Source organism: Adiantum capillus-veneris, chromosome 29 (genome assembly GCF_014529385.1).
Source record: "Adiantum capillus-veneris isolate H3 chromosome 29, ASM1452938v2, whole genome shotgun sequence".
NCBI lineage: Eukaryota > Viridiplantae > Streptophyta > Polypodiopsida > Polypodiales > Pteridaceae > Adiantum > Adiantum capillus-veneris.
In genome coordinates this window covers 3,100,436-3,244,614 of record NC_140959.1, presented here as the reverse complement: position 1 = coordinate 3,244,614, position 144,179 = coordinate 3,100,436, and the positions used below count along the sequence as shown (strand labels likewise).

The following is a 144,179-nucleotide window of genomic DNA, read 5'->3' as shown; positions in this document are numbered from 1 at the left end:
GGGAGTGGCAATAGGTTTGCAATCCTCCAGTCCAAATTTACATAGCAATGTCTCTATGTAACTTTTTTGACACAAGGCAAAACCACTGTCACACTGCTTAAACTGTATGCCCAAGTAATGATGCAACAGCCCCAAATCTTTCATCTTGAAGGTAGCATTCAAGTCAGCCTTAAATTCAGCAATATGTGCCTCATTGGGACCAGTGATAAGCAAATCATTCACATAAAGAACAACAATGAGAAGTACATCGCCCTCACGCTTCACATACAATGTGCTTTCTGTTGGACTGTTACGCAAGCCTTATTTGACCAAATGAGTGTCAGATTTCTCATAGCAAGCACGAGGAGATTGCTTCAACCTATAGAAAGCTTTCTTACATCTGCACACTCTATCCTCTTGTCCTTTCTTGACAAAACCATGAGGCTGTGTTACATAAACTTCCTCAAATATGTCACCATTCAAGAAAGTAGTAACAATGTTTGATTGATGTATATCCCAACCAAAATGAGCTTCCAATGCACATAGAAAACTCACAGTAGTCATATGACAAGCGGGAGAAAAATTCTCTTCATTATCTATGCCTTTTTTATGTGCATAACCCTTTGCAACAAGTCAAGGCTTATAGCAATCAATCTCACCATCCGGCTTGCGTTTCAACTTGTAAACTCACCCTCGTACCAATGGGCTTTTCTCCAAGAGGCAAATCACATAAAGGCCATGTGTCATTTTCTATAAGTGCATCATATTCGGATTGCATGGTAGCCATCCAATATTTTGAATTTTGTGCTTCATCAAAAGACAGAGGTTCCTCAAGATCATGTAAGCTAGACACAACCAAAGCATAAGAATCTGATGCATAAGATGCATGGTGAGAATATGAACAAGTACGACTAGACAAAGGTGCATCCAATTTACTGTCACACAAAGTATGCACCAACCACTTAGGCATACCTCTAGCTTGCTCATTCTCAACCCTTTCCTCATCAAGTACATCATGTACAACTGCATTAGTGATAGGTTGATTTGTAACATTTTCAAAAACCCCCATAGACTGTACATTTGCTTCATTGGAATTTACATTCGTACTTCAGGCAACAAAGTGTCATAAATGTCATGTGAGCTTACATTACTGTCTCTAGTACATGACAACAAGGACTAAACAGAATCTTCCACAAACACAACATCATGTGAAACCAAAATATGCTTTGTTTGTGAATGATGCAACATGTAACCTTTGCTTTTAGCACTATAACCAACAAAAATACATTTGATAGCCTTCTCATCCAATTTTCTACACTCTGTTTGTGGCACCAAAGGATATGCCAGACATCCAAAAACACGCATGTGCTCATAGAAATCTTTCTATCATGCCATGCTTCATATGGAGTAATAGACTACAAAGCTTTTGTAGGACACCTATTTAGTACATAAGTGGCACACATGATGGCCTCAAGCCAAAAAGAATGCGGCAAAGCTTGACTTTTGACCATACATCGTGCCATTGTCGTAAGTGACTTTTTTTTCCTCTTAGCAACACCATTTTACTAAGGCATATAAGGCAGTGTACATTGGTGTTTTATCCCACGACTAGCCAACAATGCATCAAATTCATGAGGAATATACTTCTCCCCTCGATCGGAACAGAGATTGCCCATAGTACATTTCGAGACATTTTCAGCCATAGCCAAAAATTGTTTGAAGCACATAAATACTTTGGACTTTGCTTTAAGCGGAAATACCCATGCATGCCTGGAGTAATCAACAATGAAAGTCACAAAGTAAAGGTAATTTCCCAAGGACGGAGTTTGCATGGACCCACAAACATCACTATGCACAAGCTGCAACCTGCATGTGGCCCTAACTGATTTTCTCATATTAAACTGATCATTTAATGTGGGAGAATAAACGGGAACAAGGGTTAAGATATAGATGTTCTTATAGATCTATTTAAGCAAGGGGCCAATGGTAAAGGGGCCCATATGAGAAAAGGTCTATCAAAGAGAAAGGTTAACTAATGGAGTAAAATACCTTAGGGTTGTCTTCATTAAAGCCTCCAAAGGTAAGGGGTAAAAGCTTTAAGACATAGTCTTTAAAATTTTACTCTTTAGTCACTAAAGTCCAAGCAGGCAAGGGGGTAGCTTGCTTAAGCTAGGGCTATGCTTAAGCAGGGGGGCTGCCTGCTTACCAAGTTCAAAGAACTTGCTACTAAAGAGGGGGTGAGTCCTACAAAGGGGGGAGGTAGATAGTAAGTGAGCACGTCACCAAGGACCCACACCCTTATGAAAGAAAAGGGGCCACTTGTCAAGTGTAGAGACATACTACTCAAGCAAGTAGGGGTTGTGCTTAAGCATGGGCTGTGCTTAAGCAAGGGGGGTGCTAGCTTAGCCTCACAAAGGGAAAGAAGGACACTTGTCAAGAGGCTACACACCTTGCCCCAAAGGGAGCCCAGCTCTCATTGTCTAGAGGGCTACATGGCCCAATCAGCTTCAAAGGAACCCTAGGAAAGGAAGTCGACCTAGGTAGCTCTCTCTCTCTCTCATTTGAGCCTCCCACGAGCCCTCTCTCCTTCATTCTTCCCTTCACACACTCTTGTGAAGGAAGGATTCCATCTCCTTCTCCAAGCTTGAGAAGTTGAGTGCCTACTACCACAAGCTCTTGGCTATGGATGCAAATCCACACAAGAGAATGCTTATGCTTGCTTATCAATATCTCTAATCGCCATTAACTCTATGTTAAGTTATGCTACAAGATCTATGAGTGATTATGTGCAAGGGGTTATTTCTTTCTAGTAGAGCTACTTCTACTTCTCTCTTCTTCCTCACTCCCTGCTAGCGCTCCTCACCTTTCATGGTGTTTGAGGTCTTGGGATTGAGGTTGGGCATTTTTCAAGCTCATGCTAATCATGTTTATTGTTGTAGTTATGCTAATTCTTGGTGAGTGAAGCTTACCATCTTCATCTCATCAAGAAGGTCTCAAGGAACACAAACAGTTGTATTGTAAACAAGTCTTCCATCATGGAAGAATCTATAATACAAATGCCTATTGGAGGGGGGACCGCCGGCTCCAACTAATCCGGTCCTCTATTGGTGTCAATTTCTCTAAACTCTCACTCTCTTTTACAAGTATTGATCATGCCATGTTAATGAAGTAATGTGTTAAGTGTCGCTCTCCCTATCCAAGCACTTTCTTTCTCACTATACATCTACACACTAAAGAATACTCAAGGAAATGCTCAATATGTTATTTACTTTCCGCTCCAACTCAAGTTAAAAGGCTAATTCCATTACATTGGTATCAGAGCATTTGGTTTCTCTTTTCTTGCTTAAGAAGAGAGGTCCTTAAGTAGCCTATAAATGGTTGATGTTGTTAATTATATTAGGGGTAAGTGGAACTGGGATCTATTATCGGTTTTGCTGAGTCCACTATGTGGGGGATGGTGCACACCTCGGGAGCTTTGGACTTAATAATGGAGTCTTTTTAGATTTGCCTACGGCTTTACCATTATTGAGCCATAAGAAGTCCGAAAGGAGCTAACGGCAATTCTGCGATGTTAGACCTACTCCTCTACTCTCTATAATTAACCACTTCGAGCCGTGGGTGTAGATACTTAAGAGCCGATTTTCAAAGGCTAAGAGGAGTGGAAACTAAGGTTTTGAATTGCCAAAGCATTCACTAAGTACAGACATAAATTTTAACATGGCTGACAATAATCAAGAGAGTAGAATCAACATTGATAGCTTTGATTTTGCACATGAAGGTGCTAATGATGATGCTCCCATGTTTGTGAATTATCTCGTTACTAGGTTGCAGCAAGCTATGGAAACCTGCTTTGCAAGCCGAAGTTACTCAACAACTTCGTGCTTATGGAATTTCCCCTCCTCTCCAAGAGGAGAGAGAGCTTAGGAGGCCTCTTGAAGAGACCCCCAAAAGAAGACTCTCTCCCATTCGAGAGGAGGAATCCAAGGAGCAAGAAAGAAATGAAATTTTAAGTTCCTCTGAAGATGTGGCTCCACGAAGACGGCGGTCTAGACGATCGTCCACTCCTCCCAAGAGGAAAAGATCAACACATAGTCCTCCTCATCACTCTGAAAGGCAAGAGAGGAAACAAAGGAAGAAAAGGGCTAGAAAGAGGTCACCCTCTTCTCCTTCTTCTTCACCTTCCTCCTCTTCCGATGAAAGTTATGGCTATTCTCCTAGAGAATACAAGAGGGGAGGGCATCGCAAATCATTTCCTGCATGGCGAAGGTCACAAAAGCTAAAGAAGTTCAAGGAGGGAGGGAAAAGTATCTCTTTTCTCACCTATGATGGTACCTTCGGTGCTACCGACAAAGTGTTGGCCTTCATCCAGCAATTTGATGTGGCCTTTGGAGATGAGGGCTTCACAGAGTCCTCTAAGCTACGCCATGTAGCTATGCACTTCCAAAAATCATCTCTTCAATGGTGGGCTAGCCTTCGTGGAAATGGTGAAGCTCCAAAGACATGGAAAACTCTACGAGTTTCCATCATGAAGCAATTCCTTGCAAGCGATGCAAAGGACAAAGTGCTTACCGAATGGCGCAACTTGAAGCTCCTCTCCCATGAGTCTATCCACAAATATGTAGACAAGTTTTGGGATTTACATCTCAAGGCTACTGTCTTTCAAAAGATAGACTTTGCCGAGCAAAGGCAGCAATTTTGTGCGGGATTACCTGAAGAGATGGCCGAATACATTAACTCTCAATGGCCTGGTACTATTAGCGAAGTAATCCATCACACCATGGTTGCTTCACGCATCAATTTCCATCAAGGGGCTAGACGTAATGTCAAGCCCATGGAAAACAAAGACAAAAATGATGCAAAGGGAAAAACCGATGTTCAAAATACTTCCCAAGCCAATTGCAACAACAACAACAACAATCGGTCCAAGGAGAAGGGAGTTTACAAAGGTAAAAACAAACTCCCTTTTGCAAGGGCCATAAGTGTTTCAAGTGTGGGGAGCAAGGACATGGCTATCGTTCTTGCCCCAAGAAGAAAATGATTGGGTCTTACTCAAGTTTCCTAAGGCTCGATTAAGGCAAACGATGGGCAAAAATCCTACGGGCCATCAAAAGTATTATGCTAAACTAGCAAAAAGATACTATGGTCCTTTCCAAATCTTGAAGCCCATCAATGAGATGGCTTATCAACTCAAGCTGCCCAACCATTGGCTCATACACAATGCCTTTCATGTAAGCCTACTTAAGCCCTACAAAGGAGAGCCACCAACTGAACCAATTATTGAAGACTCTCCCGAAGTTGAAGACCAAGAAGAGGTGCTACAACCCGAAGCTGTCCTTCGGCATGAAGACAAGGTACTACAACATGGTAAGATTATCCAACGGTATCTTATTAAGTTCAAAAATTATCCTTTTGAAGATGCTAGATGGATGCAAGGAGTACAGCTTAAGGATAGTATGAACCTTGTCAATGCTTACAACGTTACATTAGAGTAATCAAATGTACAAATTTCTTTTAAATGACTCATGTTTTTGTCTTATAAGACTAGTCCTCTTTTTAATTGTGCACAAAATTAACTAGTATGCATGCTTAGAATCATGTTTGTGATGACGACGTCTCTCAAACACCACGTAGAATTTGTCACTCTACTTTGGGAGAATGAAATGGACTAAAGAGCAGACATGCTTGCGGCAGCTACGTCTCCCAAGCACCAAATGGATTAGTCATCCATCTTGGAAAGATGTCGTAGGGTAAAAAGGGATCCTCTACCCGCTAAGTAAAATTGACTAATGACTAAGGATTTATCTCTTCTACCTCATAGTCGATGACGACTATGATTTCAAGAGAGAGGTAATGTCATAAAATCTAATATCTGACCAAGCCAAATTATTTTCTCATATTAAACTGATCATTTAATGTGGGAGAATAAACGGGAACAAGGGTTAAGATATAAATGTTCTTATAGATCTATTTAAGCACGGGGCCAATGGTAAAGGGGCCCATATGAGAAAAGGTCTATCAAAGAGAAAGGCTAACTAATGGAGTAAAATACCTTAGGGTTGTCTTCATTAAAGCCTCCAAAGGTAAGTGTTAAAAGCTTTAAGACATAGTCTTTAAAATTTTACTCTTTAGTCACTAAAGTCCAAGCAAGCAAGGGGGTAGCTTGCTTAAGCTAGGATTGTGCTTAAGCAGGGGGGCTGCCTGCTTACCAAGTTCAAAGAACTTGCTACTAAAGAGGGGGAGAGCCCTACAAAGGGGGGAGGTAGATAGTAAGTGAGCACCTCACCAAGGACCCATACCCTTATGAAAGGAAAGGGGCCACTTGTCAAGTGTAGAGACATACTACTCAAGCAAGTAGAGGTTGTGCTTAACCAGGGGCTGTGCTTAAGCAAGGGGGGTGCTAGCTTAGCCTCACAAAGGGAAAGAAGGACACTTGTCAAGAGGCTACACACCTTGCCCCAAAGGGAGCCCAGCTTTCATTGGCTAGAGGGCTACATGGCCCAATCAGCTTCAAAGGAACCCTAGGAAAGGGGGTCGACCTAGCTAGCTCTTTCTCTCTCTCATTTGAGCCTCCCACGAGCTCTCTCTCCTTCATTATTCCCTTCACACACTCTTGTGAAGGAAGGATTCCATCTCCTTCTCCAAGCTTGAGAAGTTGAGTGCCTACTACCACAAGCTCTTGGCTATGGATGCAAATCCACACAAGAGAATGCTTATGCTTGCTTATCAATATCTCTAATCTCCATTAACTCTATGCTAAGTTATGCTACAAGAGCTATGAGTGATTATGTGCAAGGGGTTATTTCTTTCTAGTAGAGCTACTTCTACTTCTCTCTTCTTCCTCACTCCCTGATAGCTCTCCTCACCTTTCATGGTGTTTGAAGTCTTGGGATTGAGGCTGGGCATTTTTTAAGCTCATGCTAATCATGTTTATTGTTGTAGTTATGCTAATGCTTGGTGAGTGAAGCTTACCATCTTCATCTCATCAAGAAGGTCTCAAGGAACACAAACAGTTGTATTGTAAACAAGTCTTCCGTCATGGAAGAATCTATTATACAAATGCCTATTGGAGGGGGGACCGGCTCCAACTAATCCGGTCCTCTATTGGTGTCAATTTCTCTAAACTCTCACTCTCTTTTACAAGTATTGATCATGCCATGTTAATGAAGTAATGTGTTAAGTGTCGCTCTCCCTATCCAAGCACTTTCTTTCTCACTATACATCTACACACTAAAGAATACTCAAGGAAATGCTCAATATGTTATTTACTTTCCGCTCCAACTCAAGTTTAAAGGTTAATTCCATTACAGTAGGTCTTAAGTAGGCTCACATGAAAAGCATTGTGTATGAGCCAATGGTTGGCCAACTTGAGTTGATAAGCCATATCGTTGATGGGCTTCAAGATTTGGAAGGACCAAAGTATCTTTTTGCTAGCTTAGCATAATACTTTTGATGGCCCGTAGGATTTTTGCCCGTCGTTTGTCTCAATCGAGCCTTAGGAAACTTAAGTAAGACCCAATCATTTTCTTTGAATATTAAGGCCCTTCTGTGCTTGTCAACAACAACTTTTTTCCTTTGTTGAGAGATGGATATAGCCTCCTTAATCTTTTGAAAAGATTCTTGTAGGTCACGGCTATATTCATCGGCAACGAAGATCTTTCCATGTACTTTGAGTAGAAAGGGACTTTTACGTCTTACCTCAATGATTTTCAAAGGTGCTTTTCCCGTAGAAGTATGTACAGTACTATTGTAGGCATACTCTACAAGAGGTAAGTACTTTTCCCATTGTGAGCATGATCTACGTCAGTAACATAAGTCTTTAGTAGATTGAGTATCGTAAGATTGGCTATCACACTTTGGCCATCCGTTTGTGGGTGATAGGCCGAAGAGAAATTCAATCTTGTTCCTAGATTTTCTAAGAGACCTTTCCAAAAATTACTGGTCATTCTAGGATCTCTATCTGACATGATGGATGTTGGAAATCCATGGCGTTTGAAAATTTGTGATATGGAGAGAGTTACCATTTTAATATTCTTTTTGACATGAATAAAGTGTTCTTGCTTGCTAAACCTAGGCAATGGCTAGAGTAACCCAGGTTGCTTCCCTCTATCATATTTGGTATTTTGGCATACTACACATTTTGAAACATACTCTTGTATGTCCACTTTCATTGTAGGCCAATAAAAGTATGTTTCTACTCCTCAGAGAGTAGGTTGAATGCCTCTATGTCCCACATAGGGAGGAGCATGGGATTCATACATGACTTTCTCACGAAGGGAGTGGGTAACACATAGCCTATTGCTGTGGAGAAGATAACCATCCTGCAAGGTGAATGGTTCCTCTTTCTTCTCCAAAGCAATGGCTGACATTATGTCTCTATAGTCAGGGTCAGTAGCATACTCATCTATCATAGAAGATAGAGATCCTTGTGAGTAGCTATAGACACCGTATTAACTTTTGGTCGTCATGAAAGTGGATCAGCCACTTGATTGTGCTTATTAGCAATGTGAGCAATATGGAAATTAAATTGCAAAAAAAAAAAAATCCCACCTCATTTGTTTGTCGAAAAGATTGGTTTGCGTCATGAAGTAATTGAGACTTTAGTGGTCAGTTCGTAGAATAAATGGAGTCCCCAATAAATAATGCTTCCATGTGTCTAGGGCATGTAGAACAGCTAAAAGCTCTTTTTCATAAATGCCTAAGATACATTCATCTATATTGAGACTTTGGCTCTCATATGCTATGGCATGCCCTTCTTGAAGCAACACTGCTCCAAGGCAATCACCACAAGCATCACATTGGACCTCAAATGTCTTTGAGAGATCCGGGAGCATGAGGACTGGTTGGGAGGTAGGCTTCTCTTTGAGCTTGTCAAAAGCGTTTTGCTCCTTGGCAGTCCATAAATACTTAACGTTCTTCTTAGTTAAGTCAAGTTAGTGGTCCTGCTATTTGAGAAAATTTTGCTATGAAGCGTCTATTGTATATGCACACATACCAATAAAGCTTTTGAGCTCATGTAGATTCCTTGGATTAGGCCATGCTTTTATTACCCCTAACTTTGATGGATCCATACGGATACCATCTTGAGAGACAATATGACCTAGGTATTGAATCTCTTGAAGGAAAAACTCTCTTTTCTTTTGGTTGAGAAAAAGCTTGTTCTCACTCAGTGCGGGTCTAAAGATTTTCTCCATTAGACTATTGAATGTAGCTGGTGCATTAGTCAAGCCAAAAGGCATGACTAGATATTCATAAAGACCAAACATTGTGCGAAACATGGTCTTTAGGATATCTTCATCCACTATCCTTATTTGATGATAGCCACTTTTAAGGTCAATCCTACTGAAGTAGGTAGAGCCTTGTAGCTTATCAAATAGATCTTCTACCCGAGGCACGGGAAATTTGTTTTTGATAGTGATATGGTTTAATGCTTGATAATCCACACAAATATGGTATGTACCATCTTTCTTTTGCACTAAAAGGACTGGAGAACAAAAGGGAGAGGAGCTAGGCCTCACCATCCCTTTGTCAACCAATTCTTGTACTTTCCTCATGATCTCCTCTTGTTGAGCTTGAGAAACTTGATAAGGAGGCTTGTTAGATGATGAGCTTCCTGGAAGGAGCTCAATTCAATGGTCATCATCCCCTCGTTTTGGAGGTAAGTCCATAGGGATATCATCGATGAACACATCTTGGAATCCTTTTAGAAAATTAGACAAGTCTAACTCTTCTTGATTCCTACCATTTACATTCGATGAAACATTAGGACCTTTTAGGGACTCTTTGACAAAAATCATGTACGCAAAAACTAAGCTCTTCATTGATTTATCAAAAGCAGGAGGATTTACAAGTGGTATAGTATGACCACATTCACTAGCATCTATTTACATGTTCTTTCCCCTGTAGGTGAAGAAGATTCTCCTTTCAGGGAACTTCATTTTTGTAGCCATGCGATCAAACCATGGCGCCCCTATGATAGCATCCTCATGTTGGAGACGAGAAATAAAAAAGTCTTCTTTGTCGACATAGCTTGCGACATGAAGCCTCAACTTCCCAATCAAGGGAGTAACAGAGGCTTGCTGTCCCTTGAAAGTTGTGTCAGCAGTTACAATATCTCCTATCTTGAAAGCTTGAATGCCCAACTTGGTGGCCAACTCTGTTGATATGAAGCTGTGAGTAGAGCCAGGGTCAAACAAGATGAAGGCATCATGCTCCCTTACCTTTTCCCAAGCATAGGAGAGAGATGATCCTTTGCAATGAGCATCCTCTTTTGGAGCTTCGATGGTGGAAGCTCTAGGAGTTTCATTGCGAGCATTTTTCTTGGGGCAAGAATGATAGCCATGTCCTTTCTCCCCACACTTAAAACAATTATGGTCCTTGCAAAAAGATTCAAGCTCTTTAGGAGAGATTTTGTTTTTGCCTTTGTAAGCTCCCTTCTCCTTGGACCGATTGTTGTTGTTGTTGTTGCTGGAAATGTCTTGGGAAGAATTTTGGGCATTGGTTTTCCCCTTTACATCATTTTTGTCTTTGTTTTCCATGGGCTTGACATTCCATCTAGCCCCTTGTTGGAAATTGATATGTGAAGCAACCATGTTGTGATGCCGTTGAGAGTTGACGTATTCGGCCATCTCTTCAGATAATCCCACATAGAAATGTTGCTTTTGCTCAACAAAGTCTATCTTTTGGAAGACAGTAGCCTTGAGATGTAAATCCCAACACTTGTCTACATATTTGTGGATAGACTCATGAGAGATAAGCTTCAAACTACGCCATTTAGTAAGCACTTTGTCCTTTGCATCACTTGCAAGGAATTGCTTCATGATGGAAACTCGTAGAGTTTTCCATGTCTTTGGGGCTTCATCGTTGCCAAGAAGGCTAGTCCACCATTGACGAGCCGATTTCTAGAAGTGCATAGCTACATGGCATAGCTTGGAGGACTTTGTGAAGTCCTCGTCTCCAAAGGCCACATCAAATTGATGGATGAAGGTGAGAAAAGAGGTACGCTTTCCTCCATCTTTGAACTTCTTGAACTTTTGTGACCTTCGCCGTGCAGGGTACATTAGGAGATTTCAGAGGTCTTTTGGAGGGCCTTTTAGAAGAGAGAGGAAAAAGCGCTCCTCCAATGAAAGAAGAGCTTACATTACGTAGAAAAATAGATTGTTATTAAGAAAAATATAAAAAAGGTGTCAGTGGTCCTTGAAAACGGTCGTCTTTTCATTCAATGCGAATGTCTTTTTCATGAGGTAGGGTGACGCTCATTTAATATGGCTTTCGTCATCATTGAAATTTTAAAAAATCACAAAACTGTCAATTGGTGTTGGAATTTGAAGCTTTTGACACTGCCAATGCATCCAAAATGTCCAAAAACCTAAAAAGTGCATATCTACTTGCCTCAATCTGACACCCGGAGAGGGAGAAATTGCCCAAAAACCCCTAAAAAGAGGATTTTGGATCATGGCACGCAAGGGACCATCTGGAGAATTCTAGATGCCCCCCCCCCCCCGCCCCGCGTCATGAGGCAAAATCTCCTTTTTAGGGGTATTTTGACAATTTCTCCCTCTCTGGGTGTCAGATTGAGGCAAGTAAATAGACGCTTTTTAAGTTTTTGGTCATTTTGGACGCATTGGTGGTGTCAAAAACTTTAAATTGTAACACCAACTAATAATTTTATGATTTTTTAAAATTTCAATGATGAAAAAAGCTATATTGAATGAGCGTCGTGCTTCATGAAAACGACACACGCATTGAATAAAAAAGTGACCATTTTCAAGGATTTTTGAAAAGTTGGGTTCACTTTTGAAAGTGTTCAGTTGTCCTTTTGGATGTACGCAAAAAGTACAAGTATATTCTAAGAACATTTTCTAGAGAGAGAAATAGAATTTCTTAGAAGGCCCTCCAAGTGACCTTCGAATCTCCTAATGTGATTTGCAATGTCCTCCCCTCTTGTATTCTCTAGGAGAATAGCTTTTGTCGAAAGAGGAGGAAGGTGAAGAAGAACGAGACGAGAGTGACCTGTTTCTTGCCCTTTTCTTTGTTTCCTCTCTTCCCTTTCGAAGTGACGAGGAGAAGGACTGTGGTTTGAATGTTTCCTCTTGGGAGGATTTGGCGACCGTCTAGACCGTCGTCTTTGTGGAGCCACATCTTCAGAGGAACTTAAAGTTTCATTTCTTTCTTGCTCTTTGGATTCCTCCTCTCGTATGGGAGAGAGTCTACTTTTGGGGGTCTCTTCAAGAGGCCTCCTAAGCTCTCTCTCCTCTTGGAGAGGAAGGGAAATCTCATAAGCGTGATGTTGTTGAGTAACTTCGGCTTGCAAAGCAGGGGTGCCCATAGCTTGCTGCAACCTAGTAATGAGATAATTGACAAACATGAGGGCATCATCATTAGCACCTTCATGTGCAAAATCAAAGCTACCAATGTTCATTCTACTCTCTTGGTTATTGTCAGCCATGTTAACAAAATCTGTGTACTTACTTAGTGTATGCTTTGGCAATTCAAAACCTTAGTTGCCACTCCTCTTAGCCTTTGAAAATCGGCACTTAAGTATCTACACCCACCGCTCAAAGTGGTTAATTATAGAGAGTAGTGGAGTGGGTCTAATATTGCAGAGTTGCCAAGGGCTAGCTCCTTTTGGACTTTTTATGGATCAATAATGGTAAATCCATAGGCAAGTCTAAAAAGACCACATTATTAAGTCCAACGCTCCTGAGGTGTGCACCATATTCCACATAGTGGGCTCAACAAAACCGATAATAGATCCCAATCCAACTCACCCTAATATAATTAACAAAATCAATCATTTATAGGCTACTTAAGGACCTCTCTTCTTAAGCAAGAAAAGAGAAACCAAATGCTTTGCTACCAATGTAATGAAAATGGCCTATTAACTTTGAGAGTAGCAAAAATTAGAGAAGTACTTTTATGAGATTACTTTGTGAGCATAGCGGGTGAACTTAACTGATGCTAGCAGCATAAACATAGCATTTAGTTAACTTGGCATGAACAATACTTTTGCAAGAGAGAGAGTTTAGAGAACATGACAACAATTGAGGACCGGATTTATGTGGAGCCGGCGGTCCCCCTCCAATAGGCATTTGTATTATAGTGTCTGCCATCAAGAGAGACTTGTTACAATACAATCTTGTGTTCCTTTTGACCTAGGTGATGCAATGAAGATGGAAAGCTTCATGCATCACGAGCATAACATAAACTTTGTGGAAAGCATTAACCAAGCCTCAGTCCCAAGACCTCAAACACCTTCGAAGGTGGAGAGAGCTAGCAGGGAATGAGGGTAGGAAAGAGGAAGAAGAAGCATTTCATAGGAGAAAGAACTAGTTCCTCACTTATCATCACTCATTTTGCTAATGGAGAAGATGGCAAGCTTAAGCATTGAAGCATGGCTCTTGGTTGGATTTGCATTCCATAGCCAAAGTGTTGGTGTAGGCTCTCAACCTCTCTACTTGCTTGGAGAAGGAGAGGGAGCTCTTGCACTTTGTACAACACACAATGAGAGTGTGTGTGGGATATTATACCCCTCAAGCAACCCCCTAGCATGATTTGGTCAATCCCCCCTTGTAGCTCATGCTTGAAGCTCATTGGACCCCTCCTAGCCAACCACAAGCAAGGGCATATCAAGCAGCAATGTAGCCTTGGGACAAGTGTCCCCCTTTCCCCTTTGAGAGGAAGGACTTGATAAATTCTAAAATAATTAATCAAATTCACTAAACTATCATTGTACCCCTTGGAAGGCCAACCAATAGGCTTTAAACACACCATGAGGGTACCCTAGTTAAGGGCTTGATGACATGTGTCCTACTTGCCTCTTGGGAAAGGGGTTCCCTTTGGGAGAGAGAGTGGTCAAGCAACCACCCCCCCTTCTTGCATGGGTCGCCCCCTCCTTGTAGGGATTTGGTTTGACTTTTGTGACACCTCAAGCCCCTCAACCTTGGGCCAGTTCTCACCACAAGCTTGGCCCTTAAGCCCCTCAAGATTGGGCAGATTTCCCACCTCAAGTACAACCCTAGCATCTCAAGCATGACAAGCACCTCAAGCATCTCAATCATCAAGCACTTCAAGCATCTCAGTCATCAAGCATGACAAGCACCTCAAGATTGGGCAGATTTCCCACCTCAAGTACAACCCTAGCATCTCAAGCATGACAAGCACCTCAAGCATCTCAATCATCAAGCACTTCAAGCATCTCAGTCATCAAGCATGACAAGCACCTCAAGCTTGGGCCGGGTTCCCACCTGAAGCACAACCCTAGCTTACCTAAGGTCAAAGGACTTTTAAAACTAACTATTGGAGGTCTTCAATGAAGCTAACCCTAATTTCTTTAAGCTCCATTGGTTAGCCTTTCTCTTTGATAGACCGTTTCTCATTTGGGCCACATTACCATTGGCCCCGTGTTGAGATAGATCTATAAGCACATGTCTATATCCTAACGCTTGTTCCCGTTTATTCTCCCACATTAAATGATCAACTTAATATGAGAAAATCATTTGGGTTGGTTAGATATTAGATTTTATGACACTCTTTCTCTAGTTCCAATAAGGATGAGAAGAGGAGAAAGAGTAGATCCAAGAAGAAATTTAGAAAATAATCTAGCAGTTTAGAGGAGGAGACCTTGTCCTCTTTTGATAGTTTTGAATGGGGGAAACAGAGTAAGAAGATCAAGGATGAGGGTCAAGAGATTAAGTTTTACACATTTTTTGGCTTCAAGGATACCCATCAAGCACTTGCATTTCTATAGTAGTTTGACATTTCTTTCTAGTAGGTCCTTTCTTGAAAACCTTAAAGTACAAAAGGCAACACCTTTTTTTAAGGGTAATGCATAGACATGGTGGTCTACCCTACATAGAAGCTCTTGAGAAGTAGATAAAAATCAAATAATCTTTACTTTGGCATGGTTAACAAAAGAGTATGAAGAGGATGTCACCATGTGAGGATGATGAAGGAAGACACTTTGATTGCTTATTGCAAAATGTTTTGGGATTCATTTTTGTTAATAGCATCTTTTCAAAAGATCAACTTTAAGGAGTAGGTCAAGTGGTTTTATTGTGGACTTCAAAAAGAGATTCAACGGTATTTTGTGAAAGAAATGTCGGAATTCATTGAGAGGCTTATGGCACATATACAAGGAAGCCTTTGGTATGCATTTTAGATCCTGATCTATCCTATGGATAAGATAATGGAGGCTGGTTCTTAATGCATTAAGTGAATAGAATGACCTTCTAGAGAGATGATTAACTGAGGTAAAAGAAAAATTGGTAATGGTGAAAGAAAACATATTTGTGTTGTTTGCTTTGACACATGATCATGAAACACCCTCATGTTCTTACATTGTCAATAGAGCCAAAGCTAGCTTCAACTACTTAGCCAACAATAAACACTAATCAAGTGCCACATGATGGAGACCTCACACAATTAGTTTATTATATGATCATAAAAGTGTAAATTTTGTCAAAAATATTTATCTAATTATCTTTTTGTTCATTCATGTGCATATTGATCCTGTTGATGAATCTGACGGTGTACCTCCATGACCTCGAGACATTTTCCAACCCCAAATTCTCTTCGTTGGGATCCCACATGTTTGCCATGCCCTTAGCAAGGCCTAGTATTGAGCATCAAGGACTCTTTTATTCATGCATTGGTTCCTATGGCATCATGGGCGACATCAACACAGACAAATAGATTGTACCCACCATCGAAGGTGGCCATCTATTTTGCCAATGCATAGGACAACTATTGGAGATTTACAACTCCAACTCCATGTGATTTGGGCATACATATTGATATCTTGTTTTAATTGTTTAAAAGAAATTTGACTTGTTCTCATCTATGATATTGAAATATGGAGATCATGAAAAGAAGTTTTTGATTGCCCAACTAAATAAAGTGTTTGATGGTGAATGTATCCATCAATAAGTGCTAAAGGAAATAGCCAAGTTTCTATGACAAAAATGGGAAAATGCATTGTTAATACTTTGTGTGTGTGTGTGTGTGTGTGTGTGTGTGTGTGTGTGTGTGTGTGTGTGTGTGTGTGTGTGTGTGTGTGTGTGAGAGAGAGAGAGAGAGAGAGAGAGAAAGAGATGAATGAGAGAGTGTAATGAAATGGAAAAATATGTTTTATTATACATCTTTAAAAGACCAAAATGATATATGAGACCAAAAGTAATATCTAATAGAATCTAACACTTTGTCACGAAAGGTGCAAAAGTAACAACATGGACATCCAAGCAAGAATTAGCTTCAACACACACAAAAAAATTGGAACATAGAACCATATGCCACTTAAACATATGACACTTAGAAGCATGAAACATCATAGAAATTAAAGAAATTGGTACTTTAAGAGCTTGAGAAAACCTATTCTAAAAGACAAAATTGAGTCTATGGGGAGTCAAAACCCCAAGTATCCATACAAGGATATCACTACAAGACTCTCAATCCAACCCATCTAATGTTGGTAATGTTCAAAAAGATTAATGAAAAAAATTAGATTAGGGGAGTTTTTTCTTAACAATGGATCCAAATGCTCCTTCTTAGTACTTATGAATGAATTAGAGTACTCATTCTCTTCTTTGTATGTCCATAGGTCCACATGTTGCACGCACATACCTAAAAATGAAAAATTGAGTACAAACTTCTAGAGATAATATTAGAAATTTAAACAACTTGTCAAACATACAATAATAGAAAAAATTATTACTGCTCTGTCACAACCAGATACAATATCTCTAGTCATCAATGATGTTTTTTCCTTTTATGATTTTGTCTCTAATACGGTCAAATAACCATGAAATAATGTATGGAGATTCACTCTTGGTAAATTTTCCACCTCTTCATCTTCTTTGTGGCTTGTAAACTTCCTCATACTCTTTGATAAATCTTTCATATATTGTGAGCTATAGATAACTCATGGTCTTGATTTGGCTAAGTGTGTAACAAAAGTGGAAATCAACAAGCATTATGCGGCTAAGAGCTGCTTGTGATTCATGAAGAATTCCCTTGCCACATAACACTTCATTTGAAAGTGTAAGAGACTCTTTTATCATCTAAAGAGCATCCTTGTCAAAATGCTCAAGGTTCTTTATAAGGTAATACATGCACGTTCCAAGCACCCATCCCCCCCTCAACCATTGATGATCCCTCTACTTGTGCTCTTCAGCAAACAAGACCCTTCAAGAATCCCATGAATATCTCAACACATAATATTCAATGAGTACTAACACTACGTGCAATCTCTATCTTATCCATAAGATGTGTGACAGGCTTGTGTTTCTTGGATGGTGACAGGTAAGAAATTCTTTCCTTGGAATTACAACGACAATTGTAGCAATAACAGAAGATCATCCACTATTCGGTTATTTTTATTAGTGATTGATAACCCTTGTACACAATTATTGGATAATAACATGTAATACACTCTATGTCAGTATCAAGTCTAAATGTCAAGTGTAGTCTTAACTTTATCTACTAATGTATACATAATGTTTTGTTATTTACACTTACACTTTGATTGGTCTCTAGTCCCGTTGTATGGTTCAATAGTTTGTGAAATCAAACTATTGTTAAATAAATCATTCGTAAACACACACACACACACACACACACATGAACGAGTTATATACATACCTTGTTGAACGTTCCAAACGATAGATAATATCTTGGATAGCACTCCTTAGGAAACCCCATCAATAACAAGAAGCAAAACATGCTGCATTTATCAATTTACAACCAACTTAGTTATTATCTCATTGGAACAATCAATTTTTGTGATAAAAAAGGTTTGGATTACCTTAATAACATCATTCCAATCTTGTGTGTTTAAATTCAAAAGGATTGTGATGTCTATACACTACAAGGGGTTATTCACACTTGTGACACCCATATGAATGTAGATGAACTTGGCTTTCTTGTTCTAGGGCATTGATACTGGCATCGATATCAGTGTCCCAAACAAAATTTCAGTATAGATGTTGATATAAACATTGATCTGTGCATTGTTATGTACAAATATCGACACAAACATCGAGTCTTATAATGACTACGGTATTCATGCTATGTTACCATATATATTGATGCATATATTGATGCTTGCAGGTATTAAAACTTTTTTAAGGTCGCAAGACCCCTTGGTCTTGCCATCTAGTTAACCATTACAAACAGACTTGAACGAGATCCAAGATACGAGACAATGATAGTGAGAGTTATAGTGCTCCAAGATTGATCTCGTCTAAAATTGAGCAATGGGCCCTAGTTATAGCCCTCAGATTGGGTCTTTGACTGACTATACATTGTACTAGTTATCGCAGTAATTGGCCATGGTAGTTACCAATTCACCCAACTCAATCATGCATTTGAATATTCCTTTGAAGGTTGTTTACATCTTTCACACCTATTGATGGTTTGGGCAAGCTATATGCAAAGAGGTAAGCAGAAATAGTGTGAAGTGTTTTTACGGAATGATGCAAGCCACATTGAGGACTTTGGGAAATGTTTTTTAGTACTTTTGAACATCATGGATAGAAACAAAGCATGCTTGTACAAAGTGTACAAAGGGAGTCTGCGCAAACTGTCTCTATGCATGCAGACCAATTGTGTGGGGTACACAGTGTTGCTATTTTTGTGCATAGAAGTGTCGACACTTCAAAGAGTGAGTAGTACACATAAAATATAAAGACAAATTAATTTTTTATCAGCTTTGGATCGTAAGTGAGATGGGAGTTTCATCAGAGGATAGGAAGCTTGTAATGGAAATGTCCTATGAATTTTGAGATTAGCGGAATTAAGAGAATTAGAGAGAGCATTTTTGTGAGATTACTTTGAGAACATAGAGGGTGAACTTAATTGATGGTAGTAGCATGAACATAGTACTTAATTAACTTGTATTATAGATTCTCCTATCAAGAGAGACTTGGTACAATACAATCTTTGTGTTCCTTGTGACCTTGGTGATGCTATGAAGATGGAAATCTTCATGCATCACGAGCATAACATAAACTTTGCAAAAAGCATTAACTATCCCAAGCCTCAGCCAAGGCCTCAAACACCTTCGAAAGAGGAGAGAGCTAGCGTGGAATGAGGGTAGGGAAGAGGAAGAAGAAACATTCAAGGGAATCAAGAGGAATTAGAGTTGTCTAATTTCCTAAATGGATTCCAACATGTTTTCATTGATGACATCCCTAGTGAGCCATCTCCAAAAGGAGGGGATGATGAGCATGCAATAGAGCTTCTACTAGGAAGCTCACTGCCTAATAAACCTCCTTATTGAGTTTCACAAGCTCAACAAGAGGAAATCACGAGGCAAGTGCATGAATTGGTGGAAAAAGAAATGGTGAGGCCTAGCTCCTCTCCAACACGTTCACCAGTACTTTTAGTGCAAAAGGAAGATGACACATATCACATGTGTGTCGACTATAGAGCACTAAATAGGATCACTTTTTTTTAAAAAAGATTTTCCATACCGCGGTAGAAGATCTATTTGATAAGTTACAAGTTTTGGCCTGGCAAATGCTCTCAAGCCGCATTCAAACTCACGATGGACAAAAATTTTCATGCCACTCAAATTCTCTTGAGGAGTACAAATGACACCTCGAGGTAATCTTTCAAGTTGTGAGAGAGAATAAGCTTTTCATTAATCAAAACAAAAGTGAATTTTTCCTACAAGAGATTCAATATTTAGGTCACATTATCTCTTAAGATGGTATATGTATGAATTCATCAAAGTTGGCGGTAATAAAAGCATGGCCTAATCCAAGGAATCTACATGAGCTAATAAGCTTTATTGGTATGTGTGCATACTATAGACGCTTCATTGAAAAATTCTCTCAAATAGCAGGACCATTGCATGACTTAACAAGGAAGAACATTAAGTACTCATGGACTGATAAAGAACAAAATGCTTTTGACAAGCTCAAAGAGAAGCTTACCTCCAAATCAGTCCTTATGCTTCCGGATCTGTCAAAGCCATTTGAGGTTCAATATGATGCTTGTGGTGATTGCCTTGTAGTAGTTTTGCTTCAAGAAGGGCATGCCATAGCATATGAGAGCTAAAGGCTCAATGCCAATGAATGGGTCTTGGGCATATACAAAAAAGAGCTTTTAATTGTTCTACATGTCCTAGACACATGGAAGCACTAACTCTTGGGGGCTCCATTCATCCTACCAATGGATCACAAAGCCTCAAGAACTTCATGACGCAAACCAAGCTTTCCGACAAATGGCTGAAAATTTTGTGAGACAAATGGCTACAAATGAGGTGCGAAAATTTTCTTTCGCAATTTAAATTTCATATTGCTCACATGGCTGGCAAGCACAATCAAGTGGTCGATGCACTTGCGCGAGCTTCGCGTTGTTGTCCGTAGGATGAGCCCGTTGCAGCCTGATTGCTCTTTTCTTGTATTGTTCTTTCTCCCCACGGACGCGGCATTAGGTTGGATTGCTTTCAACGGTACCGTACGTCAGAATGAAGGCATGCATGCAATGTGCACATTAATCCCTCGAACAAGGAGCTACTGTAGAGAGATGGTGTGCAAGAAGCACAACAAAGAAGCTCTTCTTCAAAGCACTTTACAGAAGCAGAAGCACTCTCGCACTATGCACAACACAAACAATGGCTACATTTACAGCCATAGCTCTTTATCTCTACTCAAAATGATGGCTATATCTACGTAATTGTATATATATTTGTATGTACATATATATTTGTTTATGCACGTAGTACGAGAGAATAGCACCTGAAGGTTAGACTCTTCCTCTTGGGTATAGTCCTTTTTTAATCGTGGCATTGAGGTCATTGATCCACTCATGCATGGATTACCACAACGTAACTTTGGTTTTACCACTGTTGACATTGTGATGATACCTATAGAGATGCCACTAGACTATTGGCACTACTAGCTCCTACTTAGATCTACTAGTATGTATATGTATCTACGTGCTTATGTGTATATATACTTGTGTGTATGTATAGATGAGTGAGTAGGGGGGGAAGCTAAATCTCATATTTCTCTTTGTAATGTAGATGTCAAACGAGAGACCACCTAGTAGGGAGCAGCCATCTGGCTCTTCTTTTGGTTGGTTCACATCCTAGGTGGGCTCCCACACGGGGTGGACATTGCCTCCAGTGGACCCGAGTCTTGAGGTGGTGAGAACAAGTAAAGAAATAAAGATTATTTGTGGCTAGTTAATCCTAAATCATGAGTGTTATAGGTTTATTTTTGTTAATTGCAGACATGGCCATCCTACACCTACTCTACTTAGGTTCCTCCAGCGGTCATAGATTCAGACCTACAGCAGGCTATCTCTTTACGAGACCAGTACCTTCGTTCGATGGAGGGATTGTTTGGCCGCTACACTCCGCACTAGCGTGCGACCTATGGTCTTTCTCCGTAGTCCACACCATGGGGGAGTCAGGGAGGGACTCCTTACATCTAGAGCCTCGTACCGACGGCACCTCAGTCTACTTATCGTCCTACTCCCATGGAATCGTAGGGTCCCACTACCATTGCATCACAAGGTCCCACTCCACTCTATTCCACTCCTGCTTCGCCAGAACACCGTCGATGCACTTATTCTAGTGGCACGCGTTGACGCCCGTCTCAAGGCAACGAGCACCGAGAGAGATGAAGCGGCATGGGATCTTGTGGCTTCGCTTGTTTTGGTAGTGGGCGGGGAACGGAGTCCCCTATTTTGGAGCGTGCCGACCCTGACACAAAGGACAAGGATACTGACGCACCCGTGTCAAACACGCATGGGCGCTACTATAGGGTAAAATATGGCGATGTGGTGGACTTCAGTACAATAATGACAGGGCGTTTCGACGCTATCTTCAGATTGTTATACATTCGATGTATAAGAATTGTTTTGTAAAGTTTAGAGATCAATTGCTCGATCATGCACGCTACATTGAGTGAATGCTAGATTTTCAAATAACCCCAATCAACGTTTTTCATAATAGTGGTTGGAAGGCTACATAAAAATGTTTTTGAAAAACAAGCAGTCTAGAGTACGGCGCGCAGCGGCCAACCAGGTTAGAGATCTAGACAGGAGCTATCACGGTGGCAACATGGTAGATGCGGAGTAGGAGTGGACATAGGAAGAGAGAGAGAGAGAGAGAGAGAGAGAGAGAGAGAGAGAGAGAGAGAGAGAGAAAGATAGAGAAGGTAAGGAGAAGAGAGTAGAAAGTAATTTTTGAATCCCATCGGCTTCACGAAAAGAAGATCTTTTTCAAAGCACTATATAAAAGCGGAAGCATACTCGCACTGCGCACACCACAAAATGGTTGCTTCATTTACAACCATTGCTCTTTATCTCCCTATTTCTTTATCTTTCTCTCTCTCGCTCTCTCTCTCTCTCTCTTTCTCTTCCTCTATTTATCTCCCTCTTTCTCTCTCTCTTTCCCTCCCCCTCTTTCTCTCTCTCTCTCTCTCTCTCTCTCTCTCTTTCCCTATCTATCTCTCTCTCTTTCTCTCTCCCTCTCTCTCTCTCTCTCTCTCTCTCTCTCTCTCTCTCTTTCCCTCCCTCTCTTTCTTTCTATCTTCCTCTTATCTCTCTCTCTCTCTCTCTCTCTCTCTCTCTCTCTCTCTCTCTCTCACACACACACACACACACACATACACACAATCCATTTCCTAATAAATCTACCACTCACATTCATTCGTAAACAAAGATTACATATTACAACAACGCGTAAGAAGATTGCATCTACTTCACTAAGAAACCTACGTCAAATAAATGAGGTATGTGCGCTTCTCTTTCTCGCTTTGTTTCTACATTTATGCATGTAAATGTGTGCGTGCGTGCGTGTGTGTGTGTGTGTGTGTGTGTGTGTGTGTGTGTGTGTGTGTGTGTGTGTGTGTGTGTGTAGAATACAATAGGGAAAGAGGGGGGGGGGGGGGGGGGGGGGGGGGGGGGGGGGGATGTTTTGTAATTACCTTAAGTTGTAGAATGGTTGATCGTTAGGTTGAGCGTCCTATGAAAATCGCGGTAAACCCCCTTCGAAGACTCCATTGCAAACGAATTGAAACTCCTTTATAAACAAACAAAATGTGTGTGTGTGCGTGCGCATGTGCGTGTTTGTGTGTTTATGTGAGGGAGAAGGTGGAGAGAGACGGATAAGGGGGAGAGAGAGAGAGAGAGAGAGAGAGAGAGAGAGAGAGAGAGAGAGAGGGTGTGGGAGGTGGAGTAGGGAGGAGGGAGCCTGGAGCAGGCGCGATGGCGGAGAGGAAGAGGACAGAGTATGCAGCAAAAACACGACATACTCTGCCCTTCTTCCTTTTTAAGGCGCCAATCATTACCGTGACATTACCCAGGGGGGGGAGGTACAAACCACCCCCTCTACCCTTAGATATCAATAATGTCATTTTTAGGCTTTTGATTTTATGAGGACTTTTAATTTTTTTTATGAATAATTATTTTTTTAGTACTTTTACATGTTTTTTAAGTGCGTTTTTAAAGTACTTTTAGATATTTTCCATTAAAAAATTTATCCATTTAGTGAAAGTACAGATTGTACTATATTTAAAAAAAAATTGTAGCACTCGTTGCACTTTATTCTCTTTACATTTTTAGTCATTTCTCTTTTTTTATTTAAATATGTAATTCTTTTAATTAATTGCTTAATTTTTAGGACACATATGACTAAATATAAATGTTTTGAATTAAACATTCTCTCTATTTTGTGTGTGTGCAAGCAGGACGTCGATTGGGATGATCGTGACCGCTCGAACAGCCTTGAACGCGCTCGATGGCTCAAGGACAAACTCCCTTGTCCTTGCGCCAACTGCAAAAGGGCAAATCTCTCGCTTGAAGCGCATTGCATTGAAGCACGTGGAGAACGAAGGGCTTTGGCTTCCTCAAAAAAGCGCTCGGAGAGATGAGAGCGCCACTCACCCCTCGCTTGAGGAGGTGCCCCATTGGTCTGTGTTTGGTGGTGGTGCGTCACGCGCCAAGGCCGAACGACAGAGACAAGAGCTATTGGACAAAATAGGTGCATTGCATGGTGACCCTCCCACTACCTCTACTTCAATAGCTCCTCTGGCGTCTCAGTCGCACGTAGAGGTAGAGGACGAGCACATGTTCGACATGTGTGATGAGTTACTGGCTAATGAACGCGCCGTATGTGAGGAGGATTACCAGCCATGCACTCAATGAAGGACATATTGATGACGAGCATCCGAACACCTCTTTACAACGTGTAGAGTACTCGGTGCTCCGGGCATTGTTGGAAGTCCTCAACTTACAAGCAAAATTTGGTTGGAGCAATTCAAGTGTCGATGCACTCGTTGGGTAAGTTTGAAATATGGCTTTTTACACATCTCTCTCGCTTTATGGTGCCTCTTTGCAATTGTATTAATACACTTGTTTCTTATAGTTTAATGGGCAAAATGTTGCCAAAAGATCACCACATGCCTCCAAATCGTCGACGAGCTAGATCGTATGTCACTGTACTTGGAATGGAATATGAACGCATCCATACATGCATCAACGATTGCATGCTATACCCCAATGAGCACGCACATGCTACCTCATGTCCCGTGTGCGGGGAAGCACGATACAAGATCGGAGTGAGTGGGCCCGCACCTACCCCACAAGGTATTGAGACATTTTTCATTAATCCCTCGCATTCAACACATGTTTAAATGCGGGTCTACCATGGAGCTTCTCGCATGGCACGCCACCCACCGCTCAAATGATGGATAGATGCATGTCTCTGCCGATTCACCTTCATGGAGACACATCGAAACTTGATGGCTAGAGTTTGGGTTGGAGCCTCGACACTTGAGGCTTGGGTTAGCAATTGATGGTGTCAACCCCTTCAGCACTAAGTCTACTTCATGGAGCACTTGGCATGTGGTGATCGTCAATTACAATATTCCACCATGGGAAACAACCAAGAAGGGAAATATACTTCTTTCCTTGCTTGTGCTGCCTGGGAAGTACAAAGTGTCAAATATTGACTTCCCTCATCAAGGAGCTGGAGGAGTTATGGAGAGGCATTCCTATTGTAGATGTCTAGGAGGGGGAGAGAAGTCATTGTGAGGGGAATCCTTATGTGGACTATGCACAACTATTCTGGGTTTGGAGAGATTTCTAGTATCTCCCTTCTCCTTCTCTCTCTATTCTCTCTCCCTTTAGTTTTCTCTCTTTCTAAGGATATGATATGTATGCAGGGTTGTCCACATCGGGTCACAATGCATGTCCTACTTGCGGGCCATCATTGGTGACAGAGAGGCCTGATGCCTTGCACAAGGTAATCTATCCAAACAACCATCGTTTCTTACCCCAAGGTCATAACAAGCACAAGGCTCCAACAAATGGGAAGACGCCTCTAAAGCTCACGATGGAAAATTAGACAACCAATTGAGAAGAGCACTACAACAACAATCCGGCTCCGTGTCCTCCACCAAAGGTATGTCAAGGTTTCCCATATATTTAAGGCTTCCACATTAGAAGGACTTAAGAATACACCTCCTCGATCCCATGCACATATTCAAGAATGTAGCCCAAACCTTGTGGGACCACATTATTAACAAGAAGGACTCATTGGATGAGAGGGAGGATTTGAGGGTCTTGAAACGTCTCCCCGCCTCTGCTACTCCACGTCGTGTCCCCAATGGGAAGATTGTGCTTCCTAAAGTGCCATAGATGCTAGCCAAAGAAGAATTAGACAAAGTGAAGGGTATCATTCCGTTTATTCGCACACCAACAGGATATATGAGTCCGCTAAAGGGACCTTTCACAAAAGCGAAGAAGGGTGGAAGCGCTCAATTGTATGGGTTGAAGTCCCATGATTGACACAAGATGCTTCAGGTAATGTCCCTCTCCCTATTCTATCTATAGTTTGTGTTTATGACTTTCTCTCACTTTCCCTTTCCCTAATTTACATTGTAGTTCATTCTTCCGGTTAGTATGTGTATATGTCGAAACAAGAAAGTCAGGGATACTCCTTTTTAAAACTTGGAGAGCTAGTAAGGTACACCACAAGACTCCACTCAACTACACTTTTTTTATGTCCACATTAATCTCAACTAGCACTTACTGTATCCTTGTGTGTTTTCTTGTAGATTTGTGAGCTCCAAGGAAATTGAAATAGATGTTATCCCTGCTGCTCAAACACTTGCAACAGAAACTGTGTGTGCCATTGAGGATGCATTTCCTCAATTGGTCCTTCTTAGTCAAATCCACCTCTGGGTTCACGTGGTGGAGGAGATCGCTATATGTGGAGTAGTGCACGCACGATGGATGTTCTTCTTAGAAATGTTTAAAAGACTCTCAAAGATTTTATGCGGCTACGGTCTCAACCAGAGGTATGTATGGCCAAAGGTGGATTGTGCAAGAGGCATTTGTTTACATATCGAAGTGTTTGGCACAAGTTGATCCTTCAATGCCTCGCATGTGGTCAGACGAGGAAGATGCAAGGATGACTTCTCACTTTCCAAGTGGAAAGGGAAAACTATTTAACATGGATATGAATATATCCCGAGTGGTGAATAACTTTTGTATTCTCAATGCAAAGGTCGTGACCAAGTGGGTGGACTTGTGGACAATGGCAAGGCAAGGCGTTTGCAAGAGAGAGAAGATTCTAGTGTCCAAGCCATTCCCGACGTCAAGTTTGTTAGCCTCAACATACAATACCATGATTGTTCCTACGTGCATATACAAGCCCAAGCTCTCCTAGTAGAAAACCTCCAAAAAAAATTTGACTTCTTCCATGAGGTGGTTGAAGAACGCTTAGAAGATCTTGTTAAAAAGCTCTCACCCATATCCTTCCCTAGAGTTCAACCCAGAGCATGGACCAATCAACTTATCATGTGGAAACATTCTTCTCTCCTTGAGCTAGACTCTTTTGTTCAAAACTCCATCCTACAAGTGCATTTAGCCACTTCTACTGAATCAGTGGCGCACAATGCAAGAAAGAGATCCCAAGAGACCCTCTTTGCCGAAGCAATGGCTTAACCAAAAGAAAACACCATGGGTGAGCTCGTTCAACATGAGGTCACCACTCAAATGAGCAAGCTCCTCTTCCAAAAGACGCCTTTGAACGTTTGTAAAACCCCTTCCTCCAAAAAACCTTTCACTTTCGCTCCCTCTCTACCTTCGTCTTCCATTACAAAATAGAAAGCTCTCTTTGAGAAATACCCCCATCAACCATTCAAAAAACCTTATAACACTTCCTCTGCTCCCTCCCCCTCCACCGTTTTGCTTGCAAAACCCCCCTCCTCTTTGGGCCTTCTTCCCCCGCCCATTCTCCATTTGCTCAAATCTCCCAAATACATCCTTAATACCTCTTTGGTTTCTAGTCACCCCTCTCCCCCCTTTGTTCTTTTCCCTCTAAATCTCCCCATCCCTCTTCTAACCTTCCTAAAAAACCTAGATATTCAAAAAACTTGCAATGGAGGAGGAAATAGCTATTGAGAACCCTACTTCGTGGGTCCATCTGGTTTTCTCCAAAGCCCCTCTTTTTCCTCTTTTTTGGACCCCTCCTCCCTTTTCTTCATCTTACTTCCCCACTACACCCCGCTCCACTCTTACAGGTCCCTTACAGTCTTCTATGGTTTGTGCTATTTAGCACATGTCGTTCCCACTTCATTTCTCCTCTTTTTGGGCAGTTTTCACATCAGGTATAGGCATTCACATTGGCCGACAACAACACAGATGTGTTCAAGATGTTTACTGCTGAGGACAGATTGGATGGGGACAACTACCCTATATGGGCTTACATGATGCAACATGTTCTTGTGTCAAAGGGCATCTAGAATATTGTGCAGGGCATTGATGTACGTCCTGGTTATGAGGATGTAGGCGATGTTGAGGATGTTGCAAGTCTTGCTGCAAGGATTGCTGGTGTTAGAGTTGTTTTGCATACGGCAGAACAAGCTCCTTGGGATGTAAAGGATGTGCACGCTCATGCATTGCTTGCATTGTCTGTGAAGTGCACCATTACTCCTCACATTCTTTCAACAAAATCTCCAAAACAGGCTTGGGATATTCTGGCTGGTCCTTATGCAAGCCGCAATAAGGCAAAAATTGCATTGTTGCATAAAGAGCTAGAGTCAAAGATTATGCATGAGGAAGATGATATGGACACTTTCCTTGCTGGTGTCGAAGATATTAATGAGCAACTTATTTCTGCAGGTGAAGTCATTTCAGACAGTTTCCTTGTGCAGGCTGTTCTTGATGCCTTACTAGATTGTTACCAGACTTTTGCTAGTACTTGGAGACTTATGACCCAAGGAAATCTTGAAGTTGTCAAGTTCGATGCATTATGCACATTGTTGTTGTAAGAGTCACTTTCCAAAAGAAACACGAATAGACAGCATGCAGTTGAACAGGCTTTTATTGGTGCTTAAAGAAAGGGTGGTAACAGCAATTCAGCCACTTCTTATGGTTCTTCTGCAAAACTGGAAAATCACCTGTTCCCAATCCTTCCGCTGGCAACAATTCGTATAGAAATTCTGGTGATAAGGGCAAAAAGAAGATGCGTTGCCATTATTGTAAAGCTAATGATAACTTGATCAAGCAGTGTCCTAAGTTGAAGGCCAAAGAGGCTAAGAAGAAAGAGGGTGGTTCCAGTGCAAATGTTGGTTCCACTACAAATGCAGCCATTGTTGAGTCTTCTGTGAAAGGAGACTGTGATGCTGATGTTGATGCAAAACGGGCTTTTAGTGCAGAGTGCACTTACAATCCTGATGTCCATGATGCATGCATGTCAGTTGCTGCAGATTCACATGTATAGTATTTCGATAGTGGTGCTACAAAGCATATTACCTCACATTGTGAATTGTTCACCTCTCTCGAGTCTGTCCCTCATAAGAATTTAGTCACTTGTGCCAACAATGCCTCTTATCCGGTTCAAGGAGTTGAAAAATTTGTGCTTACTGTGCTGCAATGGTAATTTTTTCACACTTTATGATGCACTTTATGTACCAGGGATCAAGAAGAATCTTTTGTCTGTATTTTCACTTGCTAAACTTGGACTTGTAGTCAAATTTGTGGATAACAAATGTACAGTTCATGACCTCAGTTATGGTGATGAAATTGTTGCATCTTGCCTTTTGTACCGTGGGCTCTATAAGCTCATTTTGTATGACAAGTGTGGACAAAATTTTGCAAATGCAGTTGTAGATTCAAGGGCTGTTTAGATGCAAAACTGTGGCATGCATGTTTTGAGCATCTGAATTTTGCAAGTTTGCTGCATTTGTAAAAATATTATATGGTTGCTTCTTTGCCGCCTCTTGAAGCTCCTGTCAAACATGTTTGTGAAGGCTGTATTTTGGGCAAAATGCAGCTTTCTAAGTTTCCAAAGGATGGTTCAGTTAGGGCCACATGCAGGTTGTAGCTTGTGGATAGTGATGTTTGTGTGTCCATGCAAACTCCATCCTTGGGAAATTACCTTTATTTGTGACTTTCATTGATGATTACTCCAGGCATGCATGGGTATTTCCACTTAAAGCGAAGTCCGAAGTTTCTATGTGCTTCAAACAATTTTTGGCTATGGCTGAAAATGTCTCAAAATGTACTATGGGCACCCTCCGTTCAGATCAAGGCGGGGAGTATATGTCTCATGAATTTAATGCATTTCTGGCTAGTCGTGGGATAAAAAACCAATGTACAGTGCCTTATACACCTCATCAAAATGGTGTTGCTAAGAGAAAAAACAGGTCACTTCCAGAAATGCGACGACGTATGGTCAAAAGTCAAACTTTGCCGCATTCTTTTTGTCTTGAGGCCATCATGTCTGCCACTTATATACTAAACAGGTGTTCTATGAAAGCTCTGGAGTCTATTACTCCATATGAAGCATGGCATGATAGAAATCCTTCTAGTGAGCACATACGTGTTTTTGGCTGTTTAACATATGCTTTGGTGCCACAAAAACAGTGCAAAAAATTGGATGATAAGGCTATCCAATGTACTTTTGTTGGTTATAGTGCTGAAAGCAAAGGTTACAGGTTGTATCATCCACAAACAAAGCCTATTTTGGTTTCATGGGATGTTGTGTTCGTGGAAGATTCTGTTCATCCCTTGTTGTCATGTACTAGAGACAGTAATGTAAGCTCACAGGACATTTATGACACTTTGTTGCCTCTTTTCAGTGGTGGAAATATGAATGTAAATTCCAATGAGGCAAATGTACAGCCTATGGGGGTTTCTGAAAATGTAATAGATCAGCCTATTACTGATGTAGATGTACATGATGTACTTGATGAGGAAAGGGCTGAAAATGAGTAGGCTAGAGGTATGCCAAAATGGCTCGTGCATAATTTTCCGTGATAGTAAATTGGATGCACCTTTTTCTAGTCGTACTCGTTCAGGTTCTTGCCATGAATCTTATGCATCAGATTGTTATGCTTTGGTTGTGTCAAGCCTACATGATGTTTAGGAACCTCTGTCTTTTGATGAAGCACATAATTCAAAAAATTGGATGGCTGCCATGCAATTAGAATATGATGCACTTATAGAAAATGACACATGCACTTTATATTATTTGCCTCCTGGCAAAAAGGCCTTTGGTACAAAGTGGGTTTATAAGTTGAAACACAAGCCGGATGGTGAGGTTGATCGTCATAAGGCTCGACTTGTTGCAAAAGGCTATGCATAGCAAAAAGTCATAGATTATGAAGAAACTTTTCCTCCCACTTTTAGTATGACTACTGTTCGTTTCTATGTGCATTGACAGCTTGTTTTGGTTGGGATGTACATCAATCAGACATTGTTACTGCTTTCTTGAATGGTGACATATTTGAGGAAGTTCATGTAACGCAGCCTTGTGGTTTTGTCAAGAAAGGACAAGAGGACAAAGTGTGCAGATGTAAGAAAGCTTTGTATTGGTTGAAGCAATTTCCTCGTGCTTGGTATGAGAAAGCTGACACTCATTTGGTCAAACGAGGCTTTCGTAACAGTCCAAAAAAAAAAGCACATTGTATGTCAAGCATGAGGGCAATGTACCTCTCATTGTTCTTCTTTATGTGGATAATTTGCTGATCAATGAGGCACATATTGCTGAATTTAAGGCTGATTTAGTGCTACTTTCAAGATGAAAGATTTGGGGATGTTACATCATTACTTGGACATACAGTTTAAGCAGTGTGATGGTGGTTTTGCCTTGTGTCAAAAAAGTTACAAAGAGACATTGCTATGTAAATTTGGACTTGAGGATTGCAAACCTATTGCCACTCCCATGGAAACTGGTTTGAAGTTGAGTCTACATGATGTTGGTGATCCTGCTAATGTCACTCTTTATCAAATTGTTGTTGGCTGCCTCATTTATGTACGCAACACAAGGCCATATATTCAATTTGCAGTCTCACAAGTCAGTAGATTTATGCATAGCCCAGGGTCTAAGCATTGGCAGGTTGTTAAGAGGATTTTCCGTTACTCGAGTGGCACTTTACATCTTGGCTTCTTTTATCCCAAGGGGGGATCATTGCCGCCATGCTTACATGCTTTTTTGGACTCAGATTGGGCTGATTGTTTTGATACGCGAGTGTCCACAAGTGGTTTTTGTTTCATGCTTGGCAGTTCATGTATATCATGGTTGAGCAAGAAGCAACCTACTGTGGCCACTTCTAGTTGTGAGGCTGAGTAAAGGGTAGTCTTCATAGCTATCGTTGAGTGTGTATGGCACACGCCTACTCACTTTCTCCAATTTTAGTGTGCTTTGGTGAGCGATCGAAGGTCGACAAAAATTTCGAGAGAGCTCGTCATGCTTAGTCTGCTCAGATTTTTGATTCGGGCTCATTTTAGCCTCCGTTTCTACTACAGGCAATGTTGCATAGGCTGTTTTGTCATTTTGTGCAGAATTTCTGTCAGTGCCGTTTTTTGCATAACAGGTCCCTTACAGTCTTCTATGGTCTGTGCTATTTAGCACATGTTGTTCCCGCTTCATTTCTCCGCTTTTCGAGCAGTTTTCACATTAGGTGTAGGCATTTGCAATGGTCGACAACAACAGAGATGTGTTCAAGATGTTTGTTGTTGAGGACAGATTGGATGGGACAATTACCCTATGTGAGCTTACATGATGCAACATGTTCTTGTGTCAAAGGGCATCTAGAATATTGCGTAGGGCATTGATGTACGTCCTGGTTTTGAGGATGTAGGCAATGTTGAGGATGTTGCAGGTCTTGCTGCAAGGATTGCTGTTGTTAGAGTTGTTTTGCCTACGCCAGAACAAGCTCGTTGGGATGTAAAGGATGCACATGCTCATGCATTGATTGCATTGTCTATAAAGGGCACCATTACTCCTCACATTCTTTCAACAAAATATTCAAAACAGGCTTGGGATATACTGGTTGGTCTTTATGCAAGCTGCAATGAGGCAAAAATTGCATTGTTGCGTAAAGAGCTAGAGTCAAAGATTACGCATGAGGAAGATGATATGGACACTTTCCTTGCTGGTGTCAAGGATATCAATGCAGACTGTTCTTGATGCCTTACCAGATTTTTACCAGACTTTTGCTAGTACTTGGAGACTTATGACCCAAGGAAATCTTGAAGTTGTCAAGTTTGATGCATTATGCACATTGCTGTTGTAAGAGTCGCTTTCCAAAAAAAACAGGAATAGACAGCGTGCAGTTGAACGGGCTTTTATTGTTGCTCAAAGAAAGGGTGGTAACAGGAATGCAACCACTTCTTATGGTTCTTCTGCAGCTGGAAAATCACATGTTCCCAATCCTTCCACTGGCAACAATTCGTATGGAAATTCTGGTGATAAGGGAAAAAAGAAGATGCGTTGCCATTATTGTGAAGCTAATGATCACTTGATCAAGTAGTGTCCTAAGTTGAAGGCCAAAGAGGCTAAGAAGAAAGAGGGTGGTTCCAGTGCAAATGTTGGTTCCAATACAAATGTAGCCATTGTTGAGTCTTCTGTGAAAGGAGACTGTGATGCTGATGTTGATGCAGAATAGGCTTTTAGTGCAGAGTGCACTTACAATCCTGCTGTCCATCATGCATGCATGTCAGTTGCTGCAGATTCACATGTGTGGTATTTTGATAGTGGTGCTACAAAGCTTATTACCTCACATTGTGAATTGTTCACCTCTCTCTCGTCTGTCCCTCATAAGAATTCAATCACTTGTGCCAGCAATGCCTCTTATCCAGTTCAGGGAGTTGAAAAGATTGTGCTTAGTGCTGCAAATGGCAATTTTTTCACACTTGTTGATGCACTTTATGTACCTGGGATCAAGAAGAATCTTTTCTCTGTATTTGCACTTGCTAGAATTGGACTTGTAGTCAAATTTGAGGATGAGAGATGTACAGTTCATGATCTCAGTTTTGATGATGAAATTGTTGCATCTGGCCTTTTGTGGCGTGGGTTGTATAAGCTCACTTTGTATGACAAGTGTGGACAAAATTTTGCAAATGCAATTGCAGATTCAAGGGTTGTTTAGATGCAAAATTGTGGCATGCACGTTTTGGGCATTTGAATTTTGCAAGTTTGTTGCGTTTGCAAAAATCTCATATGGTTGCTTCTTTGCCGCCTCTTGAAACACCTATCAAACATGTTTGTGAAGGGTGTATTTTGGGTAAAATGCAGCGTTCTAAGTTTCCAAAGGATGGTTCAGTTAGGGCCACATGCAGGTTGCAGCTTGTGCATAGTGATGTTTGTGGACCCATGCAAACTCCGTCCTTGGGAAATTACCTATACTTCTCGTGACTTTCATTGATGATTACTCCAGGCATGCTGGGTATTTCCGTTTAAAGCGAAGTCCGAAGTTTTTATGTGCTTCAAACAATTTTTGGCTATGGCTGAAAATGTTTCGAAATGTACTATGGCCACCCTTCGTTCCGATCGAGGCGGGGAGTATATGTCTCATGAATTTAATGCATTTCTGGCTAGTCGTGGGATAAAACACCAATGTACAGTGCCTTATACACCTCAACAAAATGGTGTTGCTGAGAGAAAAAACAGGTCACTTCCGGAAATGGCACGACGTATGGTCAAAAGTCAAGCTTTGCCGCATTCTTTTTGGCTTGAGGCCATCATGTGTGCCACTTATATACTAAACAGGTGTCCTACGAAAGCTTTGCAGTCAATTACTCCATATGAAGCATGGCATGATAGAAAGCCTTCTATTGAGCAGATGCGTGTTTTTGGCTATTTAACATATGCTTTGGTGCCACAAACACAACACAAAAATTTGAATGATAAGGCTATCAAATGTATTTTTGTTGGTTATAGTGCCGAAAGCAAAGGTTACAGGTTGTATCATCCACAAACAAAGCCTATTCTGGTTTCATGGGATGTTGTGTTTGTGGAAGATTTTGTTCAGCCCTTGTTGTCATGTACTACAGACAGTAATGTAAGCTCATAGGACATTTATGACACTTTGTTGCCTCTTTTCAGTGGTGGAAATACGAATCTAAATTCCAATGAGGCAAATGTACAGCCTATGGGGGTTTCTGAAAATGTAAGAGATCAGCCTATTACTGATGCAGATGTACATGATGTACTTGATGAGGAAAGGGCTGAAATGAGTAGGCTAGAGGTATGCCAAAATGGTTTGTGAATACTTTGTGTGATAGTAAATTGGATGCACCTTTGTCTAGTCGTACTCGTTCAGATTCTTGCCATGCATCTTATGCATCAGATTGTTATGCTTTGGTGGTGTCTAGCTTACATGATGTTGAGGAACCTCTATCTTTTGATAAACCCATGCAATCAGAATATGATGCACTTATAAAAAATGACACATGGACTTTATGTGATTTGCCTCTTGGCAAAAAGGCCATTGGTACAAAATGTGTTTATAAGTTGAAACGCAAGCCGGATCGTGAGGTTGATCGACATAAGGCTCAACTTGTTGCAAAAGGCTATGTGCAGCAAGAAGGCATAGATTATGAAGAAACCTTTCCTCCCACTTGTCGTATGACTACTGTTCATTTTCTATGTGCATTGGTAGCTCATTTTGGTTCGGATGTACATCAATCAGACATTATTACTGCTTTTTTGAATGATGACATATTTGAGGAAGTTCATGTAACGCACCCTCGTGGTTTTGTCAAGAAAGGACAAGAGGACAAAGTGTGTAGATGTAAGAAAGCTTTGTATTGGTTGAAGCAATCTCCTCGTGCTTGGTATGAGAAAGCTGACACTCATTTGGTCAAACTAGGCTTTCATAACACTTTTAAAAAAAAAGCACATTGTATGTCAAGCGTGGGCAATGTACCTCTCATTGTTGTTCTTTATGTGGATAATTTGTTGATCACTGGTCCCAATGAGGCACATATTGCTGAATTTAAGGTTGATTTAATGCTACTTTCAAGATGAAAGATTTGGGGCTGTTGCATCATTACTTGGACATACAGCTTAAGCAATGTGATGGTGGTTTTGCCTTGTGTCAGAAAAGTTACAAAGAGACATTGCTATGTAAGTTTGGACTTGAGGATTGCAAACATATTGCCACTCCCATGGAAACTGGTTTGAAGTTGAGTCTACATGATGCTGGTGATCCTGCTAATGTCACTCTTTATCAAACTGTTGTTGGATGCCTCATTTATGTATGCAACACGAGGCCAGATATTCAATTTGGAGTCTCAAATGTCATCAGATTTATGCATAGCCCAGGGTTTAAGCATTGGCAGGCTGTCAAGAGAATTTTTCGCTAATTGAGTGGCACTTTACATCTTGGCTTGTTTTATCCTAAGGGGGGATCATTGCCGCCAGACTTACATGCTTTTTTGGACTCGAATTGGGCTGGTTGTTTTGACACGTGAGTGTCCACAAGTGGTTTTTGTTTCATGCTTGGCAGTTGATGTATATCATGGGTGAGCAAGAAGCAACCTACTGTGGCCACTTCTAGTTGTGAGGCTCAGTAAAGGGTAGTCTTCACAGCTACGGTTGAGTGTGTATGGCTCAGATGCCGTATGGATGATTTGGGTGTTGGACAGGACACTGCCAACACTATCTACACCAACAGTCAGAGCGCATTGGCAATTGCAAGTAACCCAATTTTTCATGCTCGCACAAAGCACATTGAGGTGCATTATCACTATGTCAGGGAGAGGCTCTCAGTAGGAGAGATCAACTTGGCTTATGTGCCAACACAGGACAACCTTGCAGATCTTTTCACAACGGCATTGTCTCGTGAGAAGTTCGAAGCTTTTTACAAAGCTTTGGGCTTACTCCCCTTTGTGGACTGATCATGTCCTCAAGGCATGGCACTTCCCTTTACTCATGTGCCAGCTCTCGTTCACTGCATCACTCTAGGGGGAATTTGTTACCATATACATATGGTAGTGATGTGTGTGAACGCACTTGGGACCGTCGGGGTATTTTTTCCCTCTTTAGGAGGTTTTTCCCCCCGTGCATTGCATATACTCCCATTCATTCTAGGGCTATCTATATTTCCATTGCACACTAAGTAATACACTCTCTATTGTGTGCCTTGAGCTTCCTTTGTGTTCTCCAAGTTGTGCGTGTGTTCCTGCAACCCTAATTCCAACAAAGGCAAGCTTACTAAACACAAAAAGCTTTCAGTAGAGAGACTTTAAGCTTCTGGAATAGCACAAACATTGCACAAAAGTGTATTGGTTATATAGGAGCAAGGAGGGAGAGAAGATAGATAGAGGAGAGTAAATGTCTCTCCTCCTTGCTCCTATATAACCAATACACTTTTGTACAATGATGAGGAGAGTAAATGTCTCACGTTCAGCAAGGACAGCCAGAGTAAAGACTAGTGATAATAAGTGAGAGCAGTATGTTATTATCAATGAGAGAATAGGAAAATATCACTTCAAGTTTTGTTTTCAAAACTACACATTTTTTAATAAGATCTCTTTCTAACCTTACAATCTTGGAATTATGAAAATCTTAAGTAATTTAATTTTTATTATGAGAATTCTTGAAAATAGAGGAAAGTTGTCTAACATTCAACATGTACAGACAGAGTAAAAATAATAAGTGGGAGCTAAATGTTATTATGAATGAGTAAACAGGAAATAAGCACTTAATAAATCTTTTTTAAAGACAACACATTTTTTAAGAAAGAACTCTTTATAATCATACAGTCCTAGAAATATGACATCGAAAATAATTTAATTTTAATTATGAAAAAGGTCAAAAATATCATTCAAAAAGAGTGCAATGTATACAAGCAAGCAATTTCAAAATTAGGAGATTTTATCTACCTTGAGCTTTTTAACAAGACCTTAAATTTAAATGAAAAGTTACACGAATAAATTGCAATAATAAAGAAAAATTCAAATGCTCGAGTATTTTTTACCACTAATCCACATACAATCAACCACATGACACACAACTAGGCAAAGATCAGTAAACTTAAACATCACCCATCCACGATACCTCCCAAAAAGTTCCAAACATAAATAAAGTTCGCCATTACATTAATACAACAAAGATCTTCTGATCTTGGGCAAAAGAATTTAAATTCTACTCCTAATTTTTTTTCCGGATTTTTCAATCGCATAAGCTCAGAGAATAAACCCAATAATGGACATGAATCTATAATGGGGCATGTGCTCATCATCACAACTTATCCAGTATTCCAAATCGTACCAATATCTAAAGCTTGCTCAGTCTATTCTCTTTTCATCTGAAGTCATCTAAAGATGTTCAGGAAATGGACGAGACATCATCACAAATCCCCCTTATACCAAAGTGAACAAAGCATACCAAAGATTGACATTGAGTGTATATTTTTAAAGACAACATACATGTAAACCAGACTAAAGGAAGCATTGTGCAAAATTCTAAAACAAGAAAGTGGTAAAGCATCAATGAACTGCAATAAGAAATAAAATGCTTTATTAACCTGTAATGATATATAGGTGCATTTCGATTGTCCAAATTGTAGGCCAATATTTGAGTCAAGCTACAAAAAATCAATGTGAATAGTTAAACAGTTCGCCTTGCAATGAAGGGTCACAAACTAAAAATATGAAGTATACGGTGAACGTCATGCAAAAGTGCCATACAAAAGTATGATGGAGAGTTGGCACTGTTGTCTCTCCAAAAAATTATAAGAAGCGGAAGCCGTGCCCTGCCCCGTAGCATTTATGTGTTGCGCCAAGCAAACACATAGCGATGGGGAATTGGATGCAGATAACGAACCTTGCAGTGTTGTCGAATTGGAGACTTGCTTCTGCAATGAAAACGTCCATTGTTGTGAATATATGTCCTCTCTATCAGACACAAAACATGCGTTAAGACAAATACAAAAGATATAGGATATAGATTAAACTTAAAAAGTGACGAATAATTATTTGTTTGTTCTTTTGTCTCCTCATCTATTTTTTTGTTTCTTTACTCATCACTCTCCAAAAAAAACGTTGTAGTTAAATGTTCTTTTCCTTCTTAATAGCTCTACACGTCGCCCTCTAAAAGCTGCTCGTCCATTTTTTTCGGCTTCCCAATCTCGATGCTCTCTTGCTCTCGCCTCGGCACTTTGCAAATGCCAAGACTCTTTGACTCTCTTTGTTCTTCGTGATTGAAGATCTTGATCCTCCACCTCCCTAACCATGAGCCACGTTGGAGAGGATGCTAGTGGTAGTTGGTATTGAACGATCATGGTCAACTTCTTGCAGAGACGGAGCAGTAGCACGCATGTCAGTTGGCCGCAGACAAGTGGCGGGGTTGATTAATATCGGTTTACATGCTGCACTACAATATCAACATCAACAATACCAATTTACATAGCAATTATAGTACTTGTACTTGCAATAACGCCACCAATAGTGATAATCACACTGATCATGGATTGCCTTAGGTGGACTCCATCGATCTCCATGCAACCGTTTAACATGCTTGGCACTATAGATTGTAGTAATCCATCCGCTGGAAACGTTGCCTATCCTATATATGGCAAGGCTTGGGCTATGATGTGCAACATAGGTTGCCACTCGGGGAAAAGCTCCACTCGGTGGATCTGACCCAGGGCTGTGTTGGGAATGTATTAAGCTTTGGGAGCTCACACACCAGAGAAGAATACTGGATGCAAGTCGGAGAGGCCTTATGGGAATGAGGGAGTAGGAGGTCTTTCGTAAAAAAATAATCAGTGTTTATTCAAACTGTAAAAAGGTTTTCGACTTGCAAGCATGGTGCGCACGTGAAGAGTCGCTGCCATGGATCAAAAGGGGAGCGCCCAAAAGGAAGCAAGAGAGCCAAGGCGGGCTGCAGGGATAGGGAGTTCATCACGGGCTACTAGTGTAGATGAGCGGGTAGAGAGAGCTCACAGACTAGGGGGTAGGGCAGTCGAAGATCTGTTGAGAAGAGATGAGGACCCGAAGGCAAGGAGAATCATGGCATTCCTGAGGAGGAGGACAGGAGATCATCAGGGGTCATCCAATTAGCCAGAGAGGGCGTTGTCTGAGGAGGAGCTGCCATGTCAAGCAGATGAGAAGGTACAATGCAGGTGGCCATCCTGGGGAACCATCGCCAGGGGAGTCCAATTCCTTCTTTTTATTAATTGCTTTCGATATTGTGTTTTATTTTGGACGTGTTGCGGTTTTTTAATTGCTTTATTTTGGACGTGTTGTAAGTGCTCCACGTGGTCACTTGTGGGCTCAAAGAGTCCAAAAAGGACTTTTTTTGGCACCGCTCAATACATCGGTCGGCCGTCGTTAATGAAAATTTGCCGGTCGGTGAACATGTACAATCTTGTGTTGGCAGTCTGTGGGTTGAAAGCAAAGGGCACAGCATCAGGGTTTGAAGTGCGATGGCAGGAAGGCTCACGGACCGTCAGCTAGCCCAAGCAGAGTTGCCTGTACTCCCAGGTAGATTATCCCAAAGAAGATCAAGTAGTAGGACAGTACCTACAGCACCAAGGAGTTTTTCAAGTCTGGAGGAGTGGCCCAACTTTCTTCAGGATGCAAGAATGCTGTCGAACACTCTTGATGACACAGCTCCAAGTCATTTGAATGTGATGGATGTTTTTGCAGATGCTCCACTTGAATCCGCTGCAGATGAAATAGGGGTCAGAGTTGCTATTGAATCTGTCATGTTTCCAAGAATTAATAAGCTAGCTGCAAAATTTAACATTCCATGGAGGTATGTGCAAGGGGGAAGTGGTAGGAGTCTGAGTTACACGGATATAGTTATTATGAGTGATGATCCTCAGCCAACTGGAAACAGGCGAGAACTCTCAAGAAGAATTTTTGGCAATGGGGAAGTTAAAGGACCATGGCAATGGGAGATCCTTAGGGATGTCACTTATGCAGCACGCTTGATTGATAAGAAAAAGGGGCAGGCCATGAAGGAGGTGCTACAACAACTATTTGGAGACATGGTGCTAGATGAAACCAAGTATGGCTTCATCACCAACTACAATAGCACTGTATTTTTTAGAAGGACAGATTTGAAGTCCTTGCAATTTTCACCTGTAGTGGCTGTGGAAGATGCCCCATTGGAGAAGTTTTTTTTGGTGATTTCTCTTGCCTATAGAGATCGGTTAGAGAAACATGCGCTCTCAAGAGTTACAGTGCCAGACACCCCACCACAAGGCTATAAAATTGCAGTAGCCCAGGGAGAGATGATTACGAGAAGCGGAAGGCTCTCAGCTCGCCCAACAATCACAGTGAGTGCTAGCTCCAGCAGCAGGAAAAGGCCACGAAGTTTCACTACAATAGATTTCTTTCAAGAACATGGCGCTTTCGAGACATTGGGCATCTCTGGTAATGTGATTGGATTTGCCAAGTATGGCAATGTGCTGGAAGGCGAGTTTGACCACATAAAGCTAGCATTGAAGACGTATGATTTCAGATTTGAAGCGGCTCGGACGGCGTATCTCCATGAAGGTAAAGTATACGACGCCCTTCATGCTATTCAGGGGAAGAGCATTCCAAGGTTAATAGTGGCAGGCAGAATCCCACACACAATTATGTATTTCTTAGGGCTGTCTGATGAGGGACATCCTTTGGAAGAAAAATCGTTGAAGGGGAAAACTGGAAAAATGTTATCACAGGCAATCGTGGGTGCCCTAAAAGAAATCCATGCTGCTGGGGTACTCCATAATGATCTCAAGCTCTCCCATGTAGTGTGGAGAGGCAAACAGACGAGTGTGAAGATCATTGATTTTGATCTAAGTGTACTCGAGGCAGAGGAACATGCATTAGATGTGGAAACTCGACATATGGAAGAGATATTGAGTATGGGCGGCTCCTTATGATCGTTCCATTGTTAATGGACCGAAATTTTGCTCCTAGATTGAGTAGGTAGGGCTTCACTTAGAGATGCTTTCTGTTTTTATAGCTTGCAGGTCTTAGGACGCGTAGGGCCAGGGCACTGCATGGGGAGAACTGGGTGTCTGTTATATGACTGTCGTTGGATGTCACATAGGGGTCACAGTATTCACCTTAGAATCATTGGGTTGGGTGGTGCCTCAAGGTTGTATGTCCCATGAACTTAATGATGTGGGCTCCTATTTAGAAGGCACGTTAAATTTACACGCAATGAAATGAGTGCTTGCCTCAATTTGTCTTCCGTGGCTGTTCGGTGTTGCTGTCGACATCTGTTGCCTTGTGTATGTGGCCTGAGTTGGTAGCAGTTGACTGGCTTTGGCAAGAGGGCTCTATCCAGATGCTATAGCAGAAAGGTGCTGTTGTTGATGTGCTGTTGTATTCGGAAGGGCCGATCCACCGCATGTTGAGCTTTCTTGGCATAGCGCCGTCTCGGGTATTGAACAATAGTACTTCTTGGCTGTCTTCAAAGATTTGCCTCTTGGAATACTGTTCTTCAAAGCGCTTTCTTTAATGCTGTAAGATTTTGGCTATGGCTTGAGCTGTGATGCGGTCTTTCTCTAGCTTTAGCAGGGCTTCAAGTCTGTGCTTTTTGGACTGGCTGTTGGGAAGGTGTTGGACTGTGATGCATAGATTGGGAACGATGTATTTGAGAAGCTTTACGGCTTTGGTTCCATAGATGAGCCAAAGGAGGCTTGCTCCTGTTGAGGCTGTAGTTCTGAATGCGTAGAGTACTGAGTATAGCTTTTCCTCCCAATCCAATTTGTGTTCTTCAACGATCTTCTTGAGGATATTCTGCAGTATCTTGGTGGCTGTGTTTCACGGTCACACTGCCACTTGCCTTATTGCAGAGCAACGAGAACTTGAAAACATAAAATATGTCGACGAGGACATAGCCAACCCGGCTCGAGGCATGGAAAGAGATATGTAGGTGTCAAAAGATATCCTTGAGTAGACTAAGCTAAAGCAAAGAGAGGATATGCTCATTTATCAAGCTTACGTGAGAGCAGAAGGAATGCCATATACCTTAAAACACCAAATCTACTTGCACCACTTGAGGGGATAGGGCCTTGGGGCATGGGGAACACATCCCAAGTGACGACTTGGGGAAATACTGACAGAGCGGCCATGAAAGTGGTCTTGACCATTTTCGAGTGAAAAAGGTCACTGCATAGATCGGGCCACAAACGGGATCAATCTCATACAAAGCGTTCCTAGCAACCCTAGTATGCAATAGACTTGATTTCCCAAGAGATTTGAGCCTAGTTAAATATTTAATCCAGAGATCTAAGCACACTAATTATGCACAAATCCGGCATGCAAAGGATACAAATCAACACTCAGCATGTAGAGCACGACGAAAGGAATAAGACCATTCAATTGGAATCACGAAGTACATACAAATGAGCACGATAGACGTGTCAGAAGTTCTTTTACTCTCTTTGTTCTCTTCTAAGCACTCCACTAAAAATCCTTAAAAAAATAAGCTTTTTCACATATATACTAGGCTCTGGGAACACTACTTAGATGATTTTTGAGCTAATCTCGCTATTTTGGTTCTATTAGATACAAATTGGAAGCTCATTGGCCTCGAGTACATGAGATTAACTTGAAAAGTACAAATTTTTAAGTTGGCAGTTCCCAAGAGTCCAGAGTTTGAAGGGGTTTTTTGGGCCATCTCAGGTGGGGTATCCTCATGACTGGTTCTGGCTGAACATTCACCTCCACCTGGACTGCGTACGCACTCGCGTTGTCTCTATTTGGAGGTATTTCTCTTGGACCTTGCTTTTGCTTTGAGGTAGCGCTGACACCTCTCTGCTTGCTCTCGTGATTGGAGCATAGTTACCCGGATCTGAAAATTGGAACGGGGAACGCGGAACGGCAACATGCATGAAATGCCATTCCCTGTTTCGGATACTCACGTCTGAAACACGAAACGGGGAACGGAGACTTGAAAATGGCCATTCCTTGTAACTATGGATTGGAGTATCCGCTTGGTGTGGTGAGCTTGGTTGACGGCGCTCTAGGTCACGAACTTGGCCTCATTCTTTGCCCTTGGGTAGAAGATCTTTGTTTTGATCTTGAAGAAGCCTATTGTGAATGCTTCCTCCCCTGAGATCTGGTAGTAGGTGGGCAGCATCATTATCTGAGCATATAGGCCATATAAGTGTCAAAAGAGCAACGGAAAAGGGTGAATTGGGTATGAACTTGTCTGCAACTGTGAGAAAACCTCCTCTCTGTACTGGGCAACCAATAGATTTCGGATCTATCGCGATGGATCTCCTCGTTGTTCTCCTAGCGTGTACCGCCCACCGAATGGGCACAGGAACTCGCTGCACAGTGTGCCACTTCGAGATAGAGTGCACACGGCAAGGATGAGGGAGCGCTAGCAACAGGAAGAGACAGGCTAGGGAGAGAGATCGATGGTGGAGAGAGAAAATGCTAGAGAGAGAGTGGCGCTCACACCTAAACGCTAGAGAGATGGTGTAGCCCAAAACACTAGATATCTGCACTGCACAACATGCCAAAAGTACAAGGGGAGGGATTGCATATATAGGCAATTCCTAGAATTGCCCTACCTACTGCAAAATCCCACGATCTTGATAAATGGCCTAAAAATGCTTATAAATATGCGTACTCACTAAACGTGACCTGACACACATATTTAGTAGCAAAACTGCAGAAGATTCGAGAATCTGACCTCGGAAAATCCTAGGAACGGGGGTCCCGCCTTATGCTAGCCTATCGGGTGAGCAACACCGGGAAGTGCACCGCTGTGTACAATGTACATGTACGTCTACCTCAAGTACGGCGAGGCGCAACCACAAAACAACTCACACTCCCTAATGTGCTCCTCGCAGATACTGGAGCCACCACCGAACAGGAATGTGAACTCTAACACCCCCTCTCAGCTCCTGGACGGGAAACAAGTCCAAGGGAGTTGGTATGAGAGGATAATGTCGCCTGCGGAAAAGGTTTGGTGAAGATATCAGCAAGGTTATCCGTAGTTAGGATGTACTCTAGTCGAATAGAGCTATCCTTGGTCTAGTCACGTACAAAATGGTCTATATGCTTGGTCCTAGAGTGGAACACCAGGTTCCTCGTAATGGCTATATAACTTTGGTTGTCAGAGTACATGATGGTCGTCTGTTGGGGAAAGCCCGTCTCCAAAAGTACCCTCCGAATCCACACTGACTCACATGTAGCACTGCAAACATCTGGGTACTCTACCTTCGTGGAAGATAAGGCAACTGTAAGCTGTTTCTTGCTGCTCCATGAAATTGTTCCTAAGCCAAAAGAAAAGGTGTAACCTGTAGTTGACCGTCGTCCATCTGGATCTCCACCCCAATTCGAATCATTCCATCCGTGGATATGTCCCCCTTTGTCTGCCATATCTCCAATCCAAGAAAGTGATGAAGCAAGCCAAGATTTGTCATCTCAAACTCCTTAGCCTAGGTCTCCATAGTACCGCGGATGTGCCCAACATGGCTACTTGTAATCACAAGATCGTCCACATAGAGGATAACAAGTGTCACCAATCCTCCCTCATGGTAATTGTATAAGTATGGGTCTGCAGAAGATCGTCGAAAGGAGTGTCGTAGGAAGAAAGAGTCTATCTTTTCGCACCACGCTCAAGGGGATTGCTTTAGGCCGTAGAGAGCCTTTAGCAACCTACAAACCATGTCTTTGAAGTCTCGATCCTTGCTCCACCTACACCTTGTAACAAACTTGGACACTCCAAGCCGAGAATCTACCGCGACACCACAAAATATCCACTTGAGACAGTTCACAGTTTACAATTGATTCGACACTGGCCCAACGGAGTTCCGTGCCTAAAGATATTGGCCCCAAAGACTGGCGCCTGTCACAAAGTGATGACGTGGCTATCGACAGCAGAAACTCTAATTTCTGCTAGAAACCCTAAAAATCCTGCAAACCCTAATTTCTGCCAGAAACCCTAATTTTGCAAAAACCCTAATTTCTGGAAACCCTAACCCTAACTGCTGGCTGAAACCCTAAGTGGCTGGAAAACCCTAAAATCTGGCGCCAGTGCCACGTGGCAGCAGTGTATGGATTCCGGAAGTCACGGAAGCTGAGAAAAAGCAATGAGCGACGCAATTTTTGCTGGCTTTTTGCTATGCAAGGGAAAATTGAGAGAGAGAGAGAGAGAGATTTTTCTTTATTTACTTGCTCTCATTGAGAGAGAGAGAGAAACTGCTTTTGATGTTAAGCTTTTGGGGCTTTGCTTTTGGGCATCCCTTGTAATCTTTATATTCACGGTTTAGGGCTCACTTGTCAGAGCATCTGTACTTTGACAATTGATTTAATACATAAAGAAATACCGAAAGGGGGGACCAGTCTTTGGGGCCAATATCTCTAGGCACGGAACTCCGCCGGGCCAGTGCAAATCTATTGTGATCTGTGAATTGTTTTGAAGTGGTTATTTGGTGCTGTCGCGATTGATTCTTGACTTGGAGTGTCCAAGTTTGTTACAGTGGTATTAGAGCACGGCCGATTTCTCTTCTATGGGAAATCCGATCCCCAATTTTTTTCCGCAACACCTATGGCTTCACGCAAGGATCAGTTGACTCCCTCTGCATCTGGAGATGCGGGCATGGATCACAATGAAGATTCCGGAAGAGTATGGCCCGCCTCGGCCTACTCAGGCGGAGCAAAGAGAGATGAAGCGTCGTCAATTGATCAGCGATGCAACAAAGATGATGCTCAGTTTTGCGAAGGACCCGAAATTGGCAAAATATATGAGTGAGACTTCTTTTCAGCAAGTGCATACGCAGTGGCAGAAAACCACTACACCACCCCTGAAACCCGCTCTCAAGAAACCTTCTGATCACAAACAGTATTCAGAGAAGGAATTACAAGAGGTGGTTGATGCACTGATTGCTCAGCTTTTTGACACGCAAAAGAAAGCCAAAAAGCACGGCAAAAAGCAGAAGAAAAGCACTGACTTCCCGGGATATTTGGGTCGTCAGTCGACATTTGACAAGGCAAAGAAACAGAAGAAGCGTGTTCCATTTGAAGGAGTACCCAATTCTTCTCCTTCTTCTTCTTTTGAGAGTTCTTCTAGCTCTTCAGATTCGAGCGAAGAAGACAGAAAAGGTAAAAAGTGAAGCAAGAAACAAAGCTTCGGAAAGGGCAAGAAAAAGGCAAAGAAGGCTAAATCTCGCCTAGAGACTGACAGTTCTATTGAGGACTCGTCTACAGACAGCTCAGATTCCGATGACGGAAACTTTTATGCGAACAAGAAGAATTTTTACAAAGCCAACCAGTGTGACTTTCTCGAAGATAAAAGCAAGAAAGTCCAAGAGTTTAAGGAAGGTGGCCACTCGATCAAGTTTGATACTTTTTCAGGATACTCAGATGCGTCGAAGGCTTTGTCTTTTATACAGCAGTTTGACATCGCTTTCGCGGGAGGACGCTATTCAGAGCACTCCAAGATTCAGAGAGCTGCCTCTTACTTTAAGGGGAATGCTTGTACTTGGTGGTCCACGCTTCTTTTTAAACAAGACTGTGCTAGTTAAATGGCTGAAATTTAAGAAGCTTTTTATTTCTTCTTGGTTGACGCAAGAGTATGAACGAGATATACGAGCTGCTTGGAACCATCTTTGGATGACCAAGAAAGATACAATCAATGCTTATTGTGAAAGATTTGGAGCTCTTTTCTACCCGCTTCTTCATTCAAGAAGATCTCGTTCAGAGAACAGATTGAGCGGTTCACCTTGGGTATACCTACAGAGATCCGAGATCACTTCTTGGAACAGAAGTCAGCTTCTATTCAGGAGTTGATGAGTCATGCGAAGCGGGGCTTTGCCATTCACTCTGGCAGTCTGACCTACCCCACAGATGAGGCCATGACACAACGAGCCGAACAGACTTCTAGGAATGAAAGTAGAAAGAAAAAGAGCAACTCAGAGAAAAAGGATGTACGACCCAAGCTTACTCCTCAGGAGCGAGCTCGATTTATCAAGGAGGGGAAGTGCTTTAGATGCGGGGAACATGGACACATCTCCGTGAAGTGCCCTAAAAAGGCACAGAAAGAACAAAATGATAAGGACGACGATAGGCCTGAGAGTTCGAGAGCAGCTGAGGAACGTGGACGAAAAGGCAAGATGAAAACAGGACTGGTTCCAGATTGTGTGGGTACCTATCCCGACACCATGGACGAGATTACAGAACTTTGCCGAGCTTGGGGCAAAGTGAAAGATCAAGAGGCCCTGATTTTCTTTGATGGAGGAGCCAAGGACAACTTCATTTCACCGGAATTGGCGGCGCGGCTCGAGACTACTCCTGATCGGATGGGACCACTTGCGTAGGCAGTTCTAGCGGCACCCGGTAGGGACGTAGCCATTACACTTGTCATTGGCAAACTTCGGTTGCATTGTCAAGGGTATTTGGGGCATGAGGACTTCTTCATAATGCCTTTGGAGGGTTGTGATGTTCTCTTAGGGATTCCCTGGTACGACAAGAACAAGGCCGTGGTCGATTATCGGGCGAGAAAAGCGACTTTGACTACAGAAAAGGGTAGAACAATTGTACTTGATATTAAACTGAAGGGCGAGTCTGTCCCTATTGTATTGGCTTCAGCCATTTCAAAATTAATGAAATCTAGTCTGTTTGTTTACTCGATCTTTATGAAAGAATTGGGCGATAAGGATAGGACAAATATGTCTAAACTTGATAAAGAACGCCAAGATTTTCTCCACTCTCACGCCGATTGCTTCTCAGAGGGCCTACCAGGAGAGTTACCACCTGCTCGTCCTGAAGATCATACCATTGATCTGATACCTGGAAGCACACCATCGAACTGGCCACCTTACCGTGTAAGCCGAGCACAGAATGAAGAGATTATGAACCAAGTGAAAGACCTCTTGGAAAAGGGTCTTGTCTAGCCTAGTACTTCACCATATTGCTCTCCAATGTTGTTGGTTTTGAAGAAAGACGGATCTTGGAGGATGTGCATCGATTATAGAGCTCTCAACAAAATCACCATCAAGAACAGATTTCCGATTCCTAGGATCGATGATATAATCGACAGGTTACAGGGATCCTCGTGCTTTAGCAGGATTAACTTGAAGAGTGGATATCATCAGATCCGAATCGCGCCGGGAGACGTCTACAAGACAGCCTTTCGGACGACTTTTGGGTTATTTGAGTTTTTGGTGATGCCTTTTGGCTTAACCAATGCTCCTGCGACATTTAACCGGATGATGGACAGGATTTTTTGAGAGTACAGACTATTTGTTGGCACTTTCTTTGACGACATCATTGTTTTCTCCAAGAATGAGACAGAACACAGAGATCATCTGCTTCAGGTCTTTCAGGCATTACGAGATCACAAGTTAGTGATTAATGCAAAGAAAAGTGAATTTTTCCTGCCAGAGAGACACTTTTTGGGACACATTGTCTCAGCAGCAAGAGTGCAAATGGATCCGGCCAAGATAGAGACTATACGTGATTGGCCCGATTTGAAGAATGTCCATGAAGTTAGAAGCTTCTTGGGACTGTGTTCGTACTACAGGCGGTTCATACGAAAGTTTGCAGAGGTTGCTTCCCTTTTGCATGTCTTGACACAGAAAGGAGTCCCTTTCTCGTGGGGATCCACAGAGGTGACTGCCTTTCAGACATTGAAAGAGAAATTGACTATGGGACCAATTTTGACTTTGCCGGACTTGCAGAAGTCATTTGAAGTATATTGTGATGATTGTGGTCGTAGTCTGGGTGCAGTCTTGATGCAAGAAGGCCATGTCATTGCTTACGAGAGCCGATTGTTCTCTAGGCCGGAGATGACAGCACAGATATATGAGAAAGAGCTTTTGGCGGTTATCCATGCTCTTACTCAGTGGCGGCATTACCTACTTGGAGCGGATTTTACTGTCTTTACAGACCATCAGAGTTTGCGCTACTTCTTGTCACAGAAGCAGCTTTCGGAAAAACAGATGCGGTGGGCGAACATCTTGTCACAGTTTCACTTCCAGATTGTCCATGTGCAGGGATAGAAGAATGTGGTGGTAGATGCTTTGTCTCGGAAGCCGTTGGTTCTGGCTATTTCCGCGATACATCATAGGAGCTTTGAGGATATGGTTGATCAGTCTGCCACAGATACAGACTTTGCAGATATTTTCACACGAATATGGGATGGGGAGACAGTAGTTGGATACTCCCTCCGGGAAGGCTACTTGATGAGAAAGACTATGTTGTGCGCCACAGCCGTTGAGGGACAAGGTTATGACTGAATGTCACTGTCCACCTTTTACGGGTCACCGCGGCATTGCTGCCACCATGAAGGGGGTAGAGAGATACTTCTTTTGGCCGAGACTCAAAAAGGATGTGGAAGAGTTTGTGCGCAGTTGCTTAGTATGCCAGAAGGTCAAGTTTGATAAGCATAGGCATAGGGATTGTTAGTGCCTTTACCCATACCCACCCGCCTCGGGAAAGTATTGCGATGGATTTCATTTTTGATCTCCCGAGAACACAGAGTGGTCACAATGGTATCTGAACTGTTACTGACAGATTTAGCAAACAAGCTCATTTCATTCCAGTGAAGAAAACAGTTAAGCCTGATCACTTAGCGAGACTGTTTGTGGCCCAGATCTTCAGATTACATGGCATGCCTGAAACTATTGTCTCCGATAGAGACCCCTAATTTACGAGTTTGTTTTGGAAGGCAATTTGGGAGAACATTGGCACGCGGTTGCAGTTCTCGTCATTGTTGATGGGCAATCTGTGATTGCAAATTCAGTGGTTCTAGATTTATTGAAGTCTTATATCTCTAATCAGAAGATTCAATGGGAAAAGTACTTACCTTTGGTGGAATTTGCCTACAATAACACGATACTCTCTTCGACGGGCTTTGAGCTTCAAGGATACTGAAAGCTGACAGTATTCTGTTGTATGACTTTAATGAAATAGAATTCTTGATTATGATACTGATTTGTTCTTGACTTCTCTTAAGTGCAGGAACTGATAGACGAAATGACTGCAACATTTTGGTATGATTGATCTCGAATAGACATGGTTGCAATAGGGGTTAGTCAATCGGACATTGATGAGGTCCCGTTTGACCTAGATGTTATTGCTAGCTACATTGCCGATAAATCATGGTCTAAGATCCGAATGAATGTTGAATGTCATGTGATGTCCTGTGATATCCTGTGATATCCTGTGATGTGACTGTCGATTTGGTACATGTGCTAGATGTGTTCCTAGTACGTAGGTACTAACAATCAATGTCTGCTAAGACCGTTTATGGCTTTTGTCAGTTTTGCAGGCGTAATCGCGGTCGATTACAATGCTTTTCAAGAGGGGGATATGTCACTAAGTGATGACGTGGCTACTGACAGCAGAAACCCTAATTTCTGCCAGAAACCCTAAAGATCCTACAAACCCTAATTTCTGCCAAAAACCCTAATTTTGCTGAAACCCTAACCCTAACTGCTGGTTGAAACCCTAAGTGGCTGGAAAACCCTAAAATCTGGCGCCAGTGCCACGTGGCAACAGTGTACGGATTCCGGAAATCACGGAAGCTGAGAAAAAGTGACGCAACTTTTACTGGCTTTTTGCTATGCAAGGGAAAATTGAGAGAGAGAAGAGAGAATTTGCTTTATTTACTTGCTCTCATTGAGAGAGAGAGAAACTGCTTTTGATGTTAAGCTTTTGGGGCTCTACTTTTGGGCATCCCTTGTAATCTTTATATTCACGGTTTAGGGCTCACTTCTCAGAGCATCTAGACGCAGAGTCTGAGAGTGAAACCCTAACCGCTCTTTGTACTTCGACAATTGATTTAGTACATAAAGAAATACCGAAAGGGGCGAGAGTCTTTGGAGCCAATATCTCTAGGCACGAAACTCCGCCGGGCCAGTGCAAATCTATTGTGATTTGTGAATTGTTTTGAAGTGGTTATTTGGTGCTGTCGGGATTGATTCTTGACTTGGAGTGTCCAAGTTTGTTACAGCGCCCCTTTCGGTATTTGTTTTTGTATTAATCTGTGTTCAAAGTACAAGAGTGTAGGCAGGCGCTCACACTCAGACTCTACGTCCAGATGCTCTGAGTTATGAGAGACCTACCCGCATATTTAAAGGATTTACAAGGGATGCTAAAAGCAGAGCCCCAAAGGCTGTTCCCAAAAGCTTTAAAAAATAAAGCAAAAGAGGTCACTCTCTGTCTCTCTAATCCTCTTGCGTGGAATAAAGCAAAAGAGGTCTTTCTCTCTCTCTCTCTCTCTCTCTCTCTCTCTCTCTCTCTCTCTCTCTCTCTCTCTCTCTCTCTCTCTCTCTCACAAGCTCTTGCAAATTGTGGAGCCATAAAAAGCAGCCCAAAATCCGCCGAAAAGCTGGCCCTGCTTTTTCGTACAACTGCTGCCGTAATTTCCGCAGGCGTCCGTACAGCTTGCCACGTGGCACATTCTCCGCAATTTGCAAGCCTGTCCGTACTGCAACGCCACATAAGCAATTCAACGGTATTCCTTGCCACGTCAGCATTCCGGGGTGTGTGTGTGTGAGTCTAGTGGGCAGCAGCCAGAAGCCATGTCACGAGTTTGTGACACACCTCCTCCTCTACGTCACCATTGAGAAATGCTGAAACAACATCCATCTGAAAAACTGGCCACCCGAAAAAGGCAACGAGGCAAAAACTATCCGAATGGTCGCCATCCTTACAATCGGAGCAAAGGTCTCGTCATAGTCTACACCAGGTTTTTGAGAAAAACCCTTGGCAACTAGACTTGCCTTGTGCTTGTCTAAAGAACCATCAGATTTGTACTTGGTCTTGTAGACCTATTTGACACCCATGACTTTCCGCTTGGTAGGCCGCGGAACCAACACCCAAGTGTTGTTCTTCTTGATGGAATCAAGTTCTTTTTTGCATAGCCACCTTCCACTTCCGTTGTAAAAGGGCCTTCTCAACTATGAGAGGGTCTCTGTCCTTGATCATTGTAGACATCAAAGCATAGTTCACCTGTAGTAATATCCCATCTACCTCAACAACATGAAGTCGCTGAGATTGTCGTGTAGTACCGGCTTCACGCCAATCAGGTGGAAAATCTGAAGTTGTTGGATCTCGCAAAGTCTTCAATAGCCACTTCGGCAACATATCTGTCTTGCTCCCTGCTCCTTGGGAACGGAGCTACTGGTATATCTGGCTCTAACTTTCCACTATGATGAGAACCACTGTCATCTGCATCATCAAGGATAGGTGCATCCTCCTTTAAAGCCTAAGGGACAGGGGTAGGAGAAGAGGGTTCATCAAGAGGCAAATAAAACTCAGGGTCTTCAAGTGTCGGCAAATTAGGGTGGTCGTGGAAAACTTGGAAGCGGAAGCACCCTCTAAAGGTAGAATCTCGTCGAAGACAACATCACTGCTGAGTACAACATCCTTCTTTTCTGGATCATAGAGTCGAAAACCCTCGGAAAGAGTGTTGTAGCCAACAAAAATCATTCTCCTGGACTTGGGGTCAAACTTCCCCCTTGTCTCCTTCGGTACATGGATGTATGCATCGCTCCCAAAAATCAGAAAGTGGGAGACGTCGGGCTTCTTACCAAAATAGTCTTCAAATGGGATCTTCTTAGGAACTGAAGAGGTTGGAGATCAATTGGCATCACAACTGTCTTTGCCCATAAAGACTTTGGCAAGTCTCGATACTCGAGCATGGTCCGTGCCATTTCTACCATTGTCATGTTCTTTCGCTCCACAACTCCATTCTCTGAAGGTGATCCGGTATTCGCAAGCTCTTACTGATGCCATGGTCTGTACAAAACTAAATGAAAGCATTGGCGGTAAACTCCCTGCCTTTGTCCGATCAAATAGTCTTCAACACTTGATTGCTTTCCTTCTCCACAAGAGAACTCCAATTCTTGAAGAGGTCAAATGCCTCGCGCTTGTGTTGTACAAAGTATACGCAAGTAAAGCGGCTGATCCACGAGCAACATGAAATAGAGAGCCTTGGCGAGGGAAGCTGTCTGCATAGGTTGTCACAAATTGATGTCGTGGCATGACCAGCCTCGGACAAAAGTGACGACATGGCAGCTGTACGGCAGAGTGCCACGCAGTAGCAGTACAGAATTTTGCAATTCGTGCTGACAAGTTAACGTGGCATATTGTATGGATTTCCGCGTTTCACGTTGGCTATTGACGTGGCAGGCGTTTACGGAATTCCGTATTTTTGCGTTGGCTGCTTTTTCACAGTTTTTGGAGCTAGTTGCTTTTGGGATCCCTTGCTTTTGAGTTTAACTGCTTTTGGGGCTCTGCTTTTGGCATCTCTTTGTAAGACTAAAAGGAACCCAAGGGCCTCACTCTTCAAGGCATGTGGAGGCAAAGCCTGAGAGCCGAGGACCCACGGAAGTTGTACTTTGCAATGAGAAAAAGAAATACCGAAAGGGGCGCCAGTTTTTGGGGCCAATCTCTCTGGGCATGGAACTACGCCGGGCTGCGTCGACTCTCGCTCTCTCTATTAAAGTGTAAAGATTATGAAGTTTCTGTTCGTGTGTTGCTATCGATTTCTTGCTTGGAGTGTCCAAGCTTGTTACAATGGTATCAGAGCACAGAAAGATACTTCTTCTATGGAGGATCCGATCCTTTTTGCAGCACACGCAGTTTTTTTTTTTTTTGGAAAGAATCTTCATGTCCCGACCCCAGACTTATTAGCCACTTCCACCCTTACTTCATCACGCATCGGGCGCGCTCCCGTCTTCATTGCTCTGTCTTACAGGGCATAAAGCCATAAAGAATCCCAGATTACACATGGGTTCTCTTGGAGAATATGACAGAGATAACACCTTTAGGTGGGCAAGCAAAAGAGAAGTTGAGATCTAGCACGGGAACTGAAGAAAAGAATGAAGATTTGGATAGATTCTTTGTGGAAAATTTTGCCAGAGCGGAGTACAAACGTCAACTGCAGGTTGAAACTTGACACATCTGTGAAAAGATTGATCAAGTACTCCATAGACTCGAGACTTGCGAAACACATGAAGAATAACCCGATTGATATGATTTACTCGAGATGGTGTTTGGCCATTGCTTCTCCTCTCAGGTCGGTAGATAAGCTGAAAGGACAAACAAATGCAGAAAAGCGGAACCTGTTCTCGTAGAAAGAGATGGACAAGAACTCTTGAAAGGAAGATGAACCAAAGGACCACCAGAAGATAAACTTGAGAGTTATAGAGCAGCAGTCGAGTGCGGAAGAAAAGGAAAGATGAAAGCAGAACTGGTACCACATTGCGTGGGGACTGACCCGAATCGGACGAACAAAAGCACAAAACTTTGCCGCACATGGGGCAAAGTGAAAGATCAGGAAGCCCTCATTTTTCTTTGATGGAGGAGCCAAGGCCAACTTCATTGACGGCTCGATTTGGAATTACACTCAATAGGCTAAGGCCACAGGCGGAGGCAGTTCTAGGGGCACCCAGATGGGGTGTTGCCATTACACCTGTCATTGGCAAACTTCGTTTGCATTGTCGGGGGTATTTTGGGCACGAGGACTTTTATATCGTGCCTTTGGAAGGGTGTGATGTCCTCCTAGGAATCCCTTGGTACCACAAGAACAACGCCGTGGTTAACTATCGGGCTAAGAAAGCGCTTTGACAAATGAGAAGGGCAAAGAGATTGTACTTGATGAAATCCAGTTTTCTTTACTCGATTTTCTTGAAAGAATTGAATGACGATTGAAGGTCGAATATGTTTGACCTCGAAAAGGAATGACAAGATTTTATAATAGAGGCTGACTGTTTCTCTGAAGGCGTACAAGGCGAGTTGCCTCCTTCACGTCCTGAAGATCACATGATTGATTCCTTGTAGTACACCACCGAACTGGCCACCTTACAGAGTTAGCCGAGGCCAAAATAAAGAAACAATGTATGAGAATAGATTTCCACATTACGAGGATCGATGATATACTCGACAGACTTCAAAATTCTACTTCCCAAATTGATATGAAGAGTGGTTATCATCAGATCTGAATTGCTCCTGTAGACGTCTACAAGACAGCTTTCATGATGACTTTTGGGATTTTCAGAGAGTTTTACAGGCACTACAGAAGCATAAATTGGTTATAAATATGAAAAAGAGCGAATTTTTCTTTCAGGGATACACTTTTGGGGACATATCGTCTCAGCAGTAGGGGTAAAGATGGACTTGGCCAAACTTGAGACTATTCGTTATTGGCCTGATTTGAAGAATGTTCATGTGGTTCGAAGCTTATCTGGGCTTGTGCTCATATTATCGGTGGTTCATTCGGAAATTTGTAGAGAGTTTCTCCTTTGCATATGCTGTCTCAAAAAGGAGTACCTTTTTACTTGGGGACCGACAAAGATTGCAGCCTTTGACACTCTCAAAGAAAAGTTGATTAGTGGACTCGTGTTGGCCTTACTAGACTTGCAAAAGCCATTCGAAATTTACTGTGATGCTTATGGTCGTAGTTTAGAAGCAATCTTATGGAAGAAGGCCATGTTATTGCTTATGAGAGCAGGATATTTTTACGTCCTTAAATGGTTGCACAAATTTATGAAAAGAGCTATCGGCGGTGATCCATACTCTTACTCAATGGCGATACTAGTTACTCGGAGCTGATTATACAGTCTTTACGGATCATCAGAGTTTACGCTACTCCTTGTCAAAGAAGCAACTTTCGGAAGAGCAGATGCGATGGGCTACCCTTCTGTCACTGTTTCACTTCCCGATTGTCCATGTTCAAGGACAAAAGAATTTAGTGGCAGATGCATTGTCTCGGAAGCCCTTGGTTCTGGCTGTTTTCGCGATCGATCACAGAAGCTTTTGAGGATATGGTTGATCAATACGCCATGGATTCTTATTTTGCAAATATGTTCAAAATGGGGAGCTAGTTGCAGACTATTCCATACGGGACGGCTCTTTGATGTGGAAAACGACGTTGTGTGTTACATAGCCTCTGAGGAAAAAGGTCTTGACAACAAAGTTACCCGAAACGGAAACCAAGAACGGGGAACGGGAACGGGGGCCTTTGGAACGTTTTCGGACCCTCCCCCCCCCCATGCCCACTAGAAAAGCGGAACAGGAACGGGGGCCGGAACGGTAAGCCTAAAATATGCTTAAATTAGGTTGGATTTAACCTATATGAGAGCCATACACACCCATTAGTCCAAGTAGAATCCTATTTAGACATGCTTTGCAATGATTCTTCAGTCTTAAGGCTTACATGCGATTGTGCACTACACACAACACATGAATTGGGATCATCCTTCACAAAAGCATCTTGATTCTTCATAGAAAGAACATCAACTCAAAGATGAATAGAGTCAAGACTCCACACAAAAGCTTGGAGCAAAAAGATGATAGATTATAAAGATGGCTTACAAGGCCAACCAACGCGCTACAAAAAGACATGTAGAGACTAGAGTGCTAAATAACAACTGTAAGAGTCACTAGGTGACATGTCAAGACTCAAATCACTCATGTGGTAGTGCAATAGAAAAAGGGGGCAAAGCCGGCGGCCACAAAGGAAACAAACATAAAAAACCAATGAGCAATGAGTCATGACTCATGCCTGATGTTCACCTCTGTGTAGGGGCAGAAGAGCATCCCACCTCCCAATCTGTAGTGGAGTCCTGAACGCTGTGAATATCATCCCAATCCTCCTGCATAGGCTATCCTCATGAGTAGGTTCTCCTGCCTCTCCAAGCACGTCTGCCTCTGCCTTTGCCTCCATCTCCCACTGTAGAAAAGGATCTGTCACTTTCGATGCTGACTTGCAAAGCATTCTTAAGTTTGCATTGACAAAAACAAGATCATTTGCTTTCTCCACTCCAAGTCGGTTTCTCTTTCTAGATGCAATGTGGCTATATACACTCCAAGCAAGAGGAGCTAACCGCTTGGCTGAGAATGCGGACGGCAAGTCGCTGAAGATCGAGACCATCTAAACCATTTTTTTGCCACCACAAGACGGAGGAAATCTTTGTGCGATCAATTTGGGCATTGGCTGTCCCAAATAATCGTCGCATATCCATGTAAAATGCAAGCTGATCCTTGATTTTGGGCTGCATGTCATGATCAAGGTGACGCTTTTTCAAGATGGTGTTCCAATGTGTGTTCACCTCTGAATCATGCTCCTGTCCTGCACCTTGGAACTCTGGGTCCAACATAAAAGCTGCACCATGAAGAGGTGAACTATAGGCATTCCACCTGCTACTGCAAAGGTCTTTGATTTCTTCGAGCCTATCTGGGTCCTTCTCAAGATCTGCAAGCGCCTCGACCATGCGATCCATTGCTTCATAGACCTTGCCAATGCAAGGTTGCATACCATCCATCACTCTAAGCAAGTGGATCACTGGTTTGACCATTTTGAATAGTCTTTAGAGACTCCCGTAACTCAGGATCCTCTACCTTCCCTATACAAATGATCCCTACGACTGTACTGACATGGGAAGTCTCAACAAACTCTGTACTGATGTAGAGCTGCCGCACTGCACTTTCACACTCTACAAAGCGGCTTACCATTACATAGTTGTAGGCGAAGCGGGTCTCACAATACTTTAGAAGCACTTTGCCCCTCGACCCGCTTCAAGAACTCGGCTCAAAGTATGTTGCAATCACCTTGGACGTAGATGCAATGAGAGACTCTATCCAAGGTAGTTTGCCGAAATCCTTTAAGATGTTAAGGCAATGTGCCATGCAAAAGGACACCGTGATGTGAGGATAAGAGCCTTCCAAAGTAGCTCCGGATGCCCTGTTTGAGGCCTCCCCATCGGTGACTAGACCTATCACAAGGTGCGACCCAACGGTCTCTACGGCGGAGGCTCACTCACCTGTAAGGTGCCAAGGACATCTGCTGATTTTCCTGTCTCCGTGGCGTCATGGGAGTGGGCAAAATACATCTCCCCTTTGGAATAGTCAACAATGCCATGGGTGGACCTCCTCCTAGTGTCGCTTCATCCATCCGCAATGAGGGTCACGCCATACTTCGTCCATTGCCTCCTTATGTTGAGGGTTCCCATCTCCACAACGGCCTTCTCTCTACCGAGTAGAGTAGTGCGGAGGGCCTCGGAAGAGGGTGGCACATAGCGTGCCCCATACTCTCCAATCCTGGTGCACATGGTCTTGAAGTACTCCGACCTACACAATGCATACAAGAGGTATTAGTATTTACTATTTTGATGAGAATGAGAATCGAGATAATTGATTGTGAGAAAATGATGGTAAGTCTTACCGAGCCTTTATGAAGGGGATGTGATCATGATAGAAAAAGCGGGCAACACTTGCATCCACATCCTCCTTCCTTTTTGGATCCCAAGTGCTATGTAGGGTGCGTTGGTGAGATTTGGGAGTGGAGACCGGACTAGTATTAGGCATTAAAAATGCTGATCGAAATGATGTCGCCGCCGTCTCCGTCGTTGCCGCATTCTATCACCACCAACCGATGAAGAAGGTGTAGAAGAGCGAAAAACCAAGTCGTCGGGTCGATTGCGGGATGCTTTGGCCTTGCCACATCTTTCTCTTCTTTGTTGGCTTTGATAGCGGCATCCTTGGCTTCAAATGCCTTCAACAATATTGCTACTTGTTGTCCCTCTAGCTTAAGGAGGTGAGCACGGACTTTGGTTGTGCCAGATTGCCGTTCAAAGCCACATAATTTGCACTTCCATGCACGTGCACCACCGGTCTTTCCCAACACTCGGGAATGCACTTCATCCCACCATGAAGCTTCATCCTTCTTCTTCTTCGTGCCCAAGGACACGTTCACTTGATGCGGAAGCTTGGGCCATGAGACTTGTCACGAGAGAGAGAGAGAGAGAGAGAGAGAGAGAGAGAGAGAGAGAGAGAGAGAGAGAGAGGTTGTGGCGTGGAGCTTGAGCGCTTCAGCAAAAGAGGGAGAGAGGGGAGAGACTTGAAGCTCGAGGGCTTGAAAGTTGACTCTTGAGCCTTGAGGCCCAAGTGGCAAGAGAGAGGGGGAGAGACTGTAGACGAGACTCGAGAGAGAGAGAATGAATGGAGAGAGCTCCGAGCTTCAAGCTTGAGGCTTGAAGACTTGAGGCCCAAGGGATGCACAGAGACTTGAGAGAGGCTTGAGGGAGAGGCTAGAGCATGTGAGGCTTGAGGCTTGAGCGATGTTGCGGCGAGCCTTGAGAGCTTGAAGGGTTGAGGGAGCGATGAGCCATTATATAAGGAACCCCCCCCCCCCGTCCCCCAAAACGTTTAAAAACGCTGCCATGGACAACTCTTTTTTTAATTGAAAAAACGGTCAAAATTTTCAAAATGCCGTTCCGGACAGTCCGGCCTTTGGATTGGCGTTCCAGCCGTTCCGGCCCCGTTTCGATTGGCCGTTCCGATGACACGTTTGGGCGGAACACCGTTCCGTGTCTGTTCCCGTTCCGTGTGCTTGGCTCAGGTAGGAACGCGTTTCGGGAACGACGGGAGTCCGTTCCGGTCGTTCTTTGTTACTCTGCTTGACAGAGTGCCATTGTCCACCTTTTACAGGTCATCGCGGCATAGATACCACCTTGAAGGGTGTGGAGCGTTACTTCTATTGGCCGAAGCTTAAAAAGGATGTGGATGACTTTGTTCGCCGTTGTTAATGTCACGTGCACATCTAACCCTATGTGTACGTGGACAAGCTACTTCATGACATGGGTTCGGTTCAGTTCAGTTCAGTTCAGTCAGCCTAGATTAGGAAGTGATTTGGTACTTTTGTGAGTCTGTTCGTAGACCGTGCATGTCCAGACACTTAGAGTAGATGCATATCCTCTGGTTGCACACAGCATGATCATCAGGTTTCCATCAGAACCCATCAGGAGCATTTTTACAGTGCATAGACCTATTTTCCCTATTTTAGCCAATTTTCACTTATTATTTTCAAGTGAGTTTTGTTGGGAACTAGGTAGGGCGATTTAGCCATGCAAGTATATAAGAAACTCTAGCGCTAGCACAATCTGGGAGAAGAGGCAGCAGGAACACTCTGTTCAACAGGCAACTTCTCAGCAAGACCCCCATCAACAAACCTAGCGTTTTTGCTACAGCAGAAGCCTAGCGTTTTCCCCTATAGCAGCCCGGCGTTTTTGCACAACAGATCAGCCCCGGCAGCTGCAAGACAGTAGATCAGCCCTAGCGTTAGCAGATTTCCACCGCAAAACAGTTGTTAGCCCTAGCGTTTTTGCATCAGCATAGCGTTTTGCAGATTCACCGCGACGGAACACCAAGAAGTATCAGCGTTTTCCGTTTTCAGCAGTCAGACATCGCAGAAGAACCCCCGAACCTCGTAGATCTCACCTTCCCGCACAGCAGATCCTCGCCGCATGGTTAAATCCCGCATAGTTTGTAGATTCAGCCCGGAAAACGCAGATTTCAGCATCTGCGTTTTCAGCGCGTCGTCGTTGCATCGTCGTCATCACCGTCGTCATCGACATAGAGTCAAAATTCAGCAGATAAAGATTTGCAGATTTCAGCCATTAGCGTTTTCAGATTTCAGCCCGTCTTGTCGTTGTTCTCATCGTCGTCGACATCGTCGGCAAGTCCAAGCATTGTAGAGGTTTGTGCAATCAATAGTAGACCGCTCTCGCCATAGAGAGTGGGGCCTTCGGAGGAGGGTTTTGACAACATTTTGGTGTCGTATTCTTCTCTCTCTATCTCTCAGTCTCGGCACCTTCATTCACAGTGTTTATCCACTTTCTTTGTGTCCACTGCACTATTTCACTAAAGGAACGGAAGGCTCTCCCTTCCGTAAGTAAAAGGAACCCTTGAGCACAGTTCGGAGCACTCATCTTGAGCAAAGTTCAAGATTCAGAGTTCCGCTGCACCTTAAGGTATTAGAGCTTTGGCAATGTTCTGTATTACTCAAGGAAAGAACCACAATAATTTTTTTTTGCTTGTTGCGGTCGCATGTAACCCAAGTCTTCTTGGGCGTGTCGATTCCTAATCGTGTGTTTGAAGAGTGACAGAAAACCCAAGAAAGAATGGCTTGTCCAGCCTCCCCTTGTTTCTCTTTTCACTCATTGAGAGTAGACCGTGCACTTAGCGGCCGACCAATCGACGTGAAGTGGGAAAAAGCAACCTTGCTGTGAGCGCAAGGCCGCCAAGGGGTGTGCCCGTGGAAAAGAGAAGAACTCGGGTGAAGAGAAGATCGTTCTCTAACACAGATTGCAAGCTAAAGAAGAACCTCAAGAACCTCAAGAACTCCAAGACCCTCAAGAACCTCAAGAACTTAAGAAACTCAAGAACCCAAGACACCCAAGACCCACAAGAACCCAAGTTCCTTGTGAACTTCAGAACCCAAGACTTCAGTGGATGGTCATCACCCGAAGCGGGATGGATACTTCGCATGGAGGTGGTGAGCATGGGAGTGGCGACGAAGAGTTTTCCCCACCAAGAGTTTTTTCTGACTCTCCCCCTTCCCCACCTACGCCACAGATTGCACTAACTCCTATGGAGGCTTTGGAGCATATGTTCATGGACAGGAGGATAGAACTAGAAGCGCAACGCGCTGCCTTGGTGTCACGTGACACATCCAACCCTATGTGTCCGTGGACAAGCTACAACATGATCAGGGTTCAGTTCAGTCGAGTCAGTCTAGAATAGGAAGTGATCTGGCACTTTTGTGAGTTTGTTCGCAGACTGTTGGAGAGGGGGAAAGGGGAACACACCCAGCACACAACACAATGCCTCACTATAGCCCAGGGTATACACAGCGCCCCAATCCACTAGAGTTCACCTTCAAAACTCAACACTACCCGCAAGCAAACCATTGCTTTCACACAATCATACGCACATACGCCTTGCAATGCACCAGACAGACTCAATCACTACGCTCCGCTCAATTCATAGCCTTCCGCACTCACACAGCCTCTCTCTATCTCTCTTTGCACGACAAACCTCGGGGGGGCACACACGCCTACACACGCCCGGAAACACACGCACACCAGCAGAGAAGAGAAGGGGGAAGGGGGATTGACGCCTTGAAACAGTAGGGAATAGTCTACTAGCATAGGCAATATCATGTACATCCAACACACCGCCGGCATGAACCTCGGCAACCAAAAACAAGAGCTCCAAAAGCCTTGGCAAAAAAAAAACCCTCCTTGGTCCTAAGACCCTCTTTGGCCAAAAGACACTAGTCCAAAAGACCCTTACAAATGAACATAAGCACCTTTTTATAGGGGTGTGCATAGGAGTCCAAAAAAGGAAAAATGGTGTGTGATTCCATGTCATGCACTCCATTTGGAGTTCTTTTAGAATTAACTTGCATTGCCAACACTTGGCTTAGTGTATTTTTGGAAACTTTGCATGCTACATCGTGGCCACTTGCACCTTTCACCTTGGCCGGCCGGATCTCCTCCTTTGATGCCTTTGCATTTGGCCTTGTCCACCTCTTTGCTCCCGGACTTCCTCTCTCTCTCTCTCTCTCTCTCTCTCTCTCTCTCTGCTGTGGGCCTCATCCCTTACCTGAGAGGGGAGGGCAATAGCGACCTCGCTATTGCTCTCCTCCTCCTCCTCTAAAATATTGGGGCTTTGATAGCCGCGGGAACACCCCCCTCTTTGGGTCTGCCACGTCATCACTGGGCTCACCGCCGCGGACGCCACCGACATCCAACACCGCCGGCCACTGTCGCCAAAACAGGCCCAAAATTCCGCCTGTGCAGCGCCCACTGGGCCACGCCATAGCGTGAGCTCCCAAGAGCTCCACTCCCTTGCTACATGCTATATGAGCCTCACGCCTTGCCCCTTATACCCCGCCGATCCGGCCCCCGCCATCGCATGTGGGGTTTTCTGCGCGCCACGTGGCACTCACCCGTGAGCTGCCCCCCAAAAACCTCATTACCCTTAAAAAAAACCTTTCTACCTTGCCAGTTTTTGGCCTCCCTTGGTTAAGCTGCCATCCTGTGCTCACACCTCCTGTTGCCAAGCTGTAAAGCCCGACCGGAACTCCCTCTTGCTGGCTACAATCACATCCTCCGTATTCGCACTGCGACCCCCCGGCGTCCTCGAACCAAAGCTTTCAAAAAGGGAAAAAAACATCTGCAACCAACTTCGGGCAAAGACTCCTAGTTTTCCGACGGCTATATCTCCTTGCTCCGGCCTCCGTTTGGCATGTAGTCACTTCTTGCTGGCTCCATATGGTGTACACTTCGCGCTAGAACTTCGTCGAGGCTCCAAAGATGCCAGACGGCACATTCTCCAGTGCGGCCAAGTGGGCTCAGACCCGGCCCCCGAAAAAACTTCCACTGACCATATCTTGCAAACCATGGCTCCAATCCGCAATCCGAAAAGACGGGTAAGCTCCATGAATCGAGCTCTACGCATCTACACCTCAAGCTTCACTTGGACCACCTGTCTCCAGTTGCCCTGTCCGGTTGGAATCTGCAAACCATAAAGAACTTCGACCTTCAACAACTTGGGCTCCGTAGCTCGGTTTGATGAGCTGTCTGGACCAGTTCCTTCAGCACTTCAAGCTCTTCATTCCTGGACCCAAAGGCTGTAGTTTGCACCTCCTTCACTTACTACCCCAATTAGCCCCTTGTGTAGCCTTTCTTGGCCTATAAGCCGCATCATGCATACACTTCCGCTGCTACCTGTCATCCCATGAACTTCCTAACTGCACCATCACTTTGCCATGCCTTTGCTTGCTTGTACGCATCTGTCCATGCCATCTTCTAGAGTCGACACACTTTGGCTGCACCATCATTGCCCACCCCCCTGTTGAGCATTCATGCTCAACCACATAAAAGCTTTATTTCACTATAAACTGCAAAAATCTGACACACACTATGAGAAAAACTCAAACCATATGTACATAGTTTTATTGCACCCTACTGTCAAACCTTCAAGTGGGTTGCCCCACCCCCTGCATCACATAGCTTCCTCCTGGATCAAACACCTGCCGTTGATATCTTCCACCCATCTGCAACTTCTTCCAATAGTGCCCTACCCAAGCACCTAGACCACCATATGTGTAGGCTGTCCATATCCTACCTTCTGCACTCCATGCTCTCCTTTGCAACCTGTCTACTCCATACCAAGCCGCACAAAGCCTATCATCATAAAAAAAACAAGTACCTGACATCCAGCTACAACACATGTCTGACCCTCCCTCCCAACCAAATAAAGTGGAAGCCTTGAGCATATACCCCTGTACCTGTGGAACCAGCCTCCATAGAGTTGTATCTACCATCTTTTTCATTAACCATAGGTCACATACCTTCACTGGAAGCAAAGCCACTGCTTGAGATTCTTCATTCTCCACCATTGGACATGTCTGTTGCATCGGAATCACCTTTGTCTTTGGCACCACAACCTCCTCTTTGGCCACACAACTAATTCCAGCATCAGATTCCGTCTCCTCATCATGGGATGTGGACTTATTCGCTCTATCCTCCTCGCTTGTCTCCCAGCAAATCGAGCTTGTATTATCATCGGCATTGGCATCATATACCGACTCTGTATCAGCATCTGCATCCACTTGTTGCTCCACAAAAGCTTGACCATCTTCACAGCTTTGCTCACTTTCTTCATCAGCTTTTGAACCCTCGGTATCTGCGTCTCGATTGCATTCTGCTACCATTTCATGCAAACTTTCAACAAGACCATGCTTTACCTCTTCAACCCGTACTGGAACCTCCACATCTGCTACCGCTTTTGCATCTTGGTTCACCTCGACATGGAGCTTCTCTTCGTTGACAAGCTCTTCCACTCTCGGCACATGCACATCACAAACTGGAAACCTCCAAGGAACATAACCAATAGTAGGTCTTACCTTCACAGGCCTTGCATTTCGCACAACTGGAACCACCTTTGGTTGGACCAAAGAGCACTTCGCCACCTCCGCAACAGGCATATAATCTGCTGGCTTTAGCATTCCCAACTCCAACTTCCGCTTCACCTTTCTGCTCTTTATCTTTGCCAGATAGACCATGTCTTCATAGGTATCGGCACCATCTTCGACCTTTTCCCTAATCGTCGGATGCAAGCACTCTAACAGCTTTGACAGCTTCAAAGATTGATTGCTTTTGACCCCAGTAGCAATCTCTAACTGCTTCCAACAAGCTTCAAAGTGCTCAATGAAAATAGAGAAATCTTTACTTACATCCTGGTGTACCGCCTTCAGCTTTGCACCGGCTTTTTCTGTTGTGATCACCTCTCGAAACCGCTCCAGAAATTGACTCTGCAACTTTTGCCATGATTCTCTATCACTTCTCTCTAGGCCATCGAACCACACCTTGGCTCGTCCTCGCATTAACAACGGCACCGTCTGTAATCTCTGCGCATCCGTCGACATACGCATCGACAACAACCATAACTCGAAATCTGCTAACCAATCCTCGGGATCTTCGACGCCCGTAAATATGGGGCCAAAACCTGGCTCCACCATCTCTGTCAGCTTCAACCTCGACCATCAAACATCTCGACCCTTCGCCAACCGCTTTGTTGGCAAAAAAACACCACTTTCAACCGCAAATTGGAGCATCATACAGCTCCTCAGTGGGGGCACCAGAAGATGGAGAGGGGGAAAGGGGAACACACCCAGCACACAACACAATGCCTCACTATAGCCCAGGGTATACACAGCGCCCCAATCCACTAGAGTTCACCTTCAAAACTCAACACTACCCGCAAGCAAACCATTGCTTTCACACAATCATACGCACATACGCCTTGCAATGCACCAGACAGACTCAATCACTACACTCCGCTCAATTCACAGCCTTCCGCACTCACACAACCTCTCTCTATCTCTCTTTGCACGACAAACCTCGGGGGGGGCACACACGCCTACACACGCCCGGAAACACACGCACACCAGCAGAGAAGAGAAGGGGGAAGGGGGAATGACGCCTTGAAATAGTAGGGAATAGTCTACTAGCATAGGCAATGTCATGTACATCCAACACACCGCCGGCATGAACCTCGGCAACCAAAAACAAGAGCTCCAAAAGCCTTGGCAAAAAAAAACCCTCCTTGGTCCTAAGACCCTCTTTGGCCAAAAGACATTGGTCCAAAAGACCCTTACAAATGAACATAAGCACCTTTTTATAGGGGTGTGCATAGGAGTCCAAAAAAAGAAAAATGGTGTGTGATTCCATGTCGTGCACTCCATTTGGAGTTCTTTTAGAATTAACTTGCATTGCCAACACTTGGCTTAGTCTATTTTTGGAAACTTTGCATGCTACACCATGGCCACTTGCACCTTTCACCTTGGCCGGCCGGATCTCCTCCTTTGATGCCTTTGCATTTGGCCTTGTCCACCTCTTTGCTCCTGGACTTCCTCTCTCTCTCTCTCTGCTGTGGGCCTCATCCCTTACCTGAGAGGGGAGGGCAATAACGACCTCGCTATTGCTCTCCTCCTCCTCTAAAATATTGGGGCTTTGATAGCCGCGGGAACACCCCCCTCTTTGGGTCTGCCACGTCATCACTGGGCTCACCGCCGCGGACGCCACCGACATCCAACACCGCCGGCCACTGTCGCCAAAACAGGCCCGAAATTCCGCCTGCGCAGCGCCCACTGGGCCGCGCCATAGCGTGAGCTCCCAAGAGCTCCACTCCCTTGCTACACGCTATATGAGCCTCACGCCTTGCCCCTTATACCCCGCCGATCCGGCCCCCGCCATCGCATGTGGGGTTTTCTGCGCGCCACGTGGCACTCACCCGTGAGCTGCCCCCCAAAAACCTCATTACCCTTAAAAAAAACCTTTCTACCTTGCCAGTTTTTGGCCTCCCTTGGTTAAGCTGCCATCCTGTGCTCACACCTCCTGTTGCCAAGCTGTAAAGCCCGACCGGAACTCCCTCTTGCTGGCTACAATCACATCCTCCGTATCCGCACTGCGACCCCCCGGCGTCCTCGAACCAAAGCTTTCAAAAAGGGAAAAAAACATCTGCAACCAACTTCGGGCAAAGACTCCTAGTTTTCCGACTGCTATATCTCCTTGCTCCAGCCTCCGTTTGGCATGCAGTCACTTCCTGCTGGCTCCATATGGTGTACACTTCGCGCTAGAACTTCGTCGAGGCTCCAAAGATGCCAGACGGCACATTCTCCAGTGCGGTCAAGTGGGCTCAAACCCGGCCCCCGAAAAAACTTCCACTGACCATATCTTGCAAACCATGGCTTTAATCCGCAATCCGAAAAGATGGGTAAGCTCCATGAATCGAGCTCTACGCATCTACACCTCAAGCTTCACTTGGACCACCTGTATCCAGCTGCCCTGTCCGGTTGGAATCTGCAAACCATAAAGAACTTCGACCTTCAACAACTTGGGCTCCGTAGCTCGGTTTGATGAGCCGTCTGGACCAGTTCCTTCAGCACTTCAAGCTCTTCATTCCTGGACCCAAAGGCTGCAGTTTGCACCTCCTTCACTTGCTACCCCAATTAGCCCCTTGTGTAGCCTTTCTTGGCCTATAAGCCGCATCATGCATACACTTCCGCTGCTACCTGTCATCCGATGAACTTCCTAACTGCACCATCACTTTGCCATGCCTTTGCTTGCTTGTACGCATCTGTCCATGCCATCTTCTAGAGTCGACACACTTTGGCTGCACCACCGTGCATGACCAGTCACTTAGATTAGATGCATATCCTCCGGTTGCACACAGCGTGATCATCAGCATTCCCATTAGAATCCATCAAAATCCATCAGGGGAATTTTCCAGTGCATTAAACCTATTTTTCCTATTTTTGACATTTTTCACTTATTTATTAAGTGACTTTTGTTGGGAACTAGGTAGGGCAATTTTGCTAAGATAATATATAAGCAAACAAAGCTAGCACTATCTGGCAGAAGAAGGAGAGCATCAGGTACTCAAGTGCAGCAGGCCCTCTAGAGACCCTTCTCAGCAAGACGACCCTCACCATAGCCTGGCGTTTTCAGCCCGAAAAAGCCAGCGTTTTCAGCCCTAACAAGCCAGTGTTTTTGGATCCTTGAACCAGCACTTCAGCCCCAGCAGATAGCGTTTTGAAGCAGCAGATTTCAGCCAGCACAATGGCGATTTCAGCACCAACATACTAGCGTTTTTCAGCCAGCCATAACCAGCGTTTTTGTGCATGCTGTCCAGCGTTTTCAGGCCACAGAAAACAGCGTTTTTGCACAGCCCAAACCAGCATTTTTGGTAGCAGCAGACAACCAGCTACTTCAGCGTTTGCACTGTCAAATCAGCGTTTTCCAACAAGGCAAATTCAGCAAACAGAAGAGCAGTAGATTCAGCAAGTCCCAAGCACGATAGACAGCATTGTTGCACATCAAGTCATAGTAGCAGATAGCCTCATCCTCGTCGTCCACACCGTCGACATTGACATAGCCGTTAGACTTGCATCAGCATCATTGTATCAGATTGTGCAATCAATAGTAGACCACTCTCGCCATCGAGAGTGGGGCCCTTGGAGGAGGGTTTGACAAAAGCAATAAAGCAATCCCAAAAAGCTCTTGCAAATTGCGTAGCCATAAAAGCAGCCCAAAATCCGCCGAAAAGCTGGCCCTGCTTTTTTCGTATAGCTGCTGCCGTAATTTCCGTTGGTGTCCGTACAACTGGCCACGTGGCACATTCTCCGCAATTTGCGGGCCTGTCCGTATTGCAGCGCCACGTCAGCAATTCAACGGTATTTCGTGCCACGTCAGCATTCAGGGGGTGTGTGTGTGTGTGGGTCTAGTGGGCAGCAGCCAGCAGCCACGTCACCAGTTTTTGATATACCCCCCTCTTGAAAGCATTGTAATCGCCCTCAATTACGCCTGCAAAATAGACAGAAGCCATAAATTGTCTTAGCAGACACTGACTGTTAGTACCAACGCACTAGGAATACACATCTAGCACATCACTCGACATCACAGGACATCACTAGACATCATAGGACATCTCATGACAAATCACATTCAACATTCATTCGGATCTTAGGCCATGATTTATCGGCAATGCAGTTAGCAATCGCATCTAGATCCACTCAGGACCTCATAGATACCCGATTGACTAACCCCTATTGCAACCATGTCTATTCGAGATCATTCAGACCAAAATGCTGCAGTTATTTTGTCTATCAGTTCCTGCACTTAAAAACAGATCAAGAACAAATCAGTTTCATATTAAGGAATTCCATTTCATAAAGTCATACAACAAAATATTGTGAGCTCTGAGTATCCTTGAAGCTCAAAGGGACATCAGTGACTCTAGTATTCAAAAATCGAGGCATCTGTTGACAAAGGAGCGAAGTAACTCCCCTCTTGTGCAACCCACTGCACCAGATCTCTGGCCGGGGTTCCATTGGGAGTAGACTATGCTAAACCAAAAGCTTCAAGGTAAAGGTTCACAATCTGAGGAGTATCTGCTAGGTCCTCCTCCTCCATCTACTTCGCATCCAATGCAGGACAGATCTTGAATTTAACTAAGAACCGCCTTCGTACTTTACCCTTAATCTTTCTGTCCTTATGTGCCAAAATCTGTTCAGGAACAAGGATCTCCTCGTTTTCTTCCATTTCGGGTTGCTCATCAGGCTCCCCATCTTCGGGCACATCACCTTTAAAAGGTTTCAAGAGACTCACATGAAATGCATTGTGAATCCTCCGAGTGTCAGGCAGTTTCAATCGGAAGGAGACATCATTGATCTTTTTGGAGATCTGGAAAGGTCCGTAGTATCGCATACTAAGCTTTGGAAAAAGCCTCTCCTTTCTCTTTTTCTTTCTGAGGCGTGCCTTCTCAAAACGTAAGAGCACCCAATCATCCTCCTTCAATTTCAAATCGCGACGATGGCGATCCGCTGCCTTTTTCTGTCTTTCCTGAGATTTCTGCAAAGCCTCGCGGACCTTGGCAAAAGCCGTGTCCAAGTCGCTCGTGTACTCATCGGCTTCAAAAATCTTATCTTTCGTGCTTAGGAAGGGTGGAACCTTCGCAGCACCTTCAATAATCTCAAATGGCGCCTTCCCCGTCGACGAGTGCATCGTGTTGTTGTAGGCAAATTCCACCAAAGGTAGATACTTTTCCCATTGAGTCTTCTTATCCGAGATATAAGACTTCGGTAAATCTAAAACCACTGAATTGGCAATCTCAGATTGCCCGTTAGTCTACGGGTGGAAAGATGACAAGAACTGCAACCGCGTGCCGATGTTCTTCCAAATTGCCTTTCAAAACAAACTCGTGAACCTGGGGTCCCTGTTGGAGACGATCGTCTCGGGCATGCCATGTAATTTGAAAATCTGGGTCACAAAAAGTCTCGCTAAGTGATCCGGCTTGACTGTTTTCTTTACTGGAATGAAATGAGCCTGCTTGCTAAATCTGTCAATAACAGTCCAGATACCATCGTGACCACTCTGTGTTCTCGGGAGATAAAAAATGAAGTCCATTGCAATACTTTCCCAGGGGCGGGTGGGTATGGGCAAAGGCTGTCACAATCCCTGTGCTTTATTCCTGTCAAACTTGACCTTCTGGCATACCAAGCAACTGCGCACAAACTCGTCCACATCCTTTATGAGTCTCGGCCAAAAGAAGTATCTCTCTACGCCTTTCAAGGTGGTAGCAATGCCGCGGTGACCCGTAAAAGGCGGACAGTGGCATTCGGTCATAACCTTTTCCCTCAACGGTTGTGTAACGCACAACATTGTTTTCCTCATCAAGTAGTCATCCCGAATGGAATATCCCGCTACTGTCTCCCCATCCCGTATCCATGTGAAAACGTTTGCAAAATCCGTATCTGTGGCATATTGGTCAACCATATCCTCGAAGCTCCTATGGTGAATTGCGGAAATAGCCAGAACCAATGGCTTTCGAGACAAAACATCTGCCACCAAATTCTTCTGTCCCTGAACATGGACAATCTTGAAGTGAAACTGTGACAAGATGTTCCCCCACCACATCTGCTTTTCCGATAGCTGCTTCTGTGACAAGTAGTGTAAACTCTGATGGTCTGTAAAGACACTTAAATCGCTTCGAGTAGGTAGTGCCACCACTGAGTAAGAGCATGGATAACCGCCAAAAGCTCTTTCGCATAAATATGTGTTGTCAATTCCGGCCTTGAGAACAATCGGCTCTCGTAAGCAATGACATGGCCTTCTTGCATTAAGACCGCACCCAGACTACGACCACAAGCATCACAATATACATCAAATGACTTCTGCAAGTCTGGCAAAGTCAAAACTAGTCCCGTAGTCAATTTCTGTTTCAATGTCTGAAAGGCAGTCACCTCTGTGGGTCCCCGCGAGAAAGGGACTCCGTTCTGTGTCAAGATATGCAAAGGGGAAGCAACCTCTGCAAACTTTCGGATGAACCGCCTATAGTACGAGCACAATCCCAAGAAGCTTCTAACTTCATGGACATTCTTCAAATCGGGCCAATCACAGATAGTCTCTATCTTGGCCGGATCCATCTGCACTCCTGCTGCTGAGACAATGTGTCCCAAACAGTGTATCTCTGGTAAGAAAAATTCACTAATCTTTGCATTAATCACCAACTTGTAATCTCGTAATGCCTGAAAGACTTGAAGCTGATGATCCCTATGTTCTACCTCATCCTTGTAGAAAACAATGATATTGTCAAAGAAAGTGCCAACAAATAGTTAGTACTCTCGAAAAATCATGTCCATCATCCGGTTAAATGTCACAAGAGCATTGGTTAAGCCAAAAGGCATCACCAAAAACTCAAATAACCCAAAAGTTGTCTGAAAGGCTGTCTTGTAGACGTCTCCTGGCGTGATTCGGATATGATGATATGCATTTTTCAAGTCGATCTTGCTAAAGCACGAGGATCCCTGAAGTCGGTCACGTATATCATCGATTCTAGGAATCGGAAATCTGTTCTTGATGGTTATTGTGTTGAGAGCCCTATAATTGATGCACATTCTCCAAGATCCGTTTTTCTTCAAAACCAACAACACTGGAGAGCAATATGGTGAAGTACTAGGTTTGGCAAGACCCTTTTCCAAGAGGTCTTTCACTTGGTTCATAATCTCTTCGTTCTGGGCTCGGCTCACACGGTAAGGTGGCCGGTTCGGTGGTGTGCTTCTAGGTATCAGATCAATGGTATGATCTTCAGGACGAGTGGGTGGTAACTCGCCTGGCAGGCCCTTTGAGAAGCAATCAGCATGAGAGTGGAGAAAATTTTGGCGTTCCTTATCAAGTTCAAACATATTTGTCCTATCCTCATCACTCAACTCTTTCATAAAGATTGAGTTAACAAACAGACTAGATTTCATTAATTTTGAAATGGCCGAAGCCGAAACAATAGGCACAGACTCGCCCTTAAGTTTAATATCAAGTACAATGGTTCTGCCCTTCTTCGTGGTCAATGTTGCTTTCCTCACCCGATAGTCGACCACGGCGTTGTTCTTGTGGTACCTTGGAATTCCCAAGAGAACATCACAACCTTCCAAAGGCATTATGTAAAAGTCCTCATGCCCCAAATACCCCTGACAATGCAACCTAAGTTTGCCAATGACAGGTGTAATGGCTATGTCCTTGCCGGGTGCCGCTAGAACTGCCTCTGCAAGTGGTCCCATCCGATTGGGAGTGATCTCGAGCCGCGCCGCCAATTCCGGTGAAATGAAGTTGGCCTTGGCTCCTCCATCAAAGAAGATCAGGGCTTCTTGGTCTTTCACTTTGCCCCAAGCTCGGCAAAGTTCTGTACTCTCGTCCATCGTGTTGGGATCAGTACCCACGCAATCTGGAACCAGTCCTGTTTTCATCTTGCCTTTTCTTCCACGTTCCTCAGTTGCTCTCGAACTCTTAGGCCTTTCATCGTCCTTGTCGTTCTGTTCTTTCTGTGCCTTTTTAGGGCACTTTGCGGAGATATGCCCAGTTTCCCTGCATCCAAAGCACTTCCCCTCCTTTAAGTAACGAGCCCTCTCTTGAGGAGTGTGCGCTTGGGTCGTGCATCCTTTTCTTTCTTTTATGGGTTGCTCTTCCTCCTTCTACTTTCATTTGTCGAAGTCTGTTTGGCTCTTTGCGTCATGATCTCAACGGTGGGGTAGGTCAAATTGCCTGAGTGAATGGCAAAACCCCGTTTCGCATGACTCATCAACTCCTGAATGGAAGCTGATTTTTGTTCTAAGCAGTGATCTTGGATCTCTGTAGGAAGACCCAAGGTAAACCGCTCAATTTGTTCCTTGAACGAGATCTTCTTAAATGAAGAGGCGGGTAGAAAAGAGCTCCAGAATCTCTCGCAATAAGCGTCCACTGTATCCTTCTTGGTTATCCAAAGATGGTTCCAAGCAGTTTGTATATCGCGTTCATACTCTCGAGTCATCCAAGAAGAAATAAAAAGCCTTTTGAATTTCAGCCATTTAACTGGTGCCGTCTTGTTTAATAGAAGCGTGGACCACCAAGTTCGAGCATTCCCCTTAAAGTAAGAGGCAGCTCTTTGAATCTTAGAGTGCTCTGAGTAACGTCCTCCTGCAAAAGCGATATCAAACTGCTGTACAAAAGACAAAGCCTTCGAAGCATCTCTATAACCAGAAAATGTGTCAAATTTAATTGACTGTCCACCTTTGTTAAACTCTCGGACTTTCTTGCTTTTGTCTTCTAGAAAGTCATACTGGTTGGCTTTATAAAAATTCTTCTTCTTTGCATAAAAACCGCTGTCATCAGAGTCCGAACTAAACGAGTCCTTTGTAGAACTGTCAACCACGGGGCAAGATTTAGACTTCTTTGCCTTTTTCTTGCCCTTTCCGAAGCTTTGCTTTTTGCCTTTTCAGTCTTCTTCGCTCAAGTCAGATGAGCTAGAAGAACTGTCAGAAGAAGAAGAAGAAGAAGAACTGGGTACTCCTTCAAATCGAACACGCTTCTTCTACTTTGTTGCCTTTTCAAATGTAGACTGATGACCCAAATAACCCGGGAAGTCAGCGCCTTTCTTCTGCTTTTTGTCATGCTTTTTATCTTTGTTCTGCGCGTCAAAAAGTTGAGCAATTCGTGCATCAACCACCTATTCTAATTCTTGCTCTGTATACTTCTTGGGAGTAGGAGGTTTCTTGAGAGCAGGTTTGCGGGGTGGTCTTGTGGTCTTCCGCCATTGCGTGTTCACCTCATCGAAAGAAGTCTGGCTCATATATTTTGCAAATTTCGGGTCCTTCGCAAAATTAAGCATCATCTTTGTTGCATTGCCGATCAATTGTCGACGCTCCTTCTCTTGACGCTCCGCCTCAATAGGCCGAGGCAGGCCGTACTCACGTGAATCTTCGTTGTGATCCCTTCCCGCATCTCCGAATGCCGAGGGAGTCGATTGATCTTTGCCTGAAGCCATAGGTGTCGTGTAAAAAGGATCGGATTTCCCGTAGGAGAGAAATCGACCGTGCTCTAATACCACTGTAACATACTTGGACACTCCAAGTCGAGAATCTACCGCGACACCACAAAATAACCACTTCAAACAGTTCACAGTTCACAATTGATTCGACACTTGCCCGGCGGAGTTCCGTGCCTAGAGATATTGGCCCCAAAGACTGGCACCCCTTTCGGTATTTCTTTTTGTATTAATCTGTGTTCAAAGTACAAGAGTGTAGGTAGGCGCTCACACTCTGACTCTACGTCCAGATGCTCTGAGTTGTGAGGCCCTGCCCACATATTTAAGGATTACAAGGGATGCTAAAAGCAGAGCCCCAAAAGCTTCAAGTTAAAAGCACTTGCAAAATAAAGCAAAAGAGGCTTCCCTCTCTTTGCATAAAATAAAGCAAAAAGGTCTCTCTCTCTCTCTCTCTCTCTCTCTCTCTCTCTCTCTCTCCCCCGTAGGAAAAGAAGCAATAAAGCAATCCCAAGAAGCTCTTGCAAATTGTGTAGCCATAAAAGCAGCCCAAAATCCGCCGAAAAGCTGGCCCTGCTTTTTTCCGTACAGCTGCTGCCGTAATTTCCGTTGGCGTTCGTTTAGCTTGCAACGTGGCACATTCTCCTCAATTTGCGGGCCTGTTCGTACTACAGCGCCACGTCAGCAATTCAGCGGTATTCCCTGCCACGTGAGCATTCCGGCGTGTGTGTGTGGGTCTAGTGGGCATCAGCCAGCAGCCACGTCACCAGTTTGTGACAAAGGGTAGGTATCTTGATTGGTCGATCACCTACACCCGAGTAAAACTGGGATCAATCTCTCCATTCGTCGTTTGTGGGTGGTTCACCACCACCGCCGGTAGTACCCTCATTGTGTACTTTGCCATCACAAACTGAATTTGTGTCAGAATCATCACTCCTCTCCATGGTGTTGGCGAATCTGGGAATGTGATGAGGCTAGGATGAGGTAGAAGTGAGAAAATATGCAAATATGTCCACTACAGCCAAAATCACCCCCAAATGAGTGAAAAATGCAGAAAAAACAGCAAATTGTCTCTTCTTGTCGCGAAAATTCAGCACCAAAAACTTGCACAAATCATCGATCCGATTCAAGAGCACGATGTTGCGCTGATACCATGTCAAAGGTGCAGCGGAAAAGGGTGAACCGTGAATCGAGTGATGAACTTGTCTGCAACTTTGAGCAAACCTCCTCTCCGTACTGGGAAGCCAATAGATCTTGGATCTATCGTGATGGATCTCATCATCGTCAAGCTCCTAGAGGGTACTGCCCATCGAACGGGTACGGGAACTCACCCCACACTGTGCCACACCGAGAGGGTGTGCACATGGCAAGGATGAGGGAGCGCTAGTAGCAGGAAGATAGTTCACTGTGAAAAAATGCTGGAGAGAGAGAGAGAGAGAGAGAGAGAGAGAGAGAGAGAGAGAGAGAGAGAGAGAGATGGTGGAGAGAGAAAACGTTAGAGAACGAAAGTGGCGCTCACACGAGAAGCGCTCACACCAAAATGCTAGAGAGAGAAAACACTAGAGAGGGTTTGGAGCCCAAAACGTTGGATCTCTACAATGCACAACATGCCAAAAGTAAAAGGGGAGGGGTGGCATATATAGGCAATAGAATTGCCCTACCTATTACAAAACCCCACGATCTTGATAATGGCCTGAAAATGCTAATAAATATGTAATTCTTCCGATTTAATGCTTCTTTTAGTGCTAGGCTTCATTATTGTTGAGTTTGCCCTTGATCTCTGGAGTCTTGAAAGAAACTCGGTACACTGAACTTTGTGTTGATGTATGCTCATGTGTGTGTATGTGTGTGGTGTGTGTGGTGTTTGGGAGCATGTGTTAGTCCCTAGTTCTACACCCACTATTGGACATTGACGACATTAGTGGGGATGTTGTGGTATTTAGTCAATACTATGTATGATGGAGTTGATGGTTATATTGTCTTGTGGGTGACTACCATGGGTCTATACCTTGCACTTTCCTCTAAAGGTGAATCTGGGCTAGTCCTGGATTCATCTAGGTATATATAATAAATATGTAAACTCACTAAAAGTGACATGGCACACATATTTAGTAGCAAACTGCAGAAGACTCGAGACTCTGACCCTGGGAAACCCTAGGAACGGGGGTCCCGCCTCATGCCAGCCTACCAGGTGAGCAACACTGTGAAGTGCACCACCGTGTACAGGTACGTCTACCTCAAGTACGGCCGGGCACAACCACAAAACAACCCTCACTCCCTAATCTGAACTTGTTGAAGCAATTTTAAGAAATACTGAAAGGGATGCCATCGTTTGGGGCCAGTGCTCTCTTGGGGTGGAACTTCGCTACTCCATGTCTCGTGTGTCGTGCATCTCTTTTAGTTCAGTTATTTTGAAGTGCTTAAGCGTGTTCCGTTTGTTCTTTTCCGGTGGAACGTGGTGCTCTCCCATTCAGATTCTTGTCCTGTGGTGGCTCGAGTCTCTCCAACGAGCAGATTAGGGAGTGAGGGCTGTTTTGTGATTGTGCCCGGCCGTATTTGAGGTAGACGTACTTTTCTCGACGATGCACTCCACGGTATTTCCCACCCAGTAGGTTGGCATGAGGCGGGACCCTCGTTCCTAGGGTTTCCCGGGGTGAGAGTCTGGAGTCTTCTGCATTTCTACTACTAAATATCTGTGTCAGGTCACTTTTAGTGAGTTTACATATTTATTAGCATTTCATGCCATTTATCAGGATCGTGGGGTTTGTAGGTAGGTAGGGTGATTCTCGGAATTTCCTATATATGTACCCCTTGTAAAAGTTATCTCAAGGGAATTTCCCTATGTGATCCCAATAATTTTTTGGCTTTTAGGTATTTATTTCAGTCTGGGTAGGGCAATTTAGTGAAGTGGGTATATATACAACCCATTGTCCCATTATATCAGTATCAATTCATTGCAAAGGTTGGTTGGTTCAATAGTCTCTCTCTCTCTCTCTCTCTCTCTCTCTCTCTCTCTCTCTCTCTCTCCCCCGTATTCTCCCCATTGCTCTACGCTTCTGCATCGTCGACTTTGGCATGGTATCAGAGCTACCTGCTCGATGAGCCTTGGAGAGTCAACGTGCATGGAGAAGAGGAACAGGAGTCGCGGTCTTTGAAACCGGGGAGGAGGAGCTGGCGAGAAGCGTCATCTCAAGGAGAACGTGTGGCTAGGACCAAAGTTTTGAAATGCAAGAACCAAAGGAACTAGCATTTTCTTGCCATCGGCATTCTAGGAGACGCTCAAGCGTTGGCGTTTTGAAACGTTGGGAGGAGAATCAAGGCAAGCAAAGTCTATCGGCAGCTCTGGAGTGGCCGCGTTTTAAAACTCTGCCTATTATAGCGTTTTGAAAGGCGTCCGGATGGCGCCCTAGGTTTGCCCGTGTTTGTGTTGAGACACAGTCCACCACCCAAGCTTGAGACTCCATTCGCCATGACGTTTTGAAATGCAGACAAGAGGTCATTGCTATGAAGCTTGTTATCTGCAAGCATATTGAAATGCCAGTGCAACAAGGTAGCTCGGTGGAGTAGCATTTTGAGATGCAAGTCTTGCCAAGGAAAATTGGCAGCAATTTCGGTGTGGATTTTGAAATACTGTGGCAAGCCCTTGGCGAAGGCCTATCCCAGGAGTGCCTTTCAAAAGGCAATGGCAAAGGTAAAGATATCAGGTTTTTTGCACGTGGCTTCAGCATCAACAACGATCAACACCAACTATCATCTATGGAAAGTGGATCGATCAGTTCCCAGTTAGCGTCCTATGCTCAACCGTAGTTCTCAAGGAAATCAAAAACTTTTTTGGCTAGAGATTGTGAAGTCAGAAACAAATGCACGAGTTCACTAGAGGACAGAGGCAAAGGCAAGCTTGACAAGGATAGCAAAACCAGTACTCAATTAGCTGCCTCGGTACCCACGAGGTCCAACAACCATTGCTATAAATGTGATACGATGCTTTGTTTGGCTCGAGAGTTTGAAGCCAAAGACGAAAGCAAGAACTCACATGAAGACAAAGGCAAAGGCAAGTTGGACAGAGATAACGTGATAAAGATTTGACAGAGGAGATCAGAATGGTACACATGGTGGCGACCACAGTGGCCACGACACCAAAGTTCTAGTCAAGTGGTAATTGTTGCCACTAGCTTCAGCTAGAGAGAAGCTTGTGAGTGGCAGATAGGGGCAAACAATGCTCTCTATAAATAATTTGGACCCTTGTGTTGGAGTTCAAGTTCTCGGTGTTTGAACCCATGGGTTGGAGTTCAATGTATATGCATCTGGCAAGGGAACCAATTAAACTTATTTTAAACATTATGGATGAGTGCACGATTCATTTTTGTTGGCCATATTATGGACAAGATGTGTTTTAAATTGATTATCTAGGAGTATTTGGACGTGATGTGTTCATAGTTTACGAATGGGGATTCTTGGACGTAGTGTGGTCTACACTTCAATTTTTTGCGTAGCAAATGCGAGGTTTATCTAGTAGTAGATGTACTATTGGGGTGTCCATGCCACATGGTAGCTTCTTCATCGACTTGGTCTCACTATTTATGTCCACTATGAGATGCAGAGAGGGTGTTAAAGTTATGGCATCTCAAGTGAACTGTCCTATGTGATCCCAATATTTATTTTGGCTTTAGGTATTTTCTTCACTTATTTGTCAAAAACTCTGGATAGGGTATTTTACTGAGGTGGATATATATACAACCCATTGTACCCATTGTGATTGTATTAGTATCAATTCATTACCAAGGTTGGTTTGTTCAACAATCTCTCTCTCTCTCTCTCTCTCTCTCTCTCTCTCTCTCTCTCTCTCTCTCTCTCTCTCTCTCGCGTGTATTCTCCCCACTGCTCTATGCTTCTGCATCGTCGACTTTGTCATGAAAATTGCGAGCGCATTGGTTAACTCAAAGGGCATAACCAGAAACTCGTAATGTCCAAACCTCGTTTGGAACGCGGTTTTAGGTATATATATCAAGTCGAATCCGTACTTCGTGATATCCCGATCGTAAGTCTATCTTGGTAAAATTACGAGCATGAATGAGTTTGTCGAACAACTCATCCTCTCGTGGCAATGGGTACTTGTTCTTAACAATTACCGCATTCAAACCACGATAGTCTAAGCACATGCGCATGCTTTTGCCTTTTTTCTTCACCAATAGGATAGGAGAAGCCCATGGTGAAGAACTAGGTTGAATAAACTCTCTGCCGAGGTAGCCAACAAGCTGACATTCTACCTCAATAGCCTCAGAATGGCTCATCCTAGGCCTGTATGGTGGTTTACTTACCGGTCTACTGCCCGCCACCATGTCTATGCCATGTTGCACAGAGCGTGTCGGTGGTAAACCTGGTAGTAAGTCATTTGGGAAGACATCTTTATATTCCATTAACAAATTTTTTAAATGATTAGCAGCATTTGCTTGTTCTTGTTCAAGAGAGAGAAATAGCCCTTGCTGGAAGAGAAGAGAGAGAAGTATTTAGTGATGAGGAATTTTCAAGTAACATAGTATCAACATTTGAAAGAAAATGACACAAAGAGTAACACAAGAAAACTACATTCTTCTCTCCTAACAACAACACATGTGCGCCATGGGATTCAAACATCAGACTATTGTGCTCGTAGCTACATTTAAGTGATGATCCTAAGCTATGCAACTATTCTTGACCAAGTACCACATCCACCCTCTCCATATTCATGACCTTGAAATTCAAGGATGTGTTATATCCTTGGATTTCCAATGGTACATCTCTCGTTTGAGTGTCCCACACTTCGGCGTCATGGCCGTTCAACATTGCTACCTTGTAACAGTGGGAACTCGGAGTTTGGGGCAGCTTGAGCCTTTTCACTAACGCGTAGTTAATGAAATTGTGCGAGACACTAGCATCTACCATGATATGCACCTTGTGTCCTTGGATAGATCCATGCATACACACTAGCTCACGTGGACTAAAGGTCTGTTGCCACATGGAAACCGTTATACATCATTCATGCACCACTTCAGTGTGTGTTACCTCCACATTGGAGAAACGAGAGGAAGACTCAAGAGGCAACAACTGCGTTATGTGTACTACTCTCTTTTTGCCCTGGGCAGTATATTTTCCCTTGAGACAATCCTTTTTGCCATGACCGCTTCCCAAACATTAAAAACATAATTTTTCTTTTTCCGCCTTCTTAAACTCTTTTGTAGAGAGAGGGCCTCGAGACCCTTGGGTTTCTTGGATGCCTCTGAGTTGGCTACTATAAAGTTCCTTTTATTGTGCCCATGTTGTGTGCGTGTATTACCATGTGTAGTTTCAGGCATGTGAGTACTGTGATGTGTCTTATCATCAAGATTATCATGAATGTGAGCTTGCACTATGGCCTCCTCAAGCGTTTTGGGATCTTGGGTTTTGACATGCTTCTTAAGCTCAGGTGTCAACCCACGAATAAACCATGCACTTTCTGAAAATCATCCAGACCATCCAACTTGAGGATGACGTCACGATAGTGTGAGATGTATTCTAACAGTGTTTTATGCGGACACATGGAACACTTACTCCAAGCAGACCAGTTTCTGTCCTTTTCATTTGTGGGCAGAAACTCCTTTCCGAACACATCTTGGAAGGTTGCCCATGATTGTGGTAAGGTGCCCTTTTCCTTGAGGGACATCCACCACTTGTAGGCCTTGTCTTCTGGTGTCAGACTCGTATGCAGTGCCTTGACTGCATTTGGAGTACGCTTAAGATCATGAATGCCATCCCACTTAGGAATATATTCACTTCATCTTTATTGCGCTCTCTCCTTTCCCCTAAAAATTAATGGCTTTGTATTTTTCATTAAATCATCCACCTCTTTCTGGGAGAGAAGGGGTACCCAGACCAAATCTGCTGCTCCCAACTGGGTTGGCAATAACCCTAGCCTGTCCATGGTTTGAGCCCTTGGTCGAGTGTTGCATAAATTGCACAAATATATTAAATAGTTTTGGAACATTGGCATTCAATTATGAAAAAATAATCTCTATAACAGACATGCGTGCTTGAAGTGCCCTAAATTCTTGATTATCAAGAAATTCATAACTGTCATCCCCTCCCGTAGCCGCACGTGTACCCTCCATGAGAGTATCCGGCCGCTAGGCATCATCAAAAGGGTGAGGTGCAGTGTGCTCAAAATCAAAGGTGTGATTCATGTTGATATCCGAATCCATGGTGACTATGTGCTGTGCTAGGAAGAAAGAAATAATGCCTTGTCTCCAAGGCGCCGGATTGAAACAGAAGAAGAATTTGCACCAAGCTCGCTTGGCCATTCCCAGTTAAAGACACTAATAAACTCTGTTGATATTGAAAGGAAAATGGTAGGTTGAATCAAAGCACCTTGATGATTCACCGATTTTGGTTGCTGAATCCGTACGGTTGCCAAATCGATATCAAAAAATCATTCTTCAATAAGTCTTGTAAATAGATGGGAGAAATTCAAATGCAAGGCCGAAAAACGGCTACTTCAGAATTGTAGGTTCTTGAATAGCGAAGCGTTGAGTATCCCAAAAAATTTCTGAAAATCCTGTAATTGCTGAATTTCAATGAAATTTTGCGAGGTCCTTTTTGTCTTAGGAGCCGAAAAGCTGTGCATGAAGAGCTTGAAGAAGGAGATGTGGGGGAGGGGGACTGTGGGCACACTCCCTTGAAACTCTTAAAAAGAATTTGTAATTGCCCTAAGGCCAAAGGCCTTGGGCCCCTTCCATGTGAAAAAGAGAGCTCTAGAGCGATAGTGGATTCTGCAGGGCAGCACCACGAGGGAGAAGGGAAGAGAGAGGGCCTCGTGTATTACTTCCCGGGCCACGGCCCTGTGACGGAATCTGTTCAGCGGTGGAGAGGGGGAACAGGGAACATGCCCAGGACACACACAGAAATGCCTCCTATAGCTCAGGGCATACACAACACCCCTACCCACTTGAAAACCACCTTCAAACAACACAATCACCAAGACCGCATGCGCACACACGCTCACACAGACTCATCCGAGCCCACATAGAGCATAACACAACCCACACCCATAGAAAATGCACCAACGATCGCCGCCGTTCGCACACAACACCACACGCAATCCCTCCGTCTTTGCATACACACTGTCGGGGGGGCAACACTGCTGACACACGCCCGAACCCACTAGCAATAGAGCAGAGAAGAGGGGGAAGGGGAACCTAGCATGAAACGACCGTCCGCTTCAGAATGGGGGGACTTGCTTCATTCAACAACAAAAAAAAAAATACAACCATGGCCATAGATCGGCACACATCAAGAACAAGCGCGAGGGTGAGCTCTCTCCAGCTCCCCACACCAATCTTTCCCTGACCACTTTTTTCACACTGAGCTCTCTCTCTCTCTCTCTCTCTCTCTCTCTCTCTCTCTCTCTCTTCCTTCGCCTTGTCAAGGCTGGAAAGAAAACCCTTCCGCTTCGCCTCGCTTCACCCTTGACCAAGCAAAGAAAAAAAAAAACCCCTTCATGAAGCTCCCTTCCTTCTTTTTCCAAAACCAAAAAACTCCTAGGGGCAATGACGGCGCCGTCGTTGCCCTTCTCCTTCTTTTGCTTTTTCATTTCCTTTTTCCAAACTTTCTAAAACAAGAAAGTCCTTTGGACAGCGCCTTTTGGTCTCCCTTTCTTTTAAGCTTTTGAAGTTAACACCTCTTTTTTTTTTTCCCCCAAAGTCCAGTCACTCCTTTTGAAGTTAACACCTCTTTTTTTTTTTGCCCAAAGTCAAGCCTTCGATTCCCATACCGTTGCACTCGGACACGGCTAGGCTTGCCACATAATTTTCCTATCACACCATATGGGAGCTCCACCTGTCGGCTCTAGACCCTGAGAACTTCCTCGTGTCCCGACCGCCTCACGGCCTCGAACAATGCTTTCGAAAAATGGGAAAAAACCCCCGATTCCTTTCCGCTGTGATTACCCGTCAATTCGAACTGGGCGCACCTTAGTGCACATGACCCCGATCAAGAGCCGCAAATTTTGATTGATTCCCTACATCACGTGCAATTTTCAAGAACCTTGTAGAGCTCAAAAAACTCATGTCAACGTGCCTACTAATGCGGCCCAATGAGCACACAACTCGCCCCCGTGAAAACTTCGTCGGCCATAACTTTCCATCTATGAGCCCGCTTCTCAATCCGAGAAGACCGGCATGCTCCACAAATTGAGCACTTCAAGCATATCAACTCACATCATCTCTCGCCATCCACTTGCACCCGCCCAATCCGGCAAGGATCTGCAATGCATCCCACTTCAAGGTGCCATATCTTTCACATCCGGGCTCCGTTCGACGAGCCGTCTGGACCTGTTCGGAAAGCCTATCGAGCACCACACCCTGGCACACAAAACCACCACTTTGGGAATATGAGGCTATCACCCAGTTTGGCGTCTGACAGCACACCCTTGGCCAAAAAAACCATCATATGCATACATTTCCCGATCCACCTAACCACAGTGGCACTTCACAGCTGCATTATCACCTGGGCCTGCATCTGCTCGACCACATAGCCCTGCTTGTGCCCATTTCTACCGTCGACAGCATTTGGCTGTACCAGCGGTCCTCTGCGACCTTGACGAGCCCGACCCTGCTGCATTTTGCCATGGTCGACTTCGACCCACCTCCCCACTCAAGCGGCCGTGCACACCTTCGTCTCCTCGGTGGGTTGAATGCACATGCAGTGGAAGAACAAAAAATCACGCACCTCCTTGCTCCCTTCCAAGAATAGCCCCTTGGCTCTTATACCAATATCTGAACCAGATCTGTGACCCCTAAGTCCCTTGTGTGGTGTGAGAACTCAGTAGCTTGAGTCTGGAGCCAGTCAAGTATTGTGTTGGGTCCACTCTGTGAGATCCCTACCGCCCAACGGGAAGGAAAAACCCATCGTTGTGTCCAAAGCCTCAATGCCTCTAGCTGCAAGAAAGAGGACATGGACGTGAAAGCAAGCCTCCTCTAGGTCAGAAGAAGAGTCACACAGAAACCGAGTAAAACTGTAGTCGAAGAAGTCCTAGCGTCTGCGAATGTCAAAGCTAGTCGAACCTCTAGGGACTGCTGCAAAAGGAGAAGTCTGCACCAAAAAAGGCGGCCTCAAGTGGGGCTATCCCTCTCGAGCCACACGGCTCGTAGAGAAAGCACTACCAAGAGATTGCCTCTCAGTAGACGCGTGTCCAGTCCCCTGCGTCTGAGGAGGAGTGGTGGAGGGTTCGGGAGATGAGGCTGTGGGCCCCATCGGGGAGATAGGAGGGACGAGAGGCGAAGGTGGAGGTGGGGGAGGAGGAGGAGGCAGGGCGGCAACGTCTGAGGGAGGAGGGGGTGGAGGAGGAGGAAACGAAGTGGATGGGGCCTCCTTAGGCGGGTCCTGTTGAAGGGGGTCAAAGTGGTTCCCAGTCGTTGCTGAGCTGCAGCAGGTCGGCCACCGGGGGGGGGGGCAGTGGGGCGGGCTCGCCCTTGTCGGCGGCGGCCAGGCATCTACTGCCAATCATCAGCTGTCTGATTGCTGGTCTCAGTCGAGGTACCAGTCGGTGCGTCCTATGTGTCTGGCTGCTGGGCTTGCTCAGCCTTGGGAGGTTGCACATGCGCTGTGGGTCGAGCTCTACTGCGAGGACAGGCCTTTGCTAAATGGCCCATGTGTCTACAAATGAAGCATTGATTCGGGAGGCCCGAATACTCCACGCTCTGACGGAACCAACCCCCACTCACCCGAGGTAGTAGGATGAGTAGGATGACCTTTGGGAGAGTGTGGGTGTTCCCAGTCATTGCTGAGCTGCAGCAGGTCGGCCACCAGGGGAAGCAGTGGGGCGGGCCCGCCCTTGTCGGCGGCGGCCAGGCATCTACTGCCAATCGTCAGCTATCTGATCGCTGATCTCAATCGAGGTACCAGTCGGTGCGTCCTGTGTGTCTGGCTGCTGGGCTTGCTCAGCCTTGGGAGGCTGCGCATGCGTTGTGGGTCGAGGTCTGCTGCGAGGATAGGCCTTTGCCAAATGGCCTATGTGTCTGCAAATGAAGCATTGATTCGGGAGGCCCGAATACTCCACGCTCTGACGGAACCAACCCCCACTCACCCGAGGTAGTAGGATGACCTTCGGGAGAGTGTGGGTGTCCCGAACCAGAACACGTGCTGAAGGGATGGCGGCCGCCTTGGTAGCTACAAAGGCTGCCATGCGAGGTGTCTCCAGGGCAGTTCCAACCTCTGAGCCTATCCTGGATAAGAGTGCCAGGTACTCTCTCCTCAAACCAGGAAAGCAGACGGAGATGGGAAGGTCTGCCTTCTCTACCAGAACATCTGTAGCTGGATCAAAACCATGCCTCCGCTGTCGAAAGTGGGCTCGAACTGCTCGGATGGCCAAGGGGCTCATTGCGATGACCTTGGACGCCATCTCGGAAGTCTCGAACTCTATCTGATAGTAGCCGGGTCCGAGGAACTGTACATCCAAGATCTTGCCCACCTCTGCGAGAAGGCGGGCTTGGAGAAGATCACGCAGCTCTCCTATGCTGGGTCTGGTGCCCAGAATCTTGTAGATGACGGAAGTTGCCTGAAGGCGTTCCACCTCTGCGGCTAGGCTCGCTTGCCATGTCGGTGTGAGAGCAAGTCGAATGGTGGGCTCAGCGGGGTGAGGGGACTTCATCGGAGTCCCTCTATGGCGGAGGTTGAGCCTCCATCTGTGTCTGCTGCTGTGAAGAAAGGGCGAAGTGGCGTCGGCGAACGAAGGCCTCCTGTTGGACCGAGCACGTCGACAGTGCTGTCGATACCAGTCAAGCAGGACTGGGAGTGGGCGAGGAGGTGGACAAGGGGCAGCAGGCAGGCAACGGGCAGGCGGGTGGGCAGCGGGAAGGGCAGGCGGCGGGCAGTGAACAGGTAGGGGGGGGAGGGCAGGAGACGGGGGGAGCGCGAGTGCGATGGCGAGCAGGGGGTGGGGGGATGAACAGCAGCAGTGAGCAATCCAAGCTGCCAATGTATGGTTTGCTTTTGGAATTTTATGTCATTTGTTCAATATATGCTTCTTTTGCTTTTGTTTTTGGAATTTTATGCCATTTGTTCATATGCGTTTGCTGTTGATTGTGGATATGTTGGCACTTGCAGAGCTTTTGCCGTTTACTGGTTTTCCGTGAGTCAGTCCGCATGACATTAGCTGTTTCTAAGTGTGAGTGCTAGATTTCAAGCAGTACACTGGCGATTTACCTGTTTCCTGAGAAATTGAACCTATGTGTACCTGAAGACCAGATCTGTGCTTTCACATTTTGATTTTGAGCAATTTTGACAATGGTCACCACCATTTGAGATGTCTGTTTTTGAGCATTCTAACGTCTTCTGGTGACTTCTGACATCAATTCGAATCATGTACACGTTCTCAAGCAGTAGACAAGTGTCATGCATAGAGCCATTTGCTGGTTTTCCCTTTGCACTTTACTTGTCCGAGTGTGGATATGAAGAAATGTATGGCTCCTAGACATGTGTTGAGTAGCCATGTATAGCCATGTGTTGAGTTCTACTGTTGCGAATATGGTCTTAGATTGATGCCAAACTTCACAGTTATTGGATAGTATTAGCTTCTCAGTCTTGAATTTGTGATTTTGCTCTTAGTACCAGTCTTGAGTCATTTGTACCAAATTTGTATGCAGAACGAACTTATGCAGACCTTGAGTCTTTTATTCCAGAGCTAGCTTATGCAAATCTGGTAAATCTTGTCAACCTTTTGGTTACTCTACATCTTCTGTGCGTGTGTGTGTGTGAGAGAGAGAGAGAGAGAGAGAGAGAGAGAGAGAGACGTCTTTAGCGGTAGGAGACGTCTTTAGTGGTAGGAGAAGTCATTGGCACTTGTATACACTTGGGCTCTATAAACGGAACAACTTGTTGAATCGAGACAAGAAGAGTCATTGGCATTTATTATAATTGGGTGAACTTCTTTGCAGTCCCAATGTTTTTTTTTTTACAACACACTAGAGGGCCCACAGAAGCCCTTCCAAATATTAGCCATGAAACATGGTCGGGCAAGGGCTACGTACCATCAACAAGAGCCACGTGTAGGCATCACCATGGCCACCTAATTGATGCACCACATGTACTGGAACAACGATCAAAACTCGTAGCAACAAGCTAGGAAGCTTCTTCTTGGGTTACCCACTGGGCAAGTTACCCACCCCAGGAGGAGGATGCACTCAAGTTTTCAAGGGCAAGAGCCCTAGCAACATGAACACTACAATGTGTCCCTCTAGAGAGAACCCAATGGGGGTGTTTAACTCACAACCCGTAGGTTGAGAAGCCAAAGACTTATCATTAGACCAACTCTTTGGGGACAGTCACAATGGTTTTTTGTTAATGTATTAGATTTTTCCCTCTTTGAAAGGATTCAAAGCTCACATTTAGCAGGCCCATAGGTAGTGTTAGTGTGTTACTATCTCATGATTTGCAAGGTGAATAACAACAGCGTAAGTGCTCTACAAACATTGAAAGTTGAATGAAAAGCGAGGGGAAGGAGGGTAGCCATCATGAATAGAATAGCCAAAGAGTACAAGCAAGGCCTAATGCAAAAGAGCCTAAAGAGTAAAACAAGAACTAATTTTGAATTTCCATGATGGCATCCCTCAAGGCTATGAACCCAACATTGCCAGGCAAGACACTTTAACGATACTGGTGTAGAATTTGAAGACACCTTTAAACCTTTCAATGAGGAAGAATGGACACACGTGGCCTTGACCATATGCTCGATATCATAATAATGATGAGCCCAATTCTCCTTCATTTTACAATCCTCAAGATGAGAAAGGATCTTCTTCAGAGAGTGTTTATTGGGACGAAACGATCCATGATGCTTCTGCTTCGACATGGGCCTTTGAGATTGTCATTGACCCTCAAGATGGATGGGGAGACTCACTATGAAGGAATTCTTAATTCTAAATTTTTATAAACATTATTTTTGAATCGAGCTTGGGTGGAGACTTTGCCGCCAACCAATATACTCACACAATCCACAGGTGCTCAAACAACATAGCACAACCAAATAATCATCCAAGAAACACTTATCATGCATCACAACTTGTATAAAACTGCATACCCTTGATAGAACTTGCAGAAATAGTATATCTTTCCATGACTCTGCTTACAAACCATATTCTTTTAGCTCTTGCATAAGCACATGCAAATCCTCTCTTTTATACCCCAATTCGTAGCATAAAAATAGCCATTAAGACATTGAGAGGAGGAGAAAGACAAGTGAAAATCAAGGAAGCTGCTATTTGCTTGTGTTATGGAGATCTTAGCCTCCGTATTCTAAAGATCTTCTCTTTTATGTAAGAGTTTAAAAGCAAGGGTAATACAAATGGGGGGTCACCAACCTCATGAACTCTCTCCCTCAATCTTATGTCTTTTCTTGTTAAGTCTTTTCCATCTTTTGATTATATTCATGCTAGTTACTTGGTACGTCCCCAGACATCAGGATGGGTGCTTGCAGAAAGTCTGTCTAGTGTGAATGAGGCCCTTCGGTTATTAAGTTATATAAATAGGACCGGAGTTTCATTTCTGAGATATCTTGTGTGATCACCACACTTGGACTCTAGGCCCTGGGGAGCTTTGCCCGCACACGTGTATTGGTGGGGACTTGGTGGTATGCGACACCGACCCTTGTGGCAGAGGCTAGCTCATTGGTTGCAGGCTCCCAGGGTTGGGGTGAGCCCGTCTTAGCTCTATGGCTGGGAGGTGAGCTTGATGTCCCTCTCACTACGTGTCTAGGTGTGAGTTTGGCTTGCGTGATGTCATGTGTGCAAGATGGATTCGACGAGGGACTAGAATTGGAATCAGAGCCAAGTTCCTGCTCGTATGCACGACATGGCGACGCACACAAAACCATTAGAGCTCATGGGGCCGTGATAGCCCAACCTGGCATGCTCTCCAAATTGTTGTTTAGGGTGGTATGGGACGCTACTAGCAAGAGAGGAGGGCAAGGGGGTCACATGCCAATCGATGGTGGAAATCTGGTGAGTTATTTTTCACAGATTCTTGTGTGTGGAATGTTGATTTTCGAAGTGGCAGTCACATGAATTCTTGGTATGTCTTTATTCTACCTCTTTGTCGCGGGACAAATCGGTGCGGCAGCGGGCTGAATCTCAATGGATCGTAGCAGCAAGGCTACTCTGACACTTACAATACCCGGCCACATATTTAAGTCGTCTGCAAAGGATTCATCTCCCCAATCGTCTGGAATTTCGATGGGAACAATTACCCTATGTGGGCTTACATGGTGCAACATGTCCTTGTGTCGAAGGACGTCTAGAACATTGTGCAGGGCATTGATGCATATCCTCATTTTGAGGATGTAGGCGATGTTGAGGATGTTACAGGTTTTGGTGGCAGGATTGCTGCTTCCATAGTAGTTTTACCTGTGGCGGCTGAGCAAGCTCGTTGGAATGTAAAGGATGTGCAGGCTCATGCTTTGATTGCGTTGTATGTCAAGCGTACTATTACTCCTCACATTTGTTCAGTGAAATCTGTAAGACAGCTTGGGATACTCTGGTTGGTCTTTATGCAAGTCGCAACAATGAGGCAAAAATTGCCTTGCTGCATAAAGAGCTGGAGTCGAAGATTATGCATGAGGACGATGACATGGAAACTTTCCTTGCTGGTGTCAAGGATATCAATGAGTAACTTATTTCTGCAGGTGAAGTCATTTCTGACAGTTCCCTTGTATAGACTGTCCTTGATGCCTTGCTAGATTCTTACCAGACTTTTGCTAGTACTTAGAGACTTATAACCCAAGGAAATCCTAAAGTTGTCAAGTTTGATGAATTACGCACATTGCTGTTGTAAGAGTCACTTTTCAAGAAAAATAGGACTAGACAGTGTGCAATTGAACATGTCTTTATTGCTGCTCAAAGAAAAGGTGGTAAAAACAATGTATCACTTCTCATGGTTCTTCTCCGAGTGGAAAATAACATGTTCCCAATGGCAACAATTCGTTTGGAAATTCTGGTGATAAGGGTAAAAAGAAAATGCGTTGCCATTATTGTAAAGATAATGATCACTTGATCAAGTAGTCAGTGTCCTAAGTTGAAGGCCAAAGAGGCTAAGAAGAAAGAGACTGGTTCCACTACAGATGCAACTATTGTTGAGTCTTTTGTGACGTTGATGTTGATGCAGAATGAGCTTTTATTGTAGAGTGCATTTATGCTCCTAATTTCCCTGATGCATGTTTGTCAGTTGCTGCAAATGCTCATGTGTACAATGGTGCTACAAAGAACATTACCTCTCATCGTGACATTTTTACCCCTCTCAAGGATGTCCCTCTTGGGAATTCGGTCACTTGTGCCAACAATGCCTCTTATCCGGTTCAGGAAGTTGGAAAGATTGTGCTTACTGTTGCAAATGGCAGTTCTTTCACACTTGTTGATGCACTTTATGTACCTGGGATCAAGAAGAATCTTTTGTATGTATCTGCACTTGCTAGACTTGGACTAGTAGTCAAATTTGTGGATGACAGATTTACTATACATGATCTCAGTTTTGGTCATGAAATTGTTGCATCTGGCATTTTATGCTGTGGGATATATAAGCTTACTCTGTATGACAAGTGTGGGCAAAATCTTGCAAATACAATTGTGGATTCTAAGGCTATTTCAGATACAAAACTTTGGCATGCACGTTTTGGACATCTGAATTTTGTCAGTTTACTGCGTTTGCAGAAATCTGATATGGTTGCTTCTTTGCCGCCTCTTGAAGAACACGTTAAACATAATTGTGAAGGCTATATTTTTGGTAAGATGCAATGTTCGAAGTTTTTAAAGGATGGTTCAGTTAGGGCGGGGATATTTTTTGGTAAGTATTTTTTGACGAGCGCTTTTTGAAAATCTGACGAGCAGATTTCATAAAGATACTTTCTTCCTTCTTTTCTCAATTTGTTCTCTCTCTCTCTCTCTCTCTCTCTCTCTCTCTCTCTCTCTCTCTCTCTCACTCTCTCTCTCTCTCTTGATCCTCTTTATCCTTTGTCGACCTCGGTCTCTCTCTCTCTCTCTCTCTCTCTCTCTCTCTCTCTCTCTCTCTGATTTTTTTCCTTGGTAAACACACCTCGATCCCACATTGTCGTCACCATCACTTTTACTCTCTCTCTCTCTCTCTCTCTCTCTCTCTCTCTCTCTCTCATAGTTTCCTACAACGTTAAAATACTTTTCTTCTTCTTCTTCTTCTTCCTCTGTGTGTGTGTGTGTGTGTGTGTGTGAAGTATACACCTAAATCAATTTACATCAAGATTATTGCCAACAAAAAGAGAGATTAAAATTTGTATAACCCAAGATAATCCAAAACATCTTTGCCAAAGGTCCAATTGCTACGTAATCTATATCAACTTCGCCAGCTACAATACATGGCGAAAAATGTGTCACAAAATTGTACAATCATCGACTTCACTCCAAGTTTGGATATGTGCGTTCACGGCTAAGAGCATTGTAGACATGTACTTTGCTTAGCACGGATTGATGTATCAACATGTTTTGATTTTGGCTAAATTGGTTAACTCTCAAAAGAATGAAGACAAGTGCTTGCAAGCCAAATAAATTTTTTTCTTGGCCTCCCTATCGGTGAAATCAGGGCATGTGCAATAGGGTTCATCCTTGATGTGCACCTCATACACCTCCACATGTCAGTCTACTCCGTGATGCTCAACCTTGAAGGCTTCATGCGATATTTCTACAATGCATTTCTCTTCAATCACCTTTGCCTTTAAACAAAGAGAAATCCCAATTTTTTTAGCTGCCTCCTCTGAAATGGAAGTCCAAAATTTGACTCTTATGCCATTTTTTAGTATTGAACCACTTCTACTTGCTTTTGTTGAAGCAGAAGAGGAATCGCCTCCACCCCTAGGAGGAGTTCGCATGGTGGTTGCACTCTCTCTATCTCTTTCAACTGTCTCCACTAGAAATCCTCCTTCAAGTAGTACCTCAACTTCTTCATCTGTGATATTTGTTCCTAGATCAACCGGCCAAGTTGTTGGAGGAGGAGCTAACCTTGGTTCCATATGATGATCCACCACATAGCAATGAGTAACATGTTAGGGACAAAACCAGAACCATTGTCTGAGTAGCCCAGTTGGATGTTTTCTATACCCCTCAAAGGATGGTGCAGGAGTGCCTTTACTACATGCCAGAATATTTTGTCCACATCTTTTTCCACCGCTGGGGGTACCACTGCATGTCACACGACTATCGATCGAGGTTCTTCTGATTGTCCACATAGGTTCATTGACCTTTCGTTCCAAAACACAAATCTTCGTCTTCTCTTTGGAATTCTCACTCCCACTTCCACCCCTGAATCTTCCGTGAAAATGATCTTCCTTGGTCTTCCATGTATTGTGCGGTCTCGTTGTTTTGCATTGTACTCTGGACTATGTGTCGATTCATCCTCAATATCAATTACAATCGCTGGCCCTCGCTTTTTCCGAACGGTTTCTTTGTCTCCTTCAAGCGGGGTACGAGCTTTATACATGGGTGTTCCAGATGTAGCCTCATTTACTACTCTTATCACTTATGCTGGACTAGAGGAAACTCTTTCCTTTAGCCTCTCTAGTGAAGGACCCTTTCCAATATGCTTACCTTCAGAGTAAGAAAATGCCTTTGTGCTTTGTAGTATTACAATTGCCATATTTGAAGTACATGTATTATACAATGAGATTTTTCTTTTGAAACCCAGCTACCATGCTTGCTCTCAGCCAAGTTGATTCTTGGAGTGTTTGCCCCATCAGCACTTCTCTCTATTGCTGACATGATGCTCTCCCAATGTGCGATATGCACCTCCTACCAACTCAACCAAGAGTCCATTGTAGGGATGTTTTCATGCAATTTTCATTTAGCCACCATTGTCAAAGTAGAAGAGACTCCGCTGCAGCTGCCTCTTTAAAGGGGGCTAGACGCCACTTTTCGCACATGTCTTTGTGGGTTTGTTGAGATGAAGAGACAATGTACTTTGTGGTGTGTGCCACCATGCTTTGTTTCCAATGAAAAAGGCAAGATCACTCTCAATGTTGTAGAACATTGTCTTTGCCACCATTGAACATTGTGCGAACTGCATTCTAGTTGGCTTGAGCTTCCTCCGCCATGAATACATGGAAATCCGCTCTCTCACATCCATGATCCTCTATAACTTCATTTATGCACTTCCAAAAAAGAATTTGTGCCATGTCTTCCTCTTTCATCTCACATGTTGCAATAGTAAGGAGATCCTGCATACTGCAACAGAAGACAAGCACATTAGTAAACACGCTGCTGGTTGTTTCGTAAGATATGCTAACTTTTGAAATATGTTCTTAAGACAACAAACCCTGGATTGTAAACGTGGCATGTCATTGCCACCCAATCCGCCACTCAATGAGTGTGATCAAATTGCATTCAAGCGCGCCGAAGATCTCCAGGTCCACTTCGTCGCATTCTATTAACCAAATCCAATCTCGCCACAGCAAGGAGTCCACACCAAAGCTCTCCTTTGTTGGCCCGTTCCTAGTTGCAGCCACGGACCTTTAAATTACTTTGAAATATTATGTCCAAACAAGAGAAAATAAAAGCATCCTCACCAATTGTCCTCCACCAAGGGGTCCATTATCTCAACAACATTTAGAAATTCTTGCTCACTAAGTACATGGCTAGAGCCCCCCTCTTGCATCAAAGTTTTCGTCACAATTTCCTTTGCCTCACACATTTGCACCTTTTTCGCGCTTGCATGTCTATCCACACTGAGAACTCGTGCAACCATTTCTTTGGTTTTATTTGTGAGCCCTTTTGATGACCCATCCCGCATGTCATGTTGGTGAGTTCCTTGATGTACCATTAATCTACTCGTACTCTCGTCTCTTCGCATAACATAATATACGAAGCAATCACATGTACGCTTTCTATGTGCCAAATCTTTACATGCTTTCTTGACAAAGTGAGAGGACCTCGCATATTTAGATGTGTCCAAAAATGTGTCTCCAATCTTTGGCCCAAAGGAATAGTGCTACCATAGATAGCTAAGGTCTCCCACCCTCTCATTTGAAATTCCTTTCCTCATCAACCGAAGCTTGGATACTCTTGAAATTCTTTCCTTGCATTAAGTGGGAAAAAAAAAGTACATACCAACCAACAAAAAGCATTGCATGTTAGAACCTTATAGAAGTGCAAAGTCTTTAGGGGTTGACATGAAGGACCTTTTTATGAGGCTAATAGGCATGTTCTTTTTTGCTGCGACATGTAGGCTTCTATGAGCTCTCATGCTTTTTCTTTGAATTTTTCTATGATGGCATAGATAAGTCATCCCAACAATCATGTTACCTTTCTACTAACAAGCTACCAAAGAAAGGAGACTCTGAAGCCCAACTAATTGCATGATTTACTCTAGTATCCAATCTTCCACATCCTTTTCAATATTTTGACTTGCTTGAATCACTACTTTTTTTTTGTCGAAATTGTCAATATGAACTGGTGCACCATCGAATGGATGGCCGAGGCCTCTTTGAGGAATTCCGAATGATATTCCTACAATGGGAATCAAGAGAGATAGGTTTTGTTCTAATTTCCTAGATTTGCTTCTGGAGTTGAGCCAACATAGCGACAAAGATGAGCACAATGAACACTCCAATGCAGATATCAATCATTACGTACCCAAAGCTTGACCTGATAGCTATGTGTCCATTAGAAAATCGTTGCTCATGCAATCGATCATTGGGCGAAGAAGACAATGCTAGTGACGAGGGTGGAAACAGAATGCATTGGGTAGTTGGAGATGGAGCTCAAGCTTGAGTTATGCATGATAGGGATGATGAATTGTGAAGAAGAGCTGCTTCCATGGAGCAAGGGTGACCATCGTCATCATCACGTCAAAGCCAAAATTTTGGACACAAAAGGAGCATATACCACATGTCTTTCGACGGAGCAGATGGTCAAAGAAAGTGTCGAGCAACTAGATGGAGCCAAAATGGAGTAATGATATTAGTGATCAATACTTGAATGTGGAGTAATGAGACATCACATGCTACTTGATTGCAAAATAATGAGAGACACGCGATATTACTGCTTCCAAGTTATCCTCTACTGTGTAACATGGGATGTGGTCACCCCCCTTCCTGTGTCTCCACCATTGTGAAACGTGCCAAAACCCATCCTACCGGCGCGAATCACTGGTTCCAACATGCATCCTCCCATCCTCCATGCTCCTCCCATCCTGATCATGGGCTACGTCCATTAAGCAAAAGGCTAATGGCATATCGTGGGTATAGGTTCTCTCTCTCTCTCTCTCTCTCTCTCTCTCTCTCTCTCTCTCTCACACACACACACACACACACACACACACACACACACACACATTGTCTCATGACCTCGTGGTCCTTGCAAGGGGCAGCCGCCTAGCGAAGAGACAAAACTCCAAGAAGAGAAAGTGAGGCTCCTCATCATCCGTGACACAGTCCTGTAGAAAATTGACACCAAGTCATTAGGCAGCCGATTGCTGCTGTCCTAGCATAGCTGGCCTTGCGAGTTGCCACACTGCCAACAAGCTTTGTGAAATTTTGTCTTGCATCCATTTTGATAGTGCAGCCATGCCTTGTCTTTGGCATAGCATATCATTGTCCTACACGTCATAATTTGCAGCACTATCTCTACAGGATTTGGACATCTTGTCGATGTTTTCTTGCTCACGCACTACTCTCACCTTGGCCACATAGCCATGTCATCAGTACTTGCTCTATTCTATTGCCCTGCCCAAGCTAAACCGAAGCCTTGCTCACCAATGCTCATCTCGTCACACATGCTACAACTTGGAGCGCATCTCTCACTGCTCATACTAGCCTCACACGCCGGTTACCCGCCTAGCCTCACCTGCTACAACTTGGAGCGCAGCTCGTACTAACCTCATAGGCCGGTTACCCGCCTTAGCTCACTCAGTGAGTCTTGACGCTCTGCATGGCTGGTCGTCGGAGCTCTTCTATACACAGCAACAACGTCTTACCTCGTGTTGCCTCGTCATCTCGATTGTGGCTGCAGCCCGCCTTATTCCCTCACCACAGACATTGCACTGCTCGACTCAACTGCTCGCATTGCATTGCTGGACTCAACTACTTGCTGCACGTGCTGCCTTATCTTGTTCTTTTGTTTTTTCACTTTTTCGAAGTGAAATTCTTTTAAGGTAATATTTCGACTGAGAAAGAGAGCGAATATCGAGAGGTGGACCAGACGGTCAAATGATTCCATACTTTAGTATTGCTTACATTTGTATGACGCGTTGTGGCTCCATTTTGATGATGGGCTGCAACGTGCGCCTACTCATGAGTACGTAAACGGCTAGCGCTGATGGCATATCATGTATAGGTTCTCTCTCTCTCTCTCTCTCTCTCTCTCTCTCTCTCTCATGACCTCGTGGTCCTTGCAAGGGGTAGCCGCCTGGCACGAACAACTGTAGGCCACTGCACAACAGAGTTTAGTTTTCAAGACTCAGTGAAGACATGCACAACAAGTGCCGTGGGGTAGATTGAGGCCGAAGTTGGAGATAGCGACCAGGATGGCGGGGCGATTGAGGAGGCCCAACACGCACGACAACAACCGATTTGATGACCTGACAACAGTCATCCCCAGTGCCGGTCTTGACGGTGCCGCCCCCATCATGTAATTGGCACACTTCATTCTTAGCCCCATCAAGGTGGTCGAGCACAATGCTGCCCCTTGAACCACCTCCACTCCCTACAGGGCCGCAGAGTAGGCCATGAGCACAAGGCTCCTTATCTACTTTGCTTCACCACTACGTTTTCCTGATCTGCAACCAGATTGTACTTAGATTTTGATTTGATGATCCTCTCTCTAATAAAAAATAAAATAAAATAAAACCCTCCTGAAACAGTTTGCGTCGGTGCGGACTGTTTCAAGAGGTTTTTTAAGAAGTTTTTAGACATCATTTTTTGGATGGCTCTACCTACCATGCTGACGCTCATCACGTCTCTCTCTCTCTCTCTCTCTCTCTCTCTCTCTCTCTCTCTCTCTCGCGTACATATCCCGTAGTAGGTAGCTTGAGCTTCCTTGAGCCAAGAAGTCTCTCTCTCTCTCTCTCTCTCTCTCTCTCTCTCTCTCTCTCTTTAAAAAAACTACTAAAAACAGTACGTGCCGGCGCAGACTGTTTTCAATTTTTTTTTTTTTTGGAGAGAGAGAGAGAGAGAGAGAGAGAGAGAGAGAGAGAGAGAGAGAGAGAGAGAGACTTGTGGAGCTTGAGATGGTTGTCGATATTGCAGAGAACATGGTAGAGCTCAAAGCTCTACTCGACCAAGCTACACGATGTCGTCGCGACCTCATGTGCAGAGTCTTATATCCTTTGAGATATAGACATTAGAAATGGTAGCAGCCTTGTCTGCGCAATATCAAGGGAAGGCCACATTACTTCATACATCAAAAAGTCAAAGATCATCAACTCATTATAAAGTTTGTCTAGTTTTAGCTGGGATCTGGATGTTGAAAAGTAAAAGATCTAGATATCTCTCTTCAAGGGGCCTCTAAGGAGAAAATTGACGTTGATGTGGAATTTAAGGCAAGATTCTTGGAGTTGAAGGTCCATGATATTGATGGCAAGAATGATTGTCTGGGTGCGTCGTGTCTGTGTAAAGATATCGTACCTGAGAAATATAATGTCATTGTTAGGCCTACTCGGGTTAACATTATGTTGAAGAAGCGGGAGAAGGGCACCTGTCAATATCTTCATGGGAATGAAGACAAGTCAAAGCTGTGGAGTGATGATAAAGAACCCATGTCTGGGCTCATGCAAATAATGATGAATTTTTTACTTTGTTGCGACTTTGTACTATAGAAAGCCGAGAGCTTCATGGTAGGATAGGTGGTTTGGGGTCATGGTGAGAGTCCATGGTAGTTCCAACTTCTTTTGGAGACGTCGCTAATGGTATACGGTTTTATATTCTGGTATAGAAGTAGATCTTTCCAGTTGATTGTTGATATAGCGGTCATGATTGGTCCAAAGAACTATTTTGGTATGGAAGTAGATCCATCCACTTGATTGGTCCAGAGAGTTGGCATCAATGTTCTCAGGGAAAATCATACAAATTTCCCTTATGGTAGATTCAAACCTAGGAAAGTTTTCCCACTAATCGGCATGTTTTACAATTTAACTCTATTTTTATGAATTCTCCAAGTAGATTTCTCCCTCTCCATCTATTTTGATTTTTCAACATCCAGTGCTCACCCAAAACATTTATGAGAGAAACTAGTGATAAAATCAGCTCAAGGCTAAGCTGAGGCACACTTTTTTCGAACATTGGTTGGCATGGTAGCGGCATCAAACCTCCATTTTTTCGTAGAGAGAGGGAGGTTTCTCAAATCACATATAGACCTGAGAGAGAGAGAGAGAGAGAGAGAGAGAGAGAGAGAGAGAGAGAGCATGGTAGCGGCATCAAACCTCCAAAAACTAAAAAAAAGCCCAAAAAACTCAAATAAAATATTTTGTGACTACAATATTGATAGAATGCCGAATGAGATGCTGCTTATAACAAAGCTCAATGTTTGTGAGAAAGTAGCTCGGTTTTTTCTTTGCTCGAGAATGGTCACTCGCCGTTTGGTAAGACTTAGGAATATGCACCAATGGAGCATCCATGCCAATAGAATTTGAGACCGTGTCATCTTCGACTAGGACCACGAACTTTGTAGAAAAAGATGCATCCACAACATAAAACTCCTCTCCCAAATGATTGCTTGTTCTCTCCATTGGCACTGTCAACTCTTCACTCCCAACCATGACAATTGCATGGAAAGCAAAAAAAGTTTGTGGCAAAACATGCTCTTGTAGTTATTTAACCCCAAATATAATCTTCCCATTGATAAAGGGAAAAGCCCTTTCGAAAGAACGGAAGACTATAGTGCATGACATGATAGTCAAGTAGAAATCTCTTGCAGGAGTTTGAAAAGATGAGAGAAAGTGTTTAGTTGAGTCTAGAGGATTTAAAAGCATTTAATATTGGTCTTAGTAGTTATTAATAATATTAAATAATTTTTGAAATCCCCCCATCTCTCTCTCTCTCTCTATCTTTCCCCGTGTCAGTGAAACCCCGCACACCTCCCCCTCTCCTCTCTCCCTCTCCCCCCTTGTGAATCACCCTAAACCTGAATCACCCTCCTCTCTATTGCTCTCTCTCTCTCTCTCTCTCTCTCTCTCTCTCTCTCTCTCTCTCTCTCTCTCCCCGTGTGAATCGCACCCCGTTTCCTCCCCCCCCCCCCCCCCCCCCCCCCTCTCTCTCTCTCTCTCTCTCTCTCTCTCTCTCCCCGTGTGAATCGCACCCCGTTTCCTCCCCCCCCCCCCCCCCCCCCCCTCTCTCTCTCTCTCTCTCTCTCTCTCTCTCTCTCTCTCTCTGTGGGATGGGTGTCTAGCCTCACTCCTATCTTATTGCAGACATAGCGAGAACCACAATTATAATTGTCAATCCATGGGACGAAGCTGACTCGACTAGTGCATAGAGGTTACAAGAGGTTGTCAATCTCTTGGAAAACAACAAATAACTCGCATCTAACTCAAGATACACTCAAATGATTGAAATCCAAAAGCTAATCACTCTTTGGCAAACAAATCACATTCGTTTACAACATCAAACGACATCCAAACGTCACGAAACTTCTAGAACATGTTTAGAAGACCCGAGCACACATGCTTATGGTCTCAAATCTCACTTTAGGTCAAGTGCAAAAATCGCGATTATTAACAGCCAGTTACTTTTTGACCTTAGTCATTTTCGACCCAGAATGTATCTAAATGCTTAGCAGTTATGCGCCAATACGAAGCTACAAAATACTGTGAAATGCTTACATCAATGCGTAGAGCTCTTACCTGTGGTTGCAATGCAACAGATGCGATTGCAATGTGACAAAAGGTTGGGTCTTTCTAAAGGGCTGCAGGTGCTCTTGTGAACATAATCAAATATCGTGGATTCTTGTTCAGCCAACTCTTTCTCCACTTGGGGTGGACTTCCTCTGTGCCTTCTACTTGCATATCTTTGTATAATCTTTCTTTGAGATGTAAAATCTCTACCTTGATAAAAGGATATGGAAATGATTATTGATGCCATTGTGCATTGATTTGCTTGGGAGTGAGTTGAGTGACGTTGACTGAATGGAGAACTCTTAACTCCTAATCCATCGCTGCTTTCCATTGTTCATCTGTCTCCTGAGCAACCTGTCCTTTAAGTGCATCTTGTTCAGCTTTGAAAAGATGGACTATGGGAACTTGCTCAACATCTGTTAGTGGTACCTGGAAATCTTCCTCTCCTCCTAGCCCTTCTTCCGGCTGTGTTTCCATCTCAGCGAAAGAGACTGAAGTTCAACATTTGGTTGTTCTGAGGTATCAGCTTCTTCTTGTGTCTCTGGCTATCCTTCTCGCAGCAGATGATTGACTCGCTTGAGCTCTGCTATCTCCTTGAGCAACTGTTCTTCTTGTTGTACCCTCATCAATGCAAGGTCTCTTCGTTGTGACTGCTCTAGCTTTATCTCGAGTTTGAGATCCTTATTCTTCTTTTCCAATGCCTTATATACTTGATCGATACCTTCCATTGAGGCAACTGCGGGATTTTTCATGGTGCCTGATCATTGATCCTTTGCTCTGAATATTGCAGAGATGCGTTTGCTACGTCAAGTTGCACTTGGATCTTTTGTAATGACAGAGTTGTGGTTAGGAGTTCATTGGTTACCTCTGTCAGATGTTGGTCTTTGATTTTGTAGGCATCTGTTAACTTGGTGAGAAGTTCACCTAGCTCCTCCATTTTCTTTTGTTGCTTCTCTTTTGCTAGCTGATGTTGTTTAGCTTCAGCTCTCAAGTCCTGGTTTTGTCTATGAAGATTTGAGATGACATTCATTCTTTCAGTTAGCTCTCGAGATTCTTCATCAGATTTATAAACTCTCTTTGTCGAGCGGGTGGTTCTTGGAGAAGGCTTGGGCAGACACAATCCATGTGTTCTGATGTGGGACAGGCGGAAAATTGTCTGCCATGCCAATAGCTTTCAACAGATTCTTCATCAGATTTGTAAACTCTCTTTGTCGAACGGGTGGTTCTTGGAGAAGGCTGGGCAGACACAATCCAATGTGTTCTGATCTGGGACAGGTGGAAAATTATCTGCCATGCCAATAGCATGGTATGCTATTCTTGTCAGTACCTCAGGTGCACCCAGATATGTGATCTTACCCTCTTTCTTGGTGCCCTTTAGCATTGTCAGCGCATACTGAGCGTGGTCAATCGGTTGCCTGGTTGTCAACTTCAACACTTGTGTGAATGTAGTCGCAACTGCATGATTAGGTGTTGTGTACCTTAGCGGTCTCTTTGCTAGAAAGTGAAAGTGGTGGTGATACAACCGTGCTGGTCTTCCATTTGCTTCTGAATGAGGTCAGCAAAGGTTGCCGCATCAGTCTCCTTCGTGAAGGTGCTTGCTCTCTTCCTGTCTCGGGCCTCATTGTCATCCCTTCTGTTGGCAACTTGAGAGCCTCGGCCACAATTTCCTTTGTGATCACTACTTCAACTTCCTTCCCTTGTTGGTCAGTAATTTGGGCTGATCCATCTTCCTTAATTGTAGACAAGAGCTCATAGGCTTTCTGAAAGTCTACGCCACACGTTTCTTGGTTGTAGAATTCTTTGAGGCCGAGTCTTGTGTTGGCCTCCTTTCTGTCTGGATTTGCCACGATATCATAGATTTCTTTCGGTAGTAAGCTCCAAAAATTCAAGTTAGCTTGCTGCTAACACTCTCTCGCATGAAATGTCCCCATCCTCTCTCTCTCTCTCTCTCTCTCTCTCTCTCTCTCTCTCATATGAACTGCCCCCCATCTCCCCCTCTCTCCCTGTGTGGACTGTCCCCATCCCCTTCTCTCTCTTTCTCTCCCCATCTCTCTCTCTCTCTCTCTCTCTCTCTCTCTCTCATGTGAATCACCCTCACCCCCCCCCCCCCCTCTTCTACTCTCTCTCTCTCTCTCTCTCTCTCTCTCTCTCTCTCTCTCTTTCTAGTGCAACCTTTTTTTGACCTAGTAGACAACAGTTCACTCTTTTGATCATAACTTTTTCATCCGAACTCCGATTTGGGTGACCTATAGCCTCAATCGAAGAGCATGACACCCTCTACACATTGATGCAAAGAAAGAAATTTTCAGAGTTATGGAATGCGTTTTTGTAGCAGCATTTCTAAAGTAAACAGGTTCAAAAAAGTTGACTCTCATCTCTTATTTTACATACAATGTCTTCCGACACTCGCAAGGATTCTTGTTTTTCAACAAGTTTCCCAACCATTGTGGAAAATGATCCAAAATCTCCTAAGTGTAGTAGTGATAGAAACTGTGTTCCATGCTTGAAAAGTTTTTCATAAATCTCAACAAGTGTTTACCACATGTGTTTTCACCGGTGTGATAGTTCTTCCTTCCAACGGTGTGATTCGTGCAAGGCTATAGAGGCACTCATTTTTCTTGCCGTTTGCACACTAACATTGTTTTGGTGCCCCCACGGAGGAGCAAGTGCTCCCATGCTCCAATTCTTGTGAAATATGTATTCTACAAGCAGAGAATGTAAAAGGGATGTGGGTCCTTATGGACAACTGCCTATGTATGTGCAAATTATGGACAATACTTGAGACAGTCGTATAATTGGATTGCAGCTTTTGGAGGGTCATGAGGTTTTGTGAAGCCAAGCACTGGGAGCCGGGTTACCCAGTGTGAGGTGGATTAGGTACTGGAGCGATCCGTCGACATCCCTTGAGCTTTCGACGTCACATGTAAGTGTTTTTGTGGCAATCAAACATGTCGGACGAGTTTCCACAGTTTCATGGATTGCCTAATGAGAATGCACATGCTTTTATTAAAAAATTGGAAGTCAGTTGCTTACTGCAAAATATATTAGACCAAGCTATATTGTTGCGGTTGCTGCAATACAATTTACAGGATGAGGCAAAAATTTGGCTACACAATCATGAACAGTTGGTGCAAGCACAAACGCTAGGAGTGGCTTTGGACTACAATCGTGTGAATCAAGCTTTTTTGGTACAATACAGATCCATTGAAGTGCCTGATGAAGTTTGGTATGAAATTTTGGGGTACAGTCAAAAGATTAATCAAAGTGTTGATGATTTTGTCATGCAGTTCATCCGTTTATGATAAATGGACACGAGCTTTGGGAAATGAGATCCCTCCATCTATGTTAAAAAAGGACCATTTGTGGCAAACTTAAAAGAAAGTTTGAAGTTTAAAGTTGAGCTAAAAAGGCCTGCCACCTTTGAGGAAGCAGTTACTATTGCTAGGGAGAAAGAATGGAAGGCTTAAAGACTTAATGAGTATGGGAAAGCGTTCCCTGTGCAAAGTAATGGTGGCCAAAAGGAGGAAAATCAGGCGAAGGCTGGAGCCCTACCTACCCAAAGGGTTGCTAATACTGAACAGTTACAATGAAATATACAAGACATGATGACCATGCTACAAGAATTGCAACTCAGTTTCCTTGGAGGTGGAGGTGGTTGTGGTCGCGGTCGTGGTAGAGGAATGGCCGAGGCATGTGAAGCACAGCCTAATGCGAATGCGGGTCGTGGACAAGGTGTCTTTGAGCCACAGAGGGTGTTCATCCCTACTTGTTATAATTGTGGTGAACTTGGTCATATCAACACTTATTTTTCAAAGCCAATAAGTATGGGAGGTGATTTGTTTTCACTTTCCCAACATATTTCTAACAAAGCTAATGATTATTGTAAGGTCTCTACCTGCCCTAGAAGAGGGTTACCTATGTAAAATTTTAAGCCTAAACATCAGTTTAGCAAAAGATGCTATTTTCAACAGGTTTCAGTGATCAGATGGAATTTTTGTGTTGTGATCCTTGTAGAACTTTTAATTCTGGTCAAATTCATTTTTTGTGAAAAATTTTCAAAAATAGAAAGTTTTTGACCCCCGGTATGGTCTAAGATCGACTGGCTCGTCAAACTGTGCGCCGACCAAGGTTTCCTTAAAAATAGGGTCCAGACGTCGGAGGCTGCTATTTATAGCATGTAGTCGTATCTGTTACCTGCAGGTTTGTCTCAAGTTAGCAAGTTTCAGAATTGAATTTGGGCTAGTATAAGTCTAGTTAGCCTAAGGTTAGCAGTTTTCTAAGGTATGTATGGCATGAATGTGGATGTGCATGCATGGGCATGTGTCCCCATCATGTATGGCCATGAGTCATGGGCATGTCTAGTCTTGTGACAAGTGTTAGGTAAGGCATGGAGAGTGTAGCATGGCCTAGATAAGGTGGCACATAGGTCAAGAGTGAGGTATGGCATAGTATGGGCAATAAAGCATGGACTTAAGCCACAACACCCTCTCAAAATAGCAAAAAGATAGCGCTACCGCCCCTTGTAGAAATCGATTTTGCAAGTGTGTGAGAGTGAGAAAGAGAGAGAGGGAGTATAGGCAAGTGAGATGGGCAAGTGAGGACACCTCACTAGGGAACCCCCACACCTAGCATGACACTTGGAGGTGTGTGTGTGTGTGTGTGTGTGTGTGTGTGTGTATGGGCTCTCCAGTTCCAATTTTAGCAAGGCAAATGGACCCTCCTTGAGGGGGATGCCTATATAAGAGTAGCTTCAACCCTCTCTAGGCACACACAATCCCCAAGACAGTGCAAGGAAGTGCTACTGCTAGAGTGAATTTTTGTGAAATCTTCTCTACATCACATAATACACAAAGGAGATCTTATCAAGGGTAATTAAATTATGTTTATGCTAATCCTATTGCTCCATAGCCTCTTTTCTCTAGATGATTCCTATGTTGAGCCTAATTATGCTAGCTGGCTACAACATAAGCAATCTATTCCCTATTATAATCCATGTGAAGTAATGTCAATGGTTTCCATCCGTTGATTATAGTTCCATTATTGGATTAAGGACACCTTGCTTCTTAAGTATATATAATTTTTCTTAATTGAGCATAAGTTTATGCACATTATTATCATTGCTAATTAAAGTAGGTTGTGCATAATTATGTTGTAAAGCTCTTTCACCTATGATTCTCTAAGATATGGTGAATCTTTTTCTCTTTGTTATGTCCCAAATTGAAGTCTAATTAAGGTGATAAAAACCTTGATTTGCCCATGAAATTAGGGTATAATTATAAGAATTCTTGCATACTAAAAGATGCATAGTTAGAGTCTTGCTTTGCACTAGTAAATCATGCATAATCTATGTATGATAGTGCCGAAGTTAATCATTTATTACAGTTGGTATTTGCATGGTTATAGTCTATCATTGTGTATTATATAGATGTATCTAATTAGTGCATAAATCTTGATCTCATGTTACATATGGAATAAGTCTTGGTTATGATAATCTTAGTGTGAGTTATGAGTAATTAGGGTATAATCATCTGTTGTACTCTTGAGTTAGCTTGCACACTTATAGTTGTGAAAGCTTGTAAATTAGCTTAGTATATTAAGTATAAGATTAAAGTTATCCTTGTTAAGTTTTCTCATTGGTTGTTGTGGGAATTTTTGTACTACACTTAGTCTCTTCGTTTTCCGAAAAAACTAATCCTACTAGTGAGAAATGGCTCCCAAAAGAACTCAGTTTGGTGGTCTAACGACCGCGAGGCGGGAACTAGCAACATGGAGACCAACGGTAAGGCGCCAATGAGAGATGGAAATCCGACCATCCAATGAAGCGATGGTGGAGGAAATCCATGAGGTAGGATGGATTTTATTTTGTATCTTACACAAGCATTGCATTACGATAGCTTTAGGAATGTCTAAACTCCTCGAAAACATGTTGGAAATCCAAATGAGACGACATTTTAAAGTTCTATCTAAACTCCCCAAAAATATGTTGGAAATCCAAATGAGACAACGGCATTAGTACTTAAAGGGTTTTTATCTTAATTTAAGTTTAAATTAAATAGGAAAGAAATTCTTTATGGAAAGACTGTTTTGAGGTAGGAAAGAATGGTGTTAGGAAAAATTATCTCAACCAAATTTCATTCATTATTCCAATGTCGATTTAGTCTGAACACCCTATTGATCATAGGGCGGTAGCTCGCGAAGTTATTGCAGGAGCTAAATCCACGACTTGCTTTTTATGCGGTGGATATGTCCATGGTTTGCTTTTGATACGATGGATACATGATTTTACCCGGAGAGTTACTCTAGGAATTGGGTGGATCATGGACTGGTTGTATGGACGGCCAGTTGAGAACGGGGGTGGAGTTAACACTCGCTAGAGGTCCTCACGATTCCAGGACATTGGAATTTTTAATGAAGTATTATTTATTGAGTACATTTTCCTAGGAAAGATATGTTTTGGTGCCGATTTTTCTTGATTGAAGGGATTGTTTTAAGGAACTTATGGCGAGGAAATATAAAGAAGGAACCCTAAGTGTTGAATAACAATGTGTTAGTAATTAGGCCACACAAAGACTCTGCGTGAGTGTGGAGTGAAAAGTGGGGGATTGACTCGGGTTGCCAAAGCCTACAAGACGGGTGGTCCCGATCAGTCGAGAACTCTCTGTCTTGTGCGATAGAGTACGAAATTAGATATCTTATTATGCCAGAGCGATAGGAACTCGGTGTACGTGCCTCTAAAAGCTACGGAAAAAAAGGAATCGTGGTTTCTTCTCCTCCTAGAAGATGAGATTAGGACCGATAGTACGTAGTTATGCTTCCCCTGTGGAGCAGAGCTAGATTCCTTCAACTGGTGGCTTGGACTCAACTCACTAAGTGATGAGAGACCATCCATTGGTTTTCTTCTTAGCCAATTTTTTTGTTTGCTTCGGGATAAGATCTAGCGACCGTCAGGTGTCCTCCAGTTTCATGAAGGTGAGACGGGGAGGGGACCTCACAACTAGTATCAGAGCTTAGGGTTTAGAGCCTAGGTTAGTTTGGAAAAATTCGTACTTTCTGAAAATTTTAAAAACAAGAAAAATTGGATAGCTAATCCGAGGCTTATGTGTCGATATTTCAAGAAGATCCTGTGGTTGAATGTCGCAAATTCCAAGTCTTGAAGCTTAATAATGAGAGTGCCTATCATTTTCCGAACTATCCTTTCCGACAGAGCGATGGAGCTGCTGATGAAGGCTCACACTCCTCATTCGACTCGGATAGATAAAGGCTGGGAGCTCGACTGGAGCAATGAAGGCGGGATTTATTACATCAATGCTTGGAAGCTGGGATGTCTTACCACGGACTTAAAGAAACTACGCTAGGTTGAGGAACTGAGAGTGGTTCAATTGTACTACTTCTTGGGTACAAACTCGACTATCATTGTTCCCACTTATCCAAGAGGCACAGAGAAACCCTTGAATGAATGGCTATGGGAGAAAGTGGTGGAGATAATTTCATATCGAAGACTCATAACTTTTTCTATTCCTTAGAGCATCCCTAAGAATATGGATCTTGTAATTTACTTTCCGATTTCTAATGGAACTGCAATATCAATCAGTTAGAAGATTGTAGAAATGTGACTGCAAACACCCATCGTTTGTATCACCATATTCCAAGTCAGCCATCTATGAGGATTCTTTAGATGCCGCAAAAAATTGTAATAATGTAGGATGAGATACCCTAAGCCTCTTTTGTAAGGCTATCCTTGTAAATTTTCACTTTATGAATAAAGAACCAAGTCTTTTGAATTGAGTGTCTTGATCTTGTGTCTATTCTAAAGTCAAATCTTAGTTGTGTGAAAAGTCTTTAAATTCGTCAGTCTACCGATCTTATGAAATCATGTAGGTACCTCCTTCTGCTCTTTATACCGCGGTTCAGGAGAAAAAACTCCTTCTCAAGCAAGCGCAACCCCCCAACTTCAAAGGTGAAGGGGTTAACGTAGAATGAGATGAAGAGGTTTGGATCAAGGCCATGGAGGATTATTTGAAGCTGTGGGAACTCATCCACAGAATCAAACTATGATTGCCATGTGCCGACTTATCGGAGACGCCAAAATATGGTGGAAACAACGTTGCCGGGACTCTGACATTGTTGGATCTTCTCAATCATGGGAAGAAATTAAGACTGCGGTGACTGAACGTTACTTACCGCCAGCTCATAGGGCCATCAAAATGAACGAGTTTTTCTCACTCAAGCAGCTATCCTTGACTGTAGAGGAGTATTACTCCAAGTTCGTGACTCTGAAGAGATATGTGCCAAAGATGACCTTGGAACAACAAGTGGCCAGGTTCTGCCAAGGCCTCATTGAACCATTGAGCAGTAGATTGGAAGCTCTTAGACCAACAACATTGCAAGATGCTTTGTTAAGAGCCAAGCCGTTAGCTGTGGAGATCATGAAAGCTGCTCAGGGTAGAAGAAATTACTTAGCGAAGAGGGCCAGAACAAATAATTGGGATAACAGACCAACAAACCTTGCTTATAAGAATCGTCCCGTGGTAGCTACTTCAACTGCTATCGAATTTTCCAATGTGAACTAATATGAATGCCAAGAGTACGGTCATTACAGAAACAAACGTCCCAAGAAGACTCGTGCATCCGGTGCAAATGCAGTACCTCTCAATGTCAACGGAAGAGGTCAATCGAATAATCGCGGAGGACAAGGAAGATGAGGCAGAGGACGAGGACGTGGTGCAGTTGCTAGGGAAAATGTTGCAGTTGGACAACCGACTGTAGAAGATGAAGGAGACGAAAGGGCAGTGCTGCATGCTGCCATAGATAATCCTAGTGCTTGCCAGCAGTAAACCGTAATTCAAGCTCCTGGAACGCGCTGAGGTGATAAAGCTGAATTCCTCATAGACTGTGGAAGCAAGCATGCATTTCTATCTCCTAGATGCATGAGAAAGCTAAATCTAAGCCAGTATCCTGTAAGTAGATTAGTAGTAGAGCTAGCTAATGGGAAGGAAGTGTTATCTCAACATTCCGCAGGCTTGATAGATTTTGAATTAGGGGGTTATGCTACTTCTGTGCAGTTACGTACTTTACCTTTAGGAATTTATGACGGAATTTTAGGAATGGATTGCTTGAAAAAGAACCAAGCCCATATTCATTGTGCTCAGGGAAATTTTACATTCATAGATAACCTCAGAAATAAAGTTCTAGTTCAAGGGAAAAATGGGATGCTGAAGGATCATTTAGCTAAAGCCAGTAGACTTCTAAAGGGACTTAAGAAGGGACATCAGATTTATGATGTGAAGCTTAACAAGGTGGAACAATCAGATTCAAACTTTCACCTAGAATGGTTGAAAGAATATGCCGATATTTTCCCAGAAGATTTGACCAATCTACCATGAGGTAGACCATGAAATAGAAACTATACCAAGGTGTGAACCTGTTTCTAAGAGACCATACAAGATGTCATTACTAGAAGCTATAGAACTTAAAGAACAACTTAGACAACTGATCGAGCAAGGGTTCATTAGACCTAATACTTCTCCTTGGGGTGCACCAGTTCTTTTTCAAAAGAAAAAGGATGGATCTTTGCGACTATGCATAGATTATCGTGGGCTTAACCAAATGACTATCAAGAACAAGTATCCGATTTCGACAATTGACAAATTGTTGGATAGACTCCATGAATCCAAGATCTTTTCAAAGATTGATCTTCAATCAGGATATTATTAGATTAGAATCAAAGAATCAGACATACCGAGGATAGCTTTTAATACTAGATATGGGCATTATGAATTCACAGTTATGTCCTTTGGTCTTACAAATGCACCTGCAAGCTTCAATCGACTAGTGCAGGATATCTTTAGACCTTACTTGGATGACTTTGTCCGAGTCTTTTTTGATGATATTTTGGTTTACTCTAAAGACGAAGCAGAGCATTAAGAACATGTCCGGAAAGTGTTAGAATTTCTACGTCAGCATCAGCTTTATGCTAAGGAAAGCAAGTGTATTTTCTGTACTCCCCAAGTTAGTTATTTAGGTTTTATTATATCCGTCGATGGAACTTCAATTGATCCCGAAAAGATCAAAGATATAGTGGATTGGCCTCAACCTTCTTCTGTCAGTGAAGTCATTGGAATTACAAGGTGGTACAGAATTTTTGTCAGAGATTATGCTCTTATTGCAGTACCTTTGACAGGACTTCTGAAGAAAGGAATGCGAATCGATTGGAAAGCAGAGCACAAAGCTAGTTTTGCAGAGTTAAAGAGATCTTTAGTGTCTTCTCCTATTTTAAAGCTTCCAGATTTTAGTAAGGATTTTGAAGTTGTGACCGACGCCATCAGTATTGCCTTAGGAGGAGTTCTTACTCAAGAAGGAAGACCAATAGCTTTTAACTCTCGCAAGCTCAGAGATCATGATAACAACTATCCGACTCACGATCTAGAACTTCTCGCTGTCATCCATGCATTGAAGCTATGGAGACATTATCTTTTGAGTCGCAAATTTCAGCTAGTTACCGACAGTTACCAACCATAAGAGCTTAAAGTGGATCTTTACGCAACCCAACCTCAACATGAGTCAGAGAAGGTGGATTGAACTTATTCAAGAGTACGATTTTGATATCAAGTACCGACTTGGAAAGGACAATGTAGTTGCAGATGGACTCAATTGTAAGTCTTCCCTCAATGCTATTTCTATACCCAATAATCCTATTTGGGAAAGGATTAGAGAAGCTTCTTCAAATGACCCAGAGTATCAACAACTGTTAGCGCAGATTCAACAGGGCGAAGGATCTCAAGTAACCTCTAGACCGGCTAAAGACTATTCTCTTCAAGGGTAATTTCTTTATCTTGGTCAAAGACTTTATGTATCTAAGGATCCAGCATTAAAGAAAGCAATTTTATTTGAGGCTCATGATAGCCGACTTCTGGATATCCAGGGTATGCAAAGACCTTGAAGGCAGTCAAAAGAAGTTATTTTTGGCCAGCAATGAAAGGTGATGTTCTTCCTTACGTAAAACAGTGTTTATCTTGTTAGCGAATTAAAGCCAAACGAATCAAGCTTCTCGGGCAACTCAAACCTCTTGATATACCTCAAATAAAATGGGAGTGTATCAGTATGGATTTTGTCACCGGATTACCTTCTGTTGGAGGCTACGATTCTGTAATTGTGGTTGTCGATATGCTCACTAAGGTGGCTCACTTGATATTTGTCAAGACAACCTACAGTGCTTCTGACATCAGTAGGGTTTTCATCAAGGAAATCTTTAGACTTCACGGATTACCGAGAAGAATCGTCAATGATAGAGATGTGAAGTTTACTTCGAAGTTTTGGACTTCTCTTTTTCAAGCAATTGGAACTCAACTATGCTTTAGTACAACATATCATCCTCAAACCGACGGGTAGACTGAAAGGGTAAACCAAGTAATTAAAGATATTCTTAGAGCTTACTGTTCACAAGAGCCAAGGAAATGGATTCAACGTCTTCCTGTAGTAGAGTATGCTTATAATTATTTCGATCATAGAAGCATAGGAATGTCACCATTCAAGGCACTCTATGGACAAGAGTGTATAGCTCCACTGAACTTTTTTGATCCAACTATTAAAGTGGAGGCCTCAAAGCAAATCTTAGAAGACATGGAAGCGCAGACTAAAGCAATTCGCAAGGATATTCAAGTAGCTCAGGACAAACAGAAACATTATGCAGACAAGAAAAGATATGAAAGAACTTTTAAGTTAGGGGATAAGGTATTTATTAGGGTTAAATCCAAGCAGAGTAATCTATCCTTGGGAAAATTGAAGAAGCTTAGCCCAAGATACTGTGGACCTTATGAGATTGTAAAGGTTGTAAGTGACCAACCTTATAAGTTGTAGTTACCCTCAAACCTTAAAGTTCATGATGTTTTTCACGTGAGTTTGCTTAAACCCTATATTCTCAATCCCGATCATCTTGTAGATGCATAACAAGTTGTTTTTCCTACTCAAGGCGTTCTCAAGCTAAAACCTGATTACATTCTTGAGGTGCGGGAAAGAAAACTAAGGAATAAAAACATCATCGAACGTCTAGTCAGGTGGAAGGATTTCCAGAAGAAGACGCAACGTGGGAAGATCAACTAACGCTTCAGAGGGATTACGAGACTTACCCTTGATATGAGGGCATCTCAATTCTTTCACATTGGGTAGAATGTAAGGTCTCTACCTGCCCTAGAAGAGGGTTACCTATGTAAAATTTTAAGCCTAAATATCAGTTTGGTAAAAGATGCTATTTTTAGCAGGTTTCAGTGATCAGATGTCATTTTTGTGTTGTGATCCTCGTAGAACTTTTAATCATGGTCAAATTCAATTTTTGTGAAAAATTTTCGAAAATAGAAAGTTTTTTGACCCCCAGTATGGTCTAGGGTTGATCGGCTCGTTAAACTCTGACCCAGGTTTCCTTAAAAATAGGGTCCGGATGTCAAAGGCTGCTATTTATGGTAGGTAGTCAGATCTGTTACCTGCAGGTCTGTCTCGAGTTAGCAAGTTTTAGAATTGAATTTGGGCTAGTATAAGTCTAGTTAGCCTAAGGTTAGCATTTTTCTAAGGTATGTGTGTCATGAGTGTGGATATGCATGCATGGGTATGCATGGGCATGGATGTGCATGCATGGTCATGGGTATGCATGGGCATGTGTCCCCATCATGTATGGCCATGGGTCATGAGCATGGCTAGTCTTGTGACAAGTGTTAGGTAAGGCATGGAGAGTGTAGCATGGCCTAGTTAAGGTGGCACATGGGTCAAGAGTGAGGTGTTGCATAATATGGGCAATAAAGCATGGACTTAGGCCATCACACCCTAGGGGCAAAATAGCAAAAAGCTAGTGCTACCTCCCCTTGTTGAAATCGATTTTGCAAGTGTGTGAGAGTGAGAAAGAGAGAGAGGGAGTATAGGCAAGTGAGATGGGCAAGTGAGGACACCTCACTAGGGAACCCCCACACCTAGCATGACACTTGGAGGTGTGTGTGTGTGTGTATAGGCTCTCCAGTTCCAATTTTAGCAAGACAAATGGACCCTCCTTGAGGGGGATGCCTATAAAAGAGTATCTTCAACCCTCTCTAGGTACACACAATCCCCAAGACAATGCAAGGAAGTGCTGCTGCTAGAGTGAATTTTTGTGAAGTCTTCTATACATCACATAATACACAAAGGAGATCTTATCAAAGGGTAATCAAATTATGTTTATGCTAATCCTTTTTCTCCATAGCCTCTTTTCTCTAGAGGATTCCTATGTTGAGCCTAATTATGCTAGCTGGCTACAACATTAAGCAATCTATTCCCCATTATAATCCATGTGAAGTATTGTCAATGGTTTCCATCCGTTGATTATAGTTCCATTATTGGATTAAAGAGCACCTTGCTTCTTAAGTATATATAATTTTTCTTAATTGAGCATAATTTTATGCACATTATTATCATTGCTAATTAAAGTAAGTTGTGCATAATTATGTTGTAAAGCTCTTTCACCTATGATTCTCTAAGATATGGTGAATCTTTTTCTCTTTGCTATGCCCCAAATTGAAGTCTAATTAAGGTGATAAAAACCTTGATTTGCCCATGAAATTAGGGTAAAATTATGAGAATTCTTGCATACTAAAAGATGCATAGTTAGAGTCTTGCTTTGTACTAGTAAATTATGCATAATCTATGTATGATAGTGCGGAAGTTAATCATTTACTACAGTTGGTATTTGCATGGTTATAGTTTATCATTGTGTATTATATAGATGCATCTAATTAGTGCATTAATCTTGATCTCATGTTACATATGGAATAAGTCTTGATTATGATAATCTTAGTGTGAGTTTATGAGTAATTAGGGTATAATCATCTCGTTGTATTCTTGAGTTAGCTTGCACACTTATAGTTGTGAAAGCTTGTAAATTAGCTTAGTATTAAGTATAAGATTAAGGTTATCCTTGTTAAGTTTTCTCATTGGTTGTTGTGGGAATTTTAGTACTACACTTAGTCTCTTCGTTTTTCCGAAAGAACTAATCCTAGTAGTGACAAATGGCTCCCAGAAGAACTCGGTTTGGTGGTGCTAACAATCACGAGGCGGGAACTAGCAACATGGTGACCAACTGTAAGGCACCAATGAGAGAGGAAAATCCAGCCATCTCACAAAGCGACGTGGAGGAAATTCATGAGGTAGGACGGATTTTATTTTGTATCTTACATAAGCATTGCATTACGATAACTTTAGAAATGTCTAAACTCTCCGAAAATATGTTGAAAATCCATTTGAGACAACGGCATTAGTACTTAAAGGGTTTTTATCTAAATTTAAGTTTAAATGTACTAGGAAAGAAATTCTTTATGGAAACACTGTTTTGAGGTAGGAAAGAATGGTTGTTAGAAAAAGCTATTTCAACCAAATTTCATTCATTAGTCCAATGTTGATTTAGTCTGAACCTCCTATTGATCACAGGGCGGTAGCTCACGAAGTTATCGCAGGAGCTAAATCCACGATTTGATTTTTATGCGGTGGATATGTCCATGGATTGCTTTTGATGCGGTGGATACATGATTTTACCCGGAGAGTTACTCCAGAAATTGTGTGGATCATGAACTGGATGTATGGGCGGCCAGTTGACAACGGATGGAGTTAACACTGGCTAGGGGTCCTTACGACTCCAGGACATCGAAATTTTTAATGAAGTATTATTTGTTGAGTACTTTTTCCTAGGAAAGATATGTTTTGGTGCCAATTTTTCTTGATTGAAGGGATTGTCTTAACGAACTTGTGTCGAGGAAATATAAAGAAGGAACCTTGAACAACAATGTGTTAATAATTAGGCCACACAAAGACTCTGTGTGAGTGGGGGGTGGAAAGTGGGGGCTTGGCTCGGGTTGCCAAAGCCTACGAGACGGGTGGTCCCAATCAGTCAGGAACTTTTAGCCCTTTGTGATAGAGTACGAAATTAGATATCTTATTACGCCAGAGTGGTAGGAACTCGGTGTACATGCCTTTGAAAGCTACGGGGAAAAAGGCATGGAGGTTTTTTCTCCTTCTGGAAGGTGAGATTAGGACCGATAGTACGTAGTTATGCTTCTCGTGTGGGGCGGAGCTAGATTCCTTGCACTGGAGGCTTGGACTCAACTCACTAAGTGATGAGAAACCATCCACTGGTTTTCTTCTTAGACAATTTTTTGTTTGCTTTCGTATAGGATCTAGCGACCGTCAGGTGTCCTCCAGTTCCGTCAAGGTGAGACGGGGAGGGGACCTCACAATTATGCCTTGGATATACAGGGAGATCAAGGTACTGAATAGGAAAATCAAGCCTCAACCTCTGGTGGTCATGTGGATATTGTGCGGTTGAAAAGAAAGAAGCTGATCTCCATAGGAAAAAGAGATAGGGAAGGCTATGCCGTGCCAGGTCCTAGCAAAAAGAAAGGTAAAGAGAAAGAGGGTGAAGATGCGAAAGCCAAGAGGAAGAGAAGATCCCGTAGACGATTTGAAGTAGCAGATTTACCTTTGGGAGAAGGCCAAATAGTTTATAGTTTAAAAGAAGACTTGATTGAGAGGAAAGTAGATTGTACTTTTGGATAGTTGATGAATATGGTGCCAAACTCAAGAGGCAGTGGAAGTCATTAGTGAATCCAAAGAAAGTGATGAAGCATGGACAAGTCAGAGTCCTGGATGTGGGAGAGCTATCCGACATTTGTCTTGTGGTGAATGCTTGGCACAAAGGTGCGGGCATGGGAGAGGCCTACATAGATGGAGGTACTCAAGTTTGTGTCATCACACAGTCATGTGTCAAGAGACTAGGTCTCAATCATGCGGAAGCTTTGGGTTTTGGATTCGACTAGCAAACCATGCCAAAGTGAAGTGTTTGGGGATGATTAAGAATTTGGAAGTTTAACTCTTTAATATGAAGGTTATAGTAAACTTTCATGTTATGCCAGCTGGTATGGGAGATTTTTCTCTCATTTTGGGACGAACTTGATTGAGAGCTTTTGGTGCTATGCAAGATTGGGTCAAGGACACAATCTGTGTGTATGGCAGGAAAGAAGGGTGAAAAGAGGATCTTTGATATGACTACCAAGCAACCTATAGCACTAGAAGATGTGAGTGAGAATGATGAATCCAAAGTTACCAGTGAAGATAGTTTTGATTTGCTTTTCTTTGCTTCCAGTTCCAGTGATAAGGGTGAAGTTTCATTCTTATTGTTGGACGAGGAGAAGAGAGAAGTGGGTAAAATGTTGCAAGTGTCAGAGAATATAAATGCTTTAAGCCGTTTAGAGAAACTTGAGGAATTGATGCAACCTAAATAGGAATACTAATGAAGAAAGAGTTGATTCAAAATATGTTGAGTACCGATCTGACATAAGGAGAAAGAAGGGAGTACTTAGCAATGTTGGAATGGTTTCCAAATCTTTTCATCACCTCATATCAAGAAATAAGGGGTTTTCTGGGAGATCCTGTGAAGATTGAATTAGTTGAGGGAGCAAAGCCAATAAGACAAAAATTAAGAAGGATGGGTAAGAAGCAAATGAATGCTTTAAAGGAAGAAGTGGATAAGCTTTTGGATGCAGGGTTCATTGTGCCAGTGGATAATGCTGAATGGATGAGCCTTGTAGTGGTCACTCCAAAGAAAGATGGGCGTTGGAGAGTTTGCGTTGATTACAAGCCATTAAATACAGTGACAAAGAAAGATCCTTACCCTTTGCCTTTCATTGATCAACTTTTAGATGCAGTGGCTGGCTTTGAAAGATACAGTGCCTGTGATGGTTATTCATGACATTTTCAGCTTTTGTTTGCTCTTGAAGATCGAAAAAAGACTACTTTTATCATGCGATGGGGTTGTTTTTGCTTTTGTTGCCTTCCTTTTGGGTTGACAAATGGACGTGGAGCTTTTGAAAGAAAGGTGGATTGGGTCCTTAACCCGTTCCTTGGGAAGTTTGTCAAAGGATTCATAGATGATTTCTGTGTCTGCAGTTCAAGGAAAGAGCATGTTCAAAAGATTGAAATGACTTTTGCAAGGTATGATGAATGCGGGGGCCAATTGAACCCTAAAAAAATTCATTTGGCGTAGCCAAGTGTGAAGCTTCTTGGACATGTGATTTCAAAAAATGAGATTGAAGCAGATCCAGAGAAAGTGGAGGCTTTGTTATTGCTTTCATCTCCAAAAGATACCAGACAATTGGCCACTTTTATTCAGAAGGTTAAATATTTGTCTCGTCTCATACCTTTGGCATCACAACTATTGTATCCATTGCAGCAAACAATTAAGAATGATTCCTTGGAGTGGTCTCGTGATTGTGACGATGTTTTTGACAGAATTAAAGAGGTTTTGAGCACACTACCCATTATGCACGCTCCTGTTAGCAGCAAGCTAACTCAGGTAACATTTTCTAGAGCTTTTATTGTAAAAACACTTAATATTTTAATGAATCGGGAATGTTGTAACTCTTACTTTCTAGATAAACAGTATAATTGATGAGCCGGGGCTACAAGCTTCTCGATTGTATCAACCTACCCAGATTATTAGTTTTGACCACAGAAACCTTGGCTAAGGTATAAAAGCCAATTTTTGTAAGTTTTTGATAATAGAACACAACGTGAGCTAACGGCGCTCACTTCTCTCCTTCTCGCACTTCCTACTCCTTAGCGGTTGTCACATTAGAGAGCCGTCTTTTGCGTTGCAACCGTAGGTAAGAGTTCTATGTGTTGACATAAGCATTTCATGGTAATCCGTAGCTTTTGGTGTCACCGATCCGCGGCCTAATTTCATCATAAGTAGGAATTTAAGCTTAAAAACCATAAAATAAGTATAGGTAGGGTATTGAGACATCATTGCTAAGCATTAAGATACATTCTGGGTCGAAAACGACCGGGTCGAAAACTTATTGTTGTTTACGATTTTTGCACTTGACTTAAAGTGAGATTTGAGACAAAAAAGCATGTGTGGTTAGGTCTTATAAACATGTCCTAAAAGTTTCGTAATGTTTGGATATCGTTTGATGCTATAACGGTTATGATTTGTTTGCCGATTAGTGACTAGCTTTTGGTGATTTCTATCATTTGAGTGTAGCTTGAGTTAGATACGAGTTGTCTATTGTTTTCCAAGAGATTGACAACCTCTTGTAGCCTCTATGCACTAGTCGAATCAGTTTCGTCCCATGGATTGCAATTATATTCGTGATTCTTGCTATGTCTGAAATAAGATAGGAGTGAGGTTAGACACCCGTCCCACATTTGGCGCCGCTACCAGGGATCGAAGAGACCTAAACTAGGGAAAATATGAACGTCTTGTGTAGTTGTTCTTTAACTTCCTCTAGGATCACCTAGAGTCAAAACCTTCTTTCTAAAATCGCATAGCTTAAGATTGTTGTCTTTTACTGTGTAGTGGTAGCTTGGAAGTAAGCGTACGTGCTAAGTACCTTTTAGGATTGTAGGATTATATTAGGATTTTGAGAATGACTGATGGACGAGACAAGTTTTAAGATCAAGGCTCAAAAAACCATAAAAAACAAGAAACGATTGTTTGTGGACACTTTCCACAACCCCATTGCAGTAGAACTTAGGAGTAGGATAAGTAGAATCGGAGGTGGGATCTCATAACATTGCTGTCTCTAGAAGAATCAGTTGTGAGTTGTTATATAAAGTTGCAGAATTTCAGGTCTATGGCTGGAAACAACACCAAAAAGACTGTCAACCATTGAATCCGGCTGGAGATTATGCTTTAAAAGTTGTATGAACCAGTGGGTAATCTTAAGGATGTATTTTAGGTAAATTTTCAAGAGTTTGTAAAAACTCAGATTATTTACTTTTTGTTGATATTTTAGGCCAAATTAAGTTTTGGCTTGACTCAGAGGCTTAAAATAGATCATACAAAGACTATCCATTGAAAAAGTTGAAAAAAGTGTTCATTTAGGGCCAAAAGTAAATAATTACAATTATTTACTTTTAGCTCAAAAGTGACCAAGGTTGATATCAGAGACTCTATGCATGTGTACAAACATCTTTTGTAAAGACCCATAGAATTTGAATCACCAAACTGACCAAATCTTTGGTAAAAACTGAAATCTGTACTAAATGTCGAGAACTTGAGCGTGACTTGGAAAAATATTGTTCAAACTTAGTGAAACTTGACTTAGAGGCTTATATTGAAGTGTTGAACAAGTGTACATGCTTTGTTTAACAAAAAGGTGTAAAACGTTACCAGAAGTAAATAATGACGATTATTTACTTTTGTCCCATTCTCAACTTTTTGACCAACCCAGCATACCACTAGTTTTAGCATATTATATTAATTCCACAAATCAAATTTGGTAAGATTTGGATCATTAGAGTGAAAATTGTGGTCAAATTTGTAAAGTCAGTATGTAGACACAAAACTATTGACCAATTGAACAAGGATTATCCAAACTTGATGAAACTTGGCTAGGGAACTTAACTATTTTGTGTCAACATTGTGGCAAAAAGTCGCACAAAAATATTAGGAGTAAATAATCGTGATTATTTACATTTGCTACAAAGTTGGATATTTTTGCACATCTGAGTATATCACAAGGTCAAGCATATCAAGTAGAGTCCACAAACCAAATTTGGTGAAATTTGGATCACAGAAGTGAGACTTAAGCCAGATTTTTGAAACCTGAGTCTGCGGACACGAAACAGTTGATAACTTGGACAAATTTTGTTCAAACTCAGTGAAACTTATCCTGAGACCTTAGCAAGTTGATTACTTGGCAAACCAAACCAAAAAGTACAAAAATTTGAGAAAAGTAAATAATTACGATTATGTACTTCTGATACACAGAGACAAAAATTTTGAACTTTTGAGCTTGTACAGTGTTGAAACAACATAATATAAGGCCATCGGTCAATTTTGGGTTCAATCGGATCCAAATTAGTACATGTTCACTCAGTTTGATTGCTGACTCACTCAGGTCAAATTGAACTGACATACATAGACCGGTCACAATAGTTAGCAAAAAATTGTACAGTCGTTGTGAAAAAAATGGCTAACTTGATCAATACTCATACACGAATCAAGTTGCAGAGAAGGAATTGAAAGTTTGACAGGGAGTTGTAATCAAGTCAAGTAGAAGAAACTGATAACAAGTGAATCCGATGATAAGTACTCTATCCAGGGCTTCACAAGTCTATATGAACTTTAGATCTGGTCGTATACTAGCAAACCAGGGCATATTTGGAGAGACTGCTAGTAGAGTATCCACCGAAGAGAGTGTGAATCAAGGTGATCACTTGGATACTATCTTTCAAGAAGTATCAGACACTTTTCCAGAATCAACATCTGAAATGTTTTCCTATTCAACTCATTCAGAAATCGGATTGCATTAATCTTCGAAACATGGTAGAGCCAACCAAGGCTATGCATAGACACGATTGTTCAACCCATGCACACAGTCGTCTCGGACTACGCCATCTAGGAGGGATGGAAGGGAACTAAGTAATTAAGGGCAATGTTTAAAGAGGAAATAAAAAATTGGATATTAACGTGTAATTTTTTTACAAAATTACCTAATAATGCCCTTATAAAATCATCAACAGGGAAAATTTAATTGATAACATATCCCCAATGAGTGTAAATAGCGTATATACTATCAAAAAATGGTATTTTTTAAATTATTTTCATCGTTTTTTCTTGATATTAGGACTTAAAAATGGAGAAATCCACGAAAAAATAATAAACCAGTGTTTCTCAATGGAGTTTCTTTATTATTGATTTTTCACTTTTCCTTTTTCGCATATTTTATTATTTTCTTTGATTTTTTTTAATAACATGTCAAAAATTAATAATAAATAGCAAATGAGCTTAGATGGAGAAACTGAAGATACAATGATGATCAGACGAACAAGACGGACAAACAAAAAAAATTTCAATCGAATCGACAGATGGAAGCGGGAAGCCTAAATTAGGCCGCCAAGGCCTACTTTTGCAAATTCTTGCAGAATGAGCTAACAGAATCTGTTTGAAGTTTTTTTTGAGTGTAGATAGATTTTACAACCTAGTAGGACTAACAGGGAATTTGAAAAAAAATAGTTTGGGAAGTCCGAGTATAGATATCCAAGGTAGCCCAAAATCACCTCATTTTCACTAGTCACTCTGGGAGGAGACAACCTTCTGCCTTCTTCGTGCGCGATTTTCGGAGTCTACAGTCGTCCATTTACAGCGCCGTCTCACACAAGACATGAGGGATAAGTTCTAAGTTTATCAATGAACAATTCTATATGGCTGGGTAGCAAGTCTAGGCTCATGAAAAAACCCTAGAAACCCAATTGTGCACAGTCCTATGCCACAAAATTGACCATAGCGGCCTGTCAGCTCAATCGAATTAGACGAAACTTAAACTGTAGCATGCCCTGATATAATAGAACACTTTTATATCACCAGATGACCATTTGGTAGGGGTCGAGGGGGTCTTAAGTAAATAATCTAGGTTTTTGTCATATGCCAGAATTGGATTTTGACTTCACAAGCACCTTATAGACTGGGTCTATACACAATGTACCTAAATGGTTTCATGGAAACAGTCAAGTCAAGCTCTCGAACAACATAAAACAACTCAAAAACTACAAAGAATCAAATTTGGCATATGAAGTCAAACTGACTCCAAATGGGCCAAAACTAGATAAGTAGCATCAGGACTATGTAGCGGACAAGTCCATAGCTTCAAAAGTGACAACCAACTCTACATGACAAGTAGTCACAAAAATTGGTGATTTCAGAGTCGACAAGAGCACGAAGTGATGGCGACACAACCGAACTTTACCAAATTCATTTAAGGACTTGTTTTGAATGTATTAAAGATTTTTAGGTCATCAAATTAACAATTCTTGCAAAAAAAAGCGATTGCTGTAAATAATCACGATTATTTACTTTTGTGCTTGTTTGGCTTGAAATTGATCTCTACACTTTACCTCACTTGTACACATCTATTATATGCCACTTGTCAAGTATGAGTCAAAATGATCAAGAAAAACTCTGAGTTTTTCAAAAAATGCACCAAAGTCTTTTCAATCCAATTTTTGAGTTAAATGTCACATTTTTTGATCCAAACCACCCCATATCTCACGCACAGACTCTACATCATGTGTAGAACCAAGTTGCAACAAAAAATATATATAAGTTGATGAAAAAGTTAATAATCACGATTATTTACTTTTTTTTATCAAAATGGGTGCAATTTGAAACTTTGACCTTATGAGACCAAAGAACATGATGTCCCAAGCCCACTAATCAAGTTTGAGCAAGTTTGGATATCAAAAACTCAAAATCTCTTTATATCTATTGTTTCAGAGTCTAAAAGCCTAAATATGGCACCATTTCCACCTAGTGCACTCAAATCAACCCACACTTCACTCAGAGTACCTAAATACCATATGTTTTAAGCCTATGATGTCAAAAATGCAAAAAGTTGGAAAAAATTCTCAGTTGTAAATAATCACGATTATTTACTTTTGTTACAATTTTTGCCTAAATTGCATGATTTTGATCTCTACATGTTTTTATGCATCTATGCATACTCCAAAATTGATCTGAAGAAAAATGGACATCATTTGCCAACAATTTAGACTCAGGGCATTTCAGAGAGGAATTTGTAAAATTTTCTAACTTTGACATTGTATTCACTTAATAGGAGCAATGCAAGCGGCTGAGAAGGTAAAGAAAAGGGTGTCCCAGAAAGATAAGTTGCAGGAGTTTCCACCGTACTAGTTAGATCCAAGCTCAGTGAAGACAACAAAGAAAACCTACTTGTCTAAAGAACAGCTCAAAGAAAACAACACAACAGTTTTGACTGGCAGATTCAAGAGCAAAGAAGGACACCAGATAGTATTCCGAATGCTACCTAACAAGGTTTATGATGTAGCGGCAAAGCCAGACACCAAGAAAGCTAATAGAAGGCTGCTGGGGCTTCGAGATTCCTATGACCACGAACCATGCGGAGTGGACTTCCAAAAAGCATATGAATTGCTATTCTCAATCAAGGAAGGTGGGTCGATCCAAATCACGGATCAACAAGGGCAAAATGTTGAAGTGGTGATCAGTAAAGAAATAGTGGCCGAGGCAATGAAGCTGCCAACAGAAGGTATGACTATGCGGGCAAGAGATAGAAAGACAACAGGTACTTTTACCAAAGATACTACTGTTGCTACGTTTTCTGATCTCATCCAGAGGCAAGTGGAGGAACCAACTCGCCTCTACCATCAACATTTCCACTTCTTCTCAAAGAGACCGCCACGGTACACATCTCCAAACCATGCAGTTGCGACTACTTTCACTCAAGTATTGAAGTCGACAACCAGGCAAGCAATAGATCACCTATAGTACGTGCTTACAACACTGAAGGCACAAAGAAAGAGAGAAAGATCACATATCTGGGCACTCCAGAAGTGGTAACAAGAATAGCATATCATGCTATTGTAATGGCTGATACTTTGCCACCAGCCCTAGATCAGAACACCTGGATCGTTTGAGCTCAACCTTCTCCAAGGACCACTCGATCAACAAATAGAGTATACAAATCAGATGAGGAATCTGCACAAAGTTCCCATGAAGCCCATAGCGGTGAAAGCTTGGACAACGAAGAAAGAAGGGTAAGGATTGAAGCAATGAAAAAAAAAGCAGTAGCAGCTCACCAAGAGGAACCACAACAAAAGAAGGCTAGATTTGAAAAAACAAACAAACATACGAAAGGAGCCGCCAAGCTGTAGGTGAAGACCCTGAAAGATGGAGTCCAAGAGAAACAAAGGGACCAAGAATCAAGTACCCTGCAAATAAAGGTCTAGAGGATCCGAAAGATTTGCTCGAGCTGAATCCGATGCGGAAGTTGTAGCTTTAAAGTTGAAGGAAGCTCTAGAAGCTCAAAGAAAAGCAACGGAAGAAATGGCTGAGCAACAGAGACATGGAAAACCTGCCAAACAGAGTGGGATATCTCCAAGACCCTCTTCACCAACTACGGAACAAGAAGACCAATCCATGTCGAGTCCAAGGCACTCACCAACGGATAAATCTAAGGAAGACGATGTAGCAAAGGAAAAAGAGCCTGATCAACAGGAAGAAGCAGATTTTGAACAACCCAAGGGAGGCGAAATAACTGCAGCAGGACTTTCCTCTACAATAGCTCAAGAAGCAGAAGCAACCAAGGCATCCACAAAGCCTCAAGAAGCAGAAGCAGCCGAGGCATCCACAAAGCCTCAAGGAGGAGAAGTAGAACCACCTCCACGGCCACAAGCAGAAGCCATTGCACCAACAAAAGAGCCACAAACTGACACAACCCAAACTTCTAAACAACCCCAAGTAGAATCTGAAGACTAGGAAACCAATGACGAAGTCATCATGCAGGTAAATGAGTATGCAAAGCAAATGCAACTGATGATAGACAAGATGAGAAAAACAACACTTAGCCACAATGCCAAGACTAAAGAGCTGGAGCAAGTGATTGATGCTCTACAAGGAGAGCTAGAGGACAGAATGAACGTCATTGAAGATCTTCAAGGACGGATTACAGAGCTGAAAAATGAAGCAGCAATACACCAGATTGCAAAGTGGAAACATTAGAAAGAGATGGAAGAGCTGGGAGAGCTCATGACAAAGTTATTCAACGCATGTAAAATTAAAGATCAACAACTAACAGAAGTAACCAATGAATTTTTAACCACTACTATGTCATTACAAAAGATCCAAGTGCAACTAGATAAAGCTAATTCCTCTTTGCAGTACTCCGAGCAACGGATCAATGATCAAGCGGCATTTCTGAGACAAATAAGAGAAAACCTTGCTATAGCTTCAATCAAGGGAACAGATGAAGGCTACCAGACTTTAGAAAAGAGGAACAAGGACCTTGAACTTAAGCTGAAGCTGGAACAAATGCAAAGACGAGACCCTGCATTGATGCGGGTTCAAAGAGAAGAGCAATTGCTCAAGGAAATAGAAGAATTGAAGAGAGTCAATCAACTGCTATGAGAGGGACAAACAGAAACTCAGGATGAAGCAGGAACCTCTAAATAGCCAACCATCGACATACCATCTATTTCTTTTGCTGATATAGAAACACAACCGTCAAAAGGGCTAGCATGAGAGTCAGATTTTCAAGTACCAATCACTGAAGCCGAGCAAGTGTCAATGGTCCATGTTTCAAAAGTTGAGAAAGATGCACTGAAAGAGCAGATTGTCCAAGAAGTAGATGCTGAATGGAAAGCAGTAATGGATTGGGAGTTGAGATTTCTCCACTCAGTAAATATAACTCAGCTCACTCCCAACCAAATTAATGCTCAATGGCATCAGCAATCACTGCCCTACCCATTGATAAAGGTGGAGCTACTACAGGTTAAGGAAAGACTTTACAAGGATATGTAGGCAGAAGGCTCATATGATATCCACCCAAAATGAAGAAAAATCTGGTTGAACAAGAACTCTAGATATGTAATTCTGTTCACAAGAGCACCCGCAGCCCTGCAAAAGGACCATACATTCTGTCCTATACCAAGGGTAAGGACATGGTAGACACACGATGCACTGAAGAAGAAGAGACCAACATGGCTAAATTACCCACGTAGGGACCAACAACGGAAGAATACATGGTGAAAACCCTAACAGGTGCCGTGACCTTCTTCAAGAGCCTCCCCGACCTCTCATGTGCAATGCTTTGTAAGATTTGCAGAATGCTTCTCACCTGCATTCAACCTTTTCACGAGCCTGAGCAAGCAGGAGCACCACGGATGTCTTCCCAAATGCAACAAAGGTCTATGCTATGATTTAAGTAGATAGCCTTCAGAAGAAGTCCTCTACGGCTTCTACGCTAGATGTATGTTTCTGCCATCTAGCAATATGTTGGCATTCAAAGAAGCATTCTATACAGGTTTCTTCACATGGCAAACGAAGATACTTGGGCCAGTGATCAACAACCTTACATCAAGGTTTGTTGGCTATTCAACCATTGAACTTAAAAACAGAGTCACCATGCAGTTTTTGCAAGCCCCTGACAAAGAAAGACGAATCAGATATGTAGCCCTACATGCGCTAAAAGACCGCCTTGCCAACCGCCGTCAATCTGAAGACTACTTTCAGTCCATGAAGCTGTGTCAAGGGACGACAGAGTCGAGGAGGGGGGAATGTTAGCAGCAAGCCAAATCGGATAACATTTTTCGGAGCTTTTATTGTAAAAACACTTATTATTTTGATGTATCGGGAATGTTGTAACTCCAACTTTCCAGATCAACAGTATAATTGATGAGTCGGAGCTACAAGCTTCCAAATTGTATCAACCTATTTTTAGTTAGAGCGCCTACATTATTAGTTTTGACCACAGAAACCTTGGCTAAGGTATAAAAGTCAATTTTTGTAAGTATTTTGTAAGTTTTTGATAATAGAACACAGCGTGAGCTAACGAAGCTCACTTCTCTCCTTCTCGCGCTTCCTACTCCCTTCCCGGTTGTCACATTGCAAAGACGTCTATTGCGTTGCAACCACAGGTAAGAGCTCTACGCGTTGACGTAAGCATTTCATGGTAAATCCGTAGCCTTTGGTGTCACCGACCCGTGGACTAATTTCATCATAAGTAAAAATTTAAGCTTAAAAATCATAAAATAAGTATAGGCGTGGTATTGGGACATCATTGCTAAGCATTTAGATGCATTCTGGGTCAAAAACCACTAGGTCAAAAACTCACTGCTGTTAATAATCGTAATTTTTGCACTTGACCTTAAGTGAGATTTGAGACCATAAGCATGTGTACTTAGGTATTATAAACATGTCCTAGAAGTTTCATAACGTTTGGATGTCGTTTGATGCTGTAACTGTCATGATTTGTTTGCCGATTAGCGACTAGCTTTTGGTGATTTCTGTCATTTGAGTATAGCTTGAGTTAGATGCGAGTTGTTTGTTGTTTTCCAAGAGATTGACAACCTCTTGTAGCCTCTATGCACTAGTCGAGTCAGCTTCGTCCCATGGATTGACAATTATGTTTGTGGTTCTTGCTATGTCTGCAATAAGATAGAAGTGAGATTAAACACCCGTCCCACAGCTCCTGACTGGGAAAATGATTTTTATGTCAACCCATCAGTGGGAGATGATGCCATTGGGGCCATGTTATTGCAAAAGAGGAAAGAATGTTCGTATATGAATTCTGTTCATTATGCTAGCGGAGTGAAAACTCCTCATAAAAGAGATTTCTCTAAAATTGAATTGGTGATGACCAGTATGGTTTATGCTTGTAGATGATTCAGACACTACTTGGTGCATAAATCCTTCACCTTTCTCACCAGTTATTCATTCCTTCCGCAGCTATTCAATAATTCAAATATATCAAAAGCAGTGATGAAATGGGTTATTGAACTTCAAGAGTTTCAATTCACCCTTTTGGTAGAAGAGAGTACTCGGGCTACCCTGGCAGATTTAGTCATTTATAAAGATACTCCTATTCCGGTTAAGGAAGAGGTGGTACAAAAGAAGAAACTCAAGACTCTTGCCATCTCTGATGCTTCAAAGTTATATTTTGATGGTTCTTATTGAAAAACATGATTCTGCTTTGGGAGGTATTGTCGTTTATGATGCACAAGGAAAACTTATAAGGAAGCAAGGGCTAAAACTTGATGTAAAAAGTAACAATGAAGCAGAGTACATGGCTTTTGAAGGTGGTTTACACATTTGTTTACAATTGGGAATTAGACGCTTGCAGATCAAAGGAAATGCTTTGTTGGTCGTGAATCAAGTATTGGGAGTATGGAAGAATAAGAATCCTAAACTAAAGATTTTATGCTTCAAGGTGAAATCATTGCTCAAAAAGTTTGAATCATGGAGTTTGCAGCATATTGAGAGGTCTCAAAATGAAGAAGCTCATGATGCTTCCCTTGAAATGATCACTTGTGTGTTTGTGTTAGAGGCAAATGCCCTTTTATATCATGGGAGGGAAGTGTTATCAAAGGAGATGGATTTTCTATTGATAGGTGTTCTCCCTGAAGGTTTACCATCCTCCAAAAAGTATGTGTTTATCAGAAAAGCCAGGAAATACAAATGCTTGATGATGTGCTCTACATGAAAGGAAGTGATTTGATTTTGCATCATGTGCCTTGAAAAGAGGAAATTTACATTCGGAAGAAAATCCCTAGGGATCTTGTGGAGGTCATTTTGTCATGAAGATCATGTCGCATAAAATTCTGCAAGAAGGCTATGTATGGCCAAGCATTCAACGGGATATTAACCATTGGTGCAAGTCGTGTTTGCCTTGCCAGAAGATGGAAAAGAGGATTTTGAAGCCCAAATTGCGGAAGACAATTCTAGATTTTGATGTGTTTGAAAAATGGGGTCTTGATGCTATTGGACCCTTACTTATGACTAGCAAAAGAAATGCTTACATTTTGACAATAGTGGATTATTTGTCACGATGGACAAAAGCTAAGGCTATTAAACAGATTACCAGTAAAGAAATGGGTAAATTTGTTTATGAGCATATATGGTGCAAGTTTGGTGTGCCCCTAGAGCTACTTCTTGATAGAGGACCAAGATTTAGAGGAGAGCTATTTGATCTCTTACGTGAGAAGCTCAATATACAACATATGTACAGTTCTCCTTATTATCCACAATGCAATGGTCTCAATGAGAGGTTCAATTGTTTAGGTCTGTCCTGAGCAATTTTTGGGCTTTGACGTCCCTTGATCGTGCCAGGAGAAATGACATTGATGGGAGGCTGATTTCTCGTGATTATGCTTTTTACCTTATCCTTTACCTTCTTGGGCAATACTGCAAGTCCACAAAAAAGTGAGGACACTATAGCAAATTAAACACATTACTTGAACAAGAAAAAAATTACTTACGTTTGTATGCTTCAGCTTCGTCTTTGAGAAATTCGCCATCCACATAGTCCAAAAACCATGGACAGTCTCTCCATGTTTCCTTACCATGGAGCTTCTCTATCCAATCGTCAAGATAGAGCCTGCTCTCCTCTCTTTCAGACTCCACTCACACATCGCTGGGATGCTTGGGGTATGGATTGCGAAGGCCTATTTAAGGGCGTCCAACCACCATCTACAAAAAAACAAGAGGAATAACTCCAACTTTCATAACACATAGTTGGTGTATTGTATAGTTCAATACCTATATAGCATTCGTCGGACAGTACAAGAAAAATGTCACTGCTCCTCTGCGTCGTAGGTAGCTCGTATGGTTTGCTTCCATCGCACAAACGCCAAAGTGCTTTTGTCGAAAAGTCTGCAGTGCATCGCTAAGGGACATGCCAAAATCACGTGCGGCGCATGCATGTGGCTTCTTTAACGTGGAGTTCTCGGTCTCCATCTTTTCGGCCACACTCAATACACCCCTACACATTAAGTATTAGTAATGTGGAAAGACTAGAAAAGACCCCAAACTCTAGTGTTAGTACGCTCATCTTTCAAGCTTCCACCAATATACGTGCATTCTCAATCACTGTGAGAACGGCTTCTCCTACGTCGGAATAGATGCTTCCACTAACGACACATCGCCCTTCGCCAATATATCAATCGAGCGACATTTTCTACAATGTATCATTGGATAACATTCTTAATAAATTAAGGAGAATAAACAGTGCTTTTATAAGCAAATAGTACTTACTCCGAAGGATAATCTGCACCTGTGCAACCTCGGAGACTCTAAAGGGTGTCATTTTGCAACCTTTCTCTCCTCAATCCACAAAAGAGATGCATTTAAAAAAAAAATATGTTCCATTTTTGGGATTGGCTATGACGTCTATCTTTAGTCCCTTTCGCACAAAAAAATTCTCGGTCTCTTTCATTGCCAAATCATAGCTTGCCTTGTAGTCATCTTCGTGCATGTGGTACTCTCTACTCCCCTTCACTGGTAAATTTTGTTTTTTCAGCCGATACATTGCATCGAACTGTTCTTGCAATACAAATCATCAAATCAGACTCATTTCCCAAAAAAAAAAAACCGTATGTGCTTACCTAATGCATGTGTATTATAAATTTACAAATACCTTCCTCAGTAGTTGCGCTAGCAAATACATAGGTAGTCTAAGCCATTTTGAATGGTTCATTGCCTTCCCACAAAGTGCCTTATAAGATTTTGTCATATCTTCTTCATTGAATTTGTCCAATAAGGACTGTGGATCCACAAGCACTAAGTCTTGCATCATGAATATGTCGTGCTTAGTGGTGTTAGGCACATGGACTCACGTCACCCTAATTTTAAATGAAACATTATATTAACAATTGATAATATCAAGTGCACCAATAGAAGTGTGAAGAAACTTACTTGTTGATCATGCCAAGCACCAAAACAAATTCAGCCGTCTTTGTAAGGTCGCACTTCACAATCATGCACTCAACCTTTGGTGTAGATAATCCATCCAACCGCTCCCACAATGCCCAATCTTTCCATGCAGCATGGAGCCGGTGGTTGCCGTCCCAAATAATAAACATTTTCTCTTCCATGTGAGAGAGCTCGGGGATGTCTCTAATCTGGTCATTAAATGTGGCCGACATCACTAACTATCTCCCATAAGTGCCATGCCTATCGAATGGTATAGGATCTTGTTTGAGAAAAACTTCGGACACAATGAAGCGAGCCATCGTGGACTGGTAACCTCTTTCATCTATAGAAGTCATTAGTTAAGCCACACAACCATTATTTGTTCTAATGGCCGGGTTGGCCAAAAGATGGCAAAGTGGAATGCAAGAAAACAAGTGATAGTATGGCACAACATGTGCATCAATCCAACCCGATGAGATGTGGGTATAAACCACACAACCAAAGAAATCGTTAAGAGGATCATTATCCGTGTTTTCTGCAAGGATGGTCGTTGACGTGACTGCACTCGTCGAAGGAGGCACCTGCATTGTTGTCAAAACGGACGTTCCAACCATGGAACCACTCTCTTGAGTGGTGTGCATAGGCTTTTCTTCTTGGGTGATTTAAATCGTCATCTCTTCTTGGCGGTCCACATCTTAGTATTGTTTTCTTGTTAAAATTGGCATCTTGTTTGTTAATTAGGGTCTCGATGGCTTTCAAAAAACTAATGGAAGGTGAAAGTAATATAAGAGGTTTGAAGATGTGGGAACAAGATTTAAGAGAAATGATGAAAGGTGAAAGTAATATGAGAGGGTTCAAGGTGTAGAGGAGGGTGGGAATAAGGTTTAAGAGAAATGAAATAGAAGAGAGTAGGAGTACAAGGTTTGGAAAGGTATACCGGAATGAAAAAAAAAATTGATTTTCTAAAAGATATAGATCATTAACACTTAAGGAAGAGTGGAACTATGAGGAGAAATAAAAAGTCCAAATGTGAGCTTTTATAGACATTTGGATAGGGGGGAGGGAAGAGGGACCCAAAAAAAGGAGATACTTTTTTATCAAAAGAGAGGGGGAAAGGAGGTGCAAGAAAAAAGGAGAGGGGAACGTAAGCATGGAGGGAGGGGGAGGAGAAGCAGCTGGGGTTGCAAGGCGTAGGGGCAACTGGGTTCGAAGGGGGGGGAGGGGTGCAGGGTGGCGAGGGGGGGTTCGAGGGGGGGTGCAGGGTGGCGAGGGGGGGGGGGGGGGGTAGGTGGCGTGAGGGGTAGGGCAAGCAGCATGAGGGAGAGGGGTGCCAGAGACGCGAGGCAGGGCGGGTGGCAGGGGGTAGGTGCAGGGGATGCGATGGGCATGGGGAGGATGGGTTGTAGGGAGCGGATGCAGGGGACGCGAGGGGCATTGGGGGGGGGGGCAGGCGGCGCAAGGGGCACTGCAATGAGGGGGGGACAAAGAGGAAACGACGGAGGCCTCCGCAAAGCACAAGGGGGGTAAGGTCACGGAGTGTGAGGGGGGCATAGAGGGGGTTGGGTCACAGAGCGCAAGGGGAGCAAGGTGGGGGTAGGGAGCGCGAGCACGAGGGGAGTGGGGACATGACGCGGGGGTAGTGTGGATAGGCAAGGGTGCACCCCTGTTGTCCACGTGGACTGCGGGCGACTTGCAGTCCACGTGGAGTGCCACATGGAAAGAAGGGGCGCACGCCGTCCACCCTGCCCTCACCCCCCTTGCGTGACCCCACCCCTGCCCTCGCCCCCGCCCGTCACCTTACCCACTCACGCTCCCTACCCACATCCCCCTCCCTTCCCGCCCCTCGTTGCCCAGAGAGAGAGAGAGAGAGAGAGAGAGAGAGAGAGAGAGAGAGAGAGAGAGAGAGAGAGAGGCCCCTCCCCCTGCTCCCCCCTTCCTTTGCGTTTCCCCCCTGCGCCACCCTGCACCACCCGTCCACCCAAAGAGAGAGAGAGAGAGAGAGAGAGAGAGAGAGAGAGAGAGACAAAGGGAGAGGCCCCCTCCCCCTCCCCCTTCCCCCACTCTCCCTCGTGTTGCCCCACCCCCCTCGTGCCCCCTCACTGCCCCGAGAGAGAGGGAGAGAGAGAGGCCCCCTCCCCCTCCCCCTACTCCAACCCCTCCCCCCCCCCCCCCCCCGCTGCGTTTTCCCTCTGCACCTCCTGATGCGCCGCCCGGTCACCCAGAGGGTGGCGGAGAGGGAGGCGTAGGGGGGAAACATAGTGGGGGGGGGGGAGGGAGAGGCCCCCTCCCCCTCCCCCTACTCCGCCCCCTCCCCCCCTGCTGCATTTTCCCCCTGCACCTCTCTCTGCGCCGCCCGATCGCTTAGAGAGAGAGAGAGAGAGAGAGAGAGAGAGAGAGAGAGAGAGAGAGAGAGAGAGAGAGAGAGAGAAGAAGAAGAAGAAGAGAGTTTTAACTTTGTAGGAAACTATCCCAAGAGACCTTATAGATTATTTTGGCTCAACCTGGAGACGGAACAATGGATTTCCCATTTTGTTATGCAAGCCGACAGCTAAATAGTGCAGAAAAGAACTACACAACCACTGAAAGAGAGGGGTTAGGAATGATTTATGTTGTAAAGAAATTTTGGTATTATTTGCTCGCAAACAAATTTGTGTTCTTCACAGATCATCAAGCTCTTTTGTATCTAGTAAATAAACCATGCAATAGTGGGAGAATTGTACGCTGGTTTATTATATTGCTAGAGTTTGACTTCACAGTGGTGGTCAAAAAGGGTAAAAATCATTTACGGGCGGATCATCTTTCAAGGCTAAAAAACGGGGAAGCTCCTGAAGGAGTAGATGATGGCTTACCTGATGCTTATCTTTTCAATATTGAAATGATACCCAAATGGTCTCAGAACATTGTTATCATTCTTTCCTTTGGAGGTAGATTTGATAACAAGGAAGACAGATCCAAACAACAAACAATTCGATAAATAAAAACCTTCCAGTTGATTGCAAGACGACTGTATCATCTAGGATCGGACCAGATTCTACGATTGTGTATAAATCTTGAGGAGTTCGAGTGTTATCTTGCAGAAGCACACATCTAGGAGTGTGCATTTCATTGTTCAACAATGAAAACACATCAGAGACTGAAACAATTAGGGGTTTATTGGTCAACTATGTATGCTGACACACATGCTTATGTTAACAATTGTACTATATGTAGTGCCAAACGACCAGTGGATCACGCGACATTGTTTCAAGTAAACATTGCACCTGCATGGAGTCAATATATCATCGATTTCTTAACCACACAGACATTTCCTGAAAACATAACAAAAGCACGGAAAAGGGCTATAGAGCTGGAGACTCGCGACTATAATTTAATTGGGAATCAACTCTATAAGCGAGGAAAGGACAATCAACTTAGAATCTGTGCAAGTGAAAGTGAATACCTGCTGATTCTAGAACACGCACATGGAGGAATAAGTGGAGGCCATTTTTCAGGCGATAAGACGACAAAAATTGTCTTAACCGCAGGAATATGGTGGCCTACATTGCACATGGATGCTGAGGAGTTTGTAGAGCATTGGGACGCAGGTCAGCGCACCAAAGTGCCGATAAAGAGAGATGAGATGCCACTATGGCCAATGATGGGAGCAAGGGCATTTGCAAAATGGGGCATTGATTTTGTGGGCCCTATTTCACCCCCTGCATATCATTGTGTCTACGGACTATCTCACAAAATGGACGGAAGCCAAGGCAACACAAAAAGCAGACGCACGAACCACTGCACAATTTATGTATGAGAATGTCTTCGTAAGATACGGATTACCAATAGAAATTGTCAATGATCGAGGAACACATTTTCTTAATGAAGTCATTGAATATCTGCTAGAGGAATTCATGGTCATACATAGAAAATCTGCTCCATATCATCCACAGGCAAATGGACAAGCTGAGGCCACAAATAAAACACTATGCACTGTTCTAACTAAAATTGTATTAGAGTCAAGAACAGAGTGGGATCAACAGTTACACTCAACACTATGGGCATACAAGGTAGCTTACAAAACATCAATAGGAACAACACCGTACAACATGGTGTTTGCCCTAAACGCTATATTACCCATAGAGTTTTTAATTCCAACTCTACGAGTAGAAAAACGCTTAGAATGGATAGGGCATGAGCTCTCTTCAAGAATAGATGATCTTGAAAAGCTAGATGAACTTCTTCAAGAATAGATGATCTTGAAAAGCTAGATGAACTTTTCTTACGAGGTGTAGCTTCGATCTATGCTAAAAAGAGAAGACAAAAAGAGTTTTTTGACAAGCATGTGCGCATGAAAGAGTTCAAAATAGGTGATTATGTACTTGTTTATACCTTGAAGCAACATGCCAAGAAACTTAAAAAGCGAGGGATGGGACCCTTTGTGATTAGTGACCTATCACAAAGTGGAGCTGTCAAACTTGCTACATTAGCAGGTGCAGAAATGCCAAATTGGATTAGTGGGTGTCGATTAAAAAAGTATCATTTGCCACTAACACAGGATATGATTCAACAAATCCATCAAGAAAAACAACGGATGAAGGAGAAACAGAGGGTACGCGAAGAGGCCCAAGCAGAAGCAAAAGAACGCATTGCCAAAAGACGGCTTCTAAGACAACAACAACAATGTGGATCACCGTTGCGAATAAATGCCATTCAATTAACGAATTTTGATGAAGACACAGTGGAGCCAATAATTGCAATCAAAGTGGGAAGCAATCAAGTTGAATCGATGGCATTGCTTGATTCTGGAGCTCAAGCAAATCTGATCTCTTACAGATTATACAAACAGTTCAAGCCCAAAGGTCAACTACATCCTACTCCATAAGTGCTGGAAAGTAGTACATCACATTCGCTAAAAACATTGGGCTGGATTATATTGCATATACAAGTATATCAATATATTTACCCACACAAGTTTTATGTGGTTGAGGATGAAAGCACACAACACCCCGTGTTGTTGGGACAACCTTGGCAAAAAGCGTATAATGTGCAGATAGATTGGAATGTGGATACGGTCAAAATTCAGCATGCACAAGAACAACAGGTGGTAGCCTTTGCTAAGCAACCCCGGAAGAACCAGATGGCAGCAACACAGAAACTGGATAAAGAGCCAAAAGGACGAATGCCACTAAAGAACAACATGGCAAACAAATAGGGAACTGCCAACCATGTTCACTACAAACATTCAACCAAACACACCGTAGTGCCAAGATCAAGGTTAGCAACATGTGACAAACAAGTATGGGTGCGGAAGGATAGAGGTGACATGGCAGACAAACCACAATACAACAGAAGCATACAGTTCAACCAAAAACCAAGGGAATAAAACAGATTTGGATCCCAAATAAAATGCTCACAAACAACTTAAATACGACTCACATTTGGATCCTGAAACCAAAGCAAGAGGAACTCCTTTCAGTACAAGCAACATCGAAAGGCAGACACACACTACATATGAAACCGGCAAACCGATCTATGTGGGTGCCAATCAACAGCAAAACAATGACAACCGCGGAAGTAGCAATAAACATACAAAAACCTACAAAACAAAGCTACCAATGGAAATCAAAAGAGACAAAGACAATGGCCAATTCCGAAACGACAATTCTCTCCAAGGAGACAACCATGGCCATATCGACAGTAGCGGCAAAACAAGAGACTTTTGCAAGAAAGACAATCAAACAGAGAGCGGTAGAGTTACAACTTTTACTTGCAAAGAAAATCTACCGACCAAATCAACAACAAATAGGAACCTCGACGATGAATGCCAATAAGCATCTTGCATATACCCTCCTCTTGCACAGCATTAATTTTTTCCATGCATTGATCGAGTATGCATTATATAGGGCCACATTACACGGCCGAGCATTAGCACAATTTTTTAACCCATGCACGACACATACACCGAGGCGATACCTTGTTGTCCGGGAGGACTCCGGCTAGGAGGGGGGGAGGCATTCTCAAATGCGGACCCAATGGAAAAAAGAGAAAAAAAAGGCATGTTTTCGACTATTTTAAAGGGTTGTCGTTTGATTGCAAAATTTTCTGGACTAACCCAAGTACATATGCCTTTATACAGCATGAATCTATAAGTATATGGGGCCAAACGCCAAATCAAGCCCCTAGGTGTGTGTATATAGGTAAAAATAGCCATTTTCAGACAAAATATTGGTAAAATGAAGAAATCCGGCCATAAAAATTGCATGTGAGTGTATATAGTGAATTGCGGTGATGTTTTTGAGTTATTATGATTTTTGGAGATTTTCTGGGTTTAATTTGCTATTTTCTTTTTAATTTTACTAATTATCGGCAGAAAAACTCCAAAAATACAAAAAGCAGGTAAAAAACGATCGTAATGAAAAACAGAAAATATGGGGATGATCAGTGACTATAGGAAAACCTATGGTACAATGGTGTGCAATTATGGGAATGGAGCGGAAAGCGTGTTTTCGCCAGATCTTGACCGAAACGTCAAATTTCTCGGAAACTGGGCAAATGGAGTCCAAATCAAGAAATTTTTGAGCCTAAACCCCATTTCGCAAGAAGTTGGGAGCACATGTCAAATTTCATGGAAAGTGGTTCGGGGACCCCCATTATAAGATTTTTTCACTTCATTTTAAGCTCATTTCTACTATTGCCTTTTGAGAGAGAGCTCTTGCCACCTAGAGCGAACGGGACTTCTAGCAGCTTCTACGACGCGCACGACCACCCAACAGGCTCCATACATGAGAGGTAGGCTCACCACCTTGAGCTTTTCGCGCATGTTTGTTGTTTTGTCGTGAAAACTAGCGTAGGGTTCACACGGGAAGAGGGCAGTAGAGACCTACAGGTAGAAGCGACCACCTAACGGCTAACCCAAAAGCAATGAGGCTTCATCGTCGGCTTACCCTAGCATAGGAGACCACTCTTGGATGCCCAAATGCGGTAGAAAACCATTGAAAAAAACCCTAACTTTTAAAGCCCCGCAAGAGGCCACCAAATGGAAAATCGGTGGAAAGGCGCCCCAAATGCTACCAAAACTCATGGGTAGGAGCATCTCCACATGCTCGACAAGTCTATATAGCCCATATGGCCATAAGGTGACCCGAAGCGGCACTAAGCTTCAGAAACGGCATCAGACACACAAAGCGTCAAAGCTCTCACGGCCAAACCACATGTCCGTTTGCCACCAAACTTCACGAGCGGCTTTCCTAGACCATCAACAACCAGGTCCTATGGTGGTAGACCACCACAAGTCATCAACGACATGTAAACGCAATCACGGGTACTTTTAGAGCGACAAATTGCCAAACGGAGCTTCGATAAAGCCAAAGTTGACAAAAACCATATGGCAAGGATCCCTAAGGGACCGTGAAGCTATAGAGACCAACATCAAGAAATTTCATCGCCGAAAAGCACTCCAAAAGTCAGAAAATGGCTTGGAGGCTCTGAAATCCACACAGGGAGTTTCTTTCTATCAATTTGACTTTTTTGTTGAAATAATGCTTAAAAGGGACTCAGGGGGGCTCAAGGCAGGCACCAGTAGCATCTCCAATATAATTTTCATTAGGATACATCCTACGCGTAGGATGTCTCAAGGCCAATTATGGGCACCAACACCGACATCTCTCATCACACACAGCTTCTGAATATCTTGTACATAATAGCCACCAAGTTTCATCACATTTGGATAAAAATTGACCTCATGTGTATCAAAAACGCAAAGTCAGAGCATAGAGGCAATAATGGGCCATAGACCTACCAAAACTTGTCCAAATCACATGAAACTTGCACAATATACTCATGAGCATATTGCCAAGCTATCTGTGTGGTCAGTTGTAAAAAATGATGAAATAGACATCCTACACGTAGGATGTCTAAATGAACAATTTGGCCCCCAGCTGGCATTTTTCAGTTCTAGATGTCCTTATAACAACTTCCTAAGCTCATATACCAAGTTTCAAGCCATTCTCATCACATTTGGCTCCCAACATCTCCAAGATGCACTTTTTGAGCCTAAAAACACTACACATGCTCTTACCAACACCAATTCTTGTCCAAATCAAAATCCAAGAACACGGCCATGTTCCACATGCCAAGGGCTAACCCCAGAACCAACTTCAAGTAATTTTGATGAAAAATACATCCTACGCGTAGGATGTCTCTAATATGATTTTGACCTATTGTGCAAGACCCGACTTCATCGGAGTCATTAACAGGGTGCAAGAAGCCTGTATATCAAATTCCAACCCATTTGAATATCATTTTCCACCTGTTGAGGAGAGCCTACCCAATTTGTGAGCCTAAAGCCTAAATCTGCCCAGAATTGCACTTTTTGATGCTCAAACCCAATTCCAATCACATAGCCATGTTGCACAGGTCAAGGATCACCAACCAACCAAGTTTCACCACAAACAGGCAAAGTAGACATCCTACACGTAGGATGTCTAAATGATAAATTTTAGCCAGAAAGCTACTGTGAGCACATGAAGAGTTTCCCTAGTTCCTTTTAAGTTTTATTTTCAATTTTCAAGTCATTTGGATAGTTAAAACTCAGCTTATCAGCTAATATGGAAAAAATGCTAACTTCGGACTACTGAGTGCAAGAGGATCCCTGGAAGCTACAAAATCACCTACAAAGAAGAAGAGGATGACAATAAAAGACGACTTGGAAGAAGTGGAGCCGTTTGTCATCCCAAAAGGAACCCTGAAGCCAACCAGCACATGGATTCAGGATGATTTGCTAAAGTCCAATGATTTGAAGATCTACCAAGGCGTGTTCAAAGATCCTGAAGGAAATGCAGTAGAGCTACCCATGATACCACGGGAGCTCAATGAATTTGTCAGAAGCAAGATGGGAGAGTACCTGGAAAAGCTGGATCTACACAACTACTTTGAAGCTTTGCCAGCGGGGATTGACATCAAAAGAGTGTGGGAATTTGTAACTACAATCAAAGAAGATGGAGGGGCCAGAGTCACTGATCTGCAGGGCAAGCCAGATACCATGATTGTCATCACAGAGAGGGTGGTGGCAGCCGCACTAGACATCTCCAACAAGGGAGATAGTGTGACAAAGAGGAGAGATGAAGTCAAGGTGTACTCAAAAAAGAAGAACAACTACACATTTGAAGATATTGCAAACCCAAAAGTGGCTATCATGAGCCAGCTCTACAACCAGTACTTCCACATGTGTACAAATCAGCCACAGAAGTACAGAATGCCACCTGGAGCCATTGCTACCACCTTCACCTGGGAAATGCAAAAGAGAAATCCAAAAGTGATCAATTATGCTGCTTACATCCATGACAACCTGGTGAAGATGGGCAACAAAAATCCCACCTACATTGTACCTGGTGAGCTGATAACAAAAGTGGTCTATGGAGCACTGCATGCCAAGGGAAACTGGCCTGAACCTCCATCACATAATGACTGGCTAAAGCTGAAAGAAGATAAAGAAGAGGAATCTCCAAGGGCACCTAGAGTAGCCACACGTTTGAAGTGCCGGTTAGAGACCGTGCTAGAAGAGCCACCAGAGTTGAAGCAAGGAAAGAAAGAAAGTGTACAAGTGCCGATCAAAGAGACCGATTTGAAGACTACATCAAAAAATTTGAGATCCTAGATGCTACGACAGAAAATATCCCGAATGTCCCTTTTACAGAAGAAGAAGTGGATGAAGTATGACGACAGCTGCTAGAAGAGCAGGAAGGCCAAGAAAGAGAGAGAAAGACCAAGGCAGACCGGGATTTCAAGAAGAAGCCACCGACTCCACCGTCAAGCCCGGAGTCCAGCCCACCGCCATCACCACCTCCTCTTAGCCCTCCACAAACCCAACAAAAGGAGGATGAACAAGAAGATTCCAAGCAAGAGAAGAGCCAAGAGGAAGAGCGGAAAGAAGAAGCTGAATCAAAAGAGGAGAAGCTAGATCCAGAAGAAAAGAATTTCAGAATATTTCTTGATTTACTAGCTGCGGGTTACTCTAGAGAAGAGGCAGCTACGGTGGCCTTTGAGTTGGCAAGCACAAGGCCCAAGGAACAGATGTAGAGCCTTCGGTTAGTAGAACTGAAAGAGATGGCCACAGATACAGTGGACCTACATCCACCAACCAATGATTGGGATGTGGTGATGCAAAAGCTAACCAGGCTCAGAGCAAGATCAGTGGCCACGAAAAGTGATATTGACAATCTCAAAACAAACGAAGTTCAGATAAGGCTGAAATCGACTCACTACAAAGACAGAGCCAAGAGCATATGGACAAACAAACAAAGATGCAAGCTAGTTTGTACATGGCATTACAAAGATGCTAGGAGATGGAACAACAAAATCAAGCAGCGGAAAACAAGCTTCAAAGAGCTGAAGAAGAATCAGCAAGTCATTGACAGATGCAGAGAGAGAAAGGGACAACCTGACTCTACAACTTGCTGAAGAGTCCAAAGAAGTGGAAACCCTAAGGAATGCCAAAGAAAAGGCAGAGATAGAGCATGAAGCGAGCTAGGATGAAGTGATCGAGCTGAAAGATCAGATTAAAGTCAAAGATCAAACCATCCAAAGGCTGAGGGCATCTCCTTCCAGAGTCAGAGCTACTAGCTCGACTGGCACCACTTCAGAGAATGAGCTAAAATGAAGAACAAATGAAGGAGCTCCAAAAGGAGTTAACACTCAAGAAGAGGCAAAGGCTGATGTTGGCCGAGGGATCTATGGTAATGCAAAACCGCCTAGAAGAAGAAAATCAGGCCATGAAGAATGAGCCAGAAGCCATCAAGAGAAAGCTCGAGGAGGTGGACAAAATAAATGCAGATCTAAACAACTCCTAGTAAACATGGGAGAGCAAGCAGAAGAGGAAAAGAAGACACTTCAAAAGAAGATAGAAGAGCTGAGAGGCCAGCAGCAAATGGAAGAGCAACAAATTAGCACCGGGTCAGCAGCCATGGAAGGAATCGACATAGAGAATGTGTCTGATCCAGTGGAAACCACCATGCAAGAAGAAATCCTGGTGGGACCCTCACAAGAGCCCCAGGATCTGACACAAGAAGAGGAAGAAAAGCTGCAGGAGGCCATAGAAGCGGCAATAAAAGACACAGCCAGAGAAGCATTGGAGGGGGAGTAGAGGGTGTTTAGGTCGATGACTATTCAGAAGATAGATGCCAGTGACCTTCGGCGTGAATGGCTACAGCCATCTCTCCCATATCCTCTGCTAAAGTACGAAGCTGCTACTATCAACAAACGAATGAAAGATGAGTCAACAGTGCCAATGTACAAAGCATATATCTCCAAACCTGAAGGGGTCAAGCTGATAGTGGATTCTCAACCCAGGTGGAGAAAGGCATGGCTTACAAAATATCCTTAATATTTAATCCATTTGGTAGAGGCACCTAAAGTGATCAGAGATAAACTCAGTTTCTGCCCTCTACCAAGGATGAGGACATGGAAAGCCCACGAGCTGTTGCACAGAAGCCAACCCACTTGGCTAAATTACCCAAAGCTGCCAGGCTTGAAGGCATGCTAGAGAATAAGTGAGCAATACATGGTGAAAACCTTAACGGGCGCTATCAAATTGTTCACTGGCTCGCCTGACCTATCTTGCATCATGATGAGAAAGATATGTAGAACCCTTTTGGCAGTCTTCGAAACCTTCAGACCAGGCCAGGAGACAGACAATATCTTTTTCTTTCAAGATACATACAAATGTGCATACGATCTGTCTGCTCAGCCTTCTCACGAGGTGATCCATGCATTGTATCAAAGGATTATGTTTTTGCCTTCTTATCACCTCCAAGCCTTTGAAGAAGCCTTCTACACCGGCTTCTTCACAATCAGCACAGATATATTTGGCCCGACGCTACTGGCTCAGCATGCGAGAAATGAGCCCTTCTCAAGATGAGAGAAAGAAAGCCTACACTGAAGAAGCAGCTCAACTGCCATGTCAGGGACGACATGCACTAGGAGGGGGGGAGTGTTAGCAGCTGGACACACCCAACGAAAAATGACTACTCGGCGGAATATTATTTTTTGTAATTATTCTTTAATTGAGAAAACCCATCATTTCACCTTTGTAAATAGTGGGGCTTGCAGAAGCTTCCATATTGTATCCCATTTTTGACATTTAGATTGAGTAGATGGTTAAATTGGAACATTAAGGTTTGAGATTGTAAGGTATTTATACCACTTTTGACCTTAATGAAAAAAACCTTTGTTATTTTTAAAAAAGTTATGTTTGTGAGTGAGCGTACTGTGTACGAGAGAGAGAGAGTGAGAGTTTCATCTTGATGCTACGTGCGCACCGGTGGTCGAAATCGAGTGCGGAGAAGTGCAGCGTGTTGCCCCCCGACGAGAGCTACACGCCGATACCTACATTGCGCGTGTACGGTCTGGTTTTGTGAGCTCCACCTACGAGCTTCATCTGGTGATTCGGTGAGCATACGTTATCCGTTTTTGCATTTCAGCATATCCACGCGTTCGCATCGAGAAGAGCTACACATTAGGCACTTTAGTTTTCAGAAACGACGACCTGCAAATTTCGACCAAACATCCTAGGTGATTTTGCACCAGGTGTTTAGGGTTGGGATTTTGGTTCATGGACCTTAGGGAGAGCGACCTATTGGTGTTAGTAGGGTCTCCTTCAAGTTCTGTGGTGTTTCGAGGATGTTTGATGGGTATTTGGCTCTTGGAAGCGTTGTAGGAAATCTCCTCTTATGCACTCCTGAAGGCTGTGCTACCATATACATGTGGTAGTGATGTGTGTGAACACACTAGGACCCCCGGGGCATTTTTTCCCTCTTTAGGAGGTTTTTTCTCCCGTGCATTATATATACGCCCATCACTCTAGGACTATCTATCTTTCCATTGCACACTAAGTAACACACTCTCTATTGTGTGCCTTGAGCTTCCTTCGTCTTCTCCAAGCTGTGTGTGTTTCTCTGCAACCCTAATTCCAACAATTGGTATCAGAGCAGGTCACGTCCTCCCGGGCTTAGTCGCCAGCTGCTACAGCACACGCCTGCTCACTTTCTCCGATTTCAGTGAGCTTTGGCGAGCGTTCGCAGGTCGACAAATATTTTGGGGGAGCTCAAAGAGTTTGGTCTGCTCAGAATTTTGATTTGGGCTCATTTCGGCCTCCGTTTCCACTACGGGCAGTACTGCACAGGCTATTTCGTCATTTTGTGCAGATTTTCTGTCAGTGCCGTTTTCTGCAGAACAGGTGCCTTATAGTCTTCTACGGTTTGTGCTATATAGCACAAGTTGTTCCCGCTCCATTTCTCCTATTTTCGGGCAGTTTTCACATCAGGTGCAGCATTTACCATGGCTGACAACAACAACACAGATGTGTTCAAGATGTTTGCTGCTGAGGACAGGTTGGATGGGGACAACTACCCTATGTGGGCTTATATGATGCAACATGTTCTTGTGTCAAAAGGTGTCTGGAACATTGTGCAGGGCATTGATGTACGTCCTGGTTCTGAAGATGTAGGCGATGTTGAGGATGTTGCAGGTCTTGCTGCAAGGATTGCAGCTGTTAGAGTTGTTTTGCCTACGGCATAACAAGCTCGTTGGGATGTTAAGGATGCGCAGGCTCATGCATTGATTGCGTTGTCTGTGAAGCGCACCATTATTCCTCACATCCGTTCAACAAAATCTGCAAAACAGGCTTGGGATATTCTAGCAGGTCTTTATGCAAGCCGTAATGAGGCTAAAATTGCTTTGCTGCGTAAAGAGCTAGAGTCGAAGATTATGCATGAGGAAGATGATATGG

General features: G+C 43.2%; 2 protein-coding genes and 1 pseudogene across 3 annotated transcripts; all 3 read left to right on the top strand.

Moving 5' to 3' along the window:
* Window positions 1-39,566: 39,566 nt before the first annotated feature.
* Window positions 39,567-90,995, top strand: LOC147418659 (uncharacterized). 2 transcript variants are annotated; one of them, XM_086506199.1, is made up of 3 exons: window positions 39,567-40,737; window positions 86,997-87,052; window positions 90,568-90,995. In XM_086506199.1, exons 1-3 carry the CDS (start codon window positions 39,660-39,662, stop codon window positions 90,823-90,825), a joined length of 1,392 nt encoding a protein of 463 aa, XP_086362325.1. In that variant the 5' UTR covers window positions 39,567-39,659; the 3' UTR covers window positions 90,826-90,995. The 2 variants fall into 2 exon arrangements, with proteins under 2 accessions (XP_086362325.1, XP_086362326.1); XM_086506200.1 differs by lacking the exons at window positions 86,997-87,052; window positions 90,568-90,995 and adding an exon at window positions 86,458-86,990.
* Window positions 90,996-97,584: 6,589 nt separating this feature from the next.
* Window positions 97,585-98,172, top strand: LOC147418658 (uncharacterized; annotated as a pseudogene).
* Window positions 98,173-108,236: 10,064 nt separating this feature from the next.
* Window positions 108,237-108,755, top strand: LOC147418657 (uncharacterized). The gene has a single exon (XM_086505274.1). It carries the CDS (start codon window positions 108,237-108,239, stop codon window positions 108,753-108,755), a length of 519 nt encoding a protein of 172 aa, XP_086361400.1.
* Window positions 108,756-144,179: the final 35,424 nt, after the last annotated feature.

Excerpts from the sequence above, each read along its gene's own strand:
- LOC147418659 (XM_086506199.1), top strand. The coding sequence starts at position 39,660 with ATGGCAGGAAGGCTCACGGACCGTCAGCTAGCCCAAGCAGAGTTGCCT. Across the intron at positions 40,738-86,996 it reads GACGGCGTATCTCCATGAAG|AACGAACTTATGCAGACCTT; the intron begins GTAAAGTATACG and ends ATTTGTATGCAG. Across the intron at positions 87,053-90,567 it reads AGCTAGCTTATGCAAATCTG|TTGCTGCAAATGCTCATGTG; the intron begins GTAAATCTTGTC and ends CATGTTTGTCAG.
- LOC147418657 (XM_086505274.1), top strand. The coding sequence starts at position 108,237 with ATGATTGCCATGTGCCGACTTATCGGAGACGCCAAAATATGGTGGAAA.